At 38.2% G+C, this 117240-nt stretch overlaps 1 protein-coding gene across 1 annotated transcript; it reads left to right on the top strand.

Moving 5' to 3' along the window:
* The first annotated feature begins 2942 nt into the window (after positions 1–2942).
* Positions 2943–97890, top strand: CTDP1 (CTD phosphatase subunit 1). Its single transcript, XM_048075811.2, has 13 exons — positions 2943–3396; positions 16238–16321; positions 20899–20992; positions 22433–22561; positions 23833–23983; positions 31509–31599; positions 32736–32902; positions 34143–35228; positions 42851–42992; positions 45280–45510; positions 51930–52095; positions 71626–71813; positions 96825–97890. The coding sequence occupies exons 1-13, from the start codon at positions 3056–3058 to the stop codon at positions 96964–96966; spliced, it is 3012 nt and encodes a 1003-aa protein (XP_047931768.2). The 5' UTR covers positions 2943–3055; the 3' UTR covers positions 96967–97890.
* The last annotated feature ends 19350 nt before the right edge of the window (positions 97891–117240 follow it).

Here is a 117240-nt window from a genome sequence, read left to right as displayed (position 1 = left end):
AGAGTGCACATTCAGCAACTTTGCAGATGATACAAAGCTGGGAGGAGTGGGTGACGGTCCAGAAGGACTTTGCTGGGCTGCAGAAATCAGCAGATAGGAACCTCATCAAGTTCAAGCCAAGGAAATGCCAAGTCCTGCCCTTGGGGCAGAACAACCCCCTGTACCAGGACACGTTGGGGGCCAGCTCTGGAAAGCAGATCTGCAGTAAAGGCCCTGAGGACCCTGATGGACACCAAGCTGACCATGAACCAGCAAATGTGCTCTTCCAGCAAAGAAGGCAACAGTATCCTGGGCTGCATTAGAAAGAGTGCTTGCCAGCAGGTCAAGGGAGGTGATCATTCCCCTCAGCACTGGTGACACCACAAGGGCTGTGCTGTGTACAGTACAAGAGAGGCATGGGCATACTAAAGAAAGTGCAGCAAAGGGCCACAAACATTATTAGAGGACTTGGAGCATCTGTCACATGAGAATCAGCTGAGAGAGCTGGGACTGCTCAGAATGGAGAAGACTCGAGTGATCAATGTGTATAAATACATTGGGATTGTGTTTGAGGGTGGAAAGGAAGGCTGATAAAGAGAACAGAGCCAGACTCCTGTCAGCGTTGCCCACTGACAGGAAAAGATGCAATGAACACAAACTGAAATACAGGACTTTCCAGCTTTTTTCACTATGAGGGTGTTTCAACACCAGAACAGGTTGCTCAGAGAGGCTGTGGAGACCTCCATCCTTGGAGATACTGAAAGTCCAACCGGACACCCGTGAGCAACCTGCTAGTTACCCTGCTCTGAGCTGAGGGATGAGGCTATTGATCTCTGGATCCACCTCAGATACTGTTTCAGTCTTTCTTTGACTATCATGCCTACCACTCTTGATGGAACACGTTTTTTTGCTAGACTTGAAAGTCTATAAAGGTTTTAAGAATAGGGAAATACCTGATCAATTCTGCTCCTTGAGACTCCCCCTCTTCCTTTGCACTCCTTAATAGGAGTGGTCCCATGAGGCAGGTGTGGAATAATTGCCAAAGGTGACTTAGAAATTAGACTTATATTCACACTTTAAAGAAAAGGGACAGCATTCAAGAAGCTTCCAGGGTGGAGTGTAGTTGCATTCCATAGAAGTTTGCTAGGCTGCCAACCTTAGATGTTGACCACACCAGAGGAACTTGGTGTGCTGACTCTGAGAAGAACTATACAGAGGGTGGAGCAGAGTGAGGAGCGGAGCCAGGCTCTGTGATAAGATGGGAACTTGATTGTTCTTGTGCACACTGAAACCAGTAAGCTCTATATTTATTACCCTGGGCCAACAGCCTTTCATGTTTTTGACAAAATGCTGTCCTTTTGGTGAACTTTGCCAATTTCAATATAATACCAAAACACACCTCTATCCCAAAGGCTACCCACCTCCAAGGTGTAACCACACCTCACTGTGCTTGAGCTTTAAATTTTTCTGGTCTATACCTTTAAAAGCAAAGCGAGACAATTTCACACCAATCATAACAAAGGTACGTATGACTAGAGTCACTCAAGCTCCACCTGACAGATGAAAAGTGATATAAATTAGCTTAAGGGAGAGAGGATGTTAGGGAAGATACCATAATGAAAGATACCTTCTGACTTCTGGAATCAGTTGATGGGTTGAGCCTCTCTTCCCCCCCCCCCCATCAGGACACCTTTAGGTAAGATTTGAACACTTGGTTATGCCAAATACCTCCCCTAGAAACTTAGAAATCTCTATAGACTTGCTTTGTTTCTTTTAATGCGTTTGTAGCCAGGCTGTGTTACTCATATTTTTGGTATTTGCGCGTGCTTTGCAGATGGTGAATTTATCACCGGCAATCCAAAGAACCTGTGTACCTGTTCCTTCAATAAATTGCACTACTCATTAATCTAGCCGTGGTATTTCTCATTGAACATGATCAAATTCTTCATGTGTGGCTGTGGTAACTCATGGAGCGTGATAAAACTGAGGGTGTATTATGTTATTTGTGCATCTGTAATTGTGATAGTTCAGTACCCTGAACACAACAGACTTATAACGACGAATTGGGCATCACTAACCTTTAACACAACAGCAGACCTCAGCCTGCTGCCCCTAAACAGAACATTAACGATCCACCCCCCAAAAGGAAGAAGCCTGGATGCAGGCTATAAACGTTGGCCAGGTGAGAGCTGAGGAGAAATGCTGCAAGTCAGCACTTCCAGGTGGAGCTCCCAGGTGAGCTCCAGTGACTGCCACCGGCCTCATCGGCAGTCACTGGTGGTGGTATAAACTCCAGTTTTTATGTGCAAAAGGACAATGATATGTTTCTTCAGGACTGATTAATTTTATTTTAGATTAAGAAGTAGCAAATAGAAACAACATAGGTTGTAGAGAGAGACTACCAGACCCCCCGGTAAGAATTGTTTGGTCTTGTAGAGGAAAGAGTGGTAGGCAAAAAGGAAACAGCTCATCTCATGTAGCTTTACTGCATGCACGTGACAACACTAAAATAATATTAATTAGAAGCTGAGCACCTAGGAATTAGGAAAGAACAGAAGTAAGGCTACTAGTCCAAATAAAAAGAAGAAGCGGGGCTCATGCAGCTAACATTCAGTGTTCACTTTTAACCCCTAGTGCCCAATGCGTGGCCTTATTCTCTACTTAGTTCCCTGTGTTCAGGTTTTCTTGTAACTCCCTAGAACACTGATCGCTCCACGGGTGGGACGCCATGTTCCCCGTCCCCTCACCCTGAGGGAGGAGGACTACAGCCCCCAGCATGCCCCGCGCACCCCGCCCCTCCACAAATGCCCCGCAGTCCGCAGGTGCATGCCGGGGCATGTAGGCCGGAAGCGTCTTGAAAATCGAGGGGAGGCGCCCCTCGCAGGAAGGGGCGGGCGCGGGCAGCGCGGCGCGGCTGTGCCTTTAAGCCCGGCGGGGCTCGCGGCGTCCCGCGCCTGCGCACGGGGGCCGCGACCTCGCTGCGTGTCGGCGCCGCCGGTGTGTGTCGGGGCGGCCGTGCCCCGCTGCGGCCGCGGCTCCCCCGCCGGGCGCGGGCGTTGCCATAGCGACCGCGAGGATGGAGGGCCCGGCCGGCGGCGGAGGGGCCGGGTCCGGGTCCGGGTCCAGCGGCGGCGGCGGCGCGGAGGGCCCCGCGGGGCTGGTCACGGAGATCCGCGCTCCGGGCCCGCGGCCGCTGCGGCTGCTGGAGTGGAAGGTGTCGGTGGGGGCGGCCGTGCAGATCGGCTCGGTGCTGGCGCTGTGCGCCCCGCTGCCGCCCGCCCCGCGCCCCGCCGCCCCGCCCGGCGCCGCCGGCAGCCCCAGGCCGCAGCGGGCCGGAGCCGAGCGCAAGCTGAAAGCCGAGCGGCCCGGCGTGGTGAGGGAGCTGTGCGCCAGGCCCGGGCAGGTCGTCGCGCCCGGGTGAGTGCCGGCGGCCCCGCGGGAGAGAGGGGCGGGCAGGGCTGCCGAACACCGCTGCTGCCGCGCTGCTGCCTCAGCGCAAACCGAAAGCGCCGGCGGGACCATTAACTCCTGAACGCGACGAGTTGTACCGGCTATCAGCGCCGCGGCAAAACGCTTTGTTAGCCGGGGCCTCGCAGGTTTCTAGGTTAAATCGGGTTGGTAGCTCGCTGCCCTGCACTTCAAGCACGTTCATCTTATTATTTTCCTCAACAGGAAGCCATCGAAAGCCTGCACTTCCTCTGTTTTATGGCAGCAGGCTGTTTTCTTTTATTGCAGGTCTCTCGGCTGGTGGGTGGCTGCACCAAAACCCAAACTTTTGTGACCAAAAAGTCGTTATTCTAAACCCCTGTGCATACAGGCATTTTCAAAGGGTCAGGAAGAAGCAATTGTTTATTATCAGTAACAGAAGTTGCAGAGGAGATACAGCAGGCTGCCCAGGCAGGCTGTGGAGTCTCCTCCTCTGGAGATACTCAAGGCCCGTCTGGATGCCTACCAGGGCAGCCTGCTCTAGGGAACCTGCTTTGGCAGGGGGGTTGGACCCGATGATCTCTGTAGGTCCCTTCCAACCCCTACAGTTCTGTGATTCTGTGATAAGCTGCATTTTACTTGCTACAGAGAGCTTTATTCTTTCAGAGATAAGCAGTGTGGCTTTCCCTTTGTGCTGCATCAGTGTTCAGCTACCGCATCTGGTGCAAGACGGATGATCTTCTAACGTTTGGTTTAGCGCAAAGGTGCCGTAAATGCTAGGTCAGAATAAAAGCATCTGGAAAAGTACAGACCAAAATTTTCAAGCAGCATATGTGTGATGAAATTCATCTTGATAATGCTGAGTGGAGGGGGAGATAAAGTTGGCTTGTGTGTTTGTTACGTTAGCAAAGCTCTTGAGGCAGGGAAAAATGGGACCAAGAAGATGGTTAATATAAACGATTTAAAATATGCTGGGTCTGATATAGCAGCACTTTAGGTTTAGCTTTGTGCAATGTAAGCTTCAGGACTTTCAGGATGCCGATTTTTATGCGCTACTTGTGTTGATTTGTTCAATTTTGATTCACTTGACTATAATTAGCGAGCGCTTCCTTTGAAACTGTTAGAAAATAAATTACTGTTCTTTGTTACTGTTGTTCCTGGTTTCCCAAAATGCTTGTCTGAAGCTGATAAAAGTTAGGTTTTAGTATTGGCTATTGTCAGCCTTTACTCTTCTGGAAGTCTGAGTTTTCAGCATCGTTTCTTTCTTACATGCTGTAATGTTAGCTACTGAGGAAATATAAAAAAAACTTGAAGTGAAGAGGTAGAAAAAGCGTGATCTGAAGGGAAGAGAGCTGGTCAGCAATTGGAGACATAACTGCTTTTGTTCGCTAACTTAAAAGGTTTTGTTTGGTGAATATTTGATCTCTTGCTTGTGACGTGTCATTTTGTGGAATATAAGTGATAACATCAAACTGTCAGCAATATTTAGATGTATGTTAAGGTTGTTCGTTATTAAAATACCTTAGTGATTAAGGTAGGCAATGTAGCTGAAACTTTTTCATTATTTCCAGAGGATACACCTTTTTTTTGTTCCCAGGCCAAGCTCTCTGGCTTCGCAGGTGCCATTTGCTGCTTTCAGACAAGTGGGTTTGGCCAGTTTAGCCCTGAATTCTCTGCAAACCAAAGATACGTGCAAATATTTGTCACTCATTTAAACGCTGTAGGCATACTCTTTCTAGTCCAAATATTTTTACTTTTAGTTAAAACATGAGAGTGTAAATTGATTAAATCTTTTTTTTTGAGGTTAAATGATATGATTAAGTTCTTACCATGTTGGTTTAGCCATCTTTATTTATGAAAATAGTTATGTCTTATAGCACAGTTCTCTTAAGAAGATGCATTTCTAATGTTTGGTTTGTGGCTTTTTTAACCTGTCAGGCACAAGATAAAATCTTTCAGCATATGAAAAGAGCACACCACGTATAGCACTTAATTTTCTTGTCACTTGGTTTGCTACTTGTTGGAATAGGCTGTGACTTTAGCGGTCTTCTCCTTCAGTCTGTGTCATCCTCTCCTAGCGTTTCTAGCATGCGTTGTGTTGGAAAAAATAATTAAAATGACTGATCTCTTGAACTTAGGAGGAAGCTTCTTCATCAGTTTGGATCAAGGAATAGGTCCTGCTGAAAGTCTACTGTACTGGCATGCAAAGAGGTGTCACCACAGAGAAGGGGATGGTGCGGGGTGAGGACGACAGCCTGAGGCAGGCAGGAGGTGGCTGGCGCTTATACAAGCGTAGCTAGGCGTGCATCAAACGCCAAGCCAGGGCTTGAGAGACCAAGTATGACCTGTTGGAGGACTGTAAATAGCATGACAGCAAGCAGTTAATGAAAGGTCTTTGATGTTAACAAAGCATAATTTCCACCAGTGGCAGAAGCAACAAATAAAATGTCAAAAACTGCTGCAATGCTCTGTGTATAGTTAGTGCTAGTTACCCGTCAAAGTTAACCATTTTGGAGCTGCCACTGGCATGTCAGGATTCTGGGCTGGGTCAATATTTTATGTGAGTATTTATGTAAATGTTTGTAATGTGAAACACTTGACCCCTTTCTGGCCCTAATGATGGGATAGACTACTGAAATTCTCTTGTATGGTTTATATTAGCAGAATCTTCCAAAAGATTTATTACCAGTACATTTAAGTTGGACATTTTTCTGTCTTGCTGTATACTCGTCGTAGGTAAAATATGTTCTTTTACAAGTAAAGTATATGAGAGTATCAAAGTCTTGTTTAAATGCATCTGGATTCTGATCAAGCAAAGCTTTTATCTTTTCGGAGAAGATAGCAGGAAAGAGGTGGGAATATGTTCTCTTAAAAAAAAAAAGCCAAGTAACAGCACAATAATCTACAGTTTTAATCTTAAAAAAAAAAAAATAATAATCTTTGGTTATCTAATGTTACAAAGCCTCGGGGCTTCATTTACCACCTAAGATGAGAAGTACTTTTAACCCTGGACCTCAATACCTTTCATTCTTTAGTCTTCAAGAGGAGTAAAGTACTGATGAATTATACTTTTTGAAGTGATGACACTTGTAATAAACTGTAAGAAAAACAATTTGCTGTTTCGGTCAGATGCAAAGTTTTTCACAATATCCTGTCAAACATCTAATGAGCTTATTAGAGCCTGAAGAAAATCTCATTACTGAGTATAGTTGAATAATATTTAATATGTTTACTATTTTTTTTACCTAGTTCCTTTTTCTAATTTGGATTCATTCTTTTTTTTTTATAATACATTATGGTATGCATTCCTTCCAACCTGTGTTCTGTGTATCTTTTATTATTTCTTTCTTATACTGTGAATGCTGAGAATAAGGAAGCTGCTTTTAATGCATCTGTCTGGTGTTTAGCTGAAATTGATATTGAAAAAGGCCCAAGCTCAAAGCCAGGGGTTTCCTTACTTCGTTGTTTTTTCTTCTATTCCTATTTCTCTGGTGTCCAACAAGATGGGAGCTCACGTTATAGCTAACCCCATGGGGAGGGCTGAGTACCCTGCAGGAGGGTAGAGTTCCTTTTTTTTATTGTTGTTGTTACCATCTATTTTCACAAAACTTGTAGGACCTTCATTATCTCAGAGAATTGACCTGCTCAGCGGGGTTTGGTTGGAATAGGACCTCAGGCTCAGAAGTCACCAGGAAAGAGGCAGGACAATGCGCAGTGTGGTTATAGCAGTCTTGTGCATGTAGCTCTCTTCAGCGTGGCTTTCTTCGGCCATGGTTTCAGGATTTCTTCTGGCTGATAGGAGAGGTGGCTGGTAGGCATGCTCACGCTTCTGTGTGCCTCCGGCTCGCACCGAATTGTGTGCTGGAAATCATATAGCTGAAGCTGGCTTGCCCTCCCTTTTTGCTTTTCAGCCTTCCCACCCAGCCTCCTGCTAAATAATCTGTACTCATCAATACCCTCATTTAGCTCAGTAGCTGCAGTAGGAGCGTAGTGTGGGGAAAGGGAGGGCAGAATTAACTTCTCAAGAAGTAGCCAGCATTTAGGTCGCATCAAACTGGTTTTGTAGAAGCCATTGCAGTCCTTTAGGGGTTTAATAATACTTTGAAATCAGGAAATAATGTTACTGAGGTTGTGTGTGTCCAATACTGCATTTCGTATGATAGTCTTTAGTAACACGTTGCTTTTATGCTTACAGGGTTTCTCCCAGACCAGGGAAATGTCTGTTCTTACTGCAAGCTGGCCATCTTCATTGGGCTCAAGGACTTTGCCAGTGTGTGTGAGCATATGCAAATCCCGTGGGTCCGCAGAGTGACATAGTTCTTTGGGCTATTTTATGCATTTCGTTGTAGATCTATAAGATGACTAGCTTTTTTTTTAAATGGTATGTGTTTGTAGATGTCTGTGCTGGAAATCTGTTTTGCTTTTTCCTGGACTACAGTAGATTTCTATTCAACTACTGTTTAGGTAGTTTCATAGCTGTATTTTTGAGCTTTGCTTCAATACTGTATTTCTTTAGAAAACCATGGTCTTTTCAAAGGCAAGCCTGCCTACATGTTGTTTCTTTCTTAATTGAAAAACAAATGATCTCCTGAAGAGAAAATGTCTGTACAAAAATTCTGACTCGGAAGACTGGAATAAGACTTTAATGTTTGTGCTGTGCAATACCTCAGCCTTCAAACTGGAAGGGAGTGGAAGAAAGAAGTCAGATGAGACTTGTGCTTTGAATGGTCTCAAAAGTTTGTCTTGACTTAAAAGTTTTCTTGTGGTGTTTTTTTTTGTTTGTTTGTTTTTTCTTGCGAAATCTTAGTAGTACAACTTGTGTGCATGCCTGGAACTTTCTCATTTGATGACTGCACGTTTGGTGTTAACTTAAGGTCTGACCCTAGCAGGGATCCTAGCTGTTCAGATTTTTGTAAGTCAGTATAACCCAGTGAAAGACTCTTCTTAGCTGATTTGATAAGCCAAGATTTGAAGTCCATAAATGAAAATAAATATGGGTTGATGGTATTGCAAATTCTTAAACACTACCAAAAGCATACATAAATATTTCCAGTTGGGACTTCATAGCCTGAAGGTTCAGGAAAGAACTACTAGCCTTTCATTATAGGATCTCTTTTTCAGAAGAATGAAAGATATTTCATAACAAGTTGTCAATAAAATATCCTTATGAGAAGTGTTTTTTGTTTTCTGTAGTTAAAAATTTTAAAGGTTAGTCTCACATCTTCTAGCACATGTGGGTAGTTAAATTTGGAGAGAATGCCTTAAAGTGTAGGGGAGCATAGTAAAACTTCCTGAAAAGCAAGTGGTATTGTGTTACAGGTTACAGTTGAAGGATCTTGATTGCACATTTTGTTCAGGTATTGTTTGGCTGATCCTAGACCTACGGAATTGGAAATCTCACCATTGGACCGTAGGGAAAGGATATTCTTGCTAACAGGAGACATTTGCTGGTCTACAAAGGATGTTGGAAAGGAGAAGGGTGATCACGTTTTTTGGTGTGGATCAGTTAAGTACTGTGTGTGTAACATGTACTGAGAAACGTGGGGTGAGAATTTCTCACTGTATCACCTCATATGGTTAAATGATACTCAACAATGATGTGTGTTTTTTTTTCAGAACCTATATTTATGTATCTAATGAAGAAGTGCTTGTTATCCAAAAAGATTAACTCTTTCCAGTCAGTAGAAACTACTTCTGTTGGCCTTAGACTAGCCTTTTGGTGGGAAGGAATTAGCCTGAGTGAAATAAATAAGCCATTTGTGAGAGCACGTTGTATCTTTTCGGGTGGTTTCTCCATCACTGGTCCTATTAAAAAAGAAAGGGGGGGGGGGGGGGGGGGGGGATGAGGAAAGAAAGACAGAGGGTGAGAAGGCAATATTAAAGAAATAAAAAACAACATATCTTCAAAACCAAGAGTAAAGGTTTTTGTGGTCTTTCCAGTTCTGGAATAATTGCCAGAGGTGACTTAGAAATTAAACTTATATTCACATTTTTAAGAAAAGGGACAACATTCAATAAGCTTTCGGGGTGGAGTGTAGCTGCATTCTGTAGAAGCTCCCTAGGCCTCCAACCTTAGATGTTGCCCACACAGGGGGTACTTGGTGTGCTGACTCGAAGAAGAACTATGCGGAGCGGAGACACCACAGCCAGGCTCCGTGATAAGATGGGAACTTGAAGGTCCATCAGAACTGATAAGCTGCGTATTTGCTATCTTGGGCCAACGGCCTGTCATGTTTTTGACAAAACACTGTCCTTTTGATGAACTTTGCCCATTATAATACCAAAACACACCTCTATCCCAAAGGCTACCCACCTCCAAGGTGTAACCACACCTCACTGTGCTTGAGCTTTAAATTTTTCTAGTCTATACCTTTAAAAGCAAAGCGAGACAATTTCACACCAATCATAACAAAGGTATGTATGACTAGAGTCACTCAAGCTCCACCTGACAGATGAAAAGTGATATAAATTATCTTAAGGGAGAGAGGATGTTAGGGAAGATACTATTGTGTAAGGGAAGATACCATAATGAAAGATACCTTCTGACTTTTGGGATCAGTCGATGGGTTGAGCCTCTCTTCCCCCCGCCCCACCCCCATCAGGACTCCTTTAGGTGAGATTCAAACACTTGGTTAATTGGGCACTTGGACTAATTGGGCATTACCCCCAATTACTTTAACCTTTAACACCATACCAGTGCAATGTGAAGGGACTTTTACTTTAGTCATCTGATGTTTCTTAAATAACAGGTCTAGGGTAACTTGGCTGATGTTGGTTGACTTGTATAAGATGTCATTCATCAGCATCATCTGCATCCAGAAGGACGTTTTTCTCTCTGCACATACTGTGTAAAAAGCTTGCAGTATACCACATAGATTTCTACTTACAGATGCACGAAAATGTTTTTCTTAATACGTTTTTTAAAGGAAAGATGGGATACTGCCAAGATATTATTTTGCTACTAATCTTAAAAACAAGTAACTTTTTCTTGCCTTCCTGCAAGTGCTTTGAGAAATGCAGTAGAATACAGTAGTGGCAGAAGACATGCAGAGTAGAACTGAATAATGCACGTGTTCGCATTGTAGTGCTTCCTTACTTAAAAGTTGCATCCACAAATTTGTAGCATTCAGCTAGTGTGTAAGGCAAAACTTCTTGGTCCAAGGTTAGTGAAGTAAACTACATGAATTCCTGTTCTCAGGAGAGGGAGTAGATGAGTGGTCCTAGCCAAAGAAGGGATTCTTAAAACAAGAAGGGAACTTAACCTTCTAGGTAACTTACATCTGTAGATATATGTAATACTTTCCCCTTTCTATGCTGAATAGCCTTTTAAACTGTTGCACTCTGGTTTTGGGGTATTTGTCAGAATTTGGCACTTCCATGATGCTGTTGGTTATCCCTACAGCATAGTAAGTCACACGGGTATTGTCAACTTTGGAACTGCTGCTCCTTGCCTTGAACGGTGCTACGTAACCCATGGCAGTTTTGTTTGTAGACCTTTTTTAAGGGTGTTAAGAGTAGTTAAATTTTCCTGTATAGGGGTGTGTGTGTATGTGCAGAAGGTTGTATCGAGATAAAAGAGTATCCAAAAAAAAAAAAATGGAAAGGAGGAAGCTTTTAGACTTGAGGATTCTGCATCCTGTAATAAGCCTTTTCCTATTTTGTTTGTTGTTTGGGAATAATGTATGAAAGGACCATGATAGCTTAAGTGTGATCTTCTTGAGAAGGGAGAAAGGGAGAAAGTGGTCAAAAGTTCGGGGGTGATGTAATGTTTCCTTTTAATAGACGCAGCTTTCTAAAGTAGGGGGAGGGGGATCAGAAAAAAATCTGGGAGCATCCTGTGCACAGGAGAAAGCATTTTTTTAATTAAAAAAAAAAGGAAAAAGCACAGCTTTGCTGCCAGCTGTGTGTCTTAAGCTCTCTCTCTCTAAGTCATCTCCCTGTGCTTTGGTGTCGAGGTTGTTTTGGTGATAAGAACCTTTTCAACTGTAGCTGTTTCTCTAGATGTGGGCCTACAGGTGCAGAAGGTAAACCTGTTCAGGTAACCGCAGGTGATCTTTGGTGAGGGGCAGGAGAAATACAGTGATAACTTCCCCACATCTCAGATCAGCTTATATGCGTTTACCTGGAGGGCTGGGGAACATTAGAAGGTGTGTGTCTCAAAAGAACAAAAGGTGATTGGAGATGGGATAAGTCCAAGACGGTTGCCACTTGGCTTTGCAGCAGTTTAGCTGTGACTTACCATTGTCTTGTAACTGACATGAAAGTCAATCGATGTGTGGTTCAAGAAAACCCTGTACTTGTCATCCAAGGTATTTTTAATTGATTATTCAAGGACTTTGCTTCTTGGCAGATATTTTTGAGAGTTAACAAAAATAAAATCTGATGGTTAAATATCTAAGGAATTAATCTTTTATGGTTGTTTCAAGGTGATTAAATACTTGAAAAATCCTTGCTATGAAACTGGAGTCCTATATAATAGAAGCTGTGGTTGGATGTTACAGTAAGTTGGGCTTGAGGGCTCTTTGAGGTGGTTCTAGATGCTGCAGCCACATGCCACTGAGCACTGTTCTGATGTAAGCTAACAAGAACATCATTTTTTCACAAATTTGCATAAATTAAAATGTAGAAGCAGGCTTCAAGTTGAATGAGATTTCAGTTATCTGCCATTCTAGTCTTACGACAGCTAAAATATTGTGTATTACTATGTGGTTTGGATCAGTTGAATGATTAATACCTGCTATTAATAATCATGAGTCTGGTGTGTATTTGCTATTTTGACTTGCTCACCATTTGTTGATAACAAACTCTTGAGCATGCTGCAGAATGGGGGATGGGGTGGGGGAAGAGTTCTAGTTGTTCACTGGAGTCTTCTTTTGATGTGTTAGTACAGTTTTACATCTGATACTGATTGCAAAATCATATGGCATCAGATGGAGGACAGCAGCTTTGTTACCCTAGTGACAACCAAGGAGTATGTGACACTTGTGGTATTTCTTTATACCATACTGATCGAAGGAAACTTATGAATTCCTTGGCTTTTGACAGACGGTAGTGAAATACAAGCAGGTATAAGGCAGTAACTTTAGGACCTGTAATTGTCTATCTTCCCACTTACACACTTGACAAATTGCCCTCTATTTTTTATGCCAGTGCTTCATTCGTTTAAAAAAAGACTTCGTTAAAGGCATGGCAGAGTCTCCAGAGCATGGAGGTGTTCCAGCTAGTCCTGAACAATTAGGTGAGATAAATGCTAGCAGCAGTGGCCTGGTCACTGGGGGGGGACAGTTCCAGGAAGTGAGATGCTGAAACTGCCTGCATCATAGCCATGTGTTTTGGTTTGTTTACAAACATTTGCATCTTTTCCCCATCAGTGGCCCATGCCGGATTACTCTGTTGGCTGCTTTGATGCTAAACCCAGCAACAAACCTGGACAGGGTTGGCTGGTCTCCCACCTCCCAGGTTAGTGAAGTAGCCGTTTCTGGAAGTGCCAAAGCGAAGGGATGTGCTTTCAGAGTAAACTCGAGGGCATGGGGAAGTAAGGCATCACCTTTCTTTGGCAGAAAGCCATTAGATAAGTTGCCTGTGAAAATGTGCTAACTTTCCCATTGAAATTAGCCTACCTGGAACTGTAGCCACCACTGCATCTGTTACAGACTTCCTACGTTTATGAGTGAGCGCTAATGACCGGGCTTTACAATTAGGAAAGGCATTGACTTCCTCTGTTAATGAAAGCAAAATGCTCATATCAGATTTCATGAAAGCTTTTTTTTTTTCTTCCTCATGCTTCTGATTGAAAGCAGATACAGTTAAAAGGCTTGTTTTAGAAACAGACGAAATGTAGTAGTGTGGAAGTGCTGGGAGAGCAGTGATGGGCTCGAGGTCATCGGGTGCATCCTGAGGCCATTAGTAAATGGCTGTCCCTAATCGTGATTGTTGCAACAAAAATAAAATTTTGCTATAATGGCACACCTAGTGTCTGTTTCTTATTTACAAGTACATCTGGAAAGAATGTGAATAAGATCTTAAAGCAGGTTTCCTTATGTACTTATTCAAGTTTTACTTCAATCGCGTTTTATTTTTTTCACTTAAAATTATCAGTGTGAGCAGTGCGTACTGCTGTCCTGTTGCAGTCCTTCCTATTTCAGTCTGGTTATTGCAATGATCTACCCCCTCCATATCCATCCCCCAATTTTATCTGTTAATCATCTTTGATCTTGGTCATTATATTTTGGAAATCCATCACTTCAATGGTGAAGGGAATGTTTTCAATTCTGAAATTCACAAAAGCCATTTTTCTTGAGTTCTGTGGCTATTCTTATGCAGTATACTTTTAGTAAATTTGCTTTGTTAGAATACATTTAAAACATATGTGCTAAAACTTAAATGGGTGAAATATTTGGATGTGCTTAAGCCTTAGGAGAAAGTGGAGTCCTGGCAGTTGTCTTTGAAACGTGACGATCTCAGTTGTACAGTGCTCACAAGTTCACAAGGACAGAGTTCTTCCTCTGTCCTTCAACTTAAACATTATAGTGGAAGTGGAATTAGGGAGGGTTTGCTATCAGAGACTTCTTTGCTCTAGCAGGCATCAGCAAATTAGGTGTTCTGCTCATATTTAAATGTGCAGGGTCAGAACTGTTATTTAGCAGTGGGTTTGAGTATGTGACAATTTATAGAGGTGCTGTTTAGAAAAAATATCAGTGAATAATTTAGAACTCTCATTTTCTTATAAGAATCTCTGTTCTGTTGAGATCAAAAGTTCACAAGCATGTGAACAGAATTTCTTGCATGTCCTAATTTAACTCTTACCTCAGTTGAGGGTTATACCAGCCCCTCTGGTAGCAGGCTTGGAGTGTGATGTGACTTCAGATGCCAGGTAGAGAATGCCTGAAGAGATTTTTGCTTTCTAAAGTGTCATCAAGAGTGTTTTTTTTTTTTCCTGAGTTACTGAAAACTAATTAAATTGGGGTAAGCAGCAATACTCAGTCACTGTAAGCTTTTACACGCATTCCTGTGACTTCCATTGTGTTTTGGTTTTTTTGGCTCTTCACGTGTCTGTATAATTTCAGGTTCATGCACTGAATGCAGGTTAAAGATGAGCAATTCTGGCATGCTCCGTAGTGTGACCTGGAAGCCTCGCATAGGTGAAGAAGGAACTTAGGGATGAACCAAGGCAAAGGAGAGCAAGACAGGAATGTTTGTAAAATGGGGAGAAAGAAGGATGAGTTAAATGATGAAGTAATGTAGACTTGGGGGGATTAGAGGGGAACTAAGTAAACAAACAATAAATTACCAGTAGTTAAGGACCACAAAAATTGCTTGTCTCTTGTGCTGTTCTTGTGCAGATCAACTGTTTATTATTATTTGAGATCTATGAACATATATACCTTATTTATACTTGTTTATATATTTGATTTCTATAATATTTTTACATTTTATAAATATTTATATATATCATACATACTCTAAAAAAAAAGTAAAATGCTTACAGAGGAAGAGAAGGTGTAATTGATAAGAAGTTGATGACTGTCAGTGCAAAGGGACTGAAGCTGCCCTTTTGTAAATGAAAGTACTAGCAGTATGGTGACTTAGGAAAATGTTTATTTAAATACGCCTGATCCGAATCTAGCTTTTGCTCTCAAAGACAAAAATAATCCCAGCATATGCATTAACTGCAGTGCTGTTAGTAAGTAATCTCATCAGACTTCTGGTCACTAAGAAATTTTGTGAAGTACTGGAAGCAAGCAGCTACATGTGTCATCTGGAGAGTGGATTTCTTGTTGGAATTTTCAAATGCGTAGTAGTCAAATCTATCAATGAGAGACTTGAACAAATGTGGAAGTTTCTTTCCTGGCGTTCTTTTTATTATAGTGTAGATTTGAAATCTAAGAGAACGCTACAACTAACTTTTTGAATGAAAGAACTTAGATATTTTTTTCTACTCTATTTTTTTTGTATTTCTGAAAAATTAGATGCTGCAGCCTGTGGTCTTGGAGTTGGGGAAACTTTGTGGTGGCTGAACTATATCTACCTGTTTTTTTGTTTTCTTTTTAAAACTGTCTGAAAGATTAATTCCTTTAACTGTGTTGAAGAAAATGGGAGGAGTCTCTCTCAATGACTATTCAAGTACTTGAGAGGGGAGAGGTAATGGTATTTTCAAGACTGAATTTTGAGAACTAAATTTGAACAAAAGAGTACTTCAGTTGGATCATACTACTGACAAGCAGACTTATCTTCTAAGCAGTTTGGAATAATAAACATCACACTTATCTGAAGCATTTTGAGTTCTAATTTCTGGTTTGTTTTAGACTTTGGAAGAAAATAAAATATAATTTTGCCTGTGTATAAAATGTGGCAATCTGAAGCTTAAGCATAACAAAATTAAAATATTTCTATGAGAAGTCTAGAGTAATATATTTTTCTGCCATGATACAAAAAAAAGATAAACCACGATGAAATCAGTGTAGAACAGAAGAGTTTCCGTATTTGATAGTCAGTAGCATGTTAATGGGAATTTAGTCTAACTGAATGTAATCTGTTTCTGTGCTGTTTAAACAATGCTTGTTTTGTTAATGCACTGAGGTTCTTTGCTAAATTAAGGTTAGAAACTGACATTAATAAATATTTTTGAGACTTTAAAAGGTAGTAAATTGAGTAATTCAAATCAAATACTTAGTGTCTTATTTTTTCCTCTCTCTGTAGGCGGCATGAATGTTAGGGGGACAGCACTCAAATCATAACCAAAATTATTCTTTGAACTCTCAGTTTTCAGTCAGTAATCTAAGTGTCTGAAATCAACAATAGAATGAATGTATCTTTTTATTTTTTTCCCTAGGGGTGTCTTGGTGAAACTGGAAGGATGTAGCCATCCAGTTGTTATGAAAGGCTTGTGTGCAGAATGTGGCCAAGACTTGACTCAGTAAGTGTTCCAGCTTTTTTTGTCCAGATTATCGTTGTTTGTGATTAGGGCTTCAAGCTCTTCCTTTTCTCATTTACTTTGCTTCTCTGTTCTGAGACTTAGTAGTTGTGAATCGTACCTATAAATGTAATTGTGAAGGTATAGGTAATAGTAGGGAGGGAGGACAGTATTCATACTGCCTAACATAAGCAGGTCTACTCAGAGTGCTCCTGTAAGGAAAGTTGAGAAGGAGTTTGCTCCAGAAGTTAAATGTTAGCACAAAGCATTCTTCCTCATTTGATTTAAAAAAAAAAAAAAACTGTTGAGAATAGCTTGTGAAATTCTTGCTTAGTGTCCTGAATATATTAAGTCACGATCACATTATTAATAGTATAATCATATAATATATTTTTAACTGGAAAATTGATACATGTAAGCGAGAATCAGTGTTCCTTGTGGATAAAACCAATGCAAAAAGAAATTGGCAAGATATATGCCATTGTTGCAAGCTGCTGTAATTTGCTTTTACCGTTTACACAAGGCAATTGTTCTGTCATCCTGAAACAGACTTTCAAATGTGACCTCTTTCTCCTTATATGTCACTGTTTGCAGACGCATTGTTTCGAACTATATTTACTTTTAGCTATTACAGAGATTAATAACTAGGAATATGGATGAATAAAATGCCATGTGGGTGCTTGAATTACAGTTCACATTACAAATTTACAACTCTATTAACTGCATACTCTTTCTGTGGAGATAACCTTAGGATAACTTACTATCTCAGATAGAAAAAGTAAAGAGTGTGCATACAGACATGAATTCTCATCGCACTATAGTCAAATTTGCTTTTTATGTGTTTATAACTGAGGTTGAGACTTGGAAGTTGTGTCAACAGTGACTTAAGCCTGGGAGTTTTATCTGTGCAGGTGTAAGTAGCTGTGAGGAAGTATCGGTATCATTCATGTGACCTTTCCTCATTTATGTGTCTGAGTGGGAGCTAGCTTGTGTCTACTGTTCTCAATCTAAGGCTTCAGAACTGTTTTCAATTTTTTGTGAAATATTCTGCCATGGATCTAAAGGAATTTAAGCCTTAGGCCAAAAAAGCAAATTTGAAGGATGATTTTATTTTTCGTTTGCTCTCACTGTTAGTACAGTTGGTTAAGAGAATTTTCTTATGCATATCAAATTACTAATTCAATATCTGTTTTCTAAAATAGACTGAATGATAGAGTGAATTTTAAAAATTATTGTTGCATGATCGTTCCATGTGGAAGGAAGTACTTTGGTTTCTTTTTAATTCATAGTCATTATTAGGAATTATTTTGTGAACAGCATACCATAAATGAGATAAAGTGGACCAAGTATTTGAATTTTTATGCATTGCATAGCCCAGTTAATGGTAGGGTGTAACTTCTAATGAAGAGTTGACTGGTAATATTTTATAGACGAGCATTTGTCAAAACAACAAACCTAACAAAAAGGTAGGATAATTGCAAAATAGGGCTTTGCCCGTTCTGAATGGATATTGTCATATCTAAATATTGGTGTACTGCTATTACTTCATAAAAATCTACATGAATTTGGGGTTTGCAGTGTATTCAGTTTTCTCAGTTTAATGCTACTCTGCTTCAGAGAGCATCCTCATTTTATACAAAATAGGGTGCCCAGTGAAGTGGTTGAGTCACCATCCCTGGAGGTCTTTAAAAGACGTTTAGATGTAGAGCTTAGTGATATGGTTTAGTGGAGGACTTGTTAGTGTTAGGTCAGAGGTTGGACTAGGTGATCTTGGAGGTTTCTTCCAATCTAGATGATTGTGATATATTTGGTATAATGTATTAGGTCTGCTGAACCTACATATCAGAGGGCAGTTGAAAAGCATCAATGCTTCTCTTGCTTGAAGAAAAGCGAGTATAGACAGTTCACTCCCAGCGTGCCGGGTGTTAACCAATGGGGCATCCTTTCCATTACACCATTCTTAGGTTCATTCAAATGGGCCAAGTGAAATACTTCTCATTTCTGGATACAAGTAGTGCTTCCAAACACTACAGTACAGTAGAAGCATATCTTTCTGTGACTTTTTCACAGCCCCAACATGGCTGAAAAACACTTTTTTCCTCAGGATCTTGTTTGTAAATTATTTGCCACTGTTTTCATGAAGTGATACATGCTGAAAATACAATACAACCCAGAGAAAGCAGTCTAGGAGGTTCTTGGAGTGTGTGGAGGATAGCTTCCTGATTCAGCTGGTTAGTGAGCCTACTGGAGGGGTGCACCGCTAGGCCTGCTGTTCACGAACAGAGAAGGAAAGGACCAGTGGGAGATGTGGTTGGAGCTGTCTTGAGCAGAGTGACCATGCAATGGTAGAGTTCTCTATTCTTGGTGAAGTCAGGAGGGGGGGGTCAGTAAAACTACTACCTTGGACTTCCAGAGGGCAGGCTTTGAGCTGTTCAGGACACTGGTAGGGATGGTCCCTTGGGAGTCAGTCCTGAAGGACAGAGGGGTCCAGGAAGGCTGGATGCTCCTCAAGAAGGAAGTCTTCAAGGTGCAGGAGCAGGCTGTCGCCATGTGCTGTAAGATGAGCTGGCGGGGAAGAAGGTTTGCATGGCTGAACAGGGAACTTTTGCTGAGTATTCAGGAGAAAAAGAGAGTTTATGTCTGGTGGAAGAAAGGACAGGAAACTTGAGGAGAGTACAAGGAAGTTACCAGCATATGCAGGGAGAAAATCAGAAAGGCTAAAGCCCATCATGAGCTCAACCTGGCCACTGTGGTTAAAAAGAAAAGTTTTTATGAATATATTAACAATAAGAGGAGGGCCAAGGACAACCTCCATCCATTCTTTACTGGATGTGGTGGGGAACATGACTACTGAGGATAAGGAAAAGGTTGAGGTTCTCAGTGCCTTCTTTACATCTGTCTTTACTAGTCAGACCACTTATCCTTGAGGTAGTCAGCCTTCTGACTTGGAGATCTGCGACAGGGAGCAGAATAAATCAGTCACGATACAGGTGGAAACAGACCTGCTACTCCCTGCTTACAGGCCTGTCTGCCTGACCTCGGTACCAGAAAAGGTGACAGAACAGGTAATCTTGAATACAATTGCATGGCATATGTGGGACAACTTGGGAATCAGGTGCAGTCAGCATGGGTTTATGAAAGGCACGTCCTGCCTGACATTGAATACTGTGTTGAGTTTTGGGCCCCTCACTACAAGAAAGACATTGAGGCCATGGGGCCTGGACCACAAGTCCTGTGAGGAGCGGCTGAGGGAACTGGGGTTGTTTAGTCTGGAGAAGAGGAGGCTCAGGGGAGACCTTATTGCTCTCTACAACTGCCTGAAAGGGGGTTGTGGGGAGCTGGGGGTCAGCCTCTTCTCGCAGATAACTAGTGATAGGACTAGAGGGAATGGCCTCAAGTTGTGCCAGGGGAGTTTTACGTTGGAAATTAGGAGAAATTTCTTCTTAGAAACAGTAGTGAGGCATTGGAATGGGCTCCCCAGGGAGGTGGTGGTGGTGGAGTCACTGTCCCTGGGGGTGTTCAAGGAAAGGTTGGACGTGGTGCTTAGGGACATGCATTAGTGGGTGACGTTGGTAGTAGGGTGATGGTTGGACCAGATGATCTTGGAGGTCTTTCCCAACCTTAATTATTCTATGATTCTGTAAGTGAAAACAGTTTTCTCTGGCTTTTATATTGGATCAACAGCCAGAGATTAAAAGCAATTTTGTCTTTGGTTGGACAGGTACATGGAAAAATTAAAAGGTACATGTCACATGCTGCAGAACTTGTACAGTAGTATTTTTAGTGTAGATGAACCAGAAATAATGTCTTGAATTGGGTATTAGTTTGCAACAAATTTTTGTGTTACTTGGAAGCTAGTAATACTGAAGCTATATGGAGTTACTTGGTCCATTTTCAAGTAACTTTATATTTGCACATACGTGTGTGTATAGATAGACATAATCAAGTAGATGAGAGGATATAATTCTATGTGTATGAATACATATCCACTTATATATCATTCAGATGTGCATATGAGTGTGTATATATAATTCACACATAATACACCATTCTGTGCCAAAGGGAGGTATACGTATAAGGTTTTTTGGCTGCTTTTCTTGAATGTAAGTCACTCTGCTACACATAAAGAGTAACTTTGCCTATCATTTGCATAGATTTATTTCATAGTCTGGCTTGGAGAAGTGTAGGCAATTGTATGCTGAATGATTACCAAAAAAAAAAAAAGGAAAATAAGTTTTAACTTTCGTAGTTATACTTAATTTATAACTTTTCAAATATTCCATACATAGATGCCTTTTTTTTTAACCTTAGTGTCATTATACAAGGTTATATGGAAGCATAACTAATTACAGTTTTTTGGCAAGGTTTTTATGGAGAGCTTCTTTGGTCTTTTTATCCCTTTTTTTTTAAATCCAATAACCTGCGTTAACAAGAATTTGAAAGAGCATATTAGTCAAAATAGCTCTTTTTAATCTTTTTTTTTTGGTGGTGACTGGTTTGGTACTACAGGTTTTAGTGTGTTGAACTTTTCCTTCACCAAAGTTTTGCTCTTTTGATGTCTGTTTTCCCTTTGTGATTAGGATACAAAGCAAGAACGGAAAACAGAATGTACCGTTATCCACAGCAACTGTGTCTATGGTTCATAGTGTCCCAGAACTGAAAGTGAGCTCTGAGGTAAGTACTGTCATGCTTTCCTTTATTCATACCTTTCATTGTAGCTCCACAGTTGAGAAGCTTAATTATAGGAGTTTCTTCAATGTTGTATGTGTTTATATAAAATATTTGGCTGCCTTTTGAAGAGAAATTTGGTGATGAACATCCGTAGCCCAGGGTTTTTGTGTTTACCCTAATGCAGATTGATTGTATCAGGTTTTATAGTGTTTTTTTAGGGCTGTGCAGTGAAAAGATGGTACTTCTGTGACAGTAGGTAGAAAACTTATAACTTTAATATCTCTGTCTTGAAGAATGGACAGTTTGTGGAAAATTCAGTTTCCACTATCTGAAATATGTTCAAAGTTTGCAATGTCTTTGAAACTTGTGTTCACCGTGATTAGTCAGGAACCTTGAAATTGGTCCTATGAAATACAGTCAAGATACTTTGTTTACAGTTTACCTCTATTTTCAATTTATTTCATTATTTTTCAAAGATTTCATTTAGATGAGTTACCAAAATATTCATGTCAGATTATTTAGAGGAAAAAGCATGTTTATTTTTAAGATGAGCATCCTATTCATCTTTCTTACCAACATGATGGGGACTTTTTTTGTGGTGTTTGGTTTTTTTTTTTTGTTTTTACTTTTTATGTTGTTGTTTGTTGTTGTGTTTTTTTTCTTGTAACTCTTCAAAGCATGACAATGAGAATAAATGTGTAGATAGAGGCAGCTAGAAGCCATTCCCATTGTCGAGGAGTGTTTCAAAGGGCAGTTAGTGCTTGACCCCTGCTTCTTTAGAACGCTCCGCTTAACTTTTAAGTTTAGCTGTCTGGTGGCTAGTACTGCAGCTTGCCATTAGACTTGACTAAAGTGAACAAAGAGCTTAATGCAGTAGTTTGAAAGATTCAAAAAAAAATCAACTCAAACTTACAGGAAAATGTTTTTCAATCAATGCCTGCATAGAACTACGTGATTAAAATATATGAAGATATATATACTTTAGGTTTAGGTTTAGAGTTACGATATCTATCATTAGCACCTTCAGTTTAAAACTCAACCTAATGTCATCAACAGTATAATACTTAATGGATACTATGTTCAGCCATTTCATAACAGAAGTTTTCAGAACTAATGATGAACGTTTTACCCCAAAGCTGCTAGTCTCAAGAACCTTGGCCTTAAATGAATTTGGTGATTACTTATTATATATAGAAAGTTATTTATTGAGTAAATCAATTTTTAAAGTTGTTAGTATCATATAGATTAGTATAGACCTTTGGAATATTATTTTTATAGGAAAAATTGCTGACATGGCTGCCATCACTTCATTTACATTGAAGCTTTATTTCTTATGTAGTTAGTTTGTAGCAACATTTCTTCTCAAGTTCACAATGTACAGACATCAATAATCCTAGTTTATTTCTTCAAAATCAAGCTTAGTCTACGAATATTTCATTTTAGCAAGCTGAACAATTAGGAAGAGAAGATCAACAGCGACTACACCGAAATCGAAAACTGGTGCTTATGGTTGATTTGGACCAAACATTGATCCATACTACTGAACAGCACTGTCAACAAATGTCTAATAAGGTATGTATTTGCTATTTGAAGAATAACAGAAAATTAAAAACATGTCTTCTGAAATACATTGTCCTCTTCTGCCCCCCCCCACCCCCCAGTTTAAATTGACAGCTTTTTCTTCCATTTATGTGTTACTTTTCACTTTTCCGTTCTCGTTGCTTAAAGCAAAAAATATTCAGGTAGCTATTTTTAACCTCATCTTTCCTTCCTGTACAGCTCAGACTGAATACCTAGTAATAAGACTTCTTTTTTTCCTCCAAGTATGAGATGTATATAGTGAATTACCACGTGAAGTCCCTTTTGGGGTAATTCTGTGTCTTACTGGGTCTGTCATTCCTCCCTGAATGTGTATTAACACTTTTTTCTTCTGTTTCTTTTGTTTGCTTGTTTTCTTGGGTGTTGCTGTCTAGTTTCATTAAATACCTATCATTGCGTTGATAGGGACTCTTATTGTTTATAGTATTTCCAATGTGGAAACTTTAAAGCAAGAAGCGTGTTGGAATGTGTCTTCAGTGTCTTGTACAGAAAGATGCCAATCCAAATTCCAATTCAGTGTTATGCAACCTGCGGTTGCTTAGTTCATCTTTCTTTTCTCCTGTCATTCTCTCTTGTCCAGTAGGTTGAGCAAGTATTCATACCTGCTAGCAAAACCAAACTGTAAATGTACTTAAATATAATTGCTATGAAAGAGAATAGTGAGCATTCAGTTTAATAACTCAAAACCGTTGTGTATTTGAAAGGTTGGGCCTTCACATATACAAGTGTTTGGTCTTAAGACAAGCATTTTTAAAAAGATGTTGAGACTTTTATTTGAGACTTTTTCTGTGAAGTTCCTCCCTGGTTTGCTATCTAATGGTATAATTTCATAGATGTAATATTTGTCATCCAGCTAAGTCTTTCCTGAGCTCTAAATTTAATTAATCTGAGTGAAGTCCATGGACTAGTACTAGTTAGTGAGATTGTGAACTTTCTGAGAAATTTTTCAAGGTACATTTTTGAGACTGATGTGGTATAACTAAAACTTCTAAATGAAAGTTATTTTGATCATAAACATTTCAACAGTGCAACTTTCTGATTTTGCAAAATTTTATATTGGACTGCCTTGCACAGAACAAAAATGTGGTTTGGGTTTTTTTATCCACATAATCTTTGTGGCGGAAACTTGCTTTAGCCTAATCAAACTGAATAAAAGTAGTGGAAGTGATGAGAGGGGGGCACTTCTGTAATGTCGGCATTTTTGTTTGGTATTTTGATGATATTAAACATGCTTTTTCTTTTAGGGAATATTTCACTTCCAGTTAGGTCGAGGTGAGCCTATGTTACATACTCGTTTGCGTCCGCATTGTAAGGAATTCCTGGAAAAAATTGCCAAGCTGTATGAATTGCATGTTTTTACATTTGGCAGCAGACTTTATGCACATACAATTGCAGGTGAGTAGTATATTATATTTAGCAGTAGCTCAGTAGTCTGCCTTTTATACTCATACAATTCATTGTCTCTGTGTTTGTTTTCAAGTATTTGTTCTTTGGTTTTGTGAAAACATTTCCTAAATAGTCTGTCTCTAAGCAGAATTCTTGTCTTGGAATTTAGGCACTATGCATGTATGGCCTGTAATAGTCATTTTTTTAACCAGACATGCTTTTTATTGCTTCCCTGATTAGTTAAATAATCAGATTGTAGCATGACAATTACTGCCTTCCTATTGAATTAAGATATTTTGTTGATGGACTCTAATAATAATGTGCAATGTTACTTATCTTAGAGATATAAAACTACAGTTCTGTGTTGCAGATTTTTATGGAACTATCTTCTTCGAGGGAGAGGGGGAGCAGGGGGGAAACCTACTGTTTCCCTTCACTAGAGGAAGTTTGGTTGCTCTGTATAATTTTAAAGAAGTTTTGTTTGTGTCCTGGAGTTGTGATGCACTTAATGGAGGGCTAAGGGAGGGATCTAAAGGTATTTTCATGTGTTCTTCTCAAAAACTCATGTTTTCTCCTTGTAACTGAAAATTTGCATTTAAATTCTAAAGCTTATAGCAATAACAGTCTATGGTGTGGATCATTGCCTGAAATGTTTTGCTTTTCCACCATACATAAAAGAAAGCTACCCTGTTATGCGAGTATATGGATCAAGGTAATGTTAGGGGTGTGACCACGTTTAAACTTCCTTTTTTTTTTAAAAAAAAAAAGGAACTTTTACTCTATCATAGTCTTCTTGATAGAACATCATTTTCACCTCAGATTTCTCTTTATGAATAGCCTGTAAGTCTTAAGACAATATCATCAACAATGTTTTTAGGTTGTGGCTCTGCATGTCAAACCATACTTGCTGCTCTTCCATTTCACCTAGCTCACCCTACCCATCTACTTCAGTTGTCTTTAACATCTGGTTTTTGGTGTCATTTTGCCATGAGTGCAGTGAGCAATACTATCACAATGAAAAATAGCCACTTGTTGGCAAGAAAGCAAACTTTCAAAATAGAGTTAACTATCCTAGCTAGCTTGTCTTAGGTCTTAGTAAGGAATTGTATAATTAGAGAATTCTTCATGCACATTAAGCATTTTTTGTGGCATGTTTATAATGACAAATATAAGAGATTATTACAATCAGAAAGTGATACCTATTTGTGGTCTCCAACTAGTTCTCCTTCTCAAAACAAAGTTTGGGAGAGTCATGTCCTCTGCTGCCCATCCAAGTGAATGTTTCTATGTTGTTCAATATTGACTGAGCTGTTTGAAGTTCTTCCTAAAGCTTTGTCATTCTCACTGATGGATTATACGCTGTGTACTGCTAATGCACAGCACTGTTGTACCTTAGTGTCTTCCTTAATGTGGAGTGTGGTTATTTCTTTTAGCAAAATTGGACTTAGGTATTTAGATCAATTATATAAGAAAAACTGATATTAAGAAAGTGGGTGGCCAGTCTTCTTGAAATGGACCTGCTTGCCAAAATATGCATGTGGCCTAAAGTCCAAAGATGCATACCACATATGCTTCAGAGTCAGGGAGAAGAATGAACTGTAGAGATAAGAAAGCACTTACTATTAACTAGTGGTTGCTGTTCTCTGAATGTGTGATTTGGTTCTGTTTGCTTATTCTATTCTCTGAGCTAAAGTTTTGTTTATCCTACAGTCCCCATGCTGGCACAGATTGATACTTATTGCATGACAGGCCTCTTTGGGGGCATCATACTTGACCTGCTCCATCTGTTTCATAGAGGAAGTAGCCAAAATGTGAGCACATTAGGCTATTGCAGCTTCCTGACATCTCCAGACTTCTGCATGTTTTCCTAAAGTTGTCTAACCTCATCAGATGCATTTGAAACACAAGTGGATTACTTTTTTTGCAGTGATAATGATAGTTTCTGCTGAAATATGATGGCATGGAGAGACAGTTGATACGTCCTTGGGTCCACATGCTCACCTGCATAACCAAGATGCATTAAGAGAAATATGTGTTAATACATATACAGACCACCTGATGGCAGTATCGGTTAAATGATTTCTCACAGGAAGCTGTAGGCTTGATATTTTAAAATTATTCCCATGCTACGTAAAGGAAGGACTTGTAATGAAATGCCAGGAATCTTTTTGTGAGGTCCCTACTTATTTTCTCAGCACTTCTATATACAGTCTATATTTTTCTGTAAAATCTGTGAACTCTGAGCTGCTGCTTCCATGTTCTGGAATGCTTTTCCCTCATTTTGAAACTAGATGATATGGAATCAATCCTTTTCTGCCACCCCAATTGACTCCTGTCAGCTGTTAAGTGGGGTTAGAAGATACTTGTAAATACCATTTGTCTGATGAAGTCATTTATCATAAGCCCTTTCTTAATTTGACATACTTGCAAAGGGGTATCTTGTACATCTATGAAGCTTTAGATTTTCAAGTCTAGAAGTCCCTGTAGTATTTCTCTTCTATATGATTATTTTGACCAATTTAATTTTTTTCTCCTGCATATGAGAAGTTAAGGATCTTTTAATACCAACATCAGCAGCATGTAAATGTTTATGCCACTGAATTTTGAGTTCTGTGGTGGTTTCACCCCAACACCCTAATGGGTTGCAAAACTACACTACAACTGCTCGCTCATATTACTTCACCCCCAACAAAGGAAGAGGGGGAGAAAATCTGATGAAAAAGAGGGCTCAAGGGTTGAGACAGGGAGATCACTCACAAATTACTGTCATGGGCAAACCACTCAACATAAGGAGATTTAATATAATTTATTGTGTATTACTAACAGACTAGAGCAGTAAGAAAGTAAAAGCAAATTAAAAATACCTTCGCCCCCCGTCACCTGCTTTTAGCTTCTCCCCCCAAGTAGCGGAGAGGAACGAGGAATGGTGTTGCAGTCAGTCCATAATGTTTCGACTGCTACTCCTTTTTCCTCACTCTCTTCCCCTAGAGGGTCCCTCCCATGGGATGCCGTCCTTCCCAAGCTGATCCTCCATGGGCTTCCCCCAGGCTGCAGTTCTTCAAGAACTGCTCCAGTATGAGTACCATGAGGTCCATCCATCAGGAGCAAACTGCTCCAGCACACGTTTCCCACAGGCAGCAGCTCCCCTCAATCCCCTCCGTGTAGGTTCCTCTCCATGGGCTGCAGCTCCAGTCCGGAATCTGTTCCTGCGGGGGCTCTCCACGGGCTGTAACCTCCTTTAGGGCAGATCCACCTGCTTCACCATGGGCTTCTCCATGAGCTGCAGTGTGGATATTTGTTCTGCCGTTATACACCATGGGCTGCAGGGGTCAGCCTGCTCCACTGTTGTCTCCTCTGTGGCCTGCAGGGGGATTCCGGCTCTGGTGCTCCTCCTTTCCTTCTGCACTGACCTTGGTGTTTGCAGGGCTTTCTCACTCCTCTCTCCCAGCTGCTGTTGCACAGCAGTTTTTTTCCCTTTCTTAAATCTGCTCTCATAGAGGCACAACCAATGTCTTTCACTGTCTCAGCTTTGACCACCAGTGGGTCCCTTCTGGAGCTGCCTAGAACTGGCGCTTATCTGACATGAGGCAGCTTCTGGGCTCTTCTCACAGAAGCCACACCTGCAGCCCTCTGCTACCAAAACCTTGCCAAGTTAACCCAATACAGCCTCGGAGGCTGCTAATCAACAATAATGCAACGTGAGATCATTCTGAAAATTTATAGTGGCATCTAGAAAGTACAGCTAAATTGAGGGTATTTATATTACGTAATAGATGTGTTTCATTACAGTATGTATTTCAAGAAATCACAGAATTGTAGGGGTTGGAAGGGACCTCCAGAGATCATCGGGAACCTCTGCCAAAGCAGGTTCCTTAGAGCAGGTTGCCCAGGTAGGCATCCAGACAGGCCTTGAATATCTCCAGAGAAGGAGATTCCACAACCTCCTTGGGCAGCCTGTTCCAGTGCTCCATCACCCTCAATGTGAAGAAGTTCTTCTGCATGTTGGTGTGGGACTTCCTGTGACCCATTTTGTGGCCATTGCCCCTTGTCCTGTCCCCACAAACCACTGAAAAGAGGTTGGCCTCTTTCCACAGTTGGCCACTGTCTCCCACACTTCAGGTATTTATAAACATAGATAAGATTCCCTGCTCAGTCTTCTTTTCTCAAATAATTCACAGAATGTATGTATGTGTACTTGCCAGTATCTGAAGATCTCAAATGCTGTTGAAAGATCAATGGTTCCTTCCTGGTTCTAACACAGGACCTAAATAGAACTGAAAGTGACTAGTTTCTTCAAAAGTTTTAAATCAGATGAATTTTTAAAAAGACTTCTTCAGATTCATATTGGATCTTAGTGTTACATCATTTCTATTTGGAATTACTATTCATCTCAACCTTTCTCTAAGATTTGATACTTCCCCAGAATGAGTTACTTAATTTTGAACATTGTCTTGTAGTGTGTTGGGTTTTGTTTTTGTTTTTAGCTTGTTTACAAGTCTGGTTTTCTGAGGGTTTATACAAAATCAAGTAATGCAGCTTGATAAGTCTGCATGTACAAAGTCTGAGGTACTCGAAAACAAACAATTGGGGGGGAATAGTCTTTGCTAGGTAAGTCCACTGAATAGTCCCTAGTAATATGATAGTCACAGGATAGCGATAGGGTCTTCAATTTGTTTTCAGGAAACCTGAAACTATTTAAAAGCACACTTACTCTAATTTATGAGAATAAGTAGAAGGTCAGTTTTGATTTTAAAGAGCAAGCTTCGACCAATCATTTTGACTTCTGCAGAAGGTTTTGATCTTCTAAGCATGCTTACGAACTGTGAAATTAATTAACATTTATCCTTCTGCTGGAATGAGTTGAGCAAACTGATGCTTCTCCAATTAAATAAAATTCAGAACTGACACTAAAGCAGCAAGCTGTGACTATAAAATTTTTTTTTTTTTAGGATGTGGTGGTGGGAAAAGGATGGTAATAAATGAAATAAAGTTAATAGCACATCTTGGAAACACTTCTGCTATTTCTGTGTATTTGACTTTTCATCTTTCCCAAGTCATAGAAATTTGTAGCAAAATGCCCCCACAAAAAAGTGGCAAATAAAAAAATTTTTTGACAGTCTGTATTAACATTTCTTAAAGAAAAGCACCAATACTTTGGAAGGTATACGTTTGAAACTTGCAGCTTTAATAATAAAGGTTAACACCCAGTATGGTATCATCAAATTCTAAATCTTTCAATATTTTGGTGTGAAAAGACTTTTATTTTAAGGGTGCTGGTTTTTCATAATGAGGGTTTCCCAGTTCTTTTTGTTACTGAAAGCAGTATAGCATTTTTTTAATAAAGAACTTAAGTCTTAGCTATTGTTTTATCTTAGAGGGCATGTCCACATCTACTTATTTTTAATCTTAAGTTTTTATTTGTTCAGACTTGTGTTTTAATTGGCTTATGATTGCAAATAGAAGTTAATGTTTTAAATGACAGTGTGTGATCTAGCCACTAGGCATCATTTGCCCTTGCATAGAATAGCAATAGTGAATAGCTAACATAGCCTGATCAAAGATTTTAAGCAGATATTAACATTCCATTGGAAAAAAAAAATAAAAATCGTGTGATAAATGAAATGTTATTTGCCATTTCCATGAAACATGAAAACATAAACATTTGTGTTTATTGATTTGATTTGTTAAGCAACATCTAAAAGAAAACAATTTAAGACATTTAAAGAAGTTCTTTACAAGACCAGTACTGTTTTTTCATACTGGTATTCAAATATGTTAGTTTTGAAAGATCCAATGCTTTTAAGATGGGCTTAGATGTTTGTGGGTCTCTGGTTACCCATATCCTCAGTGTATTTTCAGTGAATTGGGGGGTGAGGGGAGGCAGAGGAATTATTACATTTTGTAAGTCTGTACTAAAGCCAACTTGGATAGCTCTAGAACACTACTTCATCTGTAATCCCTAGCAGTAAGAAGGGCTTCTGTGTTTGGATTTTCTTATTTAATTTCCATTTTTTTAAACAGTTTTTGCTAGACAACACTGCAGTTAAATGCCTCATTTTGGTTTTGCCATTTAATCAGTACCCTACTTTACTGTAGGGAGTCCCTCTGTATTTAGATAGTTAGCAGAAGAGAATCTGGCTGGGGAGAACAGCAACTTGTATGACAACTAATGTAGTTTGTCAAAATATCTGTGTTTACGGCAATAAATCTTTGTAGCTAATTCTCTCAATTCATTATGCCTAGGTACTGCAAGGGTCTCACTACAGGGGATGATTCTACGAGTTTGCAGCAATTCTTAAGCATAGTCGGGTGAGTTAAGGTTGAACCTCTGTCCTTAACTCGGAATTTTCTTGCTTTTATGGGTTTTAAGTTATTCCAATTCCACAGTAATATTAAATACATACAGGATCAACCTTGCAGAAGTGACTACTTTTTTTTATTTTTCATTTATACCTCCTGTTTCTGAAGACCCAACTTAACATACCCCTTGGGAGCTGGACTTCTGAAAAGGAGTTGTATGTGTGTGGAAAATACCAAAGCTCCTTGAAAGAAAATGTGGGTCCTTAAAGTCAGTAGTCATTTTGAACTCTGCTTCTGGCTATAAGATGGCCACCATTTAATAAAATAAAACAAAAACTTAAAAATTGTTCCTAAGTAAGTATTGACTGCCTTGTATTTTTCATAAGAATAGTGAGAAGTTGGTGCTTGCTTCAGAGCAAATTTGGTGAAATTATAGATCCAGGCTAGCATGCAATTATGTAGCTGTGACATCTGTTCATGAAGATAAACTTCATTATTTGAGGATAGGTTCAGAAGCATGTGCATGTGTTTGTACACCTAAGTCACCATTTTCCTAAATAATGGCATTTTACTTTGCATTAAAGTCAGCTAGCACAGCTTCTCGTTTCTTTTTTCCTTTTTTTTAGAGTATAGTCAGACAAGTAACTACAACCAAGCCTAAATATCTCAAAGAATTCTGAGATATATTCATTATATGTGAATGTATTAAAGTAGCATTAGAGGTACAACTTAAAACCTACAAATGCTAGAGCTCCAGCTAAAACCGTCCCTTAACTTGCCCATTGTGCTTAAGTATTGCAGCACACTGCCAAATCTTGTGAGACTTCTCTGCAGTCCCTAGGCATAATGAGCTAGGGAGAGCATTTAGCTTTAAAAACAAGCAAAAAAAACTACTATTGAGGTATAAATGTAAGTTACAAAAATAGTGTGTATCTATCACCTGCTGTATCTTTCAGCCTAATCTGTTTGGATGTCACAAATTAGTTATTTTAATATCAAATTTGTTGCTATGTTGAAAGAAAATGAGATGGGATTTTTAAAAATGAATCCCACTGCAGTAGTTGGGAATATTTAATGCACTGTACTTACCTTTTACACAATATATAATCTATTACCTTAAAATTGTCTGATTGTTAAACTGCCTTTGCACAGATTAAAATAGGTGAATTATATAGAATAGTTACAAAGGAACAAGTGTCTTGAGTATTGACCTTGTGCCATCTTCTTCCAAAAGGATTTCTGGACCCTGAAAAGAAGCTATTTTCCCATCGGATATTGTCAAGGGATGAATGTATTGATCCATTTTCTAAAACCGGGAATCTTAGGTACGTATATGGGTCTTATATTTTAAACAAAACAGAACAAAGAGAGAGAATACTGTCAGTTTAATTAAATTTACTCCCTCTGTGCTTAGCTTGTTTATAGTGCTTCCTTATCTGCCTCTTAAATATCAACACTGCCTCAGTAAAACCGAGATGTTATGCCTTGCAGCATTTCATCTATTTAATGTATTCTCTGGCACTGGAACAACAAGTATGTGAAGCAATTGCATGTTATTTTTCACTTAAGGTTCTTATTCTTGTAATAACTATATTGCCATTTTATTGCTTGTGGACTTGTGTAATGACTTGTATATTGCATGTTTTTAATTACCTCAACGTTCTCAGTTTGATGTTAGTTCAAATATGCATATCTAGTTTTTTGGCTTTCAAATGTGCTGTACATCTAGAAGCTTCTGTTCTGCAGTGGTGTTTTCTTGTTTGTTACTTTCTTTGAACTTAGGTCATCTAGAGCCTTTGAATTCATATTCTAGTCTAAACTCAGGTTCTGATCATAGATCGTTATTATCTTTATAGGATAAAGACATTTCCTAAAAGACAAATGTTTATTAATTCATGAAGCTAGATTAAAAACAGTTGTGCGCTCCTCATAAGACTGTAGCGGATGAGAAGCTTTTTTCTTTTCTTGCTATGTTTTTTCATATGTATTTGCATATTTTGATCACTACTCCTTGTGGTTGATATAAATATTAGTACTTCTTGCTTCTTTTGTCTTGGATTGAATAAGTCTACTCTTTTAAAACTTCTTGTCTTTTTCCTACTTATATAGATAGTGTATTATTTGTGTGACAGTTAGGATAGTTGGCTTGGGGCTGTTTGTCAATGTAAACTGTGAAAACTAGACTGAAATGTAATGCTTTGCTCTTGCTCAAGCTTATTGGTTCTTGCTTCTGGCCTTTGGGATAAGGATTTAAAAACAGGTGTTTTTTATTAACTTTAATTAGCTTGACTATTGTATTTTGACTTCTGTAATTTTAATATAGCTGATTTGTTTTGGTAGGTTCATATATCTATCTGCACATCCTGCAGACACACCCATAATAAACCAAAATATCAGCAGTAGTTGTTTTCAGCAATGGTATTTATTTCTAAACTGTAATTTCAACTATTTTGTCTCTTAGAGATCTCTTCCCATGTGGGGATTCCATGGTTTGTATCATTGATGACAGAGAGGATGTTTGGAAGTTTGCACCCAATTTGATAACCGTGAAGAAATACGTTTACTTTCAGGGGATAGGAGATATTAATGCACCTCCTGGATCAAGAGAAATTCAAGTGAAGAAGAAAAGTAATTAAACAATTTGTAAATCTTAATGTTTTTTTCACTTTTCAAACATGATTAATATAACTCATTGTGGTGGTCTTCATAGTGTCACTGTTTTACTCAGGTGAATGATCCTAGGCTTATTGTAGTTGAGTGCACTCATGCAGCACATACGCAAACAGCTCAGTAGAACTGGACTATTGTTAATAGCTTTCCTTTTGGTGAAGCATTGCAGCTAAAGTAGAGTGTTGGCAGTAGTATTATGGACAAAGAGTTGAATTAGCATTTGTTCTGGGGGAAAATGTATTTAAGAGGTGATGTCTAAGAAATAATTGCTTTTTGTCCAGTTTAGTCAAGTTTTTGTATTTTTGTTTAATTTAATTTAATATGATACCATTTTTTCCCTTGTGAACTAGAAATATCCAGTATGGAAACAATAATAATGTAATCCAGCAGAATCAAGGCGTGGAACTTCTGTCCTTGACTGGTATCATTATTTAAAGGGCAGGGACACACACAGAAACGAGGGACAAAATGGGATGACTTCGTCCAGCATTCCTGATGAATGTATGAGTGCAACTGTTTGGATGTCTGCAGCTTCTTTAATTATCTCTGTCTTCAGACATCTGATGAAGACATCCTAAACTACTTTTCTGTTTTGAGTTCATTATACCTTACTTGCATTCTATCAGAATCTCAAATGAACTTTGAGTAGTATCTTTGTCTAGGCAAAATATTATATCTTTTCAGCTCTAAAAATGCAGTTACTTTGGTTATGAAAACAGGAAATAATGAAAGCCGTGGAATTTTTATAGAAGTTCTTGTAGTTGAGGTTTTGGACCAGGGCCATCTCAAGTGAATTCTGCCCTGTTTTTTGTTGTTTGTTTTTATCCCCTCTGCAGTAGTTTGATTTCCCGTGAAATGTAGTCCAAAGTCATGCTACAAGAACAGGTCTTTAATATTTGCAAGGTTGACAAATGACTTATGACCTCTGTGGTTAAAAATAATAATCTCCTTAAACAGGTACCTTGCAAAGGTGAAGTTTGTTAGGCTTGCTGGTTCTAGTAATAGTTGGTACATGAAATACCTTAACAGCGTTGAGAAGTCTAGTTGTCAGTTGTCATTACTGAGCTTAGCAAAGTCTTAACTTTGTGTGTCAACTGTATGTCAATGGCTTGAAGGCAGAAGGATATTTAAATAAAAGCTTAGTCAAGATTTAAAAAAAAAACCTGAGAAAATATGTATGTCCTTTTTTTTGTCTTAGTAAACCACTCTGCTAAACCAGAGGCACAGGATTCAACAGTGACATCAGCAAAAGATGCTGAAGAAGTGAAGAATGTAACATGTATAGAAGAACAAAGCAATGGTCTCAAGAAAGCTACAAAGGACACTTGCACTGCAAATGGAAATACTTCTGTAAGCAGTGAAACATCTGTGTGGGATTTGAGTTCTTGTGATAAAGTTAATGCCCAGGACTCCTTAAATGATAGCACTGATCACAAAATAGACTGTGAGGTTACTAACAATTTGTCAAGTACTAAAGAATCTCATAATTTTTCTGAACAAGTTGATACGACAGTGTTAGAAAAACAACAAACCCAAGAGAAGACAACAAGTGATTTAGACTTTGAACTTTCTAGTGACAGTGAAAGTGATGGTGGATTGGATACCAGAAAGTCACCCATTTCTGTATCAGATAGTGAGAACGAGGAAAAGAGAAGTTGGAGGAAATCCAAACAACCTCTGCAGGATGAAAATTTACAGCAAGGAAGTTGCCCTGACGCAACTGAGAAAAAAGATGGTCAGGTGAACCACTCTGGGGGGACACAATCTCTACCTAGTGAAAATATTCATGACAAAACTGATCTTGAAGCACAAGAAGAAAGTGAACAGGAAAGCATTTCTGACTTAGGAAATGGGTGTGCAGACAAGAAAGAAGCTGAAACAGAGTCTCAGAATAGTGAACAGTCTGGAATTACAATGGGTGAGTCCTTAGACCAGAGTATGGAGGAAGAGGAGGAGGAGGACGATACTGATGACGATGATCATTTAATATACCTCGAAGAGATCCTTGTGCGGGTTCACACTGATTATTATACCAAGTATGATAAGTACCTGAAAAAAGAGATTGAGGAAATTCCAGACATCAGAAAAATAGTACCAGAACTGAAAAGTAAAGTTTTGGCAGATGTAACCATAATATTTAGTGGACTGTACCCAACAAACTTTCCTATTGAGAAAACACGGGAACACTACCATGCTACAGCACTTGGAGCTAAAATTGTGAAGAATCTAGTACTAAGTGCTGATGATCCTGACAAAGCAACACATCTCATTGCAGCAAGGACAGGTAAGTAAATGAGACTCAGGTTTTCCATCAGCTTTTTTCCTGTTAGAATCCATTCATGCTGTGTGTTCTTTTTTGTGTAAGCTACAGACTTTAATGTAACTGATTAAATTTTAAATTAAAGAATAGATCTTAAGTTGGCTTAAAAATTCTTTAAAGGCTTTTTTTTTGCTGCTTTTTGACCAAGTGTGACTTTTAATTGTTGAAAGGTAGACAGTCTGTAGCAGCTCTGTAGCATATCTATTCTTGGTTAAGAATTGTTGATATCAGGATCTTGACTGTTATGTACCTTATATAAAACTACAAACTTTTCTCTGTTACAAATATTAGTGGTCTTGCTATAGAGCTGTAGAAGTGATTTCTTTCTTAGTTTCTCAGATTTCACCTGTAATGATTCAGTTTTGTTTTGTATGGAATACAATTTATCTTGAGTCAGGGATCTGATGATATCCTGACACTCTCTGTATCATAGAATCATTAGGGTTGGAAAAAACCCTCAAGATCATCTGGTCCAATCATCCCCCCTACCACCAATGTCACCCACTAAACCATGACCCTAAGCACCACGTCCAACCTTTCCTTAAACACCCCCAGGGATGGTGACTACCACCTCCCTTGGCAACCTGTTCCAATGCCTGACTGCCTTTCTAAAAAGAAATTTCTCCGAGTTTCCAATCTGAACTTCATCTGGCACTACTTGAGGCCATTCCCTCTAGTTCTGTCACTGGTTATCTTCAAGAAGAGGCCGACCCCCAGTTCCCCACAACTTCCTTTCAGGCAGTTGTAGAGAACAATATGATCGGTTCCCCTGAGTCCCCTCTTTTCCAGACTAAACAACCCCAATTCCCTCAGCCGCTCCTCACAGGACTTGTGTTCCAGGCCCTTCACCAGCTTCATAGCCCTCCTCTGGACATGCCCCAGGGCCTTGATGTCCTTCATGTGGTGAGGGGCCCAAAACTGAACGCAGTACTCAAGGTATGGCCTCACCAGAGCAGAATAAAAGGGAATGATCACCTCCCTGGTCCTGCTGGCTACACTATTCCTGTTGCAAGCCAAGATGCTGTTGGCTTTCTTGGCCACCTGGACACACCGCCAGCTCGTGTTCAGGCAAGCGTCAATCAGCACCCCCAGATCCCTCTTTTCTGCACAGCTTTCCAGCCACTCTCCCCCAAGCCTGTAGCGCTGTGTGGAGTTACGACCAAAGTGCAGGACCCGGCACTCAGCCATGTTGAACCTCATCCCACTGGCCTCTGCCCATCAACCCATCCTGTCCAGGTCCCTCTGCAGGGCCTTCCTACCCTCCGGCAGGTTGACACTTCCCCCACCAACTTGGTGTCGTCTGCAAACTCACTGAGGGTGCACTCAATTCCCTCATCCAAATCATCAATAAAGATACTAAAGAGGATGGGCCCCAACACCTATAACACCTATCCCTGGGGAACACCACTTGTGACTGGTCGCCAGCTGGATTTCATTCCATTCACCACCACTCTGTGGGCCCGGCTGTCCAGCCAGTTTTTAACCCAGCAAAGAGTGTACCTGCCCAAGCCATGAGCTGCCAGCTTCTCCAGGAGAACATTGTGGGAGACAGTCTCAAAGGCTTTCCTGAAGTCGAGGCAGACTATGTCAACAGCCTTTCCCTCACCCACCAGGCGGGTCACCTGGTCATAGAAGGAGATAAGGTTGGTCAGGCAGGACCTGCCTTTCATGAATGCGTGCTGGCTGGGCCTGATGCCCCAGTCATTCCACATATGCTGTGTGATTGCATTCAAGATGATCTGTTCTGTCACCTTTCCTGGCACCGAGGTCAGGCTGACAGGCCTGTAGTTCCCCACATCCTCCTTATGACCCTTCTTATAGATGGGAGTCATATTAGCAAGTCTCCAGTCATCTGGGAGTTGTGTGTGTCTTTGTCATGGAAGATGACAATTGGATGCATTAGCTGGGGGCTCTGCAGTTTTACTAAAGTTGCAGAACAGCTCTTTTAAAACTGCAGTAATAGCAAAACTTACCAGCAAAGAATCACACAAATTTGCCGTACTTCATCAGAGAAATGACTCAGTACAACTCAGGCTTTTCCAGTTTCAAATCATAAGATGCTTAGTTTCAGGGTTGCTTGGTATAGCTTGCACTAGATGGTTCTTGAATGTAGTTGTACATTGGATGCAACTATTATAATGTGTGGCAAGTTGTTAGGATAAATGTAGGTGAATTGGACTCTGTCCCTCACCCCATGCTTTTCTGGAGGGGAAAAAAGAAGTGTTATTCAAGATTAGGTTAAGGTGCATAGCAAGTGAAAATGAGAAGTAGTTAAGGCTTTTTTGCTTGTCTTCAGAATGACCAACTGGTTAGGGTTGGAGAGTAGTATGTGTATGTATGAACACATCCTGGCTTTTTTTTTTTTAAAGCAAATTCCTCACTGCCTTGAACATTCTTAGTGAATTGTCCACTGATACAGATCTTAGTATGAAAAACTGTTTTAACTTTAGATTTTGATTATATTCATGTTTTACAGTATTTGAATCTAGTTCATTAATATATGGAAAACTATTTTTTCAGTGCTCTTTTGAATAAAAAATGAATTGTGGGGTGGCTCATATTTTTCAACTTTTTCGCCAAGACCTGTACTCTTCTTAAGGATGTTCATGTAATGTTGGTCTTGCACTTGAAACTTAACACTGGAAAATCCATTCAAATATTGCAAGATAATTAAAGCTAAAAATCACCAGAATACTGCTATTCTTGAGTTGTGGAGGTGAAAAAACTTAGTCAGTATGTAGAAGCTGACTGGTGTCTTTGTGAGAAAAGAATTGCACCAACATTAAAAAAAAAAAAAAGTAACTTGGCAGTTTTTTCTGCCTAATGAGAGACTGTCGTCATCTTTCATCAGCACTCTGCAATTATTTCTGTAACAATGGCAGTGAAATAGGAATATTTAGAGTGAAAAAGCTATGTTTCTTGATTCCCTTTCCTTGTAAGATTTTCATGGATTGCATGTGGTTTTGGTTTTGCAAGGGAGTGGTGTGTTTTGTTTGTTTCAACTGAAGACCTCTCAGACATTTGGTTAGATGGGAATAATTTTGCTGTATCATTCTAATTTCAAGAAAGAATCTCCGATGTTTAATCAGAGATTTTAAGGATATAGATTATCATGTCGCAGTTGGATTTGTGATAATTCAACTGTCAACGTGATTTTCATAGCGATTCTTGTGGTGTTAGAAGGTAAATTCTGCAAGTCTGTTATTGCATGTAAGCCACACATGTTAAGTTTCTGGCTCCCATGGTAAACATGTGAAGCACTGCTTGATGTCAAATCCCTTGTGAAAGGGTGGAGGGAAGTTTTGAGTTTTATTCACAAATAATTCACAAATAAATTTCTTAGGTACTGAAACCAGAACAGTTGTGGGGCCCACCCTCTGCCATCAGTATGGTGTTTAGCTGTCAGTAGGGTGCTTCTGGATGGCACCACTAAGAATAGCAGACTTAGGACTCAGACAAGTAAGTTAACTTACAAGATTACTGTTTGTTAGTTGCGCTGTAGTAAAATGACCTGTTCCTCATGTGCAGCAGTTGTGGGGGTGAATAGTGCTAGCTTTTGAGTTTTGAAGAGAATTTGACTTCCTCCCTTTCATCTCCTTTGATAATGTGAAAACAGAGCATCCCCTCAGACTTGGAGGGATGGGGGAGAAGGTTCCCCCCCGCCCCCAAGTGAACACATCATAGCTTGGTGTATGGAATGAACAGTTAATTAGTACCATTTGGGATTGTATTTACAGCATCCTTGCAGCCTATTGCAGTAAATAATTTAAATTTCTTTTAGTGTGTATACACTTGTCTGTTTCTCTGCAAACAGGCACTTTGTTTTTCTGCAAATACAGATACTTTGAATTCTAAAATAAATCCTTGTTCTTAGAGAAAATTAAGATTTTAATTTTCATTATATAGAGAGAAAAATACTATTTGCATGGAATACTTAGATTTAAGAAAGCTGTTTAAATGATGAATGACTGAGAAAAGGCTACCATGTAATCCTTCCCACCCTACCTATATGAGGCACAAGTCTTGTTTCATTTTTTGAAACATCTCTTTGCTTTAAGCAACAGTAAACCACACTGAATGATGACTTGTTTTAGCCATATACACACTTGACTGAACAGTTGCTACAATGTTTCATAAACCTTGTTATATTCCTTCCCAAACTAATGAAAGATACTGTAGTTGATTGTGGTTTTGTGTGTATGTATTTGTTTTTACTAAATTTTTGCTCTTGGAGAGCAAAGATAAAGCTGTTCAGGTCTTTTAAAATTTTTTCTAGTTGGATAGAAAGGGAAAGTTTTCAGTCTAGACCATCAATTTTTCTATTATTTTTCAAAATATTTCATTCTGCGTCTTTTCCCATACTTTGAAAGCTATATGGGCATCATTGCCTTACTCTTGGTGACTCAGCATATGTCAATTTTATTAAATATCAGGTTGCTTAAAATGCCATTGCCCTATGAACTACAGCTCCCATTATTCACCCTTATTTCTGTACTTAATGCTTATGCTGGAGTCTGGCTCTGAGATGCTGGGAGGGAAGAGAAAGCTGCCAGCTGTTAGGCTAACAAGACTTCAGTAATGCTGTCTTATGAATTGGTGCAAGAACTCACCCAACATAGCAGTAATGTGTCTGCAGATTTTTTTTCTGAAGAGTATCTTTCAAATGCCATGTTACTAATATAAAAATAAAATTGCTGCACTGCTCTAAATTTGGGCACAAACCAGTTAAGAGCTGTTCCTTTCACTGGCAAAGCACAGTACAGTGTTAAGTCTGTAACTCTAGGCCTGTTCTCCTAACAGTGTATCTATCACCATTTTGTAGTCACTTAATCCTCGTAGGACAAAGCCCTGATGTCTGTATGACATGTCTTAAGTTGATGTTGTTGAAGATGAACACCTTGATTTGATCATAAATCAGGCAGATTTATATTTTTTAAATAAGCCTGAAGAGAAACTTCTAGCAGTCAGGTTTTCCGAGTAATGTTTAGTAATCTGGTTACAAGTTGTAACAAGTGTACGTTGACTTCATGGTTTTGGAATCAGGAGACTTGCGAGAGCAGATCTGGTCGCTCCCTTTAGTGTGTTTTGGCTCATCCTGAAGCAGTCTCGAGCATGCAGACTGGATTCCTTTTGGATGAAAGTGAATTGGAAGATGCAGCCAGTGAGCACTTGCCAGCATTCAGTCCACAGGACCAGGCGGGGTTAATTTAAGGCAAAACAACCTGAAATTGTTATGAGGCGGACATCAGTCCTTCAGCACCTGTTTTGCTCTGCAGATCTCCCTGTTGGGATAGGCTATTTGGTAATGAGAACATATCCAAGTATGCAGTATAACACTTCATAAATGTACAGTCTAAGTCTCATTTATCTTTGTTGCTTAAGTGCCTTCATACTTCAGAAGCATCTTCATACTTCAGGTAAGAGAAAGTAAACTGTTGTAATAAAACTATCTCCTGAAGAACATCTGTAAAAGTTTATTTTTACATTGTCAATTTTAGTTGCATTTTAGTAACAAATCGTTAAGGTTAGTAGGAGGCTTTTGGTTTTTTCTACCTTCTGTTTGCAAGTTCAGTAGTAGAATTGGTCAAACCCTTGCTTCAAAATAATCTGCCAACGTTGTGTGTTTCCAGTTGTAACCGTGCCTAGCTGTTTCATGTGGAAAGGCATGTGTGCCGCCTTAACTTTTTGAAACAATTTTAGACTGAAACTTGAAGTAAAGAATTGGGGGGGAGGGGGGTTCCAGAAAGAAAAAAACACACAATTTCTCTAGTGACTTTTAGCTGGATGATTCAGATATTCCTACCTGTGTTGGAAGTACTGTTTGGATAGATCAAAATCCTTTTTGCTAGACTAATTTTTTCTTGGTTAATATTAATTGTAAAATAAAATAAATAATAAAACCATTAATTGTTTAATGGTTTCTTAAGTATGCTTCTGAATGGTAAAGTTGCACCAATGAGAGGGAGAAGAGAAGGCAAGGATATTCAGCATTGCAGTACTATTTCTCCTATCCAGTTAAATTTTAGTGTTCCACCAAATCTTGCTCAAAGAACCTCATATGTACGAAATTTTGTTTTGTCAAGATATCAGTTAGAAATAGAAGGTAGCCTCTGAGATGACACAACTGTATTAATTCATGCTATTTACAGTATGCTGGATCATGCAATAGGCAGCTGCACTTTAGAAATGGGGATAAAGCAGAAAGACTAGGAGTTGCAGTTTTGAGAGAGGTAAGACGTCTGAGTCTAGGGAAGTGGTTTTGGTTACATGGTGTTCTTCATATTACCAACTTTAATTTTGTGTTAATGCACCACTGGAAGAATAATACTTTTAGAGCTTCATTGTACATTCAGTATGAAATATGAAATTTGTGCAGCTGTAGGTTAGTCCTCAAATGCAACTGTCTGTGCTGGTAGATTCTATTTCAGGTTGTACACAGACCTTTAGATATTTGCACTTAACTGTTCATTCTCATTTTCAAATGACGTGCAGAATTAAGATACTTTTAGACTCATTTTTAACTGAACCAAGTAAAGTTGTGTTAGATGAGAGTCATACAGATAAAATTCTAGGGAACTATGTTGAAACCATCAAATTAATGCTCTTGCTTCCTTGTCATAATTGTTGTGATTTTTTTTCTGGAGGTTTCATTCCTGAAGGCACATATCAAATAGCTCAAGGGCTCATAAATTCAAATTTTAAATGTAAAAAAAAAAAAAAATTAAACATTTCCTATAGGTTTTAAAAAAAAGCTTAAGTTACTGAGACTAGTATGTTGTAATTTTCTTAAGTATCTGCAGGCGAAAATCCCAAGGCCTTCATGCAGAATTGGCAGGCTTCAATTAGAGTTTTTAGTGGGGAGGGGCTGTGTTTTTTGTTGTTGTTTTAGAAATAGGAACTAAAAGTAGTGCAATAATGTATTTATAGACGCCCTTGCACCAAGATAGTATGTACAAAGGATGGAATTGATGTGTATTTTAAAGAAGATGACATTCCACTTCTAAATGGTGGAATTTGAGAACACCTGTTAATTATATACTGTGTTGCTGATCGCTTCATGTGGACTGTGTTGTAGCCTGCCATGTTTAACTTTACATTCATTGTTCCCGTTTGGCGATAAATAATCCATTTGTCTATTTTGAATGTGCATCTGTCAAACAGAGTTTGAGTGAGTGGCTGGCTGTCAGATGATAGTGTACTCCAGTATTCAGACTGTGCATAAGAAAGTATGGCAAGTTAGTCCTAGGCTATAACAGCATTGAAGAGTCATCGCTGCTTAGACTCTGACAAATATAAATGAAGGAGATGAATTACAAAACTTTTTGTGTTATTTATTTAAAGTAGACATGTAGAGGCTTTCCATAAAGATTAATTTTAGTGGAGTACTTCCATGGTGCCAGTTCCTCATCTAGCTTGAGTGGGACAGTATCACGTGTTATGTAGTCTCACTTTTATCAGTTGGAATTGTTTTGGTGGTTTTTATATTTTAAGTTTAGTGACAAAAATGCTTTTTCTTAAACCAGTGTGTACTTAAAACTGTCTTGTGTATATATCTGGGAACACTATTATGTTTGACTCCGTAATAGGCACAGAAAAAGTACGACAAGCTCAGGATTGCAAAGACCTCCATGTTGTAAACCCTGACTGGCTGTGGAGCTGCCTGGAGCGCTGGGACAAGGTTGAGGAACAGCTTTTTCCTTTGAAGGATGATTACATCAAAACACACAGGTAAATGGAAGCCTGGGGAAGTAGAGACCGTGAAAATAGATTATTCATATAGTTACTTGAATTTGTTAATGCAGCTATAAAACTAGATTCTGATAAGCTCAGTGTCATGTGCAATGAAAGCTCTGTTTTTGTTTATTTCTATGATGCTTAAACTGAAGACTGTTAAGGGACTGAGAGGCAGTTCAGCAATTAACAGAATTAGAAGAAACCTGTGGTACTTACAGTTTCTTTGGCAGTTGTCTTTGTTAGCCATCTTCAGTTGGAGCAGTTGACTTTGTCAGTTCATCTACATGCTGATGAAGGGAATGCCACCAAGATGCAGGAGCAATAATACCAACAAATGAAGAAAAGGAGAATTAAAATATACTATACACTCCCACAACATGAGAAATCAAAGTGTTGCATTTGTTTTTTTCTAAGGCTTGTTCAGGAGGAATGCAGGAACAGAAAGCTAGAGCAGAAGAATCTAGTGCTGGGTGGAAAGTGTGAAGATAGAAGCAAAAAGTTGAAGAAAGGGAGTAGCGAGAGAACGAGTTTTGGGGATGACAAAATGTGTTGAAGGAGGTGTTATAAATAATCAGTGCATTAGGATGTCAGCAAATAGAAGGAAGGAACAGCCAAAAACTATATTAACATGGGAAGTCAAAAGACTGTTAAGGGCAGTCCCCTTTAGGAAAGTGCCATGACTAAAGTAACTTCAAATAACATACTGTAGAGCCAGTTTCTGCTTCTTGGCTTGATCAGTTTAGATAGACTTGCATTAATAGCACCTTGCAAGCCTATCAGAGGACTTTCCCTTCTAGGTTTAAGCAGGAAGGGGCATAGCATATTATATTTTCTGTATTAAAACAATGCTAGTGTGATCAAATGACCGAACAGGCTAGAGATCTGCTTTCTGAGGGCAAAATGTGCCTGTGTAATGTCAAACGCCAAAGACAGCAGAAATAGAAACATTGAAAGTCTCTTATCAAACTGGAGATTAGGTGGAAACCCAGGATCCCTAAAACTAAGTAAAGCGACATAGCTCACTTGTGGCTTGACTAGAACACTTGTTTTTAAAAATTGCTATCAGATTTTTTTTTTAAATAACACTTTGGAATGTTTATATGAGATGTTTAACTTGTCACAGAGGCCTGATTCTACTAGAAAACTTGGTGTCTGGCAGTGGGCAGTAACTTGCATCATTTTTTGATGTCTAGGTGAATGTAGGACTTTCTAACCTATCTAAATTTAGTCTTTTATTTCTTTGAAACATGATGATAATTTTTTCCGCTTTTGTTTCAAATTAAATATACTTTAATATCCTACTTTGTCTAGCCCATTGAAGATTTAGGGAAATCTGTCTTAAAGCAAATACTTTATTAACCCAAATTGTACAACTTCGTTGGAAAAGATTTTCTCCTTAATGAAGCTGTCTGAAATAGTAATTACTGACCAAGAGCTATAAACTAAGTAAGGGGTATACTCAGAGAAAATATTTGAATATAAATGAGTTTAAGAATAGGAGAAAGATGAAGCAAACTTGGAATTGGTTGATCTTAAATATTGTTTCTACAACCAGACGACTTCAGAAATGTTGTCGATGAAAGCCTATGTTAAAAGCTCCTGTGTGGCACTGCTAATATTTGTTACTATGTAATGTAATTTTTTTCTATAGCATTGGTTTCATAGTGTATAGTATGCTACTTCATCTGATTTTTTTCTTTAATGCTTCGATTTGCTTCCTTTTCTTGTGGCACTTAATCATAATTGGATAGTTTGCCATAGTAGTTGTTTTAGTCTCCAGAAATGTTCCTGCTAATGCTTCTAAAATTGTTTTAGAATGCAACAGGGTGATCAAATGTGATTTAGTATTTTAACAAATGAGTTTGGATGACTTGCAAATTAATGCTGTGTGTTTATCTTGTCTCAGGGCCAAGATGAAGAGCAAATATTAGGATATGATACAATAGCATGCTCTTCTCTTTGTGATATATATGCGGGTTATTGTGCTGTTCTGGTTGTGTAGTTGTTCATACCAGGAGGCAATTTCAGTAATTTTAAAACATTTCTAAGGTACATATAATATTTTTTTAAATAATGTAAGTATGACTTTGTCTTTCTTTGCATTTTTGTTTTAATCTCAATGAGACTTTAATGGGGGGAGAAAGGGAATCTCAGAAATCTTCCAAAGCATTGTTTTTTCCTTTCACCAAAATAAATAAAATAAAAATACCCACTTCTTATGTTCTTTTTAGATAGTCCATTTCAATTTCTAAAGCAATTTTTTCTGAACTTCATCCAACAGAGAAAATAGCCCTGCCACGTTTCCTGATACACACAGCACATTTCAGACAGCTCTGTTTCACCCAACACCCATCCATCCCAAGTCTCAACCTGGTCCTGAAGTTCGACTTTATGATCCTAACACAGGAAAGCTGATCAGGAAAGGCTCTCAAACCTCTGGCCAGTCTATGTACATCCAGTCTCCAGCTCCTCCCATCACCTTGCCAGTCCATGGTGAACACTCGTCCTTCAGGTACATAAAGCATAGCTAAGAGTCACATCAACTGTATTTTCAGATGATGTAGTAAATTTAAGTCATTATCTTTGCTTTTGATCAAATTGTCATCTTTGCGTAAGTTTTTTGTTTGTTTTCTAAAAAGAGTGAACTGTTTAAATAATTAGCAAAAGGAAATGAGTGAAACTGAATAGTCAGCTGCAGTGAAATTGGGATCCTAGAATTCCAGATGCTTTTTGTGCTTCACCTAGGTGTGAGTAGAAACTTCAAAAAAAAAAAAAAAAAGATAAATGTAGTGTGTAACTTGTGTGCTCAGAAAGAATATTAGAATAACTCAAATCTAAAATGAGGCATCCTCATTTTTAACAAGTTTTTGTATTCTGGATTTGTGTTTTGTCTAAAATATATCTGATAGCATTTGGCTTGTGTTTGTAAAATTTTCTTCTTGACTAATAATTTCTTCAGTTGTGGCATTAGTCCTGTTTTGTTCTGAGGAATATAAGCAGTGGTGGAAGAAGAGTGTAGCTAATACTATTATTTAATAAGACCATATTATTGGGTACTGGTTAGTAATCCTTAGAGCATTAAATCTAACAGGTGGAGGCCTTCTTTTTGAAGTGTGAGGCTAGCATCTGGACTTTGTCAAAACTTGTGGATTTGGTTAAGCTACGAAGGTAATGGTTAGCTCTTAAGGATGCATAAAATATCTAAAACCCGTTCCTAAGTACTTGTGTAAGACACCCAATTTTCTCAAATACTAACAGCGCTCTTAGCAAGTCTTGTGGACTCCAGTGGTACCAAAGTATCCAGCTGTAGGCCAAACACTTTGTTTTGTAAACCTTGATCAAAATTCTTTTTTGTACAATGTAATCAGAATAACACAGTTACTATAAAACAATTTATAGTTAACAGCTACAAAAATACAAATTGTAATTGTAAATGCAAATTTTCTATCCTATCTCCTGCCTTTGAGGTGTTTCACTTGTAAATATTTTGTATATTATCATAGCTTGTTATATTTCCACTTTCTTGTTGCTAAATGATTTTGGCCTACTTGTGTTTTTTTCAGTTTTCAAGTTTTTGTAGATTTTTACTTATTTCAGCTTCATTGTTTCTGTCAACACAGGAGTTTGAGTCTCTTGTGTTTTCAGTTGTTTTTAACTGTCTTTAAAGTCTATTTTTTCCTATTCATTTAACATGTCATAGTGAAACACTTTAAATAGTCAAGACAAAACATGCATCCAGAGAAGCAAAAGCTTTTGTTTTTTTTTGTTTGTCAGCTCTTGTGCAAAGAGGGGTTGGTCTAGAAATATTGCCAAGAAGTATCATGACAGTTGTATACACACAACCTAAGATGCTTCAGCATGATGGTTTATGTAGATCTTAATCATTAAATGCTTTAAAAAGTATAGTTCTTGATGCATGTTCTACATTTGTCCATCAACAACTTAATGAGTAGTTTTGTCCACGACTAAACCCTTTTCTCTTTAATGCAGAGATTTTTCATTTAATCATTTTATGGAAGAAGAGAGAAATGAAATCATAGAATCACATAATGGTTTGGGTTGGAAGGGACCTTAAAGATCAGCTGTCATCTTAGCTGAGTTTTTCAGGGACCCAGATAGATTGTGGGGGTGGAATGAGACTGTATCTCCTTCCCATGCCCTTATTTAATTTCATTTCAGCATTTTTGACTGCCAGTGCTTGGGGCTGGCATGGCTTAATTAAAGGAAGTGGATCAAGTTAGTCACTACTGCAACTTTACCACAAAACTAAGCAGCTGTAAGAAAGATTAGTGTTAAGATGTATGCTGGGGAAAAAAAACACCACCGCAGTATTTTCATAATTTCCTGGTGATTTAGTTCTAGTGGTAAAATTACTGACTTGTAAACACTGATCCCTGAATTAGGGCATGTCTGTATTCCTCAGCACAGTTCATCTATCTTTTATATATATATAAGGATTACCTTGATAAAAGCTGAGAGGAGCGTGTCACCAAATACTACTTTAAGTACTTTTAAACTTTTAATGTATAGAATGCACAATGCAGACCAAACACAAAGGCTGTAAGTAACAGAAGACTGTATGAACAGCTATACTGTGTTTTAACTGAGCAAGAGCTGAAGCAGAAGTACTAGCTGTATCATCACCTTTCTTTTTGAACACATCAATGATAATTTGCCTCTGAAGCATTTTTCTTATATTAAAAATTGTTGTAATACTTGACTTCAGAGAATATTACTTGAGTGCAGCAATTTCTTGGTAGAGGGCAACGCATTTTGTGTCCTTACAGACTTCATGTATTAGTATGTTCACATCCTACAGAAATATGAGAGTATTTGTAACTAAGCCATTGAGTTTAAGCACAGATAAAATTGTTACCACTTGCAGCTGCTACTGTTGTGAGGCAGTAGTTAAAGCCCGCAATAATGTTTGCTGTTAATTTCTAAAAATCTTATCTGATTCTGAATTCTGGACAATGGGTAACAAGGTTGCTCTGATGTGTAATGAAACCATTGAGGAGTTAGCCACATACAGTATAGCAGCGATACTTGGTCATATTCTCTATTCTTCAAGAATAGACCTTGTTATGCTTAGAAGATAACCTGTTGCAAGGCTACTTACTGAAAAGTGCTATGAGTTATCTGAAAACAATTTTGTAAGTCTTTCAATTCTCCCTTTTTCTATTTGGATTTTAATGTTCTTGTTTTAAGTTTAATTCTGTAAAGAAACTAATTTGAAGTAGGACATGATTGTTTTAAGTATCTACAAGCAATTTAAAGTGAAGTTCATGTGGTTATTTTAGTCAGTCATCCGTGATAGGTATAGATCTTGACACTGTGCTTGGTTCCATGAGACTCAAGAACACCTGCTTTTTGTTGTAGTTGTTGCAGTCTAAATAGAAGGATAGAAAAGAATTTGTGGCTATACCGAAAAGGATCGGAATGCTTATTGATTGTTCCTGAAAGCTAGCAATACCTTTCTTCCTGTCTGAGAACAGTAAGGATACCTCTTTAAAAAACAGACGAAGAGCTTTGATAGTGCTTATGTATCTCAAAAACTTGCACTTCCATAATGGGAAGTGTTCTACAAAAAAACATAGGAACAACTATAGTTGTAACAGTTTGTGAGATAAATTATTTAGTGTTGTCCTAGAGAAGAAATGCAATTGACATCTTGTAATATCTTTTCTTTATTCTTGTCAAAGTTTTTCTAGTGAACACTAATAATACATTCACAGGTAAGGCAAGGCTTAGAAAAAATAGGTATAACTTACATATGAGAAGTTAAAATCATCATTCTGATATCAAAAAAATGCGAAGATCCACCAAATGTTTGATTTGAAATGGTGGCTCAAGTAGATACTGATGGCTGAAGTAATTTTGGGGGGATTCATGTAAACTTCACTTTTAAAATTTCATGTCTAATTTACATGCTTAGTCTTACATGTTTTCTTATTACTTTTGACAGCAAAAATACAAAGTACAAAATTCGAATGATGAATAGAACTTTTTAAAAACGTTTTTATGATAATATTGTATCTTTTGGCCCTGGTGCTCTGTCAATTGAAGAATTAAAATGTTTGTTACTTCCACAGATGTTGAACCCAGCCAGCATGCAGGGGGCTAACATATTTTTGTAATTGTGCCTGTAAGACTAACAAGTATCAACCAACCTATACTGGGTTGAATATTGTGTCACTTCTGAAAAAGTCCTCGTGGATCTCATAAGAAATAAATGTAAATTCCTGCATTTGTATGTCCTTAAATTTTAGTCTACATAACAGATGAAAATGTAAAGCCTGAAAAATGTTTTTAATAAAAAAAAAAAAGTCACAAACCTCAGAGAAGTCTGTTTTATATTGCTTTTTGGAGTGCTTTCATACCTAGTAGCTGTTGGAAAAATACTGGAAAAAATCTGTCAGAAACCTTTAGAAGCTGCTGTTATAGTTATACACAGTTAATATTTGTATGTAAAATAATGTGATCAAGCATGACCTCACCCTGTATTCTTGATTTATTTTTTTAACCAATGGTGGAGTCTTCCAAGACTAACCTGAGACTATTAATATTTTGGCATATTATTGCTTCAGAAGTTCTTCATAAAGAACTTCATAGCTATGCCAACTCTCTTGAATGCAATAGCTCCTTTATTAAACTGTCCAAAATAGTTTTCGTTTAATAATGATGAAAAATAATTCCTGCTTTGCCAGCATTTGAGGTGAAGGTAATGTTCTCTAAAGTACTCAAAGTATATACGTAAGAATACAATGATGCAAAAACTGGAAAAGGAGAAGTTCTCTCTGTCATCAGTATGATATGTTCCTTAAAAATAGACTAGATTTTTCTTCTAGTATAAGAAAATCTGCTTGGCTGCCTGCCTGCTACATATAATTAAGGTGTATAATACTTGGCATAGTCAAGCTTTTTTATACAGTTGTGTAAAATGCTTATACCTTTTCGTTTTGTCATTTGCTGTTTTACTAAGAATGTAAATAGCATCACCACCATTCTCTTGTCTAGGGTACCTGTTAAAAAGATGTCGAAATCATATTATTAAAGACCCTTTTGGAAAATACAGTGGAATATTGTATTTTTTCCTCTCTAATGAAAAGTATTGCCCAAGAGGAGTTTAATACCAAGGGAAAAGTGTGAGTCTTGTAAAATAGAAAACATTTTAGTGGGGGGAGGAAAAACTGTTAAGTTATGATTAAAATCTCTTAAGAGTAGAACAGGGGTGGATAATTCATTTCCACAACATCCAAGTTGTTTTTTTTCCTTCATAGAAAATTCTAGTATATAGAAATGAAAGAAAGTGAGGGATCTGACTTCTGATGTGTTGCTGAGCAGTGTTGAGCTGATGTGAACCTTCTGTAACATGCAATGAAATTCTTGGCAATATGGCAATTGACATGAGTTTCTTATCCCCACCCGTAATTTAAAAAAATAATTCACATCTCAAGTATCTCAAGTATCAAGTATGGGATCTGGCAGGAATCAGACTCCTATTTAGGAAATAAGAGTCCTCAAAATGAGCTCTATTAACAGCTTCATCTGGCTTTCGGGTTTCATGCATTCTGGAATTGAAATACTGATCTGAAAGAAGTCTTGTTACTTCGGATACTTAGCCTTCTCAAGAAGTTAAGTTCATGACAGAAGAAATGATGCTGTAGAAAATTACATGTGACTGGATTTACAGTCTTAATGAATCTTTAGTACATGGTTGTGTTTATTTGGATGGAGCTTGTACCTGTGCTCTAAAGCTGCTTCTTGGCAGTGCAAACTCAATGAGAAGCAGCCATGCTGCACTGAGACTTGTCAGCAGACACTATGCTGTCTCTTTTCTGAATTGCCACCACTGTCAGAAGCAGCTTGATAGTGGTATTTCACCTGGTTGCTACAACTTGAAACAGCTTCTCGTTTCAGATACACAGCTACTTTTATACTTGCTTGTGCTAATCATTTTTCACACACACAATCTTGTGGCCAGCGTAAAGAATTAATGACCCATGAGCTTTTTATGACCTTGAGATCTTTGAATAGGACCCTGGGTGGTGCTGAGCTGCTGTAATGTGTTTGAAAATATTAGTGTGATGGTAAGACCAATATTCTTAGTTAAATGTACTGCATAGCGGTTTTAGCTTCTATCAGTCTTTATTAGTTAGGTAACTTCCCCCCTGCCATTATTACCTGAGAAAGGTGGAAGTCTTCTGTTCTAGATATTGTCAAGCTTTTTATTACTATTACATAGCAATTCCCATGAAGTTATGATTATTTTATCTATTCTGAAGAATATTTTGAGATTTCTTTTTGTACTTAAGTGTATGGCTTAAGTACAGTAACTAATGAGATGATAAAACTCAAATTAAAAGAAAATGCTACCATGTCTAAATACACTAGCCAAAAAGAAATATGGTCTGCCTTATATCTCATCTAGACTTAGCATCTAGGAAACATTTGAAGACTGAGGCTGCAGATATGAGCTTTCTACCTGCAAACCTCTTGTTTGAGAGGTTGAGAATTAGAAAGGTATACTTTAAGACTGGAGAATACAAGCATAACATAGATCAGGAAAACCTTATTAGAATATAGGGATTGTTTTATAAATGATAAATGTGTCAGCTGGACAAACTTTGAAGTATTTTATGGGAAACACCTCTCCAGCTAATGAAGCTCTTAGCTTCATGAATTGTTTGATGCTTAAAAGAACAACGAGAGACAGGAGAGTATCTTGTCAATGGTAGAATAAGACCTTAAGCTATAAGACTGAAAATAAAAGCAGTGTCATTGGAAGACTTTTTCTGTTGAAGAATACTGAAGTCTGTTAAGTAAAGTCACCAATAGTCAGTAGCCATAAAATGTGTGTAGGATTTTTATTTCTAGGAAAGCTATAAATCAAGTAAATCTTTCTTATGTGGGACCCCTGAAATTTTTCAGAGTTGTTCAACCGCATCAGCAGCAGATTTTTGAAGAAGATGACCTACCAGCGAGTGGAAATGAAGAGCAGCCTGGTCCATCTAAGCGGAAACGCCAGCCAAGTATGTCTGAGACGATGCCCCTGTACACCCTATGTAAAGAGGATTTAGAGAGTATGGATAAAGAGGTGAGCATAACTAATTGTGACAGGTTTCTAATATAATCATTGTTAGTTACCCATAATAGTTTAGCTTCTGTTAAATTATGCATATATGTGAACCAACCTTATATGCCACTCTAGTAACCTGAAACAAAAGCTGTAGCTGACTAAGAAGTACAGTTTGGTTTAAAACACTAGGTTCTACAAAGCAAACGTAAATTCAGGAATTGGAGTACTCATATGTTTAAGTAGGCCCTGAAAGAAGAACTTCATTTTAGTATAGCTTTGTATCAAGAAACATCTTAGCAGAGTTGCTGTGTGGTAAGTTTTGCTAGGTGTCACTTCAAAATAAATCTGTAAATAATATGGACCAAGTCAGTGGCAGGATGGGAGAAGAGAGGTCTGCATATAAAGGGCGTGGGCTGTAGGGAGTATCAAAGAGCCAAGGAAGAGAATGGGGCCTCATTATCCATAAATGTGTAATTGTAATGCTGTTAAGTCACAGTTGTCATAGTTCTGCAGATGATGGGAGCTTTCTGTTACAGAAAGAACTGTATTTTTTTCACTACCACACTGTTTGAAAATGATTTTGGTCTTCTACCAGCTGTTTTTTTCAGTTATTTTCGTCTGCACTTTCTTCAACGGAACTGCCTTCCTGTATAATACCAAACAATACATAGAAGGGAAAAAAATCCTATCATTGCATGCTGTGTTTTCATGAAGTGATTACAGTGTACATGACTACTGTAAAATCTAGTGACCCTGGAACTTTAATTCATCTGTGAGCCTAGATCATTAACTAGGGCTGGAGACAGGAGTGGATAACTTGCTGGTTTCTGGCAGTAAGTTGCTTATGAGGTTCCAGCCATAACAGGCCTTCAGAGTTATCTTCAGAAAATATAGTAAAAACATGAGAAGGAAACTGCACACTTTGTCAAGGAAAACATTTATGTATATAACATACCATAATTTCAAGATGTGCTATTGTTAGAAAGATCCTGGAGGAACTTCAAGCTGATATTTTAGGGGAAGGTCCAATAACTTTTAACCACTGCAATAATCTAACATGAATTTCACATCAGTGCTGTTAAAGCTGTTAACTTTACCTAGTAACTCTTGGAGTTGACAACTTTGATTTCTCTTGCTTATTTGTTGCCCATTTTTATCTAAGACTTTCACAAGAAAAAGTATTTCTTCTTATCATGGTGCCAGTTCCTGAACCCAACTGTTTTTTCCTTCGGTGTTTTCAGTGGCACCTAAAGCAATTTGTTATTGTGGGTAGTTTTTATGTCTGAGTACTAATGTTTTGTAATGGTGTGGCTTTTGGAAAACATTAATGAATTGCTGTTGCGGTGTATGCACTTAGCCAAAAGAAAGTGTGCATGTTTTTCATAATCACTGCAAAAAGTTTTGGTTTTTTTTAAGATACTATTCAGGAATCTTGCTAAAACTCAGAGCTTCTGGTACTGTTTCGTGATTCATTACTCTTTATGTTGCTACAGACCAAAGAAATGAAAGTTTTTCAACCTATCCTAGAAATATAAATATCTTAAATTATGATTTATCTTAAATTCTCATTTTATTTAGCTTGCATATTTGGAAAACTAGACTAGATGAACTACAGAACAAATTAAGCCTGATTTCCAGGGGATTGTTTTCATAGTTGACTTAGCATGGGTTCCAAGAATGTGGTTTAAGGCTATAGTTGCTGCCAAAAGGTTTTCCTTCCAATGGTCTCTGTTACCACCAGCAATGTCTTTATGGTAACATTTATATTTCTCTGATCCTCAGGCAGCTGAATCAGAAGAAACTTTTCTTTTTTGTTGTTTGTTTTTTTGTTGGGGGTGTATGTTTTGGGTTTGTTTGGTGGGTGGTGGGGCATTTCTGGTATTTTACCTCCCCAGCATGGTTTGATCAGGGAGCAAACGTTAGCATTGACATGGAGAAAATTGCATGGAGGATGTATAACATGGAGGTTGAGCTGGAAGTAGTAGTGTCATCACTAACCTTTCCAGAATAGTCGTGTGACTGTTACCTTCATCCTGCTGAAGATGTGTTCAAGAACAAGAAATGTAGTTTAAGTAATAAAATGGGATTTAATGGTGTCATGTGGGAGTATGCTTATGAAAAAGGAGGAATATGTGTGGTAATGTAGTCTGTAAAATGTAAAAAAAAAAAAAAAAAAAAGCTTATACAAGGCAGTGTGGAAGCTGGAAAGACTTAATTCTCCAGTCTAATCAGTTTTTCATTTTTAGTGTGAAGCATTTATTTTCAAGTGGCTTAAAGCAAGTGACAAATTTAGTCTTGCTGGGTTTCTTCACTCTGAGGTTAGTTTTCTGTAGAGAAATTATGGTGCTGTTATGCTAGGAATCAGTGTGCTGGTGCTGTTTATGTTCATGGAGCACTTGCTGTTGTGAAGTGGCTGGCAGATGCAACAAGAAAAGTTACTTGGTTTTGTAAAGAACATAGCCCAAAGCCATTGTAAAATAAGGAAGGTATTCTTGCTGCTTCTTGTTTAAGATTTTGACATTCACTCATCTCTAAGAGGTTAAATAACATAGAAATAATTAAATGTTAAAATATTATGTTAAAGCAATTATTTTATCCGTTATCTTACGTGATTAGTAGAGAAAGCTGAAGAAATTTGTCCAGTGCTACTTGTAATAACTCAGCAGTGAAATCATCAGCGTGGAATTGAAAGAGATTCACAGAATCACAGAATGGCCAAGGTTGGAAGGGACCTCTGAAGATCATCTAGTCCAACCCCTCATGCCAAGCAGGATCACCTAGAGCACATTGTGCAGGATGGCATCCAGGCAGGTTTTGAATATCTCCAGAGAAGGGGACTCCGCAACCTCTTCGGGCAACCTGTTCCAGTGCTCTGTCACCCTCACAGGAAAGAAGTGCTCTCTCATATTCAGTTTGTATCCATTGCTTCTCATCCTGTCACTGGGCACAACTGAAGAGTCTGATTCCATCCTCTTGATGGAATCACCCTCCCTTCAGATATTTGTATGTATTGATGAGAAAAGGTCAATAAGTTATCGCAGCAAAGGACATAAGTCTACTGTGCCCCTAAGCCTCATCACCTTACTAGATGAAATGATCATGAAAAATAATGTCAGCATTCTGTTTTCTCAACACTTTAGGGAAGACTGAAGGCCACTGTGTTTTCTCATTTCTAAATCAGTATCTATCCCACATCTCCTCTTCCTTTCACATCACACCTTGTGGTTTGTTTGTTAGGCTACCTCAGACAGCTCTTTGCCAAGCATATCTTGAGCAAATTTTTGCAGCCACAGTCTCACCTCCAGTTCCTTGATTCAAATAGGGTAAATCCTGAAACACGTCCATGTATCATTCTTTCCAACTTGCTTATTTGATGTTCTTTTAGAAATCTTCCTTTGAGTATTGTGTGCAGTTTGCTACAGTGGAAGGGAGAGAAGAAAGAAGGAAAGTCAAACATTTAAAGGAAGCTGGATATCAGTTGTTTGTTTCTGCTATTTTGTGTTTTGCTTTAAAGAACTTATTTTCCATTGAAAACAGAAGCAATTCTAAAAAGTATCTCTGCAATTTTTTTCTTTATTTTAATTTTCAGCAGATGTAATATTTATTTTAAGTCAGTATAGGTAATGGTCAAGTTGTAGGTATGTCATCCTGATGAGAAGCATTGAGATTGACTGTTACTCAGGCAGTTGAAAGAACTCTAAAAATGTAGTTTAGCTAAAGCTAGTGAAATGTAAATTATCAGCAAGTGAAACACTTATTTGTCTTTTCTCAGTTTGATATTTGTCTGCAGAGCCGTAGTTTGCCCACTAATTGCATAGAGCTGGCTGTCTGGTACTTTTTATGATTATTAGGAGGTCATCATGGTCCAAACTTGTTCTAAACGTAGCAGCTTTAAGTGTTTGTAAATAGTTCTGGGTTTTTTTGATGTAATGTTTTACATGGAGATAACTGATTACTGAAATAGGAAGAAGGATTATTATCTACTTTGATATTAACTCAAGTAGACAATTGATTTTGGACTGCTTTTGCTTCCAGAGGTTGCTTAGAAAACATAATTTAAGCTCGCTTTCACAGTCTCTGGTGTACTTGGACATCTTACAGTTATTCCTCCATACAAATAAAAATTCATAAAAAAAAAAAAATACTGGAACCTTTTGGCACGTTCAGACAGCATACTATTAATATTTTAATCTTGTAGCTAAAAACTGGACCTACCTATATGTAAGGAATAGTTAGATGGCACTCATGAAAAAGTTGATAATTAGGTGCTATTCATTTTGCACAAGATTCTGTGTAATATGATTACTCAAATTCTTGGCAGGTCAGGCCATTGTTAAGAGAAAATGTAATGTATGATTGAGGCTGATTCACTTCTCTTATGCTCAGATATCTTAACAGGTAATTTAATCAGGGGATAAGTACAAACGGTTATGCTACAACAACAGTTATTAATGGGCTGTACTAAACAAACACTAACTGAAGAGGCAGCTGTGCTTACTTCAAAGTTGACCTCTTTGAGGAATCTGATGAACTGTATGTATAGTAATAAGATTTTGATTGCCTGAGTTCTGTCTGGATTTCCGTGTTTATTCTATTAACAATCAGTCAATGATTGACTGGATTTACTTGTAATAAAAGACGTTCCTGCCATCTTGTATGTTTTTCATACTTCTCTGATGCAATCAAAATATTGTTCAGATCCTCTGCCATTCTTTCAAAGCTGTTCTCAAAATTGTTTTTGTAAGGAGTCTTGGTATTTCAGAGGATTTTCTCGAAGTATTGAGAAAAGTAGCTTCTTTTTATATATCACTATCATTCTAGCACTTCTGCAAAGCATAGAGTATAAATTATTATGCAAATAAGATTGAATCTAAGCTCTTCATGTTTTTGCGGATGTAAACAACTTTTGTTGTCCTTTAAAGTTTGCCTGCTGTGTAGCAAATATTTTATTCTAATGTTACTCTAACTGAAATAGAAACTGGATCTATAAACATCCACCTATAGAATATATTTACAGGGTGTTAAAGTGAAGGTTGAATATTCCATAGAGAAGAAAGCATTTCCATACATTCTGTGTTTGATTTTTCTGGCCAATGCTGAATAGGACTTTATGCATCTGCAGCCTTCTGTGTTTTGCCTTAGTAAAGAGAAGCCATAAGTCTTTTTCAACTGTCTGCTTTTTCACTGAAAATGGGGCTAGATTTCTCTAAATGTAGCTCAATAACTTCACTTGAACATATGCATCTAACTCCATATTCTAAATCAAACTCAGCTAGGCTGTCAACGCTACTTGGACTTAGTTAAAAATGAGTAGTCTGAGCAATATAAAACAATTTGGAAGCTGATCACTAACATAATTCTGAGCATTCTGTATGTAGGGTCTAACTGAGCCTCATCACATATCTGAGCTTATTTTTACACTAAAATTTTAGTTGTTTTTCTCTGTGAATAAAATTTGAACTCTTCTGTTGAATTCTTGGTCCAAGTCTGAACTATTTTTTCATACCTATTATTTTATAAAGATGCTCTGATATTGGTATTTCAACCTAAGAAAAAATATTAGGCAGTATAGCATAATATATGCTAAGTGTTATGGAATACTTTTAGAAATGTGCATATTTGAGGTAAAATAGCTTTCCTTTGCTTTCGTAGAGTCTTTTATCAGCTGCTGGCATCAGACAGCAGTGAATATAGCCACTCAGCGCTCTCTCTGTGTGCTAGTCTTGCAGTTGCAAGTGTTCTAGCTACTTTGTCAACACTATCAGGAATATTTCCACTCTGTGTACAACTTTAACATAGACTATAAAAAAAAAAAACACAAAACGAGAGTCCCCTACTGATGCAAAAAGTTCCATGATGTGAGGCAGTCACAAAATCAATAATTACCAGAATAACCATGTTGCTCTAAGTTTTTGGTCTACCATAGTGGTATTAATTTTAGATTGAGAGAATGTAATTGGTATTCTTATACTGTTCTGTTTTTTATATATGAGCTTGCACCTTTTCATAACAGGGGTTACAGTCAACTGTAGACTATGTTCTCTGTCACTCCGCATAGCAAGTATAATATTGCTTTCTTTGAGATGAGCACAGACAGCTGCCTATCTCAGATATTTTAGTGCTCTGACATCAAACTTCTTTCATCAGAGGTATTGAGAACTGGATACAGCTGGCATACCACGACGCAACGATCATCTCAAAACTTGTATAGCATGCATCACCTTCATATTGAGCCCACCACTTTTGAAACTGACCACTGCTTAGTGCCTGGACTTATCTTTTTTGTGTCTGTGTTTGGTGTTTTTTTTTTTTCGTTTGGTGTTTTTTTATAAATATCCAGAACTAAGCATGGAATGAGTGGTCTAGCTATGCAAGGCACTTTTTGCAGACGCAGTGCCCATATCACTTTACTGCTTTGTTTAAAAACCCCATGCTTTGATTATACAGACTCTACAGTCACATTGCCCAGGTCAGCAGGAACCATTTCAAAACCAGCTTGGCTTCACTATCTTCTTTAAGCTTCCATTAAAGCCAATTTAGAAATAGTTTTCCTCCATGTTCATTATTTCAGTGGCTTTATTAGCTTGAATGCAGTAATAAATGTCTGTTGGCTATTATGATAATGAGACCAATCTAATAAGGTATGCTGAAGAGGGAAGTTCACTGACAACCAGGCAGTGCTTCATGAAGCCAGCTGATGTCTGCTAATGGTAATGCTAACCTCAGGTAAAATGAAGTCCTGACACATCCAAGCTGGTTATGCTTACAGATAGCTTGGATCAGGGAGGGTTTACTGGTTTGTTCATAATATGTGAAAAAAAACTTACACTGAAGACAGCATATCTGTGTTTATGTAGCACAAAGTTTTGGAGCCCATAAGCCCTACTGTGTCCTAGTGGATTTACACAGTGATAATTTAGGTTCGTTTGCAGCTGTGATACAGAAAATCTGCACTTGCAGATACAGGAAAGTTGATTTTTGCCTGTCTTGTGTTCTTATCTTAGTATTTTGAACTTTTCTTCTTAGACCATGACTTTCGAACTGCTCTTTATGATGCTGAACAAGAATATGGGGTGTGCAATCTCTGAAATGGAATAATGCATGTTTTTCTCTAAAATATATATGTAGTGATGAACATCTCCAGCCTCTGAGTGAAAGAGATGCTTTCAGTATATCTTGGGATAACAAAACCTAGAACTGATTATAGTTATAGTAGAGATTTTAAAACCTCTTGTAACAAGGATTCATTGTAAGAAATATGAGAAACATCTGGAAAGCAAAAATATACTGTTTTCGTATGCATATTGTATATACCAGAAATTTTTCATTTATACCTGAATATATTTTCTTTGTAAGGTGTGGATTATTTGGGTTCTCATATCTATTGGAGTAAAGTCCATGGTTGTGACCATTCTTCTACAAAAGCAATGTTTTCTGGTTATGATACTGTTTAATAATGGACTGTTTCTTTGGTTGCAGCATTTCAGGAAGTGTTTGTCTCCTGTGCTGAAGCGCATTAGAGCCTTAAATGTAATCTAAATAATCTGTAATTCAGATTAAAGTAAATTAGTACTAATCAAGCTCCCTCCCACCCTTTCTTAAAATAACAAAAAAAAAAAAAGATTCTTTCAGAAGCTTTCAAGGATAATGTGCTAGGTAGTAAGTGTACTCGCAGCTTTATTACAGTATTAACTAATGCCTTTGCTGATGAATTGAAAGAGAATATGTAGGTTAGTGTTCTGGTGCTTTTTTCACAACAGCTGAGAATTTATGTTTAGAAGTATAAGCTGCAAAAACAACTTCATTTTTCACATTAAAAAAAAAACCTCTTCCACAAGTTCAGTAGGTGTTGCTAGATAAAACAAACCAGTGAGTGCATAGAGAAGATTATAGCAGACTGTCCTGTTCTGTTTTTAAAACCAATTGGACAGACAACAAGATGGATTGATGGTAGAATTCTACCCACACCTCTACAAAACTGCCTGTGTTGAGGAACATGATAGCAATTGGACTAGAATGGGAGTGAGTTGCAGCAATAGATTATACTTAATTCTAGTCTTTGTTATCTAGGAATCCTATTGTATGTTTGTTTGTTTTTAATTTGGGTAATCAATATGTTGTCCTCTACAAAATGCTTGTGGACGTAAATACCATAATAAATGTAGTTATTGTCTATAGATTGTCATTTTTGTTTTGTTTCTTGGTGGAATTTCACGAGAATAAATGCTGTCAGAAGGTACTTGAACATATTTTGTTGATCAAAAAATTGTTGTACAATGAAGCTTATATCCAAAGAAGAAATGTTTTGAGGGAATGATTGGAAGCAAGACAAGTAGAATAAATAATTTTACATTGATTTGTTCTGTTTTTTATAACATAAAACCAGAATAGGAGCTCAAAAACACTACGTTCCATTAATACTGAAGTCCTGTTACTGTACTGCCTTCAGCACTTCGTTAGCATCTTACTACAAGTGGTTCCCATTGGCAGTGAAATATGTCAGAAAAGATCACTCAGAGCTGAGAAGCCATGTCCCCTCAAATTGCAATGTGTAGTTTTTAGTAGTATGTTATGATTTCCAACTTTGTGTCATGTTTTGATTGTACTTAAACTCCTTTTGCAAGTGTTCTTTCATTAGCAAATTAGATTGATTTATGTTAATAAAAAAGATGATCCCTAGACTAGTTTTGCATGACACTTGGTAAAAGTTTACGAACAAGAAAAATATTAAGACTTATGGCAGAGCTATGCCTTAGGTAATAACTAGATTGTTTTAAAGTTTTGCAAGTTTGTCTTATCAAAGCTTCATACTGTATGTCTGCAAAATACAGTTTAAGTAGGAAGGGTAGCTCTGAGAACAAACTATCAACAGGCGTTTGACAGCATCAGTAGACATTTCTGTAGATTTTCTAGTCTCTGGATGTTTAGATAATTTTTTTTTTTACAAGAAAGAGTGCAATGGAATTTTCTCCAAAGACTTTACCTGTAGATTCCCTCACCAGCTCATTCCTCTAAGATGTGGATTAGTCTAAAGTAAAGTCAGGAAGCTTGGCAAAGTATGGTTCTTAAGGGCATGCAGCTAAGCCTTCTGTTCCTCTGCAGGTTTTTTGGGTTTGTTTAAGATCTGTAGATATGGGAAAATTTGAAAGATTACCCAATGGCACAAATATTACTATCCATAACATCATAATCAGCCGATAATGTCAGTAAGCTGCAAAAAGAGCAGATGGTTTGGTCCACCAGTTTATTAAATTCTGAGTTGTTTGAGTGAGCATGTGGCCTCTTCTTGCAGATAGCTAGCGATAGGACAAGAGGGAATGGCCTCATGTTGCACCGGGGAGGTTCAGGTTGGAAATTAGGATAAATTTCTTCTCAGAAGGAGTGGTTAGGCATTAGAACAGGTTGCCTAAGGAGAGGTGGTGGAGTCACCGTCCCTGGAGGTGTTTAAGTAAAGGTTGGACGTGGTACTTAGGGATGTGATTTAGTGAGTGATATTGGTGGTTGGGGCATGGTTGGACCAGATGATCTTGAAGGTCCTTTCCAACCCTATTGATTCTATGATTCTAATGCTTTTAACGTAGGTTTTCCAAGATATTGGTCTGCTTCCTGTTGCAGGTTTCCACTATTCAAGTTCTGGCTATGCATGTAACATAGATGATATCCAAAGTCTGTAAACAGTTGTTTGTTCCTGGTGTCACGTATTGTTATGGCATGGATGCTTGTGTAGACATAACATAATTGTGAAATGGGACAGGCAACTTGTGTAGGCAATAACCAACCTTAAAAAGGTACTCAGAGATAATTAAGCTGTTAATATCACTGAAAGCTGTTAATACTACTGAGATGTAGCTTATCAAGCAATGAGATAATCCAGTCCGGCAGCAGGATGCTGAAGGTGACAGTTCTGATTGCTTCTGGAGGTCATCTTGCAAGATCAGAAAATCTGTACTTAAATTTAAACTGATTATCTAGTTGTTGAATGTGTAGTGATTATTTCGCTTTGATGCTACGTAGTGTTACACAGGGGAGCAGAAAAAAAATGGGATAAAGCAAACTAAATTCCTCCTCCCTTTTGATGCAGAGTTTTCATTCAGTTTTTTTTTTTATTTGGCTCTCTCACAAACACTATATCAAACACTGAACAGGTATTTAACAGGTAAATACTTCCAAAAACGCTTCCAGTCGTTAATTTGAAAAGCATGTATTTTCTGTCCTGTTAAGAACATGCTCTAAGTCAAACAACAAAGTATCTTCTCATCTTCTGAGCTCCTTTCTTCTTGCACACTGATTCCAGTGTAGTAGTATTAAGATTGGAAGGGATCTCAAGGAATCATCTAGCGCAACCTTCTGCTCAGAGTGCAGGTTAAGACCAGGTTGCTTAATGCTTTGTCCAGCTGGGTCTCGAAAGCCTTGAAAGACAGACTCTGCTTCTCTCTGCATAGCATGATCAGATGCCTGACTGATCTCATGATGAAAGCATTTTCTTTACGTCATGCTAGAACACCACTGTTTCAGCTGGTGACTGTTGGCTCTTGCTGTGATGTGCTTTCCTCCCTAAGGAGCCTGGCTTAGTTTTCTCAACAAATGTTGTCTTTGGTACTGTAAGGTTGGTACCATAAGGTTGGTCCCTCTTCTCCTCCCCTCCAAGTTTTCACTTCTTCAGGATTAACAGGCTCCAGTTCCTCAGCAAGTGCTTGTCTTGGTGGCCTTCAGCTGAAATTGCTCTGGTACAGTCACTGTTTTTCCTGTATCAGGGAGTTTGTAAAACTGAATGCAGCACTCTAGCTGTTATCTAACAAGTGCTGAAGAGGAATAGGGACAAGATAATTAATCACTTCCCTTAATTTGCCAGCTACACATTTGTTAGTACAGCCAAGTATGTCATTATCCTTCCTTGCTTCCAGGGCACGTTGCTGACCCCCACCCCCCTACCCCAGGTCAGCTTGCTGTCCACCAAGATCCTATAGGTCCTTTCGAGTAGAGCTGCTCCCTAGCCATTCAGCTCCTCATCTGTACAGTTGCTAAGGGATAGTTTGTTCCATGCACTGCAAGAGGCTTCAGTATCTGTTTAAGAAGGAAATACTGATCTTTAGTCTTCTGCTCACTCTGTGCATGTACAAGCTCCCCTAGCCTTTAAGCATGACTTGGACAGCCTGTTCTGTCTGACCAGTTCTCAATGTGCATCTGGAGTTTGGGGGGGGTTTAATTGTCAGTGTAATCACTGTTGTTTTGGATGTAATCAAAAAAATACATATGCAAACTTAGCAATGCAGAATAGCAACTCCCTTATAAAATGAAATTCTTTCTGAAATAACTGTACAAGAGAACATTGGGGCAGGGGCTTATGTGTTTATTCTCCTAATACAACCAGGCGTACAATGAGTTTCCACCGTTTAATATTAACTGTTCTAAGAAGGGGAAAAAGGCCTTTTTTGGAAGGGGGAGGGAGACGCGCAGTGTTTGGAAGTGACAAAACTGTAGATTCTGTAGACAGTTTGCCTTGCTGCCCAATTAACCTAATTTCTATGGTGAAGTCTATGAAAAGAAATAGTTCTTGGAGGTTTTATGGATAAATGTCTACCGTTTATTTTTTTTCCATCTATCATAAACATTGTGGTGTTCAGGGCAAAAGCTTTTTGATGTTTGCACTTGATAACATGTAAATGCTATATGTAAACTGTAACTGGAGTGTTTAAACAAACTTGTTTTTTTATTAATAATGAGACTTCTGGGTGACAGAGTTGAAGAAAAATCTTTGACTAGATTTTGATTTTTTTTTTCAGATAAGCCATTTATGTTTAAAACAAACAAAAAAGCCTTGTATGACTTCAGTGTGATTCTTCTGCTTTTCAGACCACGTGTCTGGTTTTTAAAATGTTTTGTAGTATCGCGAGGCAAATACTAGAAACTTTTGAATGCAAAAAAAAAATTTGGTACTTACGTGTTACACAGTAGACAACAGCTGATAAGCAGACAATAAAAAGCATATTAACCTGAAAGGAAGAGGAGTATGAATTTAAGACTACCATTTCCAACTTTTTTCCTTCAAACTCTTGAGATTGTTTACCAGTCAAATCCTATGATTTTCAGTAGGGAAGCCAATAGAGAAGACTATGCAGTTCATGACCATGTATGTAGGTGTATAGCCTTTTCTCTAACCTGTTTTGATTTTTCCAACTATTTCAGCAGAGTGCATTGAAATTAAATGTAGTGATCCAAGACATGAAAGTCAATATCTAAATAAACTACCTGTGAAATATCTTAAAAGATTTTTTCGAAGGTTTGGTGGTATTCCTTAAAATGTTTACATGAAATTTGTTTTTCAGTCTATCAGATTAGACTATCTAACAGCATTGCCAGGCTTTATCTTCAAACCTGAAGCATGCCAACACACTTTGTCAAAAACAGGATAGTACTAAGACAGTTTTGATCTTATGGAAAAGATTTTAATAGGGTGAAAAAATAATAATAAGGCTCTTTTTGTGTTTGTGATTTTACTGACTGACCACCTTCTGAATGAGCTGGTAGTAATTGTGTTGGACAACAGGAAAATCTGCACGTGAAAAAAGAAAGGGGTGTTGAATCACATGCATAAATATACATGATTGTAAAAATCAGGTCCAAATCTACTTCCAACATTTTAACCTTCCAGTGACATCTTTATAGAAGGAAATATTTTATTTCAAAATACCGTAAGTCCAGATCTCTTAATATAGACTTTCATTAAGTTGTAGGAAAGTTTAATCATTCACACACAGTGTTATAATATCACCTCTAAAAGCATCTTAAATTCCTATCTTTTCTTGAAGATATGGGTAATAAAGTCCTGCTTCTCAGATAACTGTTCCTAAACATAAGAGTTCAGAAGAATATATATATATAAAATCTATTCAGTTCATTGAGACAAAGTGCAATATCAAAAGTTTTCATAAACAAAACAGTTAAGATCAAGGGTAACTTATTAGATTAGCTACCATATTGGGGGGAGGAAGTTCCAGTGTCAAAATTTTTCAATGTCTTGTGGCTAAATGATACAAGTGGTGCAGAGTATGTCAAAGTATTCTAGTCCTGAGGTCTCAGTCTCTTCTAGCATGCTTTCTGTGGTCACTTGAGTGAACTTGGAGTGGAGGAATGTGTCTTACTTGACTCTTAACTTCATTTTGCTTAATGACTGGGTAAAGTAGTAATGGGGAAGCAATGAATGTGGTGTTGCAAAACTAAGCATGACAGTATAGGAGAGTCGAACAATGTTACTAAAATGAAAGTGTGTTTCCTATTGAGGAGGCAGTGTTCCTTCCATGTCTTATGTGAGGAATCGTTCCTTTCAAAGAACTCAAGGACAGCGCTCTTCATACTAGTCACTTTTTTTTTTTTAACAGAAAGCCAAAACTTTTCATGAGTAACGGTCAGCAACAGGCTAAAAATTCTTTCTTTGAAGTATAGTTGTAGATCACTTTATTTATTGGCTTTTAATTCATGTTGGAGAAGATTACTTTCTGGAATTTTAGCCTGGATATATTCAGAAGTCTAAATTGAAGAATTATTGCATTTAGAAGTCAGGGATCTCTTATCTCTGTTAAGGTATTGTTGTTTTGGAAATGCTGCAACCAAAGAAATAGAGGGCTCTATCCTTTTTGCCTCTGGTAGACTCAATCTATCCTTCCTCTCCATCACAATCATAAGATAATGTGCAGTCAGAGCTGAACTGAAATGCTGGTCTTGTATATCAGTGATTCCTGACAAGAATATCCTGCTAGGATAGATAAACAGCTGTATTCTGGCCATAGGTATTGCAGTCACTTTTATTTTATTCCTAGACTGCACCATTTAAAAAAATGTAGTTTACTGCAATGATGTAGTTTATTGCAATTTAACAATCTTTTATCAGAAGATTTCTTCTGAAAATAGAGTAAGGGAAAGGAAGATTACAGGTATGAATGGCCTTGTAATCAGATAAAGCAGTAGTTTCCAGGCTGCAGATGTGTTGCTGACTCAGGAGACTTTGGAGAAGCTATTATGCCATCTCTCTTGAGACGTCTTCTCTTTGGAGACTGAATTAAAAGATCATTGTGACTTTTACAATTAGTAACTCTTAGTCCATGGGAATTTATGTTCCCAAAATTTGTAGTTAGGAATGGGCTCTTTTCTTTCCAACATCATGAAGTGTTGCTGCTTCAAAGCAATTTCATTATGCTAATAATAATGTTGGTGTTTAGAAGAACTGCACAGAATGCTTAAATCAGCTCTTGAGGCACCCTAATTACCAAGGAAAGACTCAAGCTCATACTTCTTTTTAGTGGTTTCAAGTGTTTGTCCTTAAGATCTTGATTTTTTGCAAACTTTCTACTCAAATCTAGACATTGCTTTCCAGCTGGGAAATTCAAAGACATTCAGGACTTCTGAATGGCATTCTTTAAATGGCTAACAGTCTTGCTTATCATAAACTAGGATGCAGAATTGTTATTAGCCTTGCATTTTACTAATAGTGTTGTTGTGTAACCTCTAGGTAATATTTCCTTTCCAGTTTAAGTGTTAATTGTGGAGTAAAAACCATGCAGTGAATTGTACAGTTCTAGTCACAGTTACATTACCTTTTCATTTGCAAACATTAAGTTGTCCAATTAATATATGCAACCTGTTTGTTTCATTAGTTTTTTTTCCTAGCGGTATCTGCCGTTTAAGAGTATACATTATTGCCCAAGGTTGCAATTAAAATGTATGCAAGCTTTATAACCAGTGCTGTGCATTGGTACTGTGAGCTACATCCGTTGGGACTGCTGTTGCCACTGTTCATTCCCTAGCAAGGTCCAAGTATAATCTCTGGTGACTGCCAATGAGAGTTCCTCTAAGTAACCTTTCCATAGTGCTTCTAAGTTGTTTTTCAAATTTTATCATAGCAGTAGATGTTCTCAGTGTAGAGCGAAGGCTTAAAGCTTCTTTTCCCTCATAATTGCTTTTCATCCTAAAACTGTTATGTCTTTTACTAAAGGCTGCTGGCTTTTAAGTGTGCATTTCAATAACTTTAGATGAAAGGAATTCCACACCACAATGGTTGGGAAGCACATGTTATGGATTCTTTTGCTCTCACTGTAAAGGCCTGGCTCTTAAAGTAACTCAGAAATCTCTTTGCCACTTAAACTAAGAGAGCTATCTATCCATATGCAATACACCTTCACAGAGAAGAAAGGCAACAACTGCAACACAAAAATATTACAGAATCATACAATGTCCTGAGTTGGAGGAGACCCACAAGGATCGTTGCATCCAACTTCTGTCTGTAAATACAATAGGATATTTAGAAAAATAAGGTATTTTAAATAACACATTTTGAGAAGAAGATTGCTTTTATTCAGAGATTTCTGCCACTGAAGAACAAGATAGTGATGGATGGAGACTTGATTACTTAGTTCATATCGTTGTATTCGAAAAGCACAGTAAAATGTTTTAATAGTTCCATGATTGTTAATGAAGAAATTCATTCTGGGGCTGTTTTTGTGTTGTTTGGTGCTGTGGGTTTTTTTCTGAAAGGTAGAGAGTCTGAATCTCAGCATACAAAGGTGACCTGACGAATATTTGAAAGAAAAAGAACAAAAGTGTATCTATACATAAATTAAAGAACCAGGAGCAAGAATAATTAAACACAATATCAAGAAAAAAGTATAAACACACCACAGTTCTATTTCTTAATTTTGTACCATTTTGTATAAAAAGCCAGAATGTCAACAAACTGATATTCAATAACTATTACTGTTTTTTTTCCTTTGCATTTATTTGGTTTTAGCCATGGTTCAGTACTTAACCTATGTGTGCCACTGTGGGCCACAAGTTTTCACTTGGAAATTTAAAGACTTTTGATCTAGTGTTTGAGTTTTTTTATCCTCTCATAAAATGACTTTATGTGTTTATTTTTGAGAATTTGGGTGTGTAAGTCTGTCCATTTTTTTTTTCTTTCAGTATTTTAGGGAAGCAATACTTCTGGTAGGCAGTGTTCTGCTCGAAAACCTAGAAAGCTGGAAGCTATCTAGAAGACTAATCATAGCTTTAGCATCCAGAGCCTGTCCTCACTGGTCTTTTTTTTCCCTCCCCCAATCCCTTCCTTATTATGTTGAATATTTCGGACAAGATGTTGTTTGATCCAGCACTCAATAGGTTATGACAAAATTAGTTTATTTAAACCTACATTTCAATTTTTGTTGCCCAGATTTTTTTTACTTGCAGAGATGTTATTCATACATACAAGCTTCAAGTAGTTAAACACACCCCCTGCAAAAAATGGATCAGCTTATTTTTATATTAAAATATTCAAATGTTTTATATATTTATTATATATAGAATATATTATTTATATGTATTTAGCTCTACTGAAATAGATCTATACAAGTGTTCTTAATATAGTTTTTATATTCAAATAAAATATATTCATATCAAGTATACTTATGTAAATATTTTTATATAGATAGATGCATGTAGTCTAGAGCTCTTGTTAGCTTTCAGCATTATCTCTATTAATGTTGCAGAGTTCTCTTAGTTCCTTTTTCAAAATGTATGAATTTTATTCTGTACAAATTATAATGAAGGCTGTTCTGATAATTTTAATCGGTCATTTCTCATAATTATTTTCCTCTTCATCCAGTCCTTTTACTAGTCTATAGATATTGTAACTTCTTTCTTTAACCTTCTCCCCTATGTTCTTATTAATCTGTCCTTATTTTTCCAATTTTCTTTCGTGATTTGGTATTTACACTTCGTATGTGGTTCTGTTTGGTCTTTGGCATCTGATACGCTTCTTGCTGTGAATTAACTTGCAAATTTATTTTGAAACAAATGTTTTAATTCTATAACCAGTTAAACAGTGGTAGAAAATAAACTGAGGAAGGCTTCTTTTTTTTTAGTGCATAAATTTGCATTCTTTTACAACTGCCACTCTAATCTGTAACCTGAATGTAGAACTCTGTGTTTTTTAAAAGATTTACACAGATGGGACTCACTATTCAGAAAAAAAATAGAATATCTGCTTGTGAGAGACATCTGTAAAATACAACTTCTTGGAGAAGTATTGCTTTAGCAATGAGGGTATGCAATTTTAAACACAAGACTTGCTGGAAAGGAGTTGTTATAGCTGTAGATTTCTTCTATCATTTGACTGTCAATTCTTGGACATGTTAGTTACGGTGAGTATTATTTTAATAAAGATATACAAACATTGTGTTCCTGCCATTCCATCTCGGAAACTGTGGTACTAGAACACTTCAGATTTTGTGTTTTCTGTACACACCAAAATATACTTTACACACTTTTGCAGGATTCACTGTCCACTTATCTCTAGCAGTCTCTCCAGTCTCTTTGACCATCAATTTGCATTCCACGGTTCTTATTTTCCACGTGTGACAACTTCTGGTCATGGGAAAAGCAGTTTGGATTAGATGAGTTGCATCTCGTCTAATACATGAATACTGATGAGCTGTATCTCATCAATAATGAGATCTGTTAATTTGACACAGTGATTCTTGCAGTTTCTACCTGAAAATGTCATCTGTGTTCAGATGCACTAAGCTCGTAGGTGGTTCTTTTTGATTATGGCTTCTCCACAGCCCTCACAATGAGAGAGCTGGGTATTAACAATGTTTCATGTAATAAAAATGTATCAAGACAAAGGCCAATGGAAAACTGGATTATACCGTAGCTCTAAGAACCTAGCAGGTTACTTTTCGTTTTGTTTAACAATCATTACATCCCAGGATAGTATAGCATTGATTTTTAAAACCACTTTGTAAAGCTTGAGCTGCATATCCCTGAAATAATTAAATGCTTTAAAAATAAAGTTTTGATGACTGTACTTTATAACAAAATGTCTTTGCTTTCTCTTATGCTGGTGAGTCTCAAAATCATCATTCTACATCATTTCTAACTTGCATCTATATAGATGGTTAGAATTCTCAGTGGAAAGTAGCACAAGGAAGAAAAATGTTCAGTCAGACAGGAGCAGCTGACTACTACTGGCTATTAGAAAGATTAATAAATCCCTCAAATCTGTCTGTTTAGCAGAGGACTGAAGACAAATGCTACATGTTTTATCTTTCTGAAGTCAACAGAAGAAGTATGGTGGGAGTCACCTACATGTGTGAAGTTGCCCTGTGGAGCAACTTCATTATCTTGAGTCATGTGTCTTGTCTCTCTCATAGGACATCATAAAAAAATAAAATAAAATTGAATAGGTCTTCTGGTGATAACAAAACTCTGTATTTTCTATTTCCTCTTCTGCCTTGCTTGCAAACTCTCCCTTGAGTTCTCTTTGTGGAAAAGATGGTATTTCATTTACCTCTACCATATTTGTGATGGAATACTGGAAAGGTGTTGAATTTTGCACTTAGTTTGAGAAACAGAGTAGCTCTGAGTTTCCAGCCATGCATATCAAGGTAAACAAACAAAACAAAAAATAAAAATGGAGGTGCATTTATGAAGCACTAGATATAAAGTGACCCTTCTTATTTCATGGCTTTTGTTTGCCTTTTGGAATTAATCTGTTTTAAACAGGGTAAAATCTTTTGGTCTGTGTTCAAGCACAGAGGTTTTCTTTGTCTTCAAAAAGCAGATGTGGCATTAGTGAGAATTGAGACTAATGAGATGTATTTCAATTTATGCTGAGAAAAGCTGCTTTCAGGAAAAAAAAAAATCCATAATGGACTGCTCACAGATAACTTCTTTCCATATCCTCCTGTGGGATCTTCGCCTATATTTTCTCATGATTTCTTGTTTTTCTGAAAGTTGAATGCTAACTAAAAGGACACAAGCCTTTGAAACTCAGCAGGGTGGATCATGAGTATGATTTGCTTTTAGTGTTAGTTTCAGCAGTTCTGGACCTGACAGAGCAAAGTAACATGTTTTTGGAAGAGTATGAAATCCAATGCTAACTTTTTGGAAACAAAGGCCAAATAATTGCTTAATGAAATACATAAACATTTTCATAAATTTGCATTTATTAATTAGCATAAGCAGACAAATTGGTTACAGCAGGATTCATTATGTTCAGTTCCATTAGTACTGTAGTATTTAGGAATACACTTCTTTAAAGTTACATATCTATCTAGAAATATCTGAAAATATAAGAATAGTTATTAGCTAGAGACTTTAATTTGCCTTGCACAAGTGGTTGTTCATATATGTTATAATATAAATTTTAGTATAAAATATCTATCCCTTTCTGTTACAAATGCTGTCCATTTAGAAATTAATATAGTTTATTGTTTACAGCTTCAGTATTACTATAGTTAAGTGCAAATGCCTTCAAATGTAACTGTATCATGTACGTGAGTATATATATACACCTATCAAGTTAAGCAGACTAAAAATACTTAATTTGAATAGAATGTTGCTAGAGTTGTTACAGAAACTTCATTCAAACTATTGGTGTTTAATATGAATTTTCGAAGAGAAAGTCAAGAAAATTTGAAGCATATTCGTAATGATTACCTAAGAGCTATCTAGTAAATACAGAAGAATTATATTATACTCTGTTAGAGGATGCACTGACTCTTTACTCTTTGGCAGGTTGATGACATCTTAGGAGAAGGCAGTGATGAAAGTGATAGTGAAAAAAAAAAGCCAGAGAAGGAAGGTGAAAAACCTCAGATTAGTGCAACAGAGACTATAGGAATGAAAACAGATCAGAGACCTGGATCATCATCATCGTCATCGTCGTCATCAAGTGAAAAAAGCTTAACAAGCAGTGTACCCAGGTATGAGTTTTTTCAAATGTAAAAAGAAGCATTAATTATGTTTCACTGTGTTCCTGCATTATTGTGTTTTTTTGACAATGCAATCTTTGTTGCTGTTAAGTATGCAGGTAACTTTTTTTGGTAGCTAGTTGAAATTGCCCTGCTTATCTCTGCAATATTTGGGGATTGTTTTAAAGAAATGGTTGTAATAAATATCTACTGAGAACCAGGATCTCATCTGTTTTGAAAGAACTGAAGATCACTAACCTGTGCTTATTTTAAAATAGTCTTGATCTTTAATCAGATTTGGGACAATGTCGTCTGTAGAGTTACTTTGAGTAAAATATTAAGTACAGTTTTGAGAAGCTATTGGTTTTTTTTTAATTCGGAATTTTTGAGAGATTTTGGTGGGAAATTCATAAAAATTAGGTTAGAAACTCATTTGCACTTACTAGTCTCCTCTGCAAAAATGATTTTACTGTCCCACTGTTGATTGTTTGAACAATGGCTATGAAACCAATTTGCTGGTAAACTAGAACTTGATGAAATAAATGCCTATTTTAAATACATTGCGGAAAGGTTCTCAATCTGCAACTCCTTAAGTTTTTAAGCCTGACAATATATAGAAGACAATGTAAGATGAAGATCGTATCAGTTTTAATTTAGAATTGCTGGGATCATCATCCTGTACCACCAAGCATTAAAAACACAAAGACATGCACTGTAGCTTTTCTGCTCACTTATCTGTATGAAATCATACTGTTTTCTGTTGTAAGAATCTAAGCTCAGTAGCTTAAATGAACTAATAGTTCTTCCTTAATAGTGGGTAATGTAAGTAGTAGGTTTTAAGTGATTTATTTATATTATTTTGACTTTTGTGGGCTATTCATGTGATAAGTTGGAGCCATCTGCTTAAAGATTAAAGCAAGTACCACAGTCCAAGTTAGAAGTTACTGCCTTCTGAACAATAAGATCTAACTAAACAGGAGTTCAGCTCACAAAGTGCTGATACAGGTGTTGATGTTGTATGCTTCCTAGGCAGGAAATTCTGCTTGGTAGAAAGGAGTCTGTCATCCTAATTCCATTTTAAGTTTGAAGTCTTGAACTGATGTTTTTATAGTCAATCTGTTATATGTGGTAATGGTACCAGAGAGATGATGTAAGAACAGTCGTTAAACAGCAGGATTGAAATAACCAAGAGCTTCGTCCATTCCAACACAAATAATAGTTACAGTTTCTGGGGGCCACGTTTCTAAAAACTAAGTGCTATACAAGCATACAGCAAGATCAGAAGTTTCTGTTCTGAAATTTGGCATCCTTGAGGTGTTAGGAGAATAACAAGGCTGAAATTATATTTAGTAATTTTCAGTTATTTCTGCTCTGTCATATAGTCTGGAGTTGCAATTTATTTGTTACCATGAACACCATCACCTCTTGCCACATTGAAAAAACAGGCCTATTGCAAAGGCCCACCCCAACTATTAATTGTGTAAATCTACCCTTGGATTTAAATCATTGTTTCACAACTTGCTTTAATCACCCTCACGTTCGCATTTTAGCTATTAATGTGTCCAAAGTCTATAAAACAAAAATAAATTTTCAAAAAACATCAAGAATTGAAACTTCTACCACCTTCCTTTTTGCCAAATGTGTGCATTTCAGTATGTGTATTCCAAACTGGAAAATTTTTGTGTTCCCTGGTGGTACAACTTAATCTGAATATAACTATAGTTCAGACAAGCTAAGAGTATGTTTAAATGGCTGAAATTCCTTGCATTTCTAACACTTTGAAAGTAAACATTCTTTGTATGTAGTGTACATAGGCAACTAAAAAATTACTGCAGCTTCAGCTAGGTTTTTTTCCCAGAAATAATGGTGAAACATTCCAGACTGAAATCCAGGATCAGCTTCTAAAGACAAGTGCTTCTGTTGGCAGCACAACTTGCTGTTTTCACATGAGCAGGATGTTCTGCAGAACGTTAATGTCACTTCTGTTTGAAAGTGATTTTGAAGGCTCTAAGAAGGAAGAGGCCTCTGGGCATGCAAAACATAATTTGTTTCTGTACTTAACTATCAGGGAACTACCATTATTGAATGAATTTCCATTGTAAATATTAAGTATATGTTTCTATTTAAGAACGCTTACTTGAAAGCTATCGTTATCCTTTTTTTTTTCTTAGCTCAGAAATCTTTTGTGTTTTTATACACACTTTCTCATAAAGAAAACTTTCTATTCAAGGATCTATGCTGTATGCCCATCTTCACCCCAAGTACTCGTGTTCTTTTGTACTAGTGTTCTCAGAATAATAGTCCTAATTGTCCTTATTTAGGCTTGCAATAAAATACATATGGCTATAAAACTGCCAAAATATTTCCTGATATACGTGCAGTTATGTCTTGTAACCATGTCTAGTAGTGTGAGGAGGTAGGTAGCAAAGAGTTGCTGCAGAATTATTAAATTGCAACCTGTTTAAAAAAAAAAAAAAAAACACTTTTTCACATGGGGCAAAGATCTAAAATACTTATCTAACCAAACTTTTTGCTGTTGTACTAATCAGATACACAATGTAGTCATGCCTAAAAGCCCGTTAGACTCCCAGTCCTTCTTAGATGCATTTAGCTTAAAGATCTAAAAAACAAACTGGAGAGAAGGGAAATTTTGGAAGATGATAATTACGATTGAAGACATTAGTCCTTCCAGAAATGGTCTTCAGATAAACATTTTAATAGGTGGGATCAGTCACATTCAGTTGCCCGACACTTTTTTCTTACATAACTCCACTTCAGCAGCTTGTGTCTTTGCCAGTCATAAACTGGTAGAGCTAAAACACTTCTAGATTTTCTGTTTCACACTTCACTGCTTTTGGAAAAATTTAGTAAAAATGGTTCAGCCTCTTGAGTTGAGGAGAGAAAATTCTATTTAAAAAACAAAAAAAAAATCAAAACAAAAAAACTCTTCATTATTTGGAAAGAACTGCTTGTGGCTTGTTAACCCTTGATTTTGGAGTGTTGGATCTCGGGTAACAGGTAGCCTATGGATCAAGTCTGTGCTTTTTTCAGTCCCTGATGAAAGTTGACCAAATACATCCAAGTTCCAAGCATGTGTGTTTCTCCAAAAAGTTTGTTAGGCATGTGTTAGGCCATCCTTATTAACACTTCATATGATCAGTAAAGTATTTCATACCCAGTATTTCCTGCTGGAAAAACTTATAAGTACTCTAATCGAGAACAGACTAGGATTCTAGTGATTCTGACCTAATATGAATGTCTACATGTACTAGGGTAAAATCTCACTCCTTAATACTTCTCTGCTTCAAGGCACAAAAAATTATTTTTACAAGAAAACCGTGCATAGGGTTAGCTATACTTGAAAAACATAGCTACGAAAAAGGTAGTTACAGCCCATGCTCCGTTTTGTCTCTTGGTTTATGAAAAATAGATTTGATCAGAGTGAAATGCTCTCCAAACTTTTTAAGTGATTTCCTTCCCAGAGCAATCTTTATGATACAGTATATACTGACAAGTTATTTTAATGGTATCTTTACGCATTTATTTTAAAAATGAATTATTTATGTAGCAGGAAAGTTTCAACAATATTAGAATATAATTGCAAATGTCTAGACAAGCCACTGACAAACTCAGCTGTTATATTGGATTCATTTTATAATCATTGGTGGAGAACTTAAAAAGCAGAAAAGAATCAAAAGAAAGCTGGAAGTCTTACTCTTAAAATTGCATCCACCTGCATGCATGCTTCTTTTCATCATCCATTTTACTATCTTTAAACTAGATTTCTTATTCTTTTTAAGGGTGCCATTTGACCACAAACATACTTTAAAAAATAATAATAATTCTTGTATTCCATTCTTACAAAAATATAGAGAATAGATTGTTTCATTTGCAAGTGTAAGCAATGTTGCAGTTGGCTAACCCAGTGCTCCTTTTTGCAGATCTATTTGAAGACTTCTAGTGCAGAAAAAAGGACTATTTGAATGTCATAAGTCTAAATTTGTATGCATGTTTGCCCTAAAATATGGCTGTTAAAATCCCATTTTGATGATATGAAGGGTTACATCATACCTGTGTAAAACAGAAAAATAATCATATTAACTGCCTGAAAGACTTTCGCATTTCAATTTTGCAATATATTGCTCAGTAGACTTGAGTCATTGTAACGGCAAATGTACAGACTTCTTAACAAATCAAGAAGAATTTCCTCTTATGAAATGATTTACATCATTTAAAGCTTTCCTTGGTTTTACTTGTCATTTGTCTCTTATAAGACAGTTAATCTTTCAGTCTGTGTCTTATTTAAGTACCATAACCATATGGAAGATCCAACATGAATTTTACCCTGAAGAATAACAATATTCTTTCTACTTTGCTGTGCCTGAAATACGTCTTTTGGCTAACTCATTTATTTGTCTTTGTTAGATGCACAGGAGTTGTAATGCTTTATAAATTTCCTTTCATAGAAGAATTCAGAATTGATTTCTGTGAAAAGATTATACCAAATTTGCTGTGCTGTTCCACATAACCTTCCTAGAAAGTTTTTGCTAACAGAAAGGTGATAGTCTCTGTAGGTCCTTCTGTGGCAAATGCTTGATTTTTTTTTCAAATTTTTCTCAATATTAAATTAGGTCATAAATGTGCTATAAAACTAGAGGGTTTTTTTCCTTCTTCAAAACTATGAGGTATAGCTATGGTATGTTATATTTAAGGGGCTAACTAAATCATACAGAAATGCTGGGTTGAGAAATGAGTACAACCTACTTTTGTGAGGTTTTTGCATCACTGTTTTACCAGTATTAAGTGAGGGTGCAGAGGACTGGGTTTTCTATGCCTTTGTAACCCCACAGGTAGGTGAAAAGATGCTGAAAGTTATTGGTAGGTATATGTTGAGGTAGATGTGGTGTAAGGAACATAAATGTGTGGTGCTGTTTTATTTGATATTAAAGCTACCCATCAAGAAAAAGTCAGGCATGCCTGACTAAACTGATTTCTTAAGGAGTGTTAAATTTCTTAAAATAAATAAATAAGGAAAGAAAAAGCTTACAAAATTTGAAAGAAATTATATTGGAGACCTGCCACAAATAGTGTTATAAAAGGTTCTTGGCACTAAACATTTATTTTCAGGAAGGCTGAGTAGAAAACGCTAATAAAAATTAAATTTGAGTTTTGTATTTTCTTTTTTTATTATCAGTGAAAAATGTTTTTCTTCTTTGTTTGCTCTTATATACTGTGAGAAAACTGTTCTGCAGGGAGATATTTGAGATATGAGATTGAGATATATACTTATTTGCTTGTTTTTTAAAAAGAAGTTATCTTGCTATTAATATCTTAAAACCTTCAGAGCTGGTTTGTGTGGTTCTCCCCCCTCCCACCCCCATCTTTATTTTTCAGCTTTTGTGTTTAATTTACTTCTGCTGCTGTGGTAAATAAGTTTTTCATTCTATTCCTAAGTTAAAGGAATTAAATTTTTTAAACTTGCACGGAAAAGTTTTTGTGGGCAAGTCTAAAAACTAATAAATCATAGTTTAAAATATCCACCTGTTCAGAGGAGAAAAAAAAAAAGCGAAGCATAAAATAAATTTGTCAGTAATGGGGCTATAACTCAATCCACAGTTGGTTTTGAAGAATCTTCTGGTTTATTTCTATATGCCATTCAGCTCCAAAAAGAAAAGGAAAGTTTTGTACCACTGCTGCTTGATGAGTTATCACTTGAGCTGTGCAGAATTAGGCTCCTTTATACGCCATCAAATCACATTTTCAACTGTGATTTCATTAATATAATAATCCATATTCCAAATGTACTAACATCATGACCAGCCAGCATTATAATCAAGTATAATATAAAAATTTTGCTTTGTTCAGAAAATTATAATAGCTTTCTGTTTGTAAGGGACATTACAAAATGTAGGTTCTTTTCTCTGTGGAGGTATTGGTTGTTTTTCATTTCACGCTTGGGTAGTCTCAGATGTAGTGATTTTTGTATGGTCACTCTTCCAAGTTGGTGTAATCCAAAGGCGGATTAATGATGATGACATGACTGGGTGGGGAGTAGGGATTCTTGGTGAATTAAAGCAGTGATGCCAGAGTTGTGTGGATGTATTTCTTTCATTCAAATTTCTTCAAAAATAAATCAGAGAAGAAACTGTAGCAAATGTTTGAAAGAAGTAGTAATAAGTGAAGTAACTATGTCTTTGTATATGGTAAGCACACAGCTCTCAGGAGGAGCAAACAGTGTTGGCAAGAGTGCACTTTGGTACTTAAAGGTCCTATCTACTTTGATATTTTAGCTCAGGTCAGGAGTAGTGTGCCTTTGAAGCAAGTGGTTGTCACTGCTTACCGTGCTTTGGTATGTATCTCAAAGGGTCTGTCCCGTGCACAAACAAGTTCCTTTAGGTGAATGTAAGCTGGGATTTAGCTGCAAGATCTTGCCTGCTGTGCTCCAGTTGCTAATGTACATTTAATCCACAAGATAAGAATGTGGATTGAATAATAGTCCAAAGTAAAACTCTATTTCTGTATTTTGTCTTTAATCAGCCGTAAGGTTCATATGCATCAATGTCAAATGTATTTCTTCCCTACATACAATGTCAATAGGGCAACAGTAAGTCAACTCAGATACTCCATTTAAACTTAGCTATGTGTTCAGTGTTGTGTCCTAGTTTTATCATTTCTAATAGTTTTATCATTTCTGATAGTCTCTATCAGAAGTATACAGTAACCACATTTTGTGTTTCTTTTTGATAGTTTAAATGTTGGTACATTGCAGTACCTTGCTATATTTTAAAATTTCTAATGGGAAATTACTTAAATTATGAGAGCATCACTGAATGGTAAAATTGGTTATATAATGAAATATGCACATGGGTTAGTTTTTTATACGAGCACTCAATTAAGTAGATGAAATATGAATATCTGCAAGCTTGTTAATGAATTTAATGGCCTAAATTTTCAAGCTGTTACTAAAAATATATCTCCTGCAAGTTCTGTTAATTTCCAGGTTAAATTACAGTTGTGTTTCCAGCTGCTGATTAGTCTTGTTGGTACACAGTGTGTGTGTGTGGATATCAAGTAAATAGTGAGAGAAATATTTCAGAAAGTGAATCTGAAATGATCAGTAAGTTGGAGTTACAAATGGTTGCAGTTGGCCTCATGGCTTTTTTCTGAGCAGTGCTGCAGTTAGCTGTACCCCTATAATATGTTGTTTGTAAGAATTTTATTATACCAAAAAGTAGAGACACCCTAGATCTCTGTACTTGAAAATATGCCATAATAGAGCTTTGTACGTGAAAATATGCTATAGTTTCTTTTTTTTTAACCTTTTAGTTGACTGAATTTGAGCTTAAGTGCTTTGAGGTTGTTAAATAAAAAAGCATATTTATTTTCTTCAGCAGCTCTTAAAGGAATGAAAAATAGAAACTTTTTGGTAAAAATATTTTGATGGAGAGGCAGAAATTACGTTTTTACATGACATATTTGTCAAGCGTGTAAGCACATTACTTGTCTTTTTTTTAAAAGGTTTGGATTTGTTGTAGATAAAATCATACTGTTTCTGTTGTTCTTAGAAAGCAATGACAGTATTAACCTCAAAGCATCCAATTACACTGAACAGATAACGTTTATGTTAGAAAGCTTTCTCTTGGCTATCTGTAATAGTTATATTTGCAGCCTTCAGGAAGACTTCAAGGTGACCCAATCGGTTCTCAATTATTCAGAAAAATGCAGATTCAAAAGTCAGTTCTCAGTAAACTAAGTTCTTGTTTAGGATGGTTGTCTGGGAAAACAAGAAGCCCAGCAGAATTTTGATGTATAAAAACATGCTTTTGTTTTCAGTTTTAATTTTGAACAAAGCTGAGTTAATCTGTAAACTACAAATATTTTCTTACTTAAAATATTGTTTTATGTAGGTAAGTCAAATGTTGACTACAATATTTCATATGTATTAGGCTTGATGATAATGTAATCTTAAAAACCCATCTGACTGTGGCAAAGCTGCATTTTATTTCTAGCCCTGAATCAGCTAGAATTTAGATTGTTCCAAGAAATGATAGGTTTGGTTTTTGGAAGGATGGTACTTCTTGCTAGTAACAACTTTACAGTGAGGGCCTTTTATCTGGCTATATATCTCTCAGGCGACTGTTACTGTGCCTTATGATTTTATGGACAGCAGGAATACTATGTGAACATTCACACAGGAACCAAGAACAAAGCAGTTCATAATTATCTTCAGTTTTAGGTAGGTGAGCTGCAGCTGCACTGAAAAAAATGGAAAGCTGGAAGTATAGTGATTCATTTATTCACTTCTCTTACTGTAGTGTCATAGTCAGATTCATTTATTACAATAATCTCAGTGTTTTCAGTGCTGTATGTTCTTTGAAATTTACTTTATCCACATACAAAAATATGGGCCTGAAACCAGAAGGGTGCTAGAGAAGTCCAGATGAACAAAAGGAATGTTTCACCTGGAAAGAAAGCCAGTGGATGTTTGTGTTCCTTGATTTCTGTAGGACTTTGATCTGAAACTTTAATCAGCCCTTGAGAAAACTCTCTGCCTTCCAGAATTCTGCAAGGAACACTCCTCCCCCCAGCCTCCCAAATTCAGATCGAGGACAGATAAGACTTCAGAAGGCTTTTCAGACTGCATGAAGCATTTCTTGTTTTCTGTCTTTTACATGCTCTTCTGGCATGTATAGTTGTGCAGGGAGAAGTGGTTCAAATTTTCAGGAGGGTTACCAAGATCGATCTGTTAGTATCACATCTTAATGAATAGCCCATGTTTGTTTAGCTTTGGTCCTTTTTTTTTTTTTTTACTGTGAGAGCTGATGCATCAGTCTGTAAAACACTAGAGACTATGTGATGATTGATTATGATTGGTATCTCAACACCTGGGAAGCATGTAATTGGTTTACCTTGTGCTGTTCCACGTCCAGTTGAAAAGATAGTTTTGCTTCTCTCTGTGGTTGCTGTCGCTGGAAGAAATGAGCTACGGACTAGGAACACGTTACAAATGCCATATATCACAAAAGCTGCTTCCTTCTTCCAGAAGGAAGCTATGGTAGCTGGGGAAAATGAAGGGGTGCTAGAAGGATCTGGAAAACAATAGGAAGCACCAAATTATTTTGAGTGATATTTAAGATAATGGGTGATGAAAAGGATGGGAAAAGTAAATATTATAGCAAGTCATTTAACTGTCTGCCCATCGTTGTGCTCTAGTACTGTTGTAAACACTCGTCCAGCATGCAGCTGTTTTTTTCCAAATGATTTGAAATGTATTTGGGTGGAGAAGAGGTAAGGACAAGGAAGCACCACAGGTGAATACTCGGTCTGCTGGCCCTCAGATGTGTCCCAAGGTACTCAGCGCTTGGATCCCGTAACAGGGAAATTGTGAATAATTTCATATCTCTGCAGGTCTAATCTAACACTTGTTTGGCATCAGACTTTTCACTTGATCATAAGATTTCTGGTAATTGTTTCATGAGGGTGCTGAGGGAGTTAGTGGATGTGATTGTCGAGCCACTTTCCACCATTTACCAGCAGTCATGGTCAACCAGAGAGGTGCCAGATGACTGGAGACTTGCTAATGTGATGCCCATCTATAAGAAGGGTCATAAGGAGGATCTGGGGAACCACAGGCCTGTCAGCCTTGCCTCGGTGCCAGGAAAGGTGATGGAACAAATCATCTTGTGTGCAATCACACAACATGTGCAAGACAACCAGGGGATTAGGCCTAGCCAGCCTGGGTTCATGAAAGGCAGGTCCTGCCTGACCAACCTCATCGCCTTCTGTGACCAGGTGACCCGCCCGGTGGATGAGGAAAAGGCTGTTTAAAGCAGGCAACTCTTTAAATGTGGATTTTTGTTTAACCAGAAAGTAAGGTGCAAGTGAAGTACTGTAAATGATGCAGGTGCATGATTAATCCTCTAAAATGCCACTGTCTGTGCTGTGATGGAAAGGGCTTAGGTTCAGGATAAGCTAGTTTTCAGGGATCAATACGGTTCTTAGATTTAGTATTTTTTTCTCAAATCCCCTTTTGTTTTGTGTGTATATATATATATACACACATATGTATATATAATATAATGTTTGTCAGGGCTGTATCCTGATTTTTTTCTCCTTTGTAAAATAGTTGAGAAATTTAGTAGTGTAGAAATTTAATCGATGCCCAAGGAAAGAGAATGGAAATCCACTGTGCTGGGGGATGTTCCGATACTCAAATTGGTGTTCTATTCCCACTTAAAACAAAATCAACCTCTCAAAATTATCCTGAAAGATTACTGAGAAATACAAGTATACCTTGTTGTATGTTGAGAGATGCATAAATCAATAGGGAAACAAAGGTGTGCTTATTCAGTTGTTTAAGCTGAAGGTCCTTGTTCTAAGGCTGCAAGCACACATCACTGATATGTAGCACAAGAGATAATCTCAGGAGAAATCACAGAAGGATGTCATTTACTTTGTAGCTGCTGCTTATAGATTCTGAATGATCAGAGGGCTGGAGCACCTCTCCAGTGAAGTCAGTCTGAGAGAGTTGGGGTTGTTCAGCCTGGAGAAGAAAGGCTCTGGAGACACCTTTCAGTGGCACTCCAGTACTTAAAAGAGGCCTACAGGGAAGCTGGAGAGGGACTCTACCAGCAAGTGTAGTGATAGGACAAGGAGTTTTAACTAAAAGAGATTTAGATTGGAAGGAAGAAATTCTTTACTGTGAGGGTGGTGAGGCATTGGAATAAGTTGCGTAGAGAAGTGGACACCCCCTCCCTGGAAGCATTTAAGGCCAGGTTGGATGGGACTTTGAGCAACCTGGTCTTAGTGGATGGTGTCCTTATCCATTGCAGGGGGAGGTTTGGAACCAGATGATCTGTAAGGCCCCCTCCAACCAAAACCATTCTAGGATTCTAAATGCTTTGAGTTGCTGATCGATGAGGTATTACAAAGGCCTAATGCAATATCTGTTAATTAAAGAGAAACATGCATTTTGGAAAGCATCGGATCGTTAACTGGATAAGAAAAAAAGTTACAGGAGAGAACAGCGAGAGTGTAAACTTTCACACATTTAGACTATTAACTAGAGCTAAAATTAACTGAGGTGCTGGTTCACATTTAGATCATGAGACTGAAATGGGTCTTCTATTTCTCTGTTTCCTACAAGGAGGAAGTGCACAGCTTCTGCATGCTTGCTAAAAGTGTCAAGCTGCTAAGTTTCTATTGCAATTTTTTTTCTCCTCTAAAATAGAGATCCTTATCCTCGAGTCTTTTAGAGAGACTAATTATACAATCTTAAAACTCTGTCCCTTCCAAGCAAGCCTTGGTACAGAATTAATGCACAAAGCAACTAGCTTTATTATACTGGCGACTGCCCTACTGCCTGGGTTAGCCTCAAGACAGTTTGTTAAAGTGTAGATGGACCACTCCAGCAACTGTAAGTGACAAATGTGCCCAATGTTGTAGTTCACACATCTTATCCCTGGCACTTGTCCTCAGAGAGCTGGCTGTGCTCTCTAGCCTGTGATGTCAACGCTTCCTTGGCCTCCAGGAGCAGCCTGCTCATAATTGCAGCCAAAGAATGAAGTTAGCATGGGAGTATGCTGGTGATTATTATTGTGTGGGCAGTGACAACGTTCTCATTCTTATAAACTTCAGTATTATCACTAGTTCTTTTCTTTTTCCCCCTGAAATCTTACATGACAGGTGCCATAGCTGAATTTCAAACGAACTGGCTGTATGTCACTGGGTTTTGCTGGCTTCTCCCAAGATGATTCTTTTTGGAGAGAACATCTGAACTACTTTTGTTGAATAGTATTCTTAAACAATTGAATATATGTTGCTTCTCAGTAGAATTCATATCCTTAAAACGTGTTTTTTTTTTTTTTCAATTCAAAACTATCAAATTTAAATAGCAGCAGGATTTTTTAAAAAACTTTTTCATTTTGTCGGGAATATTATTTTCCAAAGCAATTCTCTCTCCATCTGGGTATGATACTACTTTTGCCAAGTTCCTGTAGAATTTGGTGGTTTAATAAGCAAGGTGTTCTTCACTTTAACTATAACCTAAACATGGTTAATTTTACATCAAGAACAAAGTATGCTGTTACAGTTCCCTAAATATTTTATTCACTAGTCAGTAAAAAGCTGAACAGTGATACTTTCAACTTGTGCAAGGCATTTTAACATAATTCTGTGCTATCTTCATGTTTCTCTCCACAATATGAAGGGTTTACATCACTGCAAATTGCTAAAAGGCATGTAAACTATACAGCACTGCTTTTCTTGCAGTGCAAGTAATTATCGGTCATTGTTTTGTGTTTGTATTAGATCACATCAGGTAGAAAGTCTGAAATCCTTTGAAATAGTCTGGTTAGAGTGACCATTTGCCTTTTGGCTTCTTTTATTCCATGTTGTAATGCCCAGAAGTTGTGTAGATACATTTTGTTCTGTGTTGATACATACTTGTTTAGATAGATTATACAATAATGCAGTATTATCCAGCAAATGTCCGTGTGTCTGCAGATAATATCACTGAGGTTGCACCTGTTAATAGATAATCATTAAGCACTTGAGATTGGGAAGAGAAGTTGGAAATGTGAAAAATAGCATAAACCTCTCTTATACTTAGTGTTTGCAGTAACAGATTTTAAAACTAGTGTGTCATCTTAGGATACAGAGAATTCATTAAAATGAACTAAGACATCAATGCCATTTTTTCTTTATGGGTTTTCCTACTTCAGTACTGTGTCTTAACCTTGTAAGTCTCCATGCCACATAAGTACTAACCACCCTAATACTTAGGGGAAGGCTATGGATTTGAAGTCTTCTATCTGTTACTAGAGTTAGGGAAGTGCTGTTACAAGAGATCCTTATTTTCTTGATTACTTCAGTACTAAATAGGCTTCACTTAGACATCCCGTAGGAAGTGTGCTAGTATTTGCAAAATGAACTGAATCTAAAATATTCATTTTTTCTAGTTTATACAGCAGCAGAAGTTTGGAACTGTAATGTAGGCTGTCAAGAATTAAGAGTATTTACCTTGTTCTCCTTTTCTCATGAAATGTTCTAATAAATGCTAAAGCGTATACAGGAATTGCTGTTATTCTTACATTTTCTTTTTTCTAACTCTTACCATCTGTAATGATTTGGTGAATCTGTGTAACTTGAGTTCTGGGTGAAGTAATGAAATTGATTTATCATTAATGCTTCAATGCATTTGAAGTAGAAGTCTTTCTGTAGTCATTGCCTTTTATCACTGCAGAGCCATTAACTAATAGCTTCTATCCTGGGACAATGGAGTGGCTAGAGCCTGAGGAAAAATAATTTTTATAATGCATCTGCAAGAAGCACCAGTCCACAACAGCTGAATTTTGTAGAAGCAGACTATAGAAATCAAGTATTTGTTATTGTCCTTTTAGATAGAAACAGTGAGGCCTGAAAAGTGATGGGAGACGTTCACAAAATCAGAGAAAAAGGACAGAGAAAAGAGATGTGCTTTTCAGCAGAGGATTCTTTTTTAACTATGGAGCCAGCTGAAGAAAAAAGTGCAAAGCATTGAAAGCACCACTTCTTCAGTTTGGAGAAGAGTCCGTGCACAGAGAGGAGGATCTCAGCCACCTTAGAGGACCCCAACGTTGAGCTTAAGGAGCATTCTAGACTAATGAGAGAAAAAAAATCAGATGAACATGCCTGATTTTTATCTAGCTCAGTTTTTCTTCTGCTTCTGCAGTAACAATGAGTTTGTCTTAGAATCAAGAGCAAGTCTTTTGTTTACTTTAATTAGCATATCACAGTTAAATGAGCTGTAAAATGAGCATCTTTGGGGTCAGAGTTGAAGGAAAGGGTATGCATAAGCTACCTGGGAGTCAGAAGAGTCCAAGACAAGGACTTAGAAGCCTGCAACAGGGGTGCATGAGGTGAAAGAGGAGTAGAATCAGTGCTGATGAGATCCCAGCATAACCCCAACTCAGAGAAAAGGGATCTGGCTATTGACACAGTCTGAGGAGCTCCCAGATAGGTGGAATCCTTGACATGTAACACTACCCCTTGAGATTCCTGTCTGTGGGATTGTTCAAAACAATCTTGCAGGTACAAGTGGAGAGTTTTCAGAACAATACACAAAGAGCAGTTAGATGATACTGGCTCTGTAGCCAGTCTGGGAGAGGTGCTACTGATATATTCCCTAGATGAAAAATTTGCCAAAAGTACTATTTATGTTTGAAGAAATGAAGGCTGCAAGAAACAAGGAAATGAGTTGGGAGTTCCTAGCTTTATCTGCTCAAGGTTTTATTGTGTTACTGTCCTGCCATCTGGTATTACCCACAGCTCTACCTTGGCTTGCCAGATTGCCATAGTAAGAGGGGGAGGACTAGAAATCTGAGTTAATTTGGAGGGGGGGGGAAGTGGGGGGCAGGAGGGTGGAAACCACCCTGCTTGGTGGTGAACAGCTAAAGCCAGCCAATTAGATGTGCTGGGGAGGAGGGCAAGGGAAGTTACAATCTTTTGTATTCTACCCTCAAGATATGTTAATATTTTTTTTTAAAAAGTGTTAATTTCTGACCAGTTCTCATAATCCACCCTGAGCTCTTAGTGTTTGGTCCCTTTTCATACAAGGGGAGCAGTGGGAAAACCATTTCACTCTATCTTACAGTTCAGAGCACTTGTGCCACAAATAGTGCACTGTTCCAGTTCCTCTGTCTGATGGTAAAAACCTCTAAGATGGTTTTGGAGTTGGAGTTATTTCTGTTTCTCCACAGGAGCAATCAGCTATACCAGTCTCTGGTATCCTTCCCCCTTGTCAGTGAAACAGCTCCCCAAGCACTGGGCAAATATTTAAGCACTTATTATTAGCACCACCCCCACTTCAGCCGTTTGTGGATATTAATATTCGTTTGCAACTGTAACTTGAAAGGAGTGGTGAGAGATAAGGAGGACATGAAATTCGCAATGAGGAAAACTGGTAACATACTGCTTTAATTTACATACCAGTGAGAAAGTTGACGTGAAGCCTCTGAAGAATTGCCTGGCCATAAAATAATTTAGCCAGCATTTTTCCCTTTAGTGAAGCTGAGTGCTTCACTGCAATATATAAGCTATTAAACAATTAAGATTTTTTCCTTAGTAAAATATATGGATATTTAAATATCTCTTGAGAATAAGGAAACCAAGAAGTACATTAACAACTATTAGCAAAGGGTTTTAATCGTTCATTCCATGACACTATTAAGACCTTGGAACATTAACATGAATATTGTGAAGGCAATGTTGTTCCAATCAGGAAAAATAGCTAATATGTTACAACCCTCTAGTTTCCCTAAAGAGTTCTAAAAGTACTTTACATTTCACATAATAATTAATGTACATTAATCTTGACCCCTGACAGACTGTAATGGCTGTTAAACAGCAGTATATATCAACAATTAAAATGATTACTTAAAGCTGTTCTGAAAACACTGGGAGAAGAAAGGCAGTGCTGTTTCTTAATACAGAGGATAAAAACTAGAAATTAAAATGGACAGATCACCCCATTTGTGAGTAGTTTCTTAATCATACGAACTCCTACTAGATTTTTCCATTTGGAAAAGCAAAGTCAGTTTTGCAGAAATCTTGAGCTTGACATAATATACTTCTGAAATATGCTGATTGCAGGGAATCGTCCCTGCCAAGCCAAGCATGTGAAAAGTAAAATATCCACGGTTTAAGTCCCCACTCCACAGTAGATGCCACAATGGCAGAAGTGTCTCTTGCTATGTGCCTCATGCATATTGCAACCACATTGTACAGAAGGATTTCCTCTTCATTGAAGGGAGCGTCTCTGTTTCTCATTTTGCCACTTTTAAACTGCTGGTGTGGCTTGTGCGTGCCTTGAGCTATCCCAGGAAATATCCACTGAGAAATTGAATTTAATAGATGACAGTATTTGATTTGCTGGTTACAAGGAAATAGCCCTTGAGTTACTGAAGTTGAATGTTCATAAAAATACATTCATGCTAGGCAGGCAAGCTGTAGAGCTTGCAGACACGACCAACAGCAATCAAAAGATACATATATCTGCTGACACTGCAGTTCACTTCAGACATCTTTGTCTGTCTTTAACCTTGAGTGGTAATACCTGAGAGTGTTACAAGAAGATTGTTAGGGTTCCAGGTTTTACAAAGAGTGGAAAAACTGCACCTGAGCTGAAGGAACTAGGACTGCCTATAAAACCTTGGTGCATGGACAGGCCTCTCCACCTCTACTGCTACACATGCACTACCAAGAAGGGATCAGTAGTATACACGAGTGAGTCCTGCTTCAGACAGTTCAGCTATGTAGTGTGCTCACAGTCTCTCCCAACTGGGAGAGTGTCTACAAAGTGATTTTATTCCCTAAGTCACACAGAGGTAAGTAAGGCAACTTTCCTCTGGTCCAGTCCTGCTTGGCATCTTGCTCCTGTCTGTAATAGTGTGATTTTCTTATTCTAAGAAAGAGAAAATTTGTTGCAGCCTTAATTTTTGTTAACTTGTTTGAAGTTCTGTGGCTCTCTCAGAAGTGTAAGTAGCATTTGGAGCACAGAGAAATAACTTTTTACACGTTCCTCTTGTGTGTATCATATTATCCACATAACTTGCTAATTGTACTTTATACGTGCCTGTGACTGGTACTACTACATCAGGTAAGATGAGGCTCAGTAGCAATCTGTTACTCTGTATTGATAATAGTTGTGAAGCATCTTACACTTGAGACATCTTTACTAGAGGTACAGGAAAGGCTGTAGCTGAACAGTATAAAGAACCTTGGTTTTGGACAGCACAATAAAAAAAAAAACAGTTGCAACTGCACAACATAAAGTACAGATAAGTATAAACTGCCTTAACCAATTCAAAAATTTCTAGAAATATTGACAGAAGAAAGTTGTAGAGCAAACTGTATATGGGCTCAAGTATGATTAGCCAGCAGAGCTGTGATCTGTTCTACTGGGTAGTTTGTCATATGGCAGCCAGCATAAAAACAACAGGTACAGTGAATTCTCTGCAGCCTGATTTGATTTGGCAAATATGCTGACGTGCCATTTTGATTCAAATTGAATTTGTGGTGCTAAGTGACCCAGTAGCATAGAGATCCAGATTTAATAATCAGATAGAGTTGCTGTACGGTATCTGTTAAGCACTGGTGAAGGAAGGCTTGAAACATCCTTTGCTCTCTGATGATCCTTGGTGCCTCCTATTGTAGCCTCCCAGACCTACCTAGAATCTCTACAAACTTGTGTATCTACCATCCTATTCACAATCAACATGTGCCAGACAAGAACGTAGATTTTTACAGGTTTACACCGGGAGCACTATAGGTTGTGATGTCGTGCAAGCAGCTAGAAATGGTAAGCAACTTGAAGGAAGATGAAACTATTTCAGAACCACGGATTGCAATACCATTGCTCCCTCATTCTTTGATCAGCAAGTAACTTTCTCTAAATGTATCTCTTCTGATGCAAATTACACAATCTTTGCTTGTTGTTATTTAAATGGCATTTGTTAAATTATATATTAGTAGGGATGATAGCAGTTTTGCCCAAACACAAAACTATGTCTTCAAAATTGTGGTTAAATTCTCTTGGCCTTATATGTTTATATATGTATATAGACTATTTCCAGCGTTCGTTTAGCAGCAGAAGTTAATGACATTTGTTGTCAGAATGGGTAACATCTGTAAACTAGATAAAGCTGGAGAGAGAACTTGATTCAAACAATGAAGGCCTGTTTTAGCATTTAAAATATCGATACGTTAATTGACGTGTATTTTCTTTCCCCTCTTGAGAGGTTATTTCAAATGCAGAAGTCTAGGAAGAGGGTGAGGTTGCTGATGAAAAGTGAATAGATCATGGTGTTTCTGTTAGTTTATAATAGGATTAAGAGATTATATGACAGAATGCTTCTGTACAGTTACCATCATGAAAGTGTCAGTTAACAGTCTGGTGCTTCACATACTGAAAAGGATATTTAATTTTGTGTTGTCTTCTGTAAATCAGTGACAAGAGTATTTGTTACCTGATATTTACCTTTGGAAGAAATATTTCATGTTACGAGATTTAAATGTTTTCTTCTAACTACTACATGAGTTATTTTCAAACAACTTGAAGTTAATGAAATAATAGGCGATATTTTGTAGGTGTAGTTTACTTACTTGTGACTTAGTGGTATAAGCAAAACTGTAGGTGCAGCTTTTCAGTTTTGCTTTATCCAATCTAATTATTACTAGTTAAATGCACAGAAAATGGAGTCTCCTTTCAAAGCTTTATTGCTACACTGTTTTTGAAATAACGCAAGTAAATTTTTAATTGTTAAGAAGTAAAAATCTTCAGTGAAGGGGGAGGGTTATTAATTTTTCCTTTTAGTCTAAATACCAGGAAATTTAATGAAATATTCTTATTGATACATAGTAGTAATTTTTGATTTTCTTTTAAATTTTAAACTTTGTATGATTTGCTGACTTTAAAAACTTCCTTTCAGTTTAGATACATGTTAGCATGTATATTCAGAGATGTATAAACTGCACTTAGAACATTTTTTAAAGTTTTCAGAATAGCTGTTTACCATTGGAATAATATGTAGGTGTGCTAAATTTTAAAGCAGAAAGGCACTGAAAATGTATGGCCACAATAGAAATGAATTAGATCACACTTTACCGTTGTGTTAGTTAAAATACGTTCTTGAGCTGTTAGAGGAAATTCACCAATTCCAACTAAGACGTTTCCATGAAGGACATTAAAAGCATGCTGTTCAGTGACATCCAACTGCAGGATTTCTTTCTTCATACTGGTGCTATGCAGTAAACATGCTCTGTGCATTTTTCTCCATATTTGATTTCTGGATTATCGTGTAATCCTGCAAAGAATGTTGGACGAGTTCACAAAAAAGTGTGTGAGGTGTATGTCATTTTTCTGTGACACTAAACGTTGTTCTGGTTGTGATAGCATTAGGGCAAGGTAAAAACATGCACTCTGGTTTGTAGAAAGAGGGTTAAGACTATTCATTGCTCTCAAGCCATGTGCTTGGCAGCATGCTGTGCCAGGGCCAGGGAGGAGCACCAGGGCAGACAGATGAATATTCCTGCACAGATGGATGACATAAATTGCCTCAGGGACACACATGAGCTTTCTATTTTACAGGTCTGTTACAGACAATTGCTTACTATTGTGTCAACCATACATAAAAGATGTTGTCACGTGTCTCACGTCAAGAAGTTAAGTATTAAGTATTTCAAGCAAAACTTGGAATGTCTCTGTGAAAGTTTAATCTTCTTGTCTGTCCTATGTAGTGCATTAATTCCCACAACATTGATTTTTCAATTAATATGTTCTCAGTTCCCACATCCTTAAATCTTGTCAGGCAGGTACTGCACCAGCATCTTTAAAATTGGTTAAACAGTAGTTTTGCTGATTGAGGTCTGATTCATGGCAACCAAAGGATACTGCAACAGAACTAGTTTATCTAAAGAAACCATTCTTCTCATAGTCCAAGTCCTATGGAAGGCAGTCAAATTCCCGTTGCTTTGTAAAACTCAGCGTCACCCTTCTTTCTGTTACAGAAGGAGTTTACAGAAAGCTGTGGACTAAGTACATGTGGAAACCAGGACAGGCATTCCACACTGGATTTCAGAAGCGTGCACGGGCTTAGTCTTGTAGTGGTATTGCCGGTGCTGGACTTTCATGCTGTTGGAAGGTGGCAGCTGGTGTAAAATGCCCTCTTCAAACAATTGCCTTCCAAACTGCTTACAGGTGCTATGTATTTTTGTCAGAGTAGCTTGACTGTGTTTATTACCAAATTTAAGTTCTCATTTACGATGTCAGTGCTATGAGCTGATTGGTTTTAAAAGACTAAAGAAGTTTAGCCTGCAGGCTCTTATTTGTTACTGTACCTGTTTTAGGAGCTACTGAATTAAAAAAAAAAAAAAAGGTCAATTTGCAATGATTTAGAAGTTTATTGCTTAACAGAGTAGGGGTGGGAGATTGAATGTTTGGAGTTTAAAGTGATGATTTATTTAAATACTTTCTATAGTTTTCTTTTGCAGCTCTTTGAAACAAAGAAAAAAGTTTTGCTTTGGTTGAAAACAAGAGTTGTGTTGCCCTTCTAGTTGCTTTGCCTATTAGATGTTTCTATTTTAATGGAACATTGTATTTCTTAAAAGGGTTCCATTAAGATGTTGAACAGACTTGACAGAATCTGCCTTTCAATTAATAGAGAGAAAAAAAATCCAACACTATTTTCAGCCAACTACAAACTAAGGGTGATAGAAGCAACAAATACTGAACTTCCTTTCACTGCTTTGTTACTTATGACTCTTCCAGAGAACTAAATTTGAGTGAAAACTAAAAGAATGGAATTTTCATTTGACCTATAGTTGTACTTTGCAATCGTATTTTAGTGATCATTCTAACAGTTCTAACAATGCATTTTTATTTTAAGCATTTTTTCCTGGTTTATTTTTCACATGTGTAAGCGATGTTCAATTGCAACTTCGTAGTTTCTTTTACTCCTTTCTTTACCTTTGGAGTACCACTAAGTGTATTTAGTGCTCAGTAGCATTCTTTAGATTAAATTTTCCTAAAAATAACCTTTTTGCATTTATAAATAAGTGTTTTATATGTTAATATCATCATGGATTCTACTTGATGTTTATTTAAATATATTGCTAATTCATTTAAATACTTTTCTGAAAATGCAGTTCTCTTTTAAAATGATTTCTCCATCCCAGATAAGAAAAATAAAATAATGCCTCTCTTGCTATGATTTAAAGAAAGGGGGGTGAGACTTGAGAATTCTGGCTTCAGAGAGTTTGATATGAACTGGACCATAAGAAGGAAAGCTGTAGTCTAGAACTGTATAACTGGTGGGCTTCCTAGGACTGATTATACAACGGAAAAATATTTAATGCATAGGCAGTGGAAATATGACTTGTACAGGTTTTTCACAGAGCTGTCAGGTATTTTAAGTTCCAAGTTTAGTCTTTTGGAAAATTTAATTGTTTGTGAAGTTAATAATACTTAGTTATTTTGTTGTTGTTGTTTAATAGCAGTCAAGCAAAATTACATTTAAAAATACAAATCAGGCTAATGGAAACCTGTAATGTAGAGCTGAATCATTCTTCCTAAATATTAAGAAGGAATTCTTTATGTGCATAACTTTTTCCACACAAGTGTTATGCAGTATGTCTTGGAAGCTTGAAATAACAAGGAGTGGGCACAAAATAATGAGGAAAATATACATTTTATTTTGTTTGTTCTCTTAACAGATATGCTGCCATGGGGATATACTGCTTTACTCTGAAGACAGTAATCGTTAATATGATGTTATTGCTCTTACCAAATTCAAAAATAAAAAAAAAGCAGCATTATTTTATTGATGTTATTCCTCCATATTTTTATCAGAGTTAGCTTTGCGTTTTATTTCAAAATATGTATTTAAATGCTTTTGGAATAACTATACAGCTGCGGTTTACAGTACACAAGTAGTGAAAGGTGTTTATATCTTAATAAGAGCAATCATTCTGGAGAGATTTTTCCTTTCTTATAGCAGCGGATTAACTCTTAGCTGTATTTTTTTGATGTTGTTATTTTGTTTCTTTTTTTATTTTTTTTCCTCCCAGACAGTGAAGAAGTTTTCGTATCTAGACTGAATAGAGTTGTCATTCTACGTTTTCAGAAGAACAAGGACTGACAAAATAGATAGCATTCATTTTTTGCTTTTCCAAAGGTGATGTTTAATACAACTGAATGAGGGATGGGAGTATGTCAGGACTTAGTTTTCTGGAAAGTCTTTCTGTAGACTTGTACACCATTCTTAAATTAAGTAGTTATATTGAGTATTTCAGGTCCCTGTATTTTGTTGATTGTCCTCAACAAAATGTAGTTGCTATGGCATGGATTTAAATAAAAAAGGAGGGTTTGCTGCAAAGACTAGTAATTCCAAATGCTTTTCCCTTAATTATTCAGTAAATAAACAGTTCCGTATTTTTAGGAAATAATCAACTGGCAATGAAATACTGGTTTCTTCATAGATATTTTTCTACGGAATCTTTGCTATTGAGTTAGGAATGAACAAACTCACAGCATTTGCAGTATATGCTGTCAGACTACATTTTGTTTTTTTGGTTGATAGAACACCATCAGTTTCCATAGCTATAATATTGTAAACAGATGAATATTTTGAACTGTGAAAGTTGTGCTATAGTTTCCCCCCATGTCTTTATTTATCTTATTGTTTGGTTAGCACTGTGTGTATGCATCTGGTCCACTACTTGCTAAACAACTTTTTCCTTCTTTTTCTTCTTTAATATGCAATCAGCTTTTTTCCAGCTAATAGTATCATCGATGACTAAAATAGTGCTAAATCTCTGAAGGTTGAAATCATTGTGAACTGAGCAAGTGAAACTCAAGCTCCATACATTTATATAACTTTTAATGGAAATGTGCTAAGATTTCTTCTGACCAGGCATTTTTAGTCTAGGCACTTCTTCATCTGAACTGTGTGCTAATGTAGGCTGCGTAAAAGCCACCAATATGCCTGAGAAGCTGATTTTTATTCTGTACTAGGCTTGATTTTTGTGCACTGTGATTCCCTCATCAGGTTGTGTTTGAGTTGAGGTAGCAAAACCTGTGGGAAATGCTTTTACCTCACCCCATTTTTCCTTATTAAGAATTTGCGCCCCAGATTGAATCCCAGGGCTTCAGCCCTAACTTACTGGATCATTACTCACAAAATAACTGAATCACAGAATGGTTGAGGGTGGAAGGGCTTTCCAGAAGTCAAATGGTCCAACCCCGCTGGCCGAGCAGAGGCACATACAGCAAGCTACCCAGGACCATGCCCTGATGGCTTTTTGGAGATCTCCAAGGATGGAGACTCCACAACCTCTCTGGGATACCTGTGCCAGTCCTTCCTCATATTCAGGAGGAACCTCACACGTTTCAGTTTGTGCCCACTGTTCCTTGTTCTGTCAGTGGGCACCGTTGGCTCCATTCTCATTTATCCTCCCTTCAGGGATTTATATACATTGATATATGTATTGACCCCCTGAGCCTTCTCTGGGCTAAATAATCCAGGCTCTCCCAGCCTTTCCTCATAGGAGAGATGCTCTAGTCCCTTACCATCTTTATGGCCCGTTGTTGTATTAGGGCCATTGGGAGCCCAGGGCTGGATACAGTATCCCCAGTGTGGCCTCACCAGGGCCAAGTAGGCCTGTCTTGACTGGCAGGCAATCCTTTACCTACTGCTGCCCAGGATACCCTTGCAGTCTTCTTTGTGGCAAGTGCACAGCACACTGCTGGCTCGTGTTCAGCTTGGTGTCCATCAAGCCCCCCGAGTCAACTTCTGCAAAACTGCTTTCCATCTGGGCAGCCCCCATCACGTGCTGGTGCCTAGGGTTGTTCCTCCTCAGGTGCAGGACTTTGCACCTCTCATTGCTGAACTGCATGAGGTTCTTGTCATGCTGGCCAGCCTGGCCAGATCCCTCTGGATAGTAGCACGGCCCTCTGGTGCCTCAGCCACTCCTCCCACTTTATATTATCTGCAAACTTGCTCCTACCACCCTGTACTGAAGGAAAAATAAATCTAACATCACTGTGAGGAGGTAGTCAGTAAAGCAGCAGCTGTGTATCTTTTGGTCCCACTGGTGCAGCACAATGGAGAAGCGGGGTGCCACAGTACTGTTCTCTTACCATTTTGATTCAGACTTCCCTCGTTGCCTCACAACCTGTTGTGTCAGTTTCCTTGAAAAGCTGAGAAAGGGAAGGTCAGGCTGAACCAGCCAACAAGTCAAGTAGTCCGGGCTTCTGAGAATTAACGTTTCTGGAAAAGTGGCAGTAAGAATGTCTTTGTGTAAATAGAAATTGTTTTGTATTTCAGTTTTGCTTAGAAACTCATATTTGACTTACAATATTTGTATTTGTTTCCTTTGGGTATATGAGGTTCAACTTGGTATTTATCAAAGGTCTTTCTTGCTGTAATGATACATTTCTATGCTCTTAGAAGTAAAGGAACGATGGTTAAATTGTTTTTTACAAAAAGATACTTTATTAATTTTTTGTTACTGCAAGTGAATGCATTGTTTTTAATGAAGCCCTATCTGCTGTTGAAAAGGACAATTATTTAGGAGAGACCCACTTTGCACATATTTCTGTGTTTGAAATTTGATCAAATGACCAAGGAGGGATTTTTGAAGGTATTTCTACATTTCATTATGAATTCTGTAGAAAGTCTCAACTTTTATTTTTGCCTCAGAAGTATATGTCTGATATAAAATTCCCTTTTGGCAAAGAAAAGAGATTCTAGGATTCCACAAATCCAAATTCTTTTGCTTATGGCTATGTCCCAGTTGAAGCATTAGGTCTTCCTCGGAGATCTTTCACAACCAGGAATATGATTCTTTCAACAGAGTATGGTGCACGTAAGTTGCCTGTTTAATCTGGTTAGTTCTCTGGAGATGGGAAGAAATGTGTTGTTCAGACCAGCAGTGCTAATTCAAAGAGACATAAAAGGGAAGAATCAGACCCCAAGTTTGCAAGCATGCAAGTTTAGATGCTAGTGCAGTGAGAATGGTTGATCAGTTAAGTTTTTTGTTTGTTTGTTTTTGAAAAGAAGACAGTTATATTTAGTCGTATGATTTTGAAAGATCTATTTTGGTATTCTCTCATTCACATGGTATATTTCTTCTTTCTTTTGGTATGTGAGGGGAAAGTAAATCAACTGCGTGTTTTGTGGTTTGTTTTTTTTTTTTTTTTCAAAGCATTATATTTTTGTTTTCATTCCTTGTTTGGAGAAATGGGAGAAATAAAATTAACAAAACTTCGTTTGCACCCCCATCAGACAGTAACTAGCAGCAATTAGAAAATCAATTGTGGAGGTAGTAGTTAGACGTCTTAAAAGTAATTGCTTTACTTTTTTGTCTAGACCTGGAAAAGAAGTTGAGTCCTTTAGTCTCTTTTTTTTTGTCCTGTCAAATAATAATGGTCTGAAAAAGCAATCAGATTTCTCAATTCACAGACTTTCTCTCTGTTTACCCTTACAGGGGTCACAAGCGCAAACTGGATGAAGATGATGCTGCCAGTGAATCCAGTAAAGAGTCTAGCAATGAAGATGAGGAAGGAAGCAGTTCTGAAGCAGATGAAATGGCAGCAGCACTTGAAGCTGAATTGAATGACTTCATGTGACATTCATGCAGAAGATGGAATTTGTATTTATATTTTACTTCTCATAAGCAGATAAGACTTCAGATGAGTCCCTTATGTCAGTACTCAATGTTTTTCCAAAATGTGTGTATATTTTGCAAAGCAACACAAGAGTTGACACATTATTTTACAAAATCAGAAATAGATGTTTTTAAGATGTTTTACTAAAGGAAAATATCCTTTTTTTTAGACAAAAAAAAAAGTATTAAATGGGACTTGGTGTGCTATGCCAAAGACATGTTATGAGCTCTGCAGAACCTTCATGTACAGGACAGTTACAAAAAAAGTAATACAAAGATTTGTGATTTAACACGCAACAACTTTTCAAAATATTGCAGTTTGTGGTTTATTGGTTACAATATTCAAAAAAAAAAAGGGGGGGGATTAAGAGAGAAAGTAGATGGAATTGTCTGAGTAATACAGCAGGAACCTGATGAACTGATCATCATTTTCCATGAATAAATGCTATCAAATATAAAAGGATTTTTAAAAGAAAAAAAAGAAAAAGAACAATTTATATTTGTATAGAAACAGAGAATGTGATATGCAAGCTTTGTGAACTCTGCACTTGACCCACCTGTCATTTGCTTCTAAAAGAGTACATAATGATCAGAACTCATGTTTTTAAGTTACTTTGTGGAATAGTTGGGTTCATTAGGGAAACACTTTAGTTTTTTAACTTTTCTTCTCTGTAACCAGAAATTTAGCACAGCATACTGTGTGATCCTGTACTGCCATAAGAAGCATATTCACCCATTTGTGTTCTTGGAAAGAACGAGTGCTGCTTCAGTCTAGATAGGATTTAATTTCTTTGAAAAGAGATTTGATGTAAAGTTTTTGTATATTCTATTTCATATTTGACCCACAAAACAGATTTTCTTTCATTTAATAAAAATTCATTTTGTAGATTGTTTCCCTTTCCTGTATCACAAAGTCAGTAACAAGAAGTTCATTTGCTTCTGCCAATCACAATGCACCTTTGCATGTTATTTTCCCTTTACCGTGCATGAAAACAATGAAAAATGTTTGAAGTGAGCGTGAAGTTGTAGATTCAGGCACTTAACTGAGCCAGAGAAGAGAAACGCTATCTCTGAAAATGACCTTTTCTTTGGTATGTGAACAGTATGACACTTTCTCTTCTCTCTTTGGTTGACCTATTAAGATACCGTAGGAGTTATTACTGTGGCACTGAATTTCTGCAGCTAGTTCTATGGTGTATTCTCAATGGTTAGCAACTGGAGAGACATTCTTTTAAAGTCTGGTAGCAAGAGAATGCTCATTAATTCACATGTTATGATTAAAAGTACTTTCTGGTGCAGAAATGCTTTGTTTTGCCACTTAACGGTACAAGTGAGAGAACATTTCAGTAGACTCTTCTGGTGTACAAAGGACAGACTAGTTTTTAAAGCTTCATAATGACGATAAAAGGATGAGAGAGAAAACAGGAGAATCTTCTCAGGTTAATACTGCTTTTCCACTTCAGAATGCAAGGTCAGCATCCATGAGATAGAAATGTTCTCAGTAATAAAATATTAAACTTCCTGGACATTTACATAGGTACCACATAACTGAAGCCTGCACTGACTTGCTTCCTAAGCTTTTCATGAAAACAAGCAGGACTTCTCCAAGCGAGTTGAACTGTTAACAGAAAACAAACAAAAAAGACTGCAAAAAAAAATCTAACAAGTCAAAATATTTTTTTCAGCAACTTTAATGCACCCTCCCCAGGTAGCGGAGGATGATTCCCTTCCATTAATCTAAATGTCAGGGCTGGTGGGTATTTTCTGTTTTCTTAAATTTCTAGTTGAAATAATGTGAAATAATACCAGCTTTGGGGGTCACTGTGAATGCTGCAAATGATTTCACAACATGAATTTCAGCAGGGAATCATTTTGGCTGATGGTCTCTGCCAGTGACACAGCTATGAACATAAACACAGCCAGGGAACAAAAATGGGTAGATTGCTGTAACTTCAGTGATGTTCTTATCTTGGTTTAAGCTGCTCATTGGGTACCACGTTCCTGCGCAGCCAGCTGTCTCAGTGCTAAGTGGAGCGATTCCACACATGCAAAACTTGAAAAGCTTTTTGGTGTGAAATGCTGTATCCTGTTCCCAGTTTTATTTTATGGCTGCCACTTTTGCTTTAACTACTATTTGTGTGTGTCTGGGCAAGAGTCCTAAAAGCGATCAGCCCTCTGCTAGACTCAGTATTGTCTGGGACCCCTGTGTAAACACCAAGCGAGAACTCTCCTCCAGACTGTGAGAACTGCATCTATCCAGGGCTCTGGTACCAGCAAAGACTCTTCTGTCTGTGTGGGTTTTACAGAAGACTGCAATGAGTACTGCACACAGAGGCCCCAGGGAGCAGGCAGCATGCTGCCAGGATTGCAGCCAATCATTCCCTAATGACTGTTACATCACAGGCAATGCTTGTTTTGACATTAATTATTTAGGTAGCTCTAAGAACCTTAGCTCCTTAATCCTCGGGCTGTTGGGGGGACCTAGTTTGGGGGTTTTTGAGAGGTACTAGCATTGTTTGCTGCCAGAGTAATCCAGCAATTCAGCTTGCTTTCTGTTTAAAAGTAGAATCGTGCTCATTTTGGTACCTGTTTTGAGTAAACTGCTCACCAGACGCTATCTCTACAGACGGGAGAGAAATGGAAACTGAAAATTGAGTAGATGCTAAGTTGAATGCCATGGCCAACCTCCCCATAAGAAGCCTTTTGATGTATGAAATGGTCACTCCCACTAACATTTTGAGATGTAGGAGTATCCTAGGAAAGGCAATAAATGTGCTTTGTGGAAGAGCTTTTAATTCTTTATTAAATCTCCACCTCTCCTCACTAGCTGTTTTATCTTACCTTCTTGATCATCCTACTTGCATGTATCTATTGTATATATTATTGTATCTACGTGTTAGCTAGCTATCAAGGACCTACTGCCGGGAAGGGCTCTCTCAGAGCAGACCTGAAGCATGGACTCCTGTTCAGTCTGTTGGACCTACCAAGCAGTGCTGTTTTCTGAAGGGGTACCAGGCATGGAAGTGAGCATAGAAGAGGCGTACAACGCTTCATGAAGCTTTCTGTAGACACACTTACTGCTGACTAAGAAGGATGGTTTCTAAGGTCTGACAGCTGTTTAAGAACAGGTAAAAGCGGTCAGTTCAATTTAAAGACTGACAGTTTTGCTTTTTCCTTCTTGATTTGCCCTAAGCAGTTCTTAAGAGAATGGGAAGACATCCCAGCTCTGTGTAGGGTTACGTAGGACCTGTGATAAAAGCAAAAAGCATTGGGTAGTGGCCCAAGCTTTTTTCTTTGTGCTTATGTGCTGGAGGAGGGGAAGGTGAGGGAACTTGTCACTTGACACTGAGATATGAAAAACCAAGTACGCAAATACTTCCCCTGTCAGGTTTTGTGCATATGTGGAGTGGGCCCGAGAGTCTTCTCAGTGTTAGGTAGTAACATCCTCTGCAGAGGGTGCAAAGTCTCAAGTTTCCTTCTTGGCACTACTGCTTGTAGAATAGGTGACTGTCTTACAAGTGTGAAAATCCACACACTCAAAGTTGGAGCTGTACCTAAAGATTTCTCAGTTCTGCCTATTTTTACTACAGCAAACGCTGCAGTAGATGACAAGTCAGAGAATGAATATATAGTGGTCCTGTTAAGGAAGTGGATAATTTCACGGAGCTGAAAATTCAGCATGAGAAGCCTCCCATAAATTATTAAATCAAGCTTATCCAAAATGTAAACATTCATGAACCACTTTTAGTTAAAAAGCAAAAGCACAGATTCAAAAATGGTTTTTTTTTAATCACTTCCTGAAATGCTGGAGACTTCACAAAGCTGGTCAAGGTAAGTCTCAGTTTCTTCCAGGCGGGCAAGTACCTCCCACAGTAGTTTTAATGAAGAGTCTTAGACTATCTTTATTTTATATGTATGAACCACAGCAACAGCAGTCCAAATATTACAAAGAAGTGAAACCACTGCCTCTACAAAGTCCTGAGCAGGGGAAGTGGAAAAGGAGGTGCTGGTCTCTTCTCCTCGGTGATCAATGACAGGACACACTAGGAACAGCACAAAGCTGTGCCAGTGGAGGTTCAGACTGGGCATTAGGAAAAATTTCTCTACTGTGAGGGTGGTCAAACACAGGGACAGGCTTCCTAGAAAGATGGCTGATGTCCCATGCCTGTCAGTGTTCAAGACACATTTGGACAATGCCCTCTGTGAATGCTTTCATGTAGAGGGAGGAACATCTTTATTCCTCAGTGTCATACACATCATTACGATAAATGAAAAAACTCACCTTGCTTCTGGCCAAGGCGCCCAGCCTATTCCCAGCAGCTGTACGGTCATTTTCACCAAGAGCTAGGACAGCTGCTTTCCTGGAGCTCCGATGGGACCACATGTACTGCTGTGATCTTTCTCCTCAAAGGACAAAAATGGTGTCTATTGTCATCAATCTGTGCATATACACAGAGAAAATCACTGAACAACGGTTGAGGCTGAGTTGGGAAGGGACTTCTGGAGATCATCTAGTCCACACCACCTGCTCAAGCAGGATCAGCTGGAGTAGGTTGCCAAGGACTCAAAACCAGTCCGGTTTTGAGTAATTTGAAGGATGGAAACTCTGCAGTCTGTGTGCAGCCTGTTTCAATGCTCAGGCCCCTTTCACAATAAAAAAGGGGTTTTTTTTCATGATTAATGAGGGGATGTGCAAGGAAAAAAATGAGCACGATTGCTATTGCATATATCACACGCATCCCTTAACACATTCCAGTATTTCTTCCAAAGAGGAATTATTAAGTAGATTTTAATACATACGTGGTGGCATTTTTTGAGCCACTTGAAATTTCCATATGGGAAAACAAGTTTTGAGAAGGTTGCCAAGCATTTGGTTGGAGGGCAGAATTGCTAGAATTGTGGAGAAGCAGAAATGAGCTAAAAGCTTATGTTTTTGCACAAGCACTATTTCTGGTATAGCCAATTATCCCTTTCACAATACAAGGCACTTTCTCTTTTCACCAGAGGAACAAAGAGAACCTGTGGTCTGATCCCAGGGCACAATGGGTTTGCTCATATACCCCGAGCCCAGAGCATTAAGACCATTTACTTGGCAAGGTGGGAGCTGATGTTGAGACAGGTTTTGTTTGTTCATGCAGCAGGAGACAGGTTTGATGTGTTTGCATTACTCTACGTTGCTGAGACGCTCTGGCACTCTTTAAACCCACTGGAGTTCTCTTACCTTGTAGTTTTCATGCCCAAAGTGCCTGTGCTGCCACATTAATGAATCGTGACTGATTTCCATGAGAAAGAGCTCCCTCGTCAGAGGATGGTTCCCTCCCGTGTGATGAATTCTCATTCTTTCCACTCTTTTTCCTCATTCTGTTTCCTAACAAGACAGGGAGCCTCATCCAGCAAACATAAGCATATATGGCATTTCTGAATATCTCCGCCCCAAGAAGAAGATGGAATGATTTAGCTATCGGGTAGATTTGGAGGTGCTTTAAATGTTAACCTGTAACATGACAGTGCATTTTGCGGCCACGTCTATGGGATGGACATCTATGTCTGTGGCTTGTGTGCTGCCCTGTTCCGCTGAGCTGCCAGCTGTGAGCCAGTGTGTCTCACAGGGAGGAGACTGGGAAGAGGAAGTGGGATGAGGCTTTCCTCCTCGTGCATCCTTCTCCAGGGTCAGTTTATTTACCCACCTTCCTGCTGGTATCCTCCAGAGCCAAACTCTCACCAGGGCTGGTAGACAGTGAGTGTAATACAAAGGCATATTGGTTTAACACGGGATGACAAAACATCCATCTTTTTCTGAGTTTGCTGCAGGACTTCAGCAATGCGGACGTCTCTCCTCTGCTCCTCACAGGAACAATTAGAAAATGTCCTGCTTATTCCCAGGACACCCCAGAGAGCTGAGTTCCCTTCCACGTCCCTTCATTACAAGAGACCAGCACCCCCAGGAATGTTTGCCTGCCTCGTCTGTCAGATTTTGGATGTTGTCGCTCTTTCACAACAGCCAAGCTGTTCTCACCAAAGCACCTCCTACTGTTGCTATTGATCAACTGTCAGCAGCAAAGCCTGGAGGCAACAGCCTCCTCCTCACCGTGCTGCCTTCAGACCAAGTGCCGGTACTTTTTGGTAGGGAGTATACGAAGAAGCCATAAAAGCGTTTTATATTTTCAGATCTACTGCTATGGATGTGTATGACCCTTTCAGGACAAAAGTATTAAATGTGCCACTTAGTGCCTATATAAATGGTCCTTGGGAAGATCTCTGTTTTCATTAAGCGGATATGTTCGGTCCTCAGAGAACTCAGCACGCACTTGGGTGAATAAATGTTTTAGTAACTCATCTTTGTCTCTCCTAATCTTATAGCTGCAACCTACAGCAAAAGCTTTTTTTTTTTTCCCTTGACACATAATACCGAAAGAAAAATGTCCCATTTTATTTCTCTGTTTCTTCCTTTCTGGCCTTGAATGCAAATCCTTAGCCAGCCCCTCAGACCCCACAGACACCCCACTGCAGGGACAGGACCCCGTACGCAGCAGCTCCCTGCTGGCTCCAGAGGCATCCTCCTCGGCTCTCACTCTGCCAGGGAAAACAGTGGCACCTCTGAGCACATCTGAGAGCAGTGGCTGCGTGTCTTCAAGCACTGTCCAAGACAATTGCTGTCTGCTTCACTGACCATTGTCTTTTTCTCAGTGGTGGAAATATCATTTCAGCTGGTTTGTGCAACACAGTCAGCTTTACCCCGCCACTGGCTCCTTCTGTCAGTAATTCAAGCCACTTTCCAGCACTCCTTTTTTTACATTACACTTAAAAATTTCTCTTGCATTTTACACTTCAGGAGGCAGATAAGAGGTGAAAGCAGAGACCCCAGGCGGACTCTATGACTTGAAGAGAAAAGGAAGTCAACAGTCCGAAAGTTACGCATTGTCTAAAAGAAGTTGTCTATTGCAACAGAGGCTGTGCTTGGCATGCATTTAATCTGAATGGAAAAACCAGGCAAGAAAAGGTATCAGTCAGTCATTTTTCCATCTTGAGGTACAATCTACAGTTATTTCTGATGACTATGAGCTGTGCATTGGATTTACAACTGGGATTTTTTTTGATGGTTTTATTCGGTAAGATTGTAAGATCGTGATCTGAAGTAGCCTGTCCACACAAACAGGCTAGGTGTTATAAATATCTGCATGTCAGAAACCTGGGATGCTTTTAAGGACAGGAGGGGGAGAAATCTGAAGCAGTAAACAAAGGCTGTACACTGTTTCGTTACACGAGAGGGTTGTTGATCCATGAGAGAAAGCAGAATGGCAAAACAGCAGTTCATTGGACTAAAAATTGCCCTCTGTAGCATGCGCTCATGACCGCAGTTCAGCAAGCCTGTATTGGCCCAGCAGCTATTACTGTCCTCGTTACTTGAGCCAAAGTCTGTGATTAGGCCCTCCAGCAGAGGCTCCTGATTTGGTTTATCACAAGAAAGCAGCTCAGCTCATCTGCATGCACTCTGCCCGAAAATGGGTACAAACCAGTGCACAGCATGGGTTAATGTCAGATGTGACCTTTCATTACTTTCACTTTAACTGCCTGCACTTGACAGCTGTGAGGCTAAGGCACTAATGGGCACAGTGTCAGTGCTGAGGAATTAGTCTGTGAGTAATTCTTGTGTTCTTCCCATTTCGTATCATGTATGTCATTACAGCGTTGCTTGGTGCCTTCAGCTGCTCTTGGCTCACTCAGAGCCAACAGGTTTCACATCCAATAGGTGCCACGTCCTTCCCAGCCAAGCTAGGTCTCACCTTAGGCACAAGGAACTTGCCCCCATGTCCAGGCTGCAGTGATGCTGGTGGTGTGCAAAGCCAACCCAAGAACTCTATAACCGTGATGCAGCGTCTGCACAATGAACATGTAAGATGTTCAAGGAACAACACCTGGCCATGTTTCATTGCTGTGACAAGGCATGTGCTGTGGCACAAATAGCACAGAAACAATTGATGGTTTCGTGCATCCTTCAGTAAGTAAACACCAAAAATGCTGCTTGTATGGGAGAGGACTGGTTTACAACTGAGATACAGCTTGTTTACCTCTGGTGCACCTAGCCTGGAGCAACTCCAGAGTGCTCACAGAACAGGGACCTATAAAGTCCCTACGCTTATGTCTCTGCAGAGGATTTGGATTTGGATCCAATTTCCCAGTTTTGGCCACATATGAAACTCAGGCCTTGTTATTAGGTCTATAAAAATGCCTTGTTTTTGCAGGTTCCTCCTATTGCTTGCTGTCTTTGTGATTAGCTCTAGTGCTGCATCACAAGTTTCCAAAAGGGCAGGTCCTGCCCTGTGAAAACTGCCCTGGCTCCCTTGACATGAGCCCTGAAACCCTCCAGCAGGGTTGTGCTGGCTGAGAAAGTGCTCTCTGACATCTCTGGAAGCTGTTCTACATTGCATCCTGGACGAGTCGGAGAAACTCAGATCTCAATTCAAGAACATTTACTGGGTCACTGTGGAAGCATGCAGTATCTTGAGACCTTGAGAGCACAAGGGAGAAAATACCTCCGTTGCTCAGTTTCCTGTTGTGACATTAAAGGCTTGATGCTTTTAGCTCTTGTGTTTTTATGTTTGCTTAGCTTTTCTTGAAGATATTTAGCTAATCATTCTAATTTAGTATATTTGTATCTATAAATGCAGCTGTGTAACTCTTGCAACACATGCTTTTCCTACAAAGCCTACTGTTACCAACTCTTTCTAGCTAGAACTGTGGTTTCTGGAGTCTACTAACTTTAAGAATTTCAATTTGCACTTTAAGAAAATATATACTTTTTTCTGTCTCCTTTAGGTTGTGAAGCGAAGTTTGAAAGTATGACTTGGCTGCATAGCAGCAACATGTATACCTGGTCATTTTTAAAGCTACGTTAATGGCTTTGTGAGGTTTTACTTGCAATTTTGAATGTGAGGGGCTATGAATAGTAGTCTTGAGGCAAGGGGTTGTAAAGGTGTAAACAATGAGAGATTTCCCAGCTGGGCTGAAATGAGACTCCTTCAAGTCTTTTGTGAAATCTCAGCACAGCTCAAGAAAAAAAAATACATATAAGCAGCATGTAGGATGCAGTGTTGGGAACAGGTTCTTCAAGTGTTAACAAGTAAGCATCCTCCCTCATAAATTACATTCAAGCATTTTCAGAGCAGAGGATCTTATAAATATATTCTTTATGTTCTGATACGTGACATCAGGCACTGGTGGATGCATCTGTTTTCCAGCAGAGAGGATCTGAACAATTTAGTTTGAAGAGTAGAGTTAGGGCTCAGAAATAAAGTCTAGCTGTGTATTATCCTACAAAACAACAAAAAACTAGTCCAAGATTCAGAGATATTTGGGTTTAGAGGCACGCAAACCACCCCAGATACTAATGACTTTGATGTAGAAGCATGGATATAGGTCTCTTACAAAATTCATAAGCATTCTTCATGGTTTAGGTCATTTTTTTCCAATGTAAAGACTACCTGAGATAAAGGCTCTGATCAAAACTTGTGCAATTAGCCAAATTCTCAGTGCCTATTTGCTATACATTACATAGGCATTTTGGACCAAATATTTTAAAATATTTTTCATGTCCCATCTTGTTTGATTTAATATGCAATTCTTCATCAGTGCTTTCAAAAGGTCTGAGTTCAGCTATTTAGCTGTTGTGCACACAAACTGACTAATTCAGGCACCAGTATATTCTTGTTTGCACCTGCAACCCCTTAGTCTTTTTAGGACCCAAACTGAAAGTCCAAAGTGGCAGGTTGTGTTAAAAATATCAGTGTCCTGAAGGTGAGCTGTGTTACCAAGCTGATTTGAAGCCTAAATTTTGAAAACATAAAAATAGGCTTTTAGTAGCCTGCCTGACAGAGACAGAGAGATTGTGTTGGCAAGACGACCACTGTGGAACGGTTGTAAAGAGTTGTACTTCCATAATAACAGTGCCGAGAAGTTCCCTTAGTAAAGAGTGATAAGCAAGCTTCATCCTCTTCCTCACTGAGATCTGGGGCAGCACTGTGTTTGGTTAGCTTTGGTGCATTATCTTTTAATAGCTAAGCAATATACTTCACTTGAAGTATGAATAATAGAGTGTTTTCTTCCTCCCTCTTATCCCCCACCCTGCCACTTTACTTTCAGTATAGCATCTTCCATTGCTGGTTATTGCCATTATCAACTAATTTTCCAAACCACCGCTTTAACAATCTTTTCCTAGCTCCTAGGCATTAAGCAAAGATTGCTGCAGCATAATTGGATTAATTTAGAGACTGACTTTGAACGGCATAATTGATTTGAATTTTATTCTATTTACTCCAGCCACTTCACTAAAAAAATCGCAGCTTGGCAAGGCCTATGAGCCCAGGCGTGGGCTCAGGCCTTCCCCTGGCAAACCCCTGGCTGTGGGGCACTCCTTTGCCAGGGGGTACCTCCACCCATGCTCTGTGCACCCCAGCTCTGGGGAAGGGTTCCCACGAGGCTTCACGGCCCTTCCTTGTGCCACTCGTTGCAGGGTTTGGGGTGCCAGAGAGATCTTGAACAGGCTCGCTTCTTCCACGTTGCTGAGGAGGGAGTCACCGCTGCTGTGAGGGGAGAAACTCAAGTGCAGAGAAAGCAAGGCCCAGGGCCGTGGTGGGCATGGTGTGACAGCAACTGCCTCTGTGTGGAGAAGGCCATGAGTCAGCTCAGAATCCATAAGGCAGGGACCCATCCCAGGCATAAAGAGGAACAGCCCCACCAGCAGGAGCCACTCAAAGTCTCCTGTGCCCCTCACAGCACTGTTTTTGCTGCCCACGTCTGTGTAATGCACATCACTTCTCCAGCATGGATGGTGAGGGCCTTACAAAGGCCCAGGGGACAAGGGGCACCAGAAATGCAAGCAGTAGAGCTCACAATGGGAGGAAGGCCAGGCACTAGAAATGGTATTTTTTCATCTGCTGCTAACTACCACCTAGTGTCTCAGAACAAGATGTCTTACAAAGGCTCACGCAGCTCCCTGCAGGCCCCAGGGGCTCAGAGGTACCTCCCGCAGGGAGCGTCCCACCGCTGCCACCCCATCGCCACCACCACTGCTCTGCAGGTGCCACACCAGGGTCCTGAGGCAGCGCGTGCTCCGTGGGGATCCCCAAACACACTGCCTGGTTCACTCTCAGTGCTTCCTTTGTACAGCATCTGCTCTTCATTTTTGTGACTCATCTTCACGGGATTGCTAGAGAGAATGAAAAGCTTTGGGTTTTCAATTATAAAGCAGAATAATTACAAAAATATCAGCCAAGCAGTGTGGCTGCAGCCCATCCTCCTGTGTAGCTCTGAGTTCCCAATGCCACATCAGCTCCTTTCAGAGAGCTGCACTCACACAGGCATTTGGCATTTGCAGTTCCTGCTAGGTGAAGGTGCTTGTCTGGGGCATTACAGCAATGCCTACCTCAAAGGTAGATTTTCCCAGTGCTAGGTAAGATACTAACGTGAGCTACCCAATCTTGTGTATATTACCTGCCGCAACTTCTACACAGTGGATAGCATGTCTGAATTCCCCACAAAAACAACTTGTCATAATATTTCGAAACGCATTACAGACAGTAGGGATGGCAGAAGTGCACCCTTCCTGCCCTGGTGCCTGCAAATGCCATAAGACAGGAAGAAGCCTGCCCTAGCGTCTTTCCTTACCAAAATGCACATGGGCATTTACACTTAGAGTTCGTGTCCAACAGCACACAAAGGGGAAGATAGTTGTAGAGACATTCATAAAAATATGAGGGTGGCGAGGCACTGGCACAGGCTGCCCAGAGAAGCTGTGGACGCCCCACCCTCGGAGGCGTTCAAGGCCAGGCTGGATGGGGCTTTGGGCAACCTGGTCTGGTGGGAGGTGTCCCTGCCCATGGCAGGAGCATTGGAACAAGATGGTCTTGAAGAAAAGAAGAGAAAGGGGGACTCCCAAAATAATACAACTGGACTCTTGCAATTCCCCTACGATAACTCCTCCTCCAAGTAATTAACGTGGCTGTTTGTACAGCCACACTTATGGTGCCTATTTTCAAAGACAGAACTGTGACGGGTGAGGTGAAATGACTCTCGTCTTTCCCTTACTGAATAGGCTGGCCTTTCAAACACCTGACCTAGCCTTGGCTGTTGCTTTTTAACTTCTCACTGCACCGCAGACCTGCTCAAGCAGCTGCCTCCTGGGTGGGCCCTGCTGCCATTCAGTCAGGCCATGGCTCACCTGTTGGTTTCCTCCTATGGTATCACCTCAGCTGAATGTAAGTCTCTAGCAGTAGGTGAGGTGACTTGTGCCTTTTCCAGTAACTGGAGAACTTTCTTGTTCTTCCATGTATTCCTTCTTCATTGTTCTCTTCCTTGATTAGTCATTCTCCCCTATTCAAATGCAGGCTCTTTCCATGCAGATATTATGATTATATACAGTGGAACACGCTGGAAGACTTATTTTCCCTCCTCCACAAATATCTAAACTTATCCCTAACTACCTAGCTAATCTGTCTATCCAATCCAAATTGTCCCAGCATTTGGGGGTGTTTGGGCTTGGGATTCTGATTCAGACTTACAAAAATAAAATAAAATAAAAATTGAAAGGTCACTGCATTTTATTTCATCCAGTAAATGAAGCTGAAAGACATTCACTGCTACTGTAAAAATGTATTGCCTGAAACATATATCTACCTGCAAACAGTGTGACTAATTTGGGTCTGGAAGAGTTTTATGTAAGTATTGCTTTACTTTTAATGCTCTCTTTACTTTACATTGCTTCTTTAAATCTCATCAAAGGCAAGATTCCTCACAAGATGATGTCTTGGCATTTTCACTCAATGATATTGTCTTTTTAATGGCAGTGGGGGAATAAACTAGTAGATTAAACCATCCAATCAATTGCCCTCCTGCCTGTATTATGTGTATTATTTCCCACAGTACGTATTCAATGTTACACTGTATGATCATTAACACAGTGGGTGCTGTTAGACAATGAAACCCAGCAGCGTGCTAATAAAAGATTTAATGAATAACACGATATCCTTTCCAATAGCAACAGAGAATTTGTTTTAGGAAAACAGAAACTGTGAGTTGGGGCACATTGTACGTGAAGAAGGGCTGTCTGCGCTCATGAGACTCCTTTATCACAGTGCTGGTGCTGAAATGCTGGCCCAGAGAGAAAACAGGGTTTGAGGGAAATGTCCACTTGGATCACAGAGGTGGGCAGAGCAGACATTACCTCCCAGCAACTCACTTTTGATGCTGTGCAGCTTAACTGCTCATCAGAACATCAATGCCAAGAAATTTAACAAGCATTTTCCAGTTTCAGCATTGCCAGGTTACTGAGCCATGACATTGCTCTTAGCTCCCCAGATTTGTAATTCTAATCCTACCTGCTGGTCTCCTCTGCTTTGTGAAACAGGACAAAATGCTGTACCTCTTTCCCAAGGAAGACCAGTCCTGCAGTTGCCAGAAACAGCCTCTCGTTCCCAGCTAACACTGTTTCCCACTGACAGTCTCGTTCGTACTTGCCACACTTAGAAACGCCATTAGAGTACGCTGGACAGTCTTACTTGGGTGCAGTTAGATCTGCAAATCAAACACAGAACATTGTCCAGAGCAGTGTCTGTGCTAGAATTTAACTTATCTCTGTCAAAAAGGGGCAAAGAAAATATCTGGGTTTAACTGTTACACGGAGACTGTGCTGAGGGAGGGCAGCAGTATCAGTCACTGCTACCCCAGCAGCCAAATCTGCTCACTCAGTGCTATCTTCTCTTGCATATTTTGTTCTCAGGTTTTAAATGTGCCTAGTGAAGTTTATTTCATTATGTCTCCTGCAAGATCACTGCATAAACACAGAATTTGCTGGTAGGGAAGGGATTGTTGACACCCACTCTGAACTCCTCCTGTCTTAATTTCACCTATTAATTCTTATTTTAACTTTGCTTTCAGTTTGATAGCTAAGTCCCTTTATCTACACTATTTATAGGTTTTGTATATTTCAAGACTCTTCTTTTGTTTCCAAGCTGTACTTGTCTCTTAATCTAATTATAGGTTGTGAAGTCTTTTCATTCATCCTTGTAAATCAGACTTACTTTGGACTTTGATGAATATGTTTGCTGCTCTAATCTGAATTCTCTCCTATTTATCAGATCTTTTTCATCTGACACAGAAATGAACAGATTATTGAAGGTGTGACTGTGAAAGGATTCTATTTGTATCTTCCAGTTTCATTATATGTTGCTCTGGCTATTTTATCTTGCTATTCCGCATTGCAAATACAATCCCCTAACATTCTTTCCATATAATTTCTTTGCAGGTTTATCTGATTATCTGATTGTGCATGTCTTAGATTGTTCTTTCCCCTTGTGAATAAGAATAGGTTTTTAGGTTTTGAGTTTTATTCCATAAATGGTATCTCATATTCTCACTTTCTCCCTATATTTACCCAGTTGAGTGCTTTCCTATTTTTCATGTCTTTTGTTAGTTTGTTTGTTTGTTTTGTATTCACAGTTTCCTTGCATTTAATATACCTGGAACTTTCATTAATATGTTCTTTACTCTCTACTTTAGATCATTTGTAAAAGCACTAAAAAAAAAAGTAAGTTATCTAACAAAGGTCTCTATAGTGTCCCTGCCACCCTTGAAGTCATTACTTCAACCATTTGTTTAGAATGCTTACTTTTACCTTTAAAAAACATGATCATCTCTTAACCCTTATAAATGAGGCTGAGATGGAGATTCAATGAGAGTCTCATAAAAAATTCTACAAATATTTCCAAATATAACAGGAGGAGGAGGAGGTCAAATTTGTCTGACCATCTCTTTTGTCTTCAGAGTCTGTATTATATATGTTGTATTCCTCTTTCTGTTTGCTTTGCAGTTTTGGTTTGTAACATTGAAAAAAAATGGTGCTCAAAAGACACAAGATTTCTGTGCTTTATATTACTGACTCTTTTTATTTTTATTTAAGTTCTGTGGCTCCGAAAGCACTTTAACTTTCAAAGGAAAAATAGATTATCTTTCTTCTGTGACAAAACTACACCAAATTCATGGAAATTATAAGTGACTTCTTCTGGCTTCAGAAGCTCAGCAAAGCTTTTTTATGAATAATCTATTTCCAGTGAAATCAGTCAAAACTGTGTCAATGCTGACTATGACTGGAAGTCTAACTCATAAAAGGTAAAATCCTGGTGTGTTTTTTTTTTCAGCGTAGTTCAGTTCTTTCACCAACTTCTTGGGAAAGGATTGGTTCCCTCTATGTTCTTCTTTGTTTCAAACCTTATGTACAAGAATAAAAAATAAAATGTTGCAATGCACTTTGAGCACACTGTCCCAAAACTGCAAAAAGGGTCATTGAACCCAAGTGGTTAAAAAGGATTAAATTATCCCAAAGTTTCCCCATTTACCATCGTATTTTCCTTACTGGTGGATAAGTGGTTGATCCTATGTACCTCTAATTTCTCTCCTCATTTTTTGTTGTTGTTGTTGTTGTTGTTTGTTTTCTGCTTCCTGCTTTCATTGTCCCAGCTTTCACACTATCAGAAATGCTCTCCAAAGCTCTCAGGACCTGCATGGTTGCAGACCAGCTGTTTCTCCAATGCTGTTCATACCATAACTTAGCCAGAGCCAGAAAGCAGACCTCTTCTGAAAATCCTGTATGGCTTTTACTGATCTCTAACCTTCCACAAAGACTTGCACTATCCCAAATTTATAACATTTACGTAAGTAATATAGGGAGTTTATTGGCTAATAATGATAGAGAACAGTGGGGTTTCACTGACTCACTGTTTAGTGGGAGGACACTCAGACCCCTAAAATATAACCCTTGATACTGGATGACTTCTTCAAAATCTCCAGGTCTTTGCAAATCGATTTCTTATCAATATTCCTTTTCATGTTTTCCTCCCTGCTCACTTAGCCCATACTTCTCATATTATCATAGCTTGCTTATTCAGAAAGAACACCCGCATTTTGTGTAAGCAGTGTATGTATACCACTTGTTTCCTTTGCCTGCTTTTCTTTGTGATGGAATATTTTCCTACATTTGTATTCAGTATCTCAGCCAATCACCAAAAGATGGTTTAAAGTACCATTCATCGAAAGATGATTTAAAGTACCTAAAGGTCTAAGCTGAGAATGTTCACCTGTACAGACAGTTGCACAATCTGTAATTTTGAAGGCCCTAAAACAGAATCAAGTATTTTTAAAGCAGAATTGATTCGTTTCTGCAATATCAAAGACACAGCAAAAATGCAGTGCCAGAAGTGCCTTGAATTAATCTAAAATAAACGATGACGCTGAAAAATTGTCATAGTGGCACATGATTGGCAGTATATGACTGAAGTGGTCCATGGGCAGTGAGCTGTTGCCAGTGTACATATATTTGTTTTAGCTTGTACCTACATAGATTAAATGGACTGGACTGACAAAAAACTTATTTTCATTCAATTTATTGATTATTTACTCCCAAAGAGAGATTACTAAATGATAATGCATAATTGAGAGAAAAAAAAAAAAGACTACTCCATCAAATAAGTCTACTGTAGTAAATAAGTTTTATAAATATATATATATAAGTATATATAAGTATAAATAAGTATAAATAAGTATAATTAAGTATAAATAAGTATATATAGTATATATATATACACATATATATATATACATATATATATACAGTATAAATAAGATTATATTGTATGAGTGCAAAATGTAAAATAAAGCTTCATCTCAGCCTGGAAAACTCTGCTCTGGCTGGAGCAGGCTGTTCCCACTGCCGAGCTTCTGGCTGCAAGACCAGTGCTAATGCTGGTCTGACTCCTCTCCAAGCCCTCACCTGCTCTGCCTTGCAGATGAGCCTTGCCTTCAGCTCCCACTTGACCTGTCCTTCCTGCAAGCCCGTCACGGCTCCCAAATCCAACTCCAGTCCCCGTTGTGATGGCAGAGCCCCTTCAAAGCCTGACACTGCTGAAACATTGCTTGGGAAAAAAAACAACAGACCAGGTTGACACTAGTTTAAAAGACAGCCACACTGCACCCAGACCTGCCAAAAACATGTGCTGAGCTTCACTTCCCACTCTGCACAGATGACTGACTTGATTGGAAGTTTGTACCCACCTGCCGCTGAGGTGCCATCTCAGCCATCCAGGCACTGCCTTGAGAGCACAAGTATTCTCCTTTGCCAACAATTTTTATTGTCCACATACTCTCCTTTTTGAAAATAATACAAATTTTAAGCTGTCAGAAAGAAAAGAAATGGAGACGTATTTACTAAAGCTCCAGGGTCTGGCATGCTTTATCTTGTACATGGGAGGATGACATTTCTCTGTTTACCTTTACTGCAGTAGCTCTCTGGTAGCAAACAGCAGCTTCATCTTTTCTGCCATAACTGAATCTACTTCTAGATTCAGGGTGTAACTACTGGCTAATACTCAACTGGATGGCATTTTCTGAATGAGCTGCATGACAGAGCCTGCAAACACCAAGTCAGAACCGTGCAGAGGCCCTCGATGTGTACTTCAACATACAACGTATGTGCAAGTGCTCTGCTGACCTGGAGACAGGGAAAGAAGAGTAATGGCCACAGAAAGGGAAACTTTTTAAAGGCAGTCAATAACTCTGAATTGCACTGTCTCCCCCTGCACAGAAATTTTTGGTTGGTCTATCATTCATTCCTCTGGTCAATGCTGGGAACTGTTCAGAAGCAGCCACCAGCTTTTGCCTCCCAGAGCTCTGCTGGTAACTCCTTGAGGCTGGCACTGAGCAGCTCCAGAAGTTAGTCAATGTACTGTATTGGTTGCCCTGGCAGAGGGATAATTGTGAGGGTCAAAACTAAATTAGGGAATCCAGGAGGGTTTCTGAAACAGTCAGGCAAGTCAGCTTTGGCAGGTTTCTGACTCCTGTTTTAGAATACGTTTGTAGTTCCCAAAAGAGCTTTGCAACTGAGAATTGACCTAATTATTAAACACTGCTCACTGAGGTCCTGTCTCATATTTGCTGCTTAATGCTTTTTGTTTTGTTTTGTTTTGTGAATTCTACTTTGAAGGCATTTTCTTTCAGTTCTCTTGAATCACTACCCTGGTTAGTGCTTGTGCCAACAGCCCGCAGGCTTTGTCTCTAGTGAGACTAGAAATCTTTCTTTTCTTTCTCCCCAAGCCAACCATGTTCAAACAAAACACAGTGCTTGTGCAGAGGTGCTAATGTGTTTTCCTGGCCTTTTCGGACATAATTTAAGAGCTGGTAGTTAAAGCTGGCAGTTAAAAGTAGGAAAATGCACTTGCAAAAGGATACATTTTTCTCCCACCTATTTTTTTGAAGTGGGACTATCAGCTTTTCTCTGAGAAACTGGAGCCGGAGCTCACTTTACTTTGTGCATACTTTGTTATAGTTGAATTAAAATTTAATTACAAATTTTATTTAGTTAGTTAGTTATTTTGCTATTTGCCACTATTTACATGTCTGTGGTGGCTCCTCAGGCTTTACCTGGGTGTCCTCATGTTCTCTGCACCCACAGATCAGTAAAGCATGATGCCTAATGAGATTGTAAGCATGATGGTGCCATCAATTTTAGAAATAAATGTTCTCCTGCTTTTTCACTGGCAATCCAGGATTTTCTATAATATCCATCTCTTCGGACATTTTGTTCTTTCTTTTGATCAGCTCTTTCAGGCAATATATTTTTCTGTCTGTAACTGTAGTTTCACATTCAACTAATACCTTGGCATTCAGACTTCTGCAGAAGACCGCCAATGATATTTTATGGTTAAATTTGAAATTTTCAGATCTGAAGTAACCTGCTCTCCTTTACTCCACTGAAAGTGTGCCTGTCACCTACTCTTCTTTCTTCCATTCTGCTCCTGTGAATGTGCTGACACTACTTTCTCCTCAGGATGAAGCTCCTCTTCTCTTGCACTTTTCCAGCTGCTGTTGCCTTGTACCTCTCCCCACCTTCCTGATACATTATGCCGAGGAGTCAAGCCACATGGCCACTTAGTGGCATCTGATTCAGTAATTTTTATTATTTTCACACCTACCTTTAGCGTCTGGACTTAGACCACTGATTCCTTTCACATCCAACTATTTGAGTAAATGTATTGGTGTCTTGCTACTGTCTTATAAACGAATGGGTTGAATACAGTTTAGGCTATGCTGGGTTTTGATTCTAAATTTCTTATTTTGTAGCTAATGGCCCATAATTCCTATGCAAGAAAGAGCTACTACGAAGTACTTTCAGATAAAATCTTTTTGTATGCTGTAATAAACTGCATGGTTTTGTATCACAAGTAGTGCAGTACAAGAGAGGGTGCTTTAAGTATGAGCTTTTAGTCGTCATTTTTACACAGGTATCTTTTTTTTTAATGATGGTTGAGAGCGTGTTATTCTGGGGAAAGACATTTGGTTTGTTTGTTTTTATCAGCAACTTACTGAGTTTGTTTGCTTTCTGCACATGAACGTGTTCTTGCTCCTGGGCAATTGCTATATTATTGTAAATTGAATTAAGTAGTAGGATAAAAAGACCATTTGGGTGGATGTTTCTTATATGTGCAGAAAGTATCTTGAGCTTTATTATGCTGGTTGGGGCTTTTTTGTGTGTTTTTTTTTTTTTAATTGACATCCCAGGTAAATGATTTATTTTTTCCACAGACAAGCTAGTTGACAGATGCTGTAGTAGCACAAGAGTTAAGCCAGTCATGTGGTGGGGCTCTGGTACACCATGTCACCCTTGATGTCACTGAGGTGGTTTCCCGCTAGAGCTCTGGGTCAGGGAGCAGATGAACAGCTGTCAGACTGCCAGTCTGCACAAATTTCCAGTCAGACAACTGGGACCCTCAGACCCAGCTGTGGGACATCTTCTTTCCCCCCCATAACAGTTTGCGAGGCAGAATGAACTATAAATTCACAATGAGGAGATGGGAAGTGAGGAAGACAAGTTGGTCATATGAAATAGACTCATTCAGTGTTTTAAAGTTATGCAGACTTCGGAGAAAGATCAAGGTTTTATCAGCCAGAGGAGACGCAAAATGAGAAAAATGCCCAGCAAAGGCATAATTCCTTGGTGTAAGCTCAGACAAACCTGTTGACTTTAATGAGATTACAGGAAAGCATGGTATTTTTATCAAAAAAAAAATTAAAGGAAGAATAACATCTTTGGTAATATCGTGAATGAAAGAAATGCAAATATTAAACACAAATTATAATTTATTGTGTCTCGAGTCTTGGAATAAACTTGTGGAAGACAGGTGGGAAGAAAAAT

The sequence above is a fragment of the Anser cygnoides genome, chromosome 2 (assembly GCF_040182565.1).
Source record: "Anser cygnoides isolate HZ-2024a breed goose chromosome 2, Taihu_goose_T2T_genome, whole genome shotgun sequence".
NCBI lineage: Eukaryota > Metazoa > Chordata > Aves > Anseriformes > Anatidae > Anser > Anser cygnoides.
The sequence above is the reverse complement of the archived record's forward strand: the minus strand, read 5'-3'. Positions and strand labels throughout refer to the sequence as shown.

Bases quoted from the DNA above. Each gene is read 5' to 3' on its own strand.
- CTDP1 (XM_048075811.2), top strand. From the start codon at position 3,056: ATGGAGGGCCCGGCCGGCGGCGGAGGGGCCGGGTCCGGGTCCGGGTCC. The intron at 20,993-22,432 runs GTAAGTACTGTC...ATTTCATTTTAG, and splicing joins AACTGAAAGTGAGCTCTGAG to CAAGCTGAACAATTAGGAAG. The intron at 23,984-31,508 runs GTGAGTAGTATA...TTCTTCCAAAAG, and splicing joins TTATGCACATACAATTGCAG to GATTTCTGGACCCTGAAAAG.